The sequence below is a fragment of the Acomys minous genome (genome assembly GCF_964271855.1).
Source record: "Acomys minous genome assembly, chromosome: 4".
NCBI classification, from domain to species: Eukaryota; Metazoa; Chordata; class Mammalia; order Rodentia; family Muridae; genus Acomys; species Acomys minous.
Window position 1 is genome coordinate 60435835 of NC_140486.1, and position 144179 is coordinate 60580013.

Genomic DNA, 144179 nt, shown 5'->3' on the forward strand with positions numbered 1-144179 from the left:
CTCTTAACCACTGTCCCTGATGATTTTTTAAAATTACTTGTTTTATTTATGTGTGTGTGTGTGTGTGTGTGAGAGAGAGAGAGAGAGAGAGAGAGAGAGAGAGAGAGAGAGAGAGAGAGAGTGTATGGGCTCCTCACCACTAAGCCATCTCTCTGTGCCACTGATGATGACATTTACTCACATAGGAGCTTTGTCTCTTTACTGGTAAGCCCTCTCTCCAGTTTTCAGACAGAACTTTTAAAGACCAAACAAACATTCTATGTCCAGGCATAGTGGCACACACCCACACCTTTAATGCCACACTTGAAAGCAGAGTCAGACAGATCTCTGTGAGTTCAAAGACAGCCTAGTCTACATGGTAAGTCCAGGGCAACCACAGTGACACAATGAGACCCTGTCTTGAAAAAAACCCAAAATATATAAATAAGTAGATAACATTTTAATGCAATAAGCCCAAAGATTTACTAATTTGTCACTTATACACAGAGGAATGGAAGTCAGAAAGTGTTAAAAAGGTTCTGTTTTTCTACAGTTAAGCTTTTGAAATTTTGACATACAATAGTGTATATATATATATATATATATATATATATATATATATATATATATATATATATCGATGTTTCAGACATTTTTTGGTGCTTTGTGGCTACAGGGCAAAGCACATGCGCTGTGCTCTCACAACCAAGGAGGCAGTGAAGCTGCACAACCAAACACTGCAGATACACCTCAGATTTGTTATTTGCTTGATTTTGAATTAATATCTTTAAAAATATTCATTTTATATGTATGAGTGTTTCATCTGTATGTATGCCGATGAGCACGCGCGTGCGTGCGCGCGCCTCATGTCCACAGAGGTCAGAAGGGGGTGTTGAGTTCCCTGGGACTAGAGTTAGAGATGCCTGTGGGCCACCGTATGGGTGCTGTGAATAGAACCCAAGTCTTCTGCAAGAGCATGCAGTGCATTTAACCCCTGGGAAATTTCTCCAATCTTTTGAATTAATTTTATGTTGTTTCCAGTTCAGAAACCATTTAGTGTTGTCAAATTTCCTGACCCTACCCCCACTCCCCCAACCCCTCAACCCCCACCCCACCCCACCCCACCCCACCCCACCCCACCCCGGCTACATACATGCATGGAATCGCAGCCCATTTTAAGGAAGCTGTGGTCTAAAGGCAGCTAGGTTGCATCTATAGATATTACCTCCAGAGGGCGCTCTGCCTTCAGAAGTCTGGCTTCCTCCCCTTGCACCGGAGTCATTCATCTTTTACAAACCCAGTTTCTAGATCTGCGTCACCAGGGGAGACATCTGTCACAAACAACTTTTAAGAATTCATGGTAGCTGAGGGACCTCCTGGATGACGTTTTTTGTTTGCTTATTTGTGTCTGTCGTTCTTTTTCTTCCTACTTGGCCCCGTAGGCAGCGAGTCCAATGGAAGATGGCGGAGGTTGCGCCCTCCACTCTACACCTCCCATGGGCTCTGCCCACAGCCCCTCCCAGTCCATACTGAGGCTGGCACTCCTCTGGCTCCTACTGCACCTGTCTGCTCCTGTGAGGGTTTGTGCATTCCGTGAGCAGAAACTGATTCATCTTGGTGTCCCCTGGGCCGAAGCACAGTCCTCCTAGGTAAGGAGCCCAGAAAAGCACAGGAAGGAAGGAAGGAAGGAAGGAAGGAAGGAAGGAAGGAAGGAAGGAAGGAGGAGAGGAGGAGGAGGAGGAGGAGGAGGAGGAGAAGAAGAAGAAGAAGAAGAAGAAGAAGAAGAAGAAGAAGAAGAAGAAGAAGAAGAAGAGAAAATCCCATGCGTGCATACAATGTATCCTGGTCAAGGCCACCTGTCACCGGCTCTCAAGTTTCCTGAACCCCCATCACATCTCCTTCCCAACGTCATGCTCTCGTTTTATAACTACTTATCCACCCATGTTAGCCCATGGAGCCCAATTAGTGCAGTTGGTGAACGCATGCCATTCACTGTGGCGTTTTGAACCAAATTCCCATCCTGGCCCAGGCTGGCCAGTAACTCACTTTGTAGCCCAGGCTGGCCCGGAATTCATAGTGATTCTTCTTTCTCAGACTCCTGACTGCCTGGATTATAACCAAGATGCAGAAGAGGGGTGTGCTAGGGAGAAACTGTAACCCTACGCTCTTGCTTTGGTGACTCCCTTGCACAAAGCTGGAATGAGTAAGCGAGACGAGAGAGGCTGCACTTGCAGCACTTAAGTACACTGGAGATACTCCGCCAAGCACCTCTGAGAACCGGGAAAGCCTGGTCCCTTCCTTCCTTTCTTTTAAACTCAGGGAAACATTCACACAGGCAAGTCTCAGCATCACATATGAAAGCGGGCATACTTCTGAACATGCTAAGTTTAACATTGTCTGCTATTTGCTTTAAAAAACCGAATAGGAATAAACAGGGTGGGAAATTCAGTGCTGTCAGTGTGGAGACAAGACCCAGCTCTATGCTGTCACCCCTCAGCAGCCAGAGGCTGCTTCCTTAATCTTTTGGGGGAACCTTGACTCAGGTCAAATGTGGATTCATATTCTAGAACCTTGGAGACAGTGTTGGAGATTTTATTAAAGATAATTTTTTAAAACAAGGTTTATTTATTTGTTATTTATACAGTATTCTGCCTGCCAGAAGAGGGCACCAGATCTCATTACAGATGGTTGTGAGCCACCATGTGGTTGCTGGGACTTGAACTCAGGACCTTTGGAAGAACAGATAGTGCTCTTAACCTCTGAGCCATCTCTCCAGCTCTATTAAAGATAATTTAATATAGACTTTAAGCATGGGAGTTAAGAGAAAGAGAGACAGTCACTCAGAAAGAAAGTAAAATACACCCAAGTGTGGTCATGTCTCTCTAGGGGAGGTTCACAGTCTTAGTATTAGCTGCAATAAGACATTTTGGTGATTCTCTGGTTATATTTTAAAAGGTTGCTAAGAAACATTGTTTTCCTTTTCTCTAGTGATATTAATAGAGCGTGGCTGTGGAGCTTCCATGGGTGCAATTATCATCTGATAATATAAGCCAGGAGCCTCTAGGGTGCACAAGGAGTTAGGTACTTGCCCCGTTCCTGTAAGTAGGGTTCCTGGTGGGATTCCCGGGGACCTGCAGGGTATGGCTGAGAAAGGGGAGGACTTTAGTTAGTTAGCTCTCCTGGAATGTTGGTTTCTCAGCTGGAGAGAGGCTTCAACCAGAGTCCGAGATGAGGGGCTCTTTCTCGTCCATATTCCCATAGGCTTTCTGGCCTGTCTAGCCAGCCAGCCTCAGTAGTGACACCATGAGTTATTTGTCCTGTGGAGTCATCTAGTTTCAGGGTAGCAAGGGGGAAAATCTCTTGGCTTTGGACATGACCTCTGATGGAGAGGTGGGGAGCTGACCTCAGCTGGAGAGGTGGCTCTGCTCCGAGTCGGGAAGCTGGCTGGAGAGCCCTGTGAAAGTCCCTTGATATCAACATTGCTGCTGTGTAAAGGCATCTGGGTTTCCTTTCCATTCGCTGAAGCATCCTTTGGGCTCGTCTTTCACGAGATGCAAAGTGAAATCCTGAGCACTGTTTTGTTTTACATGCTCACAAGTCAGTTTCCCTTTAACACAAACTTCAGTGTCCCCAGAAACTTCTGTGTCCCCAGGCTCTCTGACACACTAGGTCTGGGCGAGGTCCTGAGAGAGCGCTCTCTGACAACCTGAGCTCCCAGTGAGAAGTCTGAGCAGCCTTAGAGTGCCCTTGACTGCTCTGGGCTCCGCTGTGAGGGAAAATCCTCCTGAGTTAATGGAAGGTCAAATCCCAGGCCCCGCAGGGCTGCGTCTCCCAGGCACCACCTTCCAGATCCCCACAGAGATTCTATTCTTAGTGACTGCAAGGGGCCCAGCTGGAGGAAGCAGAATAGCAGGGCTGTTGAGTCTGGGGACACACAAGCCTCAAAATACAACCACAGGAGACCAGAATGTGCCACCTCAAAATATAGTTCTGTGGTGTATTTTGAGTGGGTTATTCTGAGAACTGCAGACACCAAGTAGCTCTGAAAAGCTGTTGGTTTTTTTTTTTTTCCTCAAAAGACTTTTACTTGTATGAAGGACAGCTACTTTAGGAAAGCAGTGTGTCAAAAGAGGGCCAAGGCTTATCAACATAACAAAGCAACCTTTGCTCTCAACCCCCTACACTTTCTCCCCACTCCCATAATTCTTCCATAGGATTCCATATCCACTCCTGTTCTCGGGGGGGGGGGGGGGGGGGGTGGGGGGTGGGGGTGGGTGGGGGGTGGGGGTGGGTGGGGGGGTACCTCCATTATCTGGACCCTTTTTTTGACTCTGTTTTCTCATTGGAGACTCTCCTGGTTAAAAATATAATAACATATCAAAAATTTTTGTTAGCATGTTTTATGTCAATTTAATTTGTACCTCAAAGAGCCCAGATGGTGGAGTTGTAGCCAGTTCTTCCTCAACACTCACAATGTGTGAGTTGACTTAGGCTGTGTTCTTTCAACTCAAACAGCTACCACTTGTCCCCTTAAAAAACGGGGACTTTCCCCTTGGTGACTGAAGCCTCAGGTGGGCAGGAAAGCTGACTGAACTGATGGCTCCTGTGGGCTGTTGGATCCAGGACACTGCTGATAGGGCCAACTTCTGTAGGGTGTGTACCACTTTGAGATAGCGGGTGAACAGACCTGCAGATGGTATCTTCCATCCCCAAAGTTTTTGAGTCTCATAAAACTACCCCCTGCATCTGACACAGTCTCTGCTCCCTCAGAGAGACTGCAGCAGTTCAGTTGTTCTGATTAAGGAATAGCTTTGCTTCTGAGGAGGTCTGTCTTTCTTTTACGTTCCTGTTGCCCAGATCAACCGTGCTCAGTGGTCACCGCAGTTGTCTAATTGGACTTAAGATTGGCTCAACAAATATGGGGGTGCACGCTTCTAATCCCAGCGCTTGGGAGTCCGAACCAGGCAGTTCTCTTTGAGTTTGAGGTCAACCTTGTCCACAGAGTTGCAGGGCAGCCAGAGCTACAAAGGGAGACCCTGTCTCAAAAAATAAACAAACGACAAGACCTGCTCAACAAAAGGGAAGCCATGCCGGGTACTGGAAACCTAGCCCAAAACCCAGGACTAGTGAAGTCATGGATCTCAGAGGAAAAGCTACAATGGCCGTTTTACTAAACCACTATAACATCCCTATCTACCCTCTAACTATCAGTCCTTAGACCCACAGATAAGTGTAGTCTTCACCGCACATCCAGGAAACCTCTCCCCGTAACAGGATAGATCATTACAGAAAACCACAAATGATCAAAATGCAGACATTTGTGGCCCAGTCCTGATGGCTACATCTATGACACGGCATTCCAGGTCCTGTGACCATAGGAGAGGCAGGGTACATAATGGCAGAATCCTAATCCTCACTTTAGCCTCTTGACCCTCCTGCCCTAGCCTGAGAAGCAGACAGGATGTCCCAAAGCCATCACCTCAGGCCAGGAGAAGGGACTCCACAGACTGTCAAATGGCTGAGGTCTTGTTGAGTTTGCTTGGTCAGATGCCTCTTTAGGGAAATTCCTAGGTCCTTTTTGCCTGGTGAATTGTGCTTGGGCTCAAGGGTCCTCATCCTGTGGAGCTGAGGCAGTGGGCTTCATGAATCCTGCTTGCCTTTATTTCTGCTGAGATCCAAGTGAGCCTTACTGGCCCTTGTAAGACAGGAGAAGGGGACCTACTTTGCCCTGGGGTATAGGGTGAGCGTTATGCATTCCTAAAAGCAATCCAACATGTTTAAATACTATTAGTGTTAGCAGTAAATAGTAGTAGTAGTAGTAGTTATTGTTGTTGCTATTATTATTATTATTATTTGGTTTTTTGAGACAAGGTTTCTCTGTGTAGCCTTGGCTGTCCTGGCCTCACTCTGTAGACCAGGCTGGTCTTGAACTTACAGAGATCTGACTGCCTCTGCCTCCCTGAGTGCTGGGATTACAGGCCTGCACCATCACTGCCCAGACAGTAAGTTATTTTTAAAATATATATAAATGTTTATATATATTCAAGATTTATTTATTATTATGTATACAGTGTTCTGCCTGCATGTACACCTGCAGGCCAGAAGAGGGGATCAGATCACATTACAGATGGTTGTGAGCCACCATGTGGTTGCTGGGAATTGAACTCAGGACCTTTGGAAGAGCAGGTGGCACTCTTAACCACTGAGTCACCATCTCTCCAGGCCCCGACAGTAAGTTATTTAAGAACACCTTTTGATGTATTATTTTTTTGTAAATAAGCAAAAAAGACAATTGGACTTCCTAACTGGCAGCAGTTGGACTCTCTGCTGCTGCCCTGTTGCTTTGAGCAAAACAAGTGCAGGTAAAATAGCCATGGGATCCCTTCTGGATACTCTACAGATCCTGGGGAACCCACACAACAACCAGAGTGCTCGCTCTGGCATCCCATAATGGACTTTCCTGCAGCCATTTCCACCCAGGCCAGAAGTGAACTTCACCTGGAGACCTGGTGAAGGACTGTTGTGACTTGTGGCTACAAAGAAACAATGCCATGCTTGGTGAAAGTATAATCCTTCATCTGCATGAAGGTCTACCGAGAGCAGTATATCTAACCCGGCTATCTAAGCAGGCTGCTTGCATCTCTTAGAGACCCAGCTGCAGGGGCATGTCTATGTTGCTACTGCTGGTGTGTGTGTGTGTGTGTGTGTGTGTGTGTGTGTGTGTGTGTGGTGGTGTGGTGTCTGGGTGCGGTTGCTTGTGTGCCTGAGTGGAGGCCGGAAGGCCCCATCAGGTGTCTGCCTCTGTCACTCTGAGATGTAGTCTATCATTGAACCTAGAGTTGAACGTTTTGCCTAGATTGGCTCGCCACTGAGATCCTGAGGTTCGTAAAGGAGGCTCAGCATAGCTTCTAACAGCCACTCTCCCCCAACCTCGGAACGCTGTCCTATTTACAAACATTTAATGCAAAACCCCTAGGCAAGATGGAACAGGTACACTCCTCCCTACCTGTCCTGCTTACCCTTGCATCTTCTTCTAATAAAACAAACAGGAAGGCACCGAAAGGTGGTGTGGGGACACAGGGACAATGTGGTGGGGAATCCTCTGGGGATTCTCTGACCTGTGCTGTTTTTTGCCTTCAGCATGTGGACTGGCTGCTAAAGAAGTCTGCCAGTGAGTACAGCAAAATACTCCTAGACAAGCTCAGTGGCGGGACCGAGGACTAGGCAGCAGAGCAAGGCAGGCAATAGAAAGTGGTAAAGTAAATGAGGGAACAAAAGGCATCTGAAAGGCAGTATGAGGGCGGGGTCTATGACCCTACTCTGCCCTTGTCTTGTCACGTGGGCAGCCTGAGCTTTTCCTCGCAGCCTCAGTGTAATGAGCTGCACTCCCATCTTCTTCCAGGGAGGTGAGAGAAAAGCCACATGGCTATCTCAACGTTGACTTGAACCCAGCAGGCATCAACGGAGGCTGAGCATGGAAACTTCTATACCCATCGGTGCAGAGTGAGGGATGCACATTAAGAACAAGCTGAACTAAGAGCCAGAGTCTCCACATGATCCGGTTAGTTACTTCTCCTGTTGCTGTGATCAGATACCCTGACCAAAGCAACTTGGTGGTGGTGGTGGTGGGGTTATTTGGCTTTGGCTCACTCTTCAAGGATGCAGTCCACGGTGGAAGGGAAGGCACGGCCACAGAAGCTCGAAGAGGCTGGTCACACCGCATCCGCAGTTAGGAAGCACAGAGTAACAAAGACTGATCCGGACACAGCCCATACTCCGGGACTATCTGACATGGCTTGGAGACTATCACTCATAAAACCACTTCATTGAGCAATTATGAGCACCCTTAAAGTGAAAATAAATGGGAAAATAAGTAATGGGCTCAGCAAGTAGCAGAGCATGTGGGAGAAGCAGGTGTAAGGTGGATGGGATATTTGAACTAAAAGCTGCAAGAATGGTACGGAAAGCTCACGAGATGGGCTCAGCAACATCATGGAGAAGATGGGAAACGGCCAGTGAGGCAGGACACAGAGCAATAGGAGTTGCCCAAGGTAGGTAGGGGAAGAACAACCAAGGCAACGAGCCTGAGGTGCTCCTGACTATAACAAAAGAGCAACACTTGCGTCAGTGGAGGTGTGGGAGGGGAGGAGAATCTGTGGGCTGAAAAATGTTCAAAGGGGAAAAAATGGCTGAAATAGCTCACATTTAGCAAGGGCCAATCCTACCGCCTTCAGGAGCTGAGCAAACCTCACTCTAGATAAAGGCAAAACAAAATACCTCAACCAACCAACCAACCAACCAACCAAAAATTCATCAAGACATATCAAAATAAAACATTTGAAAAACACACAAAGGAAAAATTTCTTATCGGCAAAAGAAAAATGACATCTTGTCTATAAAGGGAAAATGATTCAAAGGATAGCAAATTTCCCATCTGAAACCAGAGGAAACAGCACAACATTTTTCAAGTGCTAGAAGAAAGAACTGTCAATTCAGAACTCTGTGCCCAATGAAGATATGCCTTAGGAATGCAGGGTAGATGAAAGTTTGCTCAGGCTAAAGAAAAACTAAGGGAGTTGGCTGCTCACATAACCACCCTGTGAGCCTGGCTATAAGACGTTACGGGCACACACACAACAGAAACAACGGACCTTGAGTCCCCCTGACCCTCACCTCCTGATTTCATATATAAAAGTTATCTCAAAGCCGGGTACAGTGGCACCCACCTGTAGTCCCAGCCATTGACAAGGATGTGTGAGGGCTGCTTGAGCCCAGGTGTTCAAAGCCAGCAGGGTGACAAAGTAAACTCCCATCACAAAAGGCAAACTAAACAATAGCTGAAGATCAGAATTTAAAAACCAAAACATACAACCCTTCCAGGAAAGCACAGGGGTAAATCATTTTGGTTTTGGCAATGCTTTCTGAACTATGACACCAAGTGCGCAACAACCAACATTTTATTAAAAGCTAACACTTTTATCTTTGTAAGGATGTCATGAAGAAAGTGAAAACAAAGGCTGGAGAGTTTAAGAGAACTGGCTGCTCTTCCAGAGAGCCCAGGCTTGATTCCCAGCACCTACATGGTGGCTCACAACTGTTTGCAACTCCAGTTCCAAGGGATCCAGTGCCCTCTTCTGGCCTCTGTGGGGCATGCAAATGGTGCACAGCCTTATTTGCAGGTAAAACACCCAGACACATAAAATTAAATACATATATATTTTTTCAATATATATATATACATATATATATTATGTACACACACACACACACACACAGAAAAGAAGCCAGCCATATAAAATAGTGCACTGCAACATCACATTGAAATGAAATATACAGAGCAGGCAACTCTCCTGAGGGAGAAATTAGATAGTGGTTTCCTATGACAGAAGAGACCAATGCAGATTAGGGTGTGAGAGCTAATGGGACGGAGTCTTGCAGTAATGAAATGTTCTAATTATGTGAATACACAAAGAATTAAATTAAAAACCTCATTAAAAAAAGCAGGGCTGGAGATCAGCTCAGGGGTTAAAAGCTCACAACCACCTGTAACTCATGGTCCAGGACTCAATACTCTCTTCTGGCCTTTGTGTACATCTACACTCACATGCACAAGTGCGTGCCTGTGCACATGCACACACACAAGAGCATACAGACAAAAGTTTTTAAAAAGCTGAGAGTCTAAAAATGTCAACACAAATGGGAGTCTAGAACTAGAAAGTGAAACACAGACATTAGAAGCCGAGGAAACCGCCCGGCTATGGTGGTGCACGCCTTTAATCTCAGCTCTCGGGAGAGAGAGGCAGGTGGATCTCTGTGAGTTCGAGGCCAGCCTGGTCTACAAATTGAGTTCCAGAACATCCAGGGCTACACAGAGAAACTCTGTCTAGAAAAACTAAACAAACAAAAAAGCAGAGGAAGCCACCAAACTGCCAGGCTTACACCTAACATTGGTAATCACATTCACACTGTAAATAACCTCAAGACAGCCATGAAAAGACAAAGACTGGCTTGGTGAATTTCAAATTATCTTAACTGATATAAGAAACCTGCTTCTTTATATGCCACATGAAGGCTGAGAGTTAAGGGATGGGAAATGATACACCACACAGACACTAACTGAACCAAAGGCATGACGGTATTATCAAATGACCGGACGTTAGGAAACAGCTGGGTGTGGTCAGGGAGCTGAGTGTGTGGGCACTTGGGAGGCTGAGCATGAGACTTCAAAGACTTCAGAGCAAAAACAATTTCCAAAGACAGGCTAAACTGTGATGGAAGAGAAGAGTCAATGTGGTAGACACAGCACATGCTCACACAGAGCTGGGTTACAAGCTAAGGCATCAACCAACACAGCTGCAGAAGCAAAGCTGACAGACCTGGACACAGAGGCAGACAACCACACATACGCCAGGAGACTCAGCAGCCTTCCCGTGACAAGTCATACAGCAACAAGATGGAAAAGTGACAAGAAGAACTCAACATCCTCCAGCAGATTCTACTGACATTTCTACAATGCTTTACACAACAGCATCGTAGTGCATATTCCGAATGCCCATGGAACATTTGCCAATATAGACCAAACAAACCTCAACAAATTTAAAGGAATTAAAATCACACAGGCATAAGTTCAAATTTGAAATCAATACAGGAAAAAAAAATGGGGAAAAAAATCTCCAAGTACTTGAAACACATTTGTAAATAATTCATGGACCAGAGGAAATATCAAGGAAATATCAAGGACAAGTGATGAACTGAAAGACAAGGAGAATAACACAACAAGACACGAGAGAAAAGCACGGCTGACCAGAGTCCCTTGTGAACACCAGGAAAACCATCAAGGGCAATCTACAATAAAAAACATTGATCTGAATGACAATAAAAACATACTGTGAAAAACACAGGACAGTGCTGAGACACTTATCTCAGCACAGTAATCTATAGAAAAATTCTATACCAGGTCTTAACGGGGTTTATTATAGGGATACAAGGCTGATTCAATCTCTCTCTCACTGTATTAGCTTCATATTGCTGCTATAACAAATTACTATAAAACAGCCGCTTTAAAAAGCCAAGAGAGGCTGCTCAACAGTTAAGAGCCCTTCCTGCTCACTCAGAGGACTTGAGTTTGGTTCCCAGCACTCATATATCAGGTGGCTCACAACAGCCTGTAACTCTAGCTACAGGGGACCCCAAGATTTTCTTCTGATCTGTCCGTGGGCACCTGAATGCACGCATGCACGCACGCACATCTAGAAAAGACAGTTGTTTATCTTCCAGTTGTGGAGATCATAAATCCACAATGAGCTTTACTGAGATAAATGAAGGGATCAATAGGGCTATGCTCCTTCCTGGAGGTTTTAGAGGATCGTTTGCTTTCTTACCTTTTCCCAGTTCTTATGGCAGCTTGTGCTCTTTGGCTGGTTGTCCCCTTTCATCTTCAAAAGCCATAATAGCTACTTGAGTCATGTCTCTGGTGATGATATTGTCTCCTTCTTCCACAGGTTAGGACACACTATTACACTGGAGCTAAATCAGCTTACTAGCACCCTTACTCCAATCTGTAAATCCAATCCACTCACCGGTGTGGAAACACTCTTCCTGTACACCCGCTGTCACTGCTCGTCCTGACAGGGGTCTTCCACATAAAATGGCCAAAGTTGCAGCATTAAGTTCACCTACTTCCTGCCCACGAGCATGCTTCCTAGTCAGAGTTCTCACCACTGCTGCTTAACTTACCCAGTTTGGCTCCAGCCTGATTCTCAGGCCTCACATCTTCCCTGACTCCTTACCATGCCTGCCCACACAACCTTGCTGGGCTCACAGCATGCTCATGAGAGCTACCGCCTTTCCTCCAACCGCCTGCCAGGGCTCGCCCTTTGGGCTTTGGTCAAATCTCCCTCTTCAGGTAAACTGTCCCCTGCCCTAGCATGGCCAGTGTCTCCATGGCTCAGTTTTTTCTTGAATGCAGTGCCTGCAGAGGCCAGAAGAGGGCACTGGATCCCCTGGAACTGCAGTTATAGACAGTTGTGAGCCCTCATGTAGGTGCTGGGAACTGAACCCACGTCTTCTGGAAGAACAGCAAGTGTTCGTAACTACTGAACCTTATCTCCAGCCTCCCACCCCTTTTTTTTTAACCTAGTCTCTCCCCACCTCAACCCCCAGCAGCTCTATGGGGACAAGCTGTTCAGTGTTCTGAATGGTAGGAGACAGTGTGCATTCGATTTAATAAATGACAGCCACCCACAAACAGCAGGAACAAGTTGCTGGCTTGATATGCTTGCCTCTCCTTTCTGTTTCATGGCCTGCAGGCTGCACTTCCTGAACAGTCATGCCATAATGAAGATCACAGGCATCCTTGCTTTGTTCTTGATTCAAATAGCGAGGTCTCTAGAGGCTGTGATTAAATATAATGCTGGCTATGGTCTCAAGGAAAGTAACATGGAGTAGTTCTCAAAAGGCATGTTAAATACATGCTTTTCTCATGACTCCTTGGAGCTGTTTTGTCAATCCTCGCTGTACCCGTGGCTACCTGACTTCAAGTCCTGTGCTGTCTCCACAAGCCAGACTGACAACTTCTCTCGCACGTCTTGTTCACCTGTCAGTTTCAGTTATGAAGACACTGTCCCTTTCTGTCCCTGCAACCCCCCAGAGGAAACAGTACACAGTGGAGCCTCAAAGCTGAGAACAGAAAGGGAAGTTCTCTCTCTACTTTGCCCTCAACCCCCACTTCCCATGTGGAGGTCACAGGGAGACCTTAGTTGTCAGCCTTCAGGTGCCATCTACTTTGTTTTTTTTGTTTTTTGTTTGTTTTGTTTTTTTTTTTTGGTTTTTCGAGACAGGGTCTCTCTGTGTAGCCTTGGCTGTTCTGGACTCACTTTGTAGACCAGGCTGGCCTCAAACTCACAGAGATTCTCCCGCCTCTGCCTCCTGAGTGCTGGGATTAAAGGCATGCGCCACCACGCCTGGCTCCACCTTGACTTTTGAGTCTCTTGTTTGCCTGGAGCTCACCAGCTCCTGGCCAGTGAGTTCTTCACCTTCTCAGTGCTAGAGTTACAAACGCATGTCACCACATCTGGCATATTTTCTTTTTAAAAACATGGTTTCTGGGGACTCAAACTCAGGCCCTTGTGCTTGCATGGCAAACACTTTTTATCAAAGGAGTTATTTTCTCAGCTCAGAAGAGACAAGTTCTTGATGTCAGTGAGGCAAGGTCAGGCTGAAGGTCGCCTCCCTGAGAGCTGATCCCAGAGTCCGAACAGCGTGGGGGTGGGGAAGAGCTCTATCCTCTGCAGCCAGCCTTTCCCTTTATCCCTCTTGACAAACAGAATAGTTTCTTGCTGGAGGAAGGCCATTGCTCAACTTAGTTGTGGGCTCCCTGAGGTTCCAACACAGCCTTGTTAATACAGGCTTCATTTTTTTTTTAAGTTAAGCTAATTTTAGGGTATTTTTTCCCCTGCCAAATCACTTTAAACATACACAAAACTATGTATGTTATGACTGCTGACAGAAATAAATGGAAGCAACTAGCTGACAGTTCAACACTTCTAAATGTGAGTGCTGGTGTTGGAGAGATGGCTTGGTGGTTAAGAGCTAAGTGTAAGACTGGGTTGGGTTTCTTCCAGAGACCTAAGGTTGGTCCCCAGCACCCTTGTCAGGCAGCTCACAGCCATCCATAGCCCCAGCTCCAGGGATCCGATGCCTTTGCCCTCTGCATCCACATACACATACCCACAGCAGACACATAATTTAAAAATAAATCACCTTTAAAATTTTGTTTTATTTATTGTACGAGTGCTTTATCTGCAGAAGAGGGCATCAGATCACATTACAGATGGTTGTGAGCCACCATGTGGTTGCTGAGAATTGAACTCAGGACCTCTGAGCCATCTCTCAAGCCCTTAAAATGTGAATGTTGACCTTTTTAGATAGGGTCTTACTCTGTAGCCCTAGAAATCTGTGTGGACCAACTGGCTTTGAACCCACAAGGATCTCAGCCTGTGCCTCCAGAATGCTGAGGTTAAAAGACTATGCCAACACGCCCCCATTTTACAACTGAAGAAATTTCCTGTGTCTAGCTTGCTGTTCACATTGTTGCTGTCCTATCTTACAAATCACAACCAACTCCAAAGTCACACAATATATTTCCTATACATTAGGGAAGGCCTTTTTGCAATTTTAGATCATACATTTATTACTCTAACATTCACTTATGATGTAGGATAAAGGTCCTTCCCTCCTACTAAATGATAAATCTCAAAATGAGGCAATGTTCTCATACTTTATGTTCATGGGTATCTTGCTTCCATGTATGTCTTTGTAACACATGCATGTCTGGTGCCTGCAGTGGCCAGAAGCGAGCATCAGATCCACTGGAGCTGGAGTTACACAGTTGTGAGGTATCATGTGAATGCTGTGAATTGAACCTGGGTCTTCTTAAAGAGCAGCCACTGCTCCCAGCCATTGAGGCAACTCTCTAGCCACCCCCAGTTTAGTTAAAACTGTTTTAGCTACCCCTCTTTTCCTTTTCACATAGACTCTAGGATAATCTTATAAGGAATACTCTTAAAAGATTTTTAAAAAAAGTGTTGATGCCTCCTATATGCAGGTGACCACAGAGACCAGAAGGCAGCATTGGATCCCTTGGGACTGAAGTTATGGTAGTTGTGAGCTCCCCAACACGTGTGCTGCAACGTGATGTTGGGTCCTCTGGATGTACAGCAAGTGCTCTGCTAAGCCAGCCCCTCTATCTATAGAAACTCTTTGCGGTCACAGAAATAACTGTACTATTACTATTCCATCTTCCAGTTTATGTGTACTTCTGCATTTATTAACATATTTTCCATTAGCTGTGTGGTACTATAGTGAAAGTCCTGTGTCTGAGGTTGGGTTAGCATGCAGTACAAGTGGACATTGGACCTAGAGCTATAGACAGATAAGTGATGCCACATTGTCTTTCCCAAGAGCAGCAAGTGCTCTTAACCACTAACCCATCTCTCCTGCTCCTACTTTTTAAATCTATGATACAGTATTTTTTTTTTTAAACATTGGCTACTAAGGATGTAAAGTATCTTTAAAAATATTTTATTTAAAAACTTATTTTTTATGTATGGGTGATTTGCCCATATATATGTATGCAGGTGCACCATGCATGTACCTGTTGTTTGAGGACCCAGAACAGAGGGTTAGATCTCCTAAAACTCAAGTAATGGTGGTTATGAACTACTATGTGGGTGCCAGAAATCAAACTTGGGTTTTCTGGAAGAGTATCCAGTGTCCTTACCCTCTCAGCCACGTCACCAGTCTGGATTATCTTCTTGACATTTCATCCCTTTTTTGGGAAGAGCTTATGTAAAATTTTTTACCCATCCAAAATAAATGGTCAATCTACTTGCATTCTAGATTTTCTAGTATTTCTGTAGAAACTCCTCCTTATCAGATATACGGCCAACTGGTGTTCTGTCCCATCCAGTGAAATGGTGCCCTTTGTGGCCCCTTCCCCCTGTGGTGCTGCTAGGTGTTCTTGAAGCACAACTTTTAAGTTTTTATAGAGTTCAATTTATCTTTCCATAAAAACAAAACAAAATCCAAAGGGCACTACCAGCTCTTGTTGGTGCTTTTAGCTTTTTCCCCATTTCTCTGTGTAGCCTTGGCTGTCCTGGACTCACTTTGTAGACCAGGCTGGCTTTGAACTCACAGCGATCTGCCTGCCTCTGCCTCCAGAGTGCTGAGATTAAAAGCATGTGCCACCATGCCCAGCTTTAGTGCTTTTAGTTTTCTATCAAGAAAACTGTCTGTCTCCTTTTAGAAAATGTATAGGGATAAGGATATAGCTCTGTTGGTAGAGTTCTTGCCTTCCATGAATCAAGCTCTAGTATTTATCTATATATTCTATGTATATACATACTTTTTCTGCATGTACATCTATACACCAGAAGGCAAGTGTCAGACAGTTGTGAGCTGCCATGTGTGTGCTGGGAACTGAATTCAGGACCTTTGGAAGAACAGTGAATGCTCTTAACTACTCAGCCATCTCCCTAGCACCTCCATGCAACAAGTTAAAAATTCAATTCCCAGGCCAGCATGATAGAGCACGCCTTTAATCTCAGCACTCTGGAGGCAGAGGTGGGTGGATCGCTGTGAGTTTGAGGCCAGCCTGGTCTACAAAGTGAGTCCAGGGTCCAGGACAGCCATGGCTACATAGAGAAACCCTGTCTCTTAAAAAAAAGAAAAAAATAATCAATATCGAGTACTGCGTAAAACCAGGCATGATGGTACATGCCTGTCAGTTCCCGCATTTAGAAGAGGCAGCAGGAGGATCAGATGCTCATGGTCGGTATCCTCTACTATGGCCAGCCTCAGCTTCCTCAGGCCCTGTCTCAAAAGACTTCCATAGATTTATTTAGTTCTTACATTATGTTTTGTTTTTTAACGGTATAATACAGGGAAATTACTTCTTGCTTAGTTATCTATAAACCAGAAATCTTAAAAATATGACTCCATTCAATTTTCTTGGCAGTCTTGAAAATCAATTGATTGTACTATAGGAGGCTTTCTGGACCATCTATTCTTTTCTGTTCATCTTTATCCTTTAACTTACTCTGGTCCTATGATTTTTCCATAACAATCTTAGGATTTGCTTTCAATTTCTGCACAAAACAAAAAGCCACTTAGGATATTTTATAGGGATTACACAGAATCTGTAGAACAATTTGGAAAGTGTTGGCCAATGGAATTTCTGTGGTTAGGTTTCTGGTCTGGTCTTGGGGCCTGCTAACAGTATTCAGAAGCAAAGGCAGTGCTGAGAATCCTGGATGGTGGAAAGTTAGATTTAAGTGTGTGTCAAGCAAGACACAACGAAGAATGAAACAAAGATTCATCGCAGCGAAGAAACTAATTACACATCCCAGGAAGTCCAGCGGCAACAAGAGTATCAGTAGAAGAGCTTTGGGAATGCAGCGTCTGTGAAATGGGTCCCTTCGTTCCCTCTGGGCTAGCAGTTTACAAACCAAACACACACACACACACACACACACACACACACACACACACACACACACACACACAAAAACAAACCTTCACTCCAGCCAGAAGTTAGTGGTAGCACATGCCTTTTTTATCAAAGCCCTTAAGAACTTGTGTATGAGTTCCAGGATAGCCAGGGATATATAGTGAGAGCCTGTCTCAAAACAAACAAACAAACAAACCCAAACAGAACACTACCACCTCAGTTCCAGCAGGAAGGTCTTTCTTCCTAAATTAACTGCTTGAAGTTTTTGCTAAAAACCTACACACACACACACACACACACACACACACACACACACACACACACACACACACACACACGCTATTTCTATCATTTACCTGTTTCTCCTACTCTATTACCACACTTGTACTTCCAGGAAGTTCCAGAGCAAACCTTGATGAGAAATGAAAGGCCTCCCAATTTTATTTTTCTTCAACATTATCTTGGCTGTTCTACATTTACTGCATTTACACACACACTCACTCTCTCTCTCTCTCTCTCTCTCTCTCTCTCTCTCTCTCTCTCTCTCTCTCTTAAAAAGCCTTAGGAAACTTTTGGTCTGTGAATCTAGAGACCAATTTGTTGGCAACTGACATCTTCGCATTATGAAACCTTTGCATAGTAAGGTCTATTCACCGTACTGCTCTCTAGTTTTCCTCAACATGTTTCTATAGTTGTAGAGGGGTATTACCTTCTTCCTAGGCATTGACCTCCTTAATGGTACTACTGTAAGTACATACCTGAAATTCAGAACTACTTTAATGTATACACATACTGTTGAGTCTTGCATATCAGCCTCATACTCTGAAAGAACAATTCTAATTTACGAAGCCACATGCTCTTTAATACTCAAGAAATCAGAGAACAGAAGATGAGCTAAGCACTTCCAAACATTTTCAGCTTCCAAAAAGAACAAAGCACCTTTCTTCTGTACACCTGCTCTAGGAGCACTCTAGAACCACTGCCTTCTAAATACCATTTCTAAAGAATACGTTAGCTCGCCGGGCGTGGTGGCGCACACCTGTAATCCCAGCACTCGGGAGGCAGAGGCAGGTGGATCGCTGTGAGTTCGAGGCCAGCCTGGTCTATAAAGCGAGTCCAGGACAGCCAAGGTTACACAGAGAAACCTTGTCTCAAAAAACAAAACAAGAATACGTTAGCTGTGGAGTTCAACTAACTTTGGTGTGCTTCTCGGAAGATGAGGGGAGCACCAAGTCCTTACAAAGGACTGTTTTCCAGCTAAAACTACAAGGAAGTGAGTCCATGGCAGGATGGTGAACAAAACGGCATTTATCAAGATACCAATTAGGACTGAGAAACATTGTGAGTGAAAAGATCTGTGAGATTCAAATTTAACTTGGCAAGTTTGGAGGTCCGTGCTTCTAACCCCAGTACTTGGATGGAGGCTGAGGCAGGAGGGCTGCTGTGAGTCAGAGGCTAGCCTGGCCTGTAGAGTCTTATAAACATAAAAAGAAAACACATCTTTAGTTGTTATACTTCTGAATACTTCACTGGTCAAAAGAAGCCCAATCTCATCCTTTAATTATTTTTCTTCTCTATTTGATTCCAATAGAGATGAACATCTGCCCAATCCACATTCAGGCACTGTGAAGGGATCCATTTACCTTCAAGTAAAACCAAGGTAAGGCACAACTACTCAGGAGTACTTTATGTTTTCAAAGTATTTAGGAATATTTTAATTAGAAAAATAAAGGCAATGAGATTATCTAACAGGCTCTAAAAGTACCCATGAATTAAGTCATTCACATCTCCCCACTTCAAAAGTGAGACACAATCTGAAAATCACAAGGCTGTTAAATCTTTACAATAAGGAATAAGACCATCTATGTTAGGGTACAAACATCTGAAATTCTGAGCGTGAAAATAATTTATTAGACATCTGACTGTCCAAACCTTGTGTCCACTGGAGATAGAATGAACATAGCTCACAGAGGAAAGTATTCCAGCCAACACCTGCTTCATTTCGGATTTCACAGGGAGTGTCTGCAGCCATATGTTTGCTGCTGAATGGAAGAATGAGGAAAATGGCATGTACACAACAGTGGGCAAATGTCACTGGTACTGAGACTTCCTGCAGTGGATCTTTGATACCCAAAGGAAAGAATACCATTAAATATAACCTGACAGATAAGGAGCAGAGGGTATGCATTTCGGCCTATGGGTTGCTATGGGCAAATGCCACAATGAAATTTCTGTGAAATCAAAAGTAAACTTTAATCAACAGCAACTTTTAATACTTGATTCTGTTACTAAAAACCAGAGTAAAGAAAATCAATTAACAAAATGGAACGTAGGAAGTGCAGGACTGTAATATGGAATCATAGCTGCACTTCTTTGGCTCTTATTAAAAAATGCCAATTAAACACTTTCGGTCAATTTTTATTTTTTAAAAAAGCAGCAAATCAACATCACAACTCAAGACTAACCTAAATGTGCACCTGGCAGTGAGGCACACCTGTGTGTGGAGTGGGAAAGATAAAAACAAAACAAAACCCAGCCCGTCGTGACATGTATCTGGAGATATCCAAATAAATAGCCACTCTTCATAAGCCTTTTGTTAAGTGACTCACAGGGATCTGAGAAGTTATTGCTGTGAAAACAAATCTGTAGTACAGTAGCATGAGTCTTGGTATTAAGCATAATCAGTTCAATTGAGTTAAGTTGAAAACATGGTGAGAAACTGTGTGGAGGTGGGAGGGCAGGGTGAGACAGTCTGTAAGCCGGCTGACTCAAGGAGAACTGAGACAACTCTACCTTTTCAGTTGAGACCAGGCATACTAAATCTCCATTTTTTTTTTTAAAGAAGACAATTAAAACTTGCAATTCCAACAACGCATTAACCAAATAAAAATATTGTAAAAAGGAATTTGATCTATGTTGGGAGCTCCACCCCACCTTCCATCTCATTTTCAGCACCCCAAGGAAAATAGAAGCATCCATGACTATCACAGATGAAAATAAAACAAATGTCACTGGAATCAATTTTTCCCCACTGAGGTATAAAATCTATATAGAAATCTGATACTATACTATTACAAATTGTACTTCTCATAATTCTGTTTTAACTTCCTTTAAACCCTGTTTGACATAATTTTTATTGTTGTAAAAATGTTTTCATGATTCTGAACCTGGTTTCAGTTCTTTTCCACTTACTTTTCTATCAATATTTAATATTCCGGCTACTGATTGTAATTAGAGATCTCTTCTTCACGAGGCACAGTCAGCGGAACGGCTGATGTGCGCACAGCGGTGGAAGGTCATCCATCCAGAGCACTCCTGTGCCTGCTTGGGATCTGACGGCTACTGGCCACTGTTCTTGATGAAGGCTCTTTCAGCCTTGTAAACATCAGTGTGCACAGTCTCGCTACTTTGCAGTCTCATGTCCTAGGACAGGAAGGCTGGTTCACAGCAAGTGAAAAGCTAGAGTCTGAGTTTTAATGGCTGATAAACCTTACATCCCACAGAAGAGGAAAACACTTCCTTTTTTGCTACTTAAGAATGTGGCAGAAATGTATGCTGAGGTAGCCCAGTCAAATCTTTCTTTTTTGTTGTTGTAATTTGGTCTCAGAATATTTCTGGAAGGGTGACATTTCGAAGAAGCCACTGCTGGGACCGGCTTCCAGTGCAGTCTCTAATGCTGGGCACCTGGCTGTCCTCTTCCGTGGCTTTATCCAGGCACTGGTTACTGTTCACATGCTGCAGGGTTAACTTCTGAAAGTGGCAAGGGGACACATATACCTTAACTACAAAGTGGAGAAACAGCAACCCCCAACAACACCTCCCTCTCCACACCTTTTTTGGAGATAGCAATGCACTACTTGGCCCTGGCTCCTGGCTGGCCTAGAACTTGCTACACAGACTAAGGCAGCCTGGAACTCCTAGAGATCCACCTGCCTCTATCTCCCAAGTGCTGGGACTAAAGCTGTGTGCCACTGCCACTGCCAGTGACCCCACCCCCCAAAATACACACACACTTTAGTTTCCTTAAAGTAAAAAGAAAATTCCAGGCCAGGTTAGTGACTAACTACTAATCTAGGTTCCTCCAACACACTTGTAAACAACTGCTGCTGCCATCATTTTCCAGTGGTAAGGATGTTTAACACTATGATTCCAAACTTCTAACTTTTAGAAACTTGAGTCCTTCTACAGACTCAAAATTTAAGAATGCTGGAGTGGCCGAGACCCAGTATAGTCAATCAAAAACTTAGGTATCAAATCTAGAAGTCAGTTTTGTGGTAGAGGAAGGAGCTGTGGCACACAAAAGCATAGGAACCTAGATTGGGTTCCTAACCTTGGCAACTTGGCCCTTCTCACTTTTAAGATAAATATCACAATACAGCCCATATTCTGAGAGAGCTCTGTGAGGCAGTAATAACAGAGGTAAATTATGTGGTGCCTTGCTTGCGTAATCAGGGAGGGATACCACTATCTACCTTGATGTTCACACTTTAGATTTGGTACCTTGTGCTCATTTTTAGGGCAATTTCTAAAGAGTGAATTCAAGTGATAATGATCCGTGATGACTCTGATAATGTGTTCTAAACCAAAGATCACAGCGTACTGGAGCAGGGTCCACGCTGAGTGGTGCCCTAACAAGTCAAGTAACTGCAATGCTATCAACACACGTTTATCTAATTCATTACTCATGTCTCGATTTTAATTGTGATTCTTAAATCTGTAAGATCTCACTTAAAAATTTGTATTTTACTTTCCTTTATATGTGTGGGTATTATACTTCTATGTGCGTCTGTATCCTACGTGTGTGCCTCGTTACTTTGGAGGTGAGAAAAGGTACCAGATCCCCTAGAGCTGAACCACCATGTGGGTGATAGGACTTGAACTTGGGTGAGAGCAGCCAGGACTCTTAACCACTGGGTCAACTCTCTAGCCTTGAATTATCTCATTTTCATGATGTCTCTTTGAACAGTGCCTCACCGCCCCCAGGAGACAAGGTTTCTCTGTGTAGTTCTGGCAGTCCTGGAACTCACAGAGATCTGTATATTGTAGATGTTACTCTCACATTGCCCTGAGGCTCAGTATCATCTACTTTAATTCTCACAGGTGCATGGGAACTGAGCCTCGACGAGAGCAGCTGTGGCTGTGACTGGGCTAGCTTTTCTCAGGCCACTCGGTGTGGCTTTGTGTCTGAGGATGGGCTTTGCAGTGTGACACAGCCAAGCAGCCAGAGAGCCAGGCTCTAATGCATGCCACTTCAGTCTTCCCTTTCAGCTGAGACAAAACCAGTGCACAATTAAGGACCTATCCAGCATTCCACAATGCCCTATAAAGGTTAGGTATCCTTTCTCAGGCTCCTAGTCAGTATTACTAAAAACAGAAATCAATCACGACAAAACCTGATATTGGTTTTTTACACTGCACCTCAATTTGTAAAAACACACATTTCATTTACTTAGTTTGGTTTTTTGTTTTTCTTTTGTTTTTGTTTTCTGAGGCAAAGCCTTGTTATGAAACCCGGGCCTCTGAGTGCTGGGATTCTAGGCATAAGCCATGAGGTCCAAGTTTTCTAGTTTTTCAATGCTCCATGCTGAGTACTAAAGAGCTCAGCATCCAGACTAAATGGCTATCAACAGGAGGTAGGCCCCAGGAGGCCTAACACTGGTCAGGAACTTTGCTCTAGATATTCCGTGGCAGCTGAGAGAAGGTGCAGAGCTCCAAGGCTCCAACACTGTACACTAAGTAACACTGGCAAGTCTCCAGAGAACACAGGATTCAGGCACTGGGCAGGCAAGTAACACACTTCTAACAGCAAGCCTTGAAGGGGAGGATAAATGCTTGCATTACTATTGCAAAGGTTACCTACACTGTAGAAAAACAGTCATCTACTCCTGCCTCCAGTCTCTAAATGTAAATGGGTCTCAATTCCAGAAGAGACAGCACAAACAATAAAGGCAGAAGAGCTTACTGTCATACTATAAATCTCTACAGCACACAACAGAGACAAAATTTAACATGCATAGAAATGTAAATTTAATTAAAAATAGTAGGGCACTAAACGACCTGGGATCAAGAAGCCCAGGTCTGCTGGGTGTGGTGGCGCACATCTTTAATCCCAGCACTTGGGAGGCAGAAGCAAGTGGATCACTGTGAGTTCAAGGCCAGCCTGGACTACAAAGCAAGTCCAGGACAGCCAAGGCTACACAGAGAAACCCTGTCTCAAAAAACTAAGAAAAAAAAAAAGAAAGAAAGAAAGAAAGAAAGAAAGAAAAAGAAAAAAAAAAAAAAAAAGGAAAAACCTAGGTCTGAGGTCAAATTTATAGTATCTACTCATTGTGTGGCCAGGGGCAATTAACTTCTACACATGAAACAGAATCCTGGATTTCATTTTTAGGGTACTTTTGCAATCTAAATTTTCATGACTTGAGGCTTCTATTGTGGATTACTGACACAAATGTTGCATTCTCTTTCCTATTGTTATGTTTTGATGGATGAAAGCAGGACAATTCTGATGCTCCCCCTCCAGAGTTTGCTCAGGCTACTGGGCTAGCAAGCTCGCTACCCTACGCTTTCCCTTTCCCAGTTATTGATTTGGAAATGCTCGATAGTAAACATCGCAAACAGTCAGCTTTAGCTGGAGTCTGCTTCTGTGAGAAACCAGCCTAAGACATTGTTAGTTTTATCCCAGGGAAAGCAACTTTGCAAGGTGATCTGGAAGTTTTAAATTTTCACATGTTCAACTAGGTTTTTTGTTTGTTTTGTTTTGCTTTGCTTTTTAAAATACGTGAAACCATCTCTAGCCTTCTACATTTCTAACTGAACATCCACTTTTCCCATACCCTCTGTGGCAGGCAGTAGATTGATTAGCCAACACCATTCCCACTCTTTGTGTCTTGGCCACCTCACACTCTGAAGACAAAAATCCCAAGCACTTGCTTTCCCTGTCTTTCTTACAGCTGTGGGTCCACTACAGGAAAAATCTACAACTTCCAAGAAATTAGAACAGCTTAGTAAGAGCATTATTTTCTTGAAAAAGAGTAACATACGTGGCAGTAAACAGTCCATCCTCCTTTCTTTCAGAGCTGAGATTACAGTTATCAGAGTGAACCCAATCCACACCTGAAACCCCTTACCTGGAGACTTACCTAAGAAAAACATCATCTACTAAATGAAGCTACTATCAGTAGGTTTAATACTACCTAACTAATACCCTGTTACATGCCAACACATTGAAAATAAGGACCTTCTTCATTTAAAACTCTGTTGGTTGTCACAATGGCTGTGCCACTGGCAACTGTAAAGAAATAGATATTGTACACACTTCAAGGCAGGGGACAGTTACACCGTAATAGGAACAGCACACATTTAGAAACAAGAAGAGAAGATGTGGACCACATCTGAAGCTGTATTAACGATGCTAGTTACTATTAACACATTAGCTACAAAATGTCAATGTGCCCAGTGACATGCTGTAGCTTTCCTTCCCATAGGCAACTGGGTAACTCACCACTGGGTCATACTCCCAGAGCTGGTTGCCTTTTAGGTGATGGCATTTGAGCATGGTAACAGGGCCATTAAGTTTGGAAACGTCTAAACAAAGATCATCTGTTCTAATTTCCTTGTTGGCAGTGTAGGAGAAAACCTGAAAAGCAAACATGAACCAATGTAAGCCTTAAAATTAAGAAGAAAGTAAGTCAGAATTTTATATGGCAACATTTCTACAGTGTAGCCATGAGACAATGAAAACATCAGGAATTAGCTTCAACAGACACAGGGGAGCACATAAGCACATAAGCATATAGATACACACCAAAGCTCAAATTTACATTTCCACTGGGCTACACTGAAATAACCTGGAACTATTTCAAGACACGACTTTTGTATATTGTCAAAGTAATGGAAAGATTCAAAAGCTACACCAATTTTACACAGAGGAAAGTAAAAACCACTTTAGCTCTCTGTAGGCTGAGCATATTATTAAGGGTAGTGATTTGTTTTTCTAAAAATAACTAAACAAACTTTGTGCTCAGCAATGTTAATTCAGTTGTCATAGGGGCCTTTACAATCTTTTATTAAGAGAAAAGAAATCATTAAAAGCTGGCTATGTGGTGTGTGCCTGTAATTGCAGCACTCTGGAAGGCAGAGGCAGGTGAATCTCTGTGAGTTCAAGGCCAGCCTGGTTTCAAGAGTGAGTTCCAAGACAGACAGAACTACACGGAGAAACCCTGTCTCGGGGTGTGGTTATCATTAGAAGGAGCAGGTAGATCTCTTGAGTTCAAGGCCATCCTACTCTATGTTGCAAATTGTAAGGTAGCCAAGGCTACACAGCCTCAATCAATAATCAGATTGAAAGCACCTTTCACCTAATACTCTTCATTATTTTTTCTTTAAAGATATAAAAATGTCCCCTGAATAATGTTATGGGATTAAGAGAGCAAAACAAACCAAATTAAAAGCTATCTGTTTTTTTTTTTAAAGATTTATTTATTATGTATACAATGTTTTGCCTGTATATATACACCTGCAGGCCAGAAAGCAGCACCAGATTTCATTATAAACAGTTGTGAGCCACCATGCAGTTGCTGGGAATTGAACTCAGGACCTTTGGAAGAGCAGGCAATGCTCTTAACTGTTGAGCCACCTCTCCAGCCCGAGCTATCTGTTTTAAAAGTTTACCTTTTTAAGACACTTACCTGATTACCTCCCATACCATGACAATTGAAAATTCCAACCTTTTCATTCTCTTTTCTAGCCATGTTATCTAGACATTGATTTGTTTCCACGTTTCGTATCTGTGGGACAATGAGGACATCAGGAGTTAGAATGCTGGAGCTTAACTAGAGGAGAGGTACATACAGATACACTGAAAGTCACTCCTTTATTATTTCTTTAGTGGCATTTATATCCCGGGTGTAAGTAACAGCTGTCTACTACGTGGACTTCAGGCCCACTTGATAGGCGAGAACGCACGCCTGGTACAGTAAAGACCTAGGCACCACACAAACTCTAGATGAGACGAGAACCCATGACCAGCACGGTCCTAACCCAGGGTTATTTCTAACTACACTCTAAATACTTATCTGGGTAGCTCTCAGCTCCCATTAAAGAAATTTCTTTTTGAGCAGATGGCACCATCACAGAAAGGCACAACTGGCCTAACCACCAAAAACAGACTGCGATGTTCAGTCCCGACTGATATAACATAAGTCCTACAACAAAGATTCAGGGAGCACCATGAAAGGAGCAGAAAGACTTTAATGGCCAGAGGACCAGGGCTCCTGCTCCAAGACAGTATCTTCTAGATACACGAGAGGCAAGTTGCACCAATGAAATTTTAACAATATGGTCACCTAAACATGACCTGCACAAAGACAACCAGCTGACGTGCCAATACAGATGGGGGAAATGTGACAAGGTCTCACTTGTAGATGAAGAGCGATGGAGAGGGAGAATCAGCTTTCTCCAGGGACAAGCCCCTGATAGGTTATCCAATCTCAGCCAGTCAGTCCTAAACACATGCTATATGAGCAACACTCAATGGACTCAGGTAGGGTATGTGTGTGTATATCTGTACTTATGTATATGTATGTACAATAATTAAAGGGGGAGAGGTTTATAATTTGAGAGTTGAGGGACACAGGAGGAGCTGGGGGGAAGAAAAGTGTGGAAATGATGCAAACACAGTACTTACATATGAAAGGTTTTTAAATTTTATATGAAAACTTTTCTAACTTGTTCTTATTTCTTTTATTCTTTCACTGTTCCTTTAGGGTTTATATTTAGTTAAAAAAAAAACCCTCTAATTGGAATAATAAAGCAATTTAATAACTGCTCAAAGACACATCTGACAATAATACCTCTCGTGATGTCTCAAGAGACTGTGGATAGATATCTTCTGGCCAAAAGTACTTTGGAAAGCTGGCTTGTGTGGAAGCAGCCAATGAGTAGCACAAATTTCCTTTTCCCATTAGACAGGTAACCATTCCACAAAAGCCTTCTGACTGAGTTATCAAAAGAGGAACATCAGAATACTGGTAGGGCACTGAGACTGCTGCTTAACACAAAGTGGATGCTACGTCAATGCTAGAATCATTAGAACAGCCCGAATCAGCGACTGCTCTGCCACACTAGCTAAACCAGGAAATGTCTGGGTTGTATTTCTCTGTGGTTGCTTACAATACTCAAAGGAATAACAACTACTAGCTATTATAATGAAACATTTATTTGGCTCCAAATCCTACAGTACAAGCTTTGGAAGGCAGACTTGGTTGAAGACAGACATCCTAACCATATTCCCCCAGAAATGAGATTTTTCATCTGGACGTGACCTGGTACAAAACGACCAAAGCCTGTGTTTCTAAGGCAATGTCAATACCAGATGGTAAAGTCTGTGCCACTTAGCATGCTAACAGGCTAGAAAAGGTAAGAGACCACCTTGCCGTGACAACCATCTATCACGGGTTGGACAGGTATCACCTTTTAATTTGCTCAAATTCCATCCCAGCAAACTGTGTTTATGCATTGTCCAAAATTGGGTCAGCTCAAAGAAAAAGAAACCTTTTATTACCCAGTCTAAAGGAGTGGCTGCTCTAAATCTTTGAGAAACATATTATTCAGCCTAGATTTTCTCACTGAAGGTACAGGAAAGGGGCTGTGGCTGTGGTTTTACTCAGCATCAGCTCCCTGGGCTCACCTACAGCCTAGGTTTCTGTCTACCCTCTTTCCTCAAGCCTCGACTACCAACAGCCTTTGCCTTCACTCTTAATCAAGAATCTGCATTTACCCGAAGTCATTACAAGAGGATTTCTCAAGCATCCCCACAAACCTCCACTCTCATCTGACCTGCACTTGACCCCATCTCTCCTTTCTATTCTGTCCAAGGCATGACCTGCCTATGTTCCACCCTTTACATTAAAACAAACCCTCTCATCTGTGCTAGATCCCATCTCCTACCCATTTAAATGCATGATGCCTACAACTAGATCTTTCTCTCAAGTAAAATAACATGTACCACTGTAGCCAGTTTCAAGTAGCTGGCTCAGGAGGGTTAAGTACATTCACACTGTTGTGAAACAGATCTCTATAACTTTCCAGCTTACAAACATGAGCCACTTTACAAACCATCTTTTCGCTGGGAGGTGGTGGTGGCACACACCTTTAAGCCCAACACTTGGGAGGCAGAGTCAGACAGATCTCTGAGTTCCAGGCCAGGCTAGTCTACAAAGCAAGTCCAGGACAGCCAAGGGTACACTGAGAAACTCTGTCTTGAAAAGCAAAACAAAATAAAACAACAACAATAATAAAAAACAAAACAAAAAACCCCTTTCTACCTCTATCAGTCCCTGGTAGCACTAGTTTCTGTTTTCATGCACATAACTATTAGAGGTACTTCACAGAAGTAGGATTATATATTATTTTTGTTACCAGCTTTCTTCACTTAAGTGAAGTATCTTCAAAGTTTATTATGAAGTAATATATGTCATAATGCCCATTCTTTTAAAGGCTGAATAATTTGCCACTGTTTGCACATGCAACTTTCTGCTTACCACTCCTCTGTCTGGGGCATCTGAGTTGTCTCTGCTGTGCCTAAAACTCTGCACCCCTGGAGGTCATGTGACCACACCACAGGTCAGGGCTAATTAAGAACACTAGCACCGAGGCAGATGCCAGTCATGTAGTGTTCACTCTCTGAGGAACTGCGTGTTATTTTGCAGAGTCCCTGTACCATGGTATAGTCCCACCAATGGTGCACAAGTCCTCCTTGTCTCATATCTTGCCTGTACTTGCTGTTGTTTTTTGAAAGAAGTTTTCCTAAGGGGTAGGAAGCTGGCTTGGTCAAATTTCTTCTTTTAGGTCATTCTCATCAGCAGGCTTCCTTCTTTTTAAAATAGCAAATCCACTTAAATATTTATTAAATACTGGAATCTCAGTCTAAATGTAATCATAGTCTTAGGCAACAAAGATTATGTTCATCATTCTTCAGGCTTCCTAGGGAAGGATCTCAGTAAGGCTCTGACAGTGCCTATTGCATTACAAGGGACCCCTTCAGGAGACAGACTAGTAGTACCTACAGGTAGAGGTGCATCTCACAAATACAGTTGTTGTAGCACATTCTAAACAGCACCTAGACAGCGTACAGTGGGACTCCATGTTCCCACCTAACACACCCTGCTTAGGTTTATAGACTGGCAGACAATTCATTCTGACTGGACTTAGGAAGCCAGTTAACGATGGCCATAAACAAGTACAAGACTTGAGCCTCTCAGAGCTCTATTTCAATTTTTAAAGCTTTTCTTGCATGTCTGTGCACTATGTGTGTGCCTGCTGCCCATGGAAGTCAGAAGAGGCATCAGATCCCTCGGGGCTAGAGTTACAGATGTTATAAGCCACCATGTGGCCACTGCAAATCAAACCCAGGTCCTCTGCATAGCGAGTGCTTGTAACCATTGAGGCAATCTCCGCCCAAAGCTTTACTTCTTTTAGCATCGCTCCCATTTTTTATAAACGATAAAGGTCATCCACACCATTCTTACACAAATTTCCTTGTAACATGGGTATGTAGCATGGTTTCAAGGAGACCCAGACATTCTTAATAAAACTTTGAAGAATCCTGGTACAACTAAGGCCTCAGCCTGTACCAGACTCTGAAAAGTGACTGGGAAAACTCAGCACACACTTAACTTCATAAAAATAAAGAAATCATTTCCCTTTTCCCATATTCTCCTCTAGCTATCATCCACTTCTCTACATTTTGAAATGGAGTCTTTCTTTTCTTTTTGCTATTTGCCACTACGTAAACCTGGCTAATTGACCCTGGAACTTCATTCTCCTGTCTCTATCCCTCATCTCACCACAGGAGCACTGGGATTACAGAAACACACACCTATGCTCAGCCTTACATGGGTTCTTGGGATCTCAACTCAGGTCCTCATGTGTGTGAGGCAAATGCTATGGCTACTGAGCCATCTCCCCAGCTTCCTCTCTTTATGCTTTTGTCCTTATCTTTTATTCCCTGCCTACTTGTTCTTTTCTAGACAGGTGACCTTCCTACTACTCTGAAATATGCCAAGTACACCGCAGGAGCCTTTGCACTTACTCTTCACTTGTTCTGAAACTTTAAGCTCAGCAATGTATATGGCGTAGTTATTCTCTAGGTTTCTGCCCACAAATTACCTTGCGGTGCCTTCCTCAACTACCCTAGGTAAAACAGCGTGATTTTCATGCCCATCAGTCGTCCTTTATCTCATCTGCTCTTGTCACTACGTGACATACTTATATTTTTCATTATTTCCCAAAGTAGACTATAGCATCAATAAGAGTGGAATTTTCACTATTTTATGCCATGTAGGCACCAATGATTATAAATCAATGAAGAAATCTCAACCTCCCATAGAGGTTGGACTATATACACCCTGAGTGTCAGGAAGACTGAAGGCAAAGATATGCATGTGGCCCTCTTGACATATACCCCCATGTGCAATTATGGCTTACAAAAGGACATCTAGATAACAAAACAGCTGAATTTCCCTCTTTACTTGGCTTTGTAATTTCTTCTATGTTAAATTTGTAATTAAAAGCACATAAAGATCTGCAGCAAACTGTAGCTGCCCTAGATGTTCCACTGCTACAGTGGAAGAATAGTGGGAGAAAGGCAAGAACAGGCAGCACAGACATATTTCTGGGTCTATCAACCCAATGAAAACTGAACATTTTCAGAGGAGGAGGAGAAAGATAAAGCATAGTATTTACACTAACAAGTAAAAAAGAGGAAGTAAAACAAGTTAAAATTTACCAACTTGAAGAAAATGCTTCAATAAAGGCTTAAGGAGTCAAAGACTAGCAGGAACAATAGGTGAGGATAAGGAATAGAGCAAAGGCTGTGTCTAACTGCATACGGCAGGGGCCAGAGAACGCACACTTTCAGTTTGTGAGTAATCTGGCTTCTAGGACAACTGCTCAGCCCTAGTGCCATAGTATAAAAGTGATCCAAGGCAGTCAGGGAACACAGGCATAGAAACAGGGTAGATTTACCCTGTAGGTACAAGTGTCTTATCCCTGCAGAGGCAGTCAATGTGCCTAACAGAACCTTTCCTGAAAATTTTCTGTAAACTCAATGATTACAAAGTCCCCAAAAGGACATCACATATAAGGCATTTTAACTTCCTAGAGTGTCTCAGAAGAAAATTGAGCCAAATGCCAATCAAAGGGTTTTAGAGGGAGGAAGAGAGGAATGGCTGACTGTAGTGTGACAAGGCCCAGCCCGTGTCCCCTGCAAAAGACATACAAAGGTAGGCAATGATGAAGGGCCAATAACCAGAAAACATTTGATGATAAGCACTATAAGCATAGTGCTATCAAAGCAGACTCTTGAAGATAGTAACTTTCAAACTCATCATTGACAATAAAAAAGTCTTTTACCACACAGTCCAGTAAAACAAATTCTTTTAATACACTTTCATACATTTGTTCCTAAATTATTATTTTAAGCAGCTAAACTGATACTAAATCTATATTGGCTGTTGAAAATTACTGCCTTGAGCTAACAAATAGGATCTTGAGCAGTTAGACTACTAAGGAAAAGAGACCTCAAATCTTTATGGTTTACTAGGCTACAGTATTCTGTTCTAGCGAAGGGCTTCAATGCTTTAGCTTCAAACACTTGGGGTGGGGGGACTTAATTACAGTGGTAATGGATTTGCTAAGTGATGCACACAAGAATTTCTACAGTCTAGTAAGAAAGACCCATCAGATTTGGGGGGGGGGGTGTTCCTCTATTATGTAGCTCAAACTCACAGAGATCTACCTGCCTCTGCCTCCCAGTGCTCAGATTAAGGTATGTGTCACCAAGCCCAGCTCCAATCCAAATTCTTAAACACAGAATAGATGTTTGGCTAAGAGCCAGAACTGATAGCTAACTACTATCAGGACATAAGAAACTGTTTACTGCCAAAGTCATTGTAACAGACAGCAACACCTTTTTCACAGGCATGCACTGAGATAAAAAGTATAACTAATTTGCAAATCTGTCTTATTTATAAGCATTAATAAGTCAATTACTTTAAGAAAAAAATACTGTTGAATTCTAAGAGAATAAATTTAGGGAATCATCAGACACAAACAAGATTTTCAGCACTTTCCCTACTTTTTTGTTTAACTCCTGAAGGAAAATAAACATGTACCCCAAACTTATGTACAGAACAGTGTTTCAACCCTCTTTGTCAATTTATCTTCACTGAAATTTCTTAGGCTTTGATCTGGACTAATTCACGAGTATTAGATTTAGAAGTACAGGTTCCAAGTAAACAGCTTGGCTTCTTAAAATAAGTCCACTAAAGACACTACTACATTGTAACAAAAGTCTTCTTGGTAAAAGTCTCTTTTTAAAGATTTATTTATTATATATTCAGTATCTTGCCTGCATGTGCACCTGCCTGCCACAAGAAAGCACCAGAACTCATTACAGATGGTCGTGAGCCACCATGTGGTTGCTGGGAATTGAATTCAGGACCTTTAGAAGAACAGACGGTGCTCTTAACCTCTGAGCATCTCTCCAGCCTGGTAAAATTATTTTTTAAAAGATCTATCTATTTTAATGTATGTGTGTGTTTTACCCGCATGTATGTATGTATGTGTATATGTATTTGTACCACATGTATGCCTCATACCCTGAGGGGCCAGCAGAGGGCACTGTATCCTCTGTAACTGGAGTTACATATAGATGCCAAGTAAGTGCTGTGAACCAAACCCCAGTCTTCTGCAAGAGCAACAAGTGCTCTCAACTGTTGAGCAATTTCTCTAGCCCCAAGCATTTGTATTTTAATAAAACATAATGTGATTTAAAAAATGTATTAAGATTTTGCTGGGGAAGTGGCTCAACCTGCTTAGCACTGTGGAAATTCTTGGCTTCATTTTCTAGTACGGGTGGGGGTGAAGGTGGGGGTGGAATGATGACAAAGACTTACCAAGATGTCATATTATGAGGCAGACTATTAGTTAATAAGAACTTACCCATACTTGAGGTTAGATACTTTTTAATAATGAAGATACTTTAAGAACCTTAGAGGAGCGGAGCACGGTGGCCCACGCATTTAATCTCAGTACTCCAGAGGCCTCAGAGGCAGGCAGATCTCTGTGAATTTGAAGCCAACCTGGTCTACAAAGAGTCCAGGACAGCCAGCGCTCTGTGTAACAGAGAAACTCTATCTCAAAAAACAACCAAACAACCTAAACAACAACAACAACAAAAACCTTAGAGGTGTGCTGAATGGTGGTGGCGCCTGTACTTGCCTTTGATCTCAGCACTTGGGAGGCGGAGGCAGGTGGATCTCGGTGAGTTTGAGGCCAGCCTGGTCTACAGAGTAAGTTCCAGGACAGTCAGGGCTACACAGAGAAATGCTGTCTCAAAAAACAAAACCAAACAAAACACAATCTTAGAAGTTAGAAGCTTTACTTCTTAAAGATATAACTATATAGAATATATATATGTATATATCACATATTTGTTTTACCTCTCCCAATGAGAAATAGTGACGTGGAATTTGAGAATCTGGGTAAATATTTTCTAGGTACCAAGAGAAAGGTTTGCACTGTAGTTTATGTCTCAGACCAAGTCTTGATGATATATCTCCATAATCCACCTTTGTAACACCTGTTGAAAGAAATAAGTGATCGATTAGAGTTCTAGGTGGCAATACACATCTGTTTACATGCTCATTCTCACAAAGCAACCAAGTGGGAAATGGGGGATTCTTAGGTGATGTATGACATTACAAGTGATATACTATGGAGCCACCTCCCAGACTAGAAAACAACAATAAGGCATGTGTTTTGACTTTTTTCAAAGAAAACTTAAATTCATGTGAGAATGTAATACATACTAATATTAGACAACAATAAACTATATAAGGATCAAAAATTTTAATGTACATTAAGGTAAAAAAAAATTTAAATTAAAATCTAGTTGGTGCAAATATTAAAACAGCACAACTATTTCCAGTTAGCTTTCTCTCATATAATTCACTAAAATGTGTTTACACCCACTTGAGTCTTGAAGTATTGTACTGAACAACCAAGGTAGAATACTTTCAGACAGACTTATTGCTGAGGAGAAAACAGACACACATAAGCCTGATTAGCAGATTAAAATTCTTGGAGAAGCTTCTTGAGGAATGCTATAGGCTCTGCACTAGCTTTGTAACATGAGATGATTTCATTATGTCCCATATAGCAGCATCAAGGGCCTGCTTATGGAGAATGCTCATAACTTGTTCTGAAGTGGTACTGTGTTATGGGGCAGGGGATGTGGCTCAGCTGCAAGTGCTTATCTAGTATGCATGGAGCTCTGGCTTTAGTCCTCAGTATCACATAGAACAGATATCGTCATGCAGGCCCCTAATCACAGCACTTGGGAGATGGAGGCAGAGGGATCAGAAAAGCAAAGTCATCCTCAGCTACATAGTGAGTTCAAGGCTAGCCTGGGGTACATCAGAGCCTGTCTATACACACAGACACACACATAGACACACACACACAAAGTATTTTTATGTTGGGGGGGGGGGGAAGCCAATGCCCAAAGAAAATGCTTTGTGAGAAAGGAAAAGGGCTGAAAACTAAGATGAAATCTCACAGGAATAAATGTCAAATGCTACAGTGAGGTTAAAAAGAAGAGAGAGAGAGAGAGAGAGAGAGAGAGAGAGAGAGAGAGAGAGAGAGAGAGTGAGTCAGACAGAGACACAAATGTACAACTCTAGGTCAGCAAAATTAACCAACATACTTAGTATCACTGCTAATATCTCAGGCATACTATAACAAACATTTTCTGAACTATGATTTTTATTAATCTTTACAATGATCTTATCAAATCTTTGCTTCCAATCCTTCTAACTTCTCCTTAGAATCAGGAACAAGAGAGATACAATCTTGGGTCAGTGAGATTGCTCAGTGGATAAAGATTCTTGCTTCAAAACCTAAAGACCCACGTTCAATCGCTGGCACTCATATGTGGAAAGAGAATCAACTTCCACAGGTAGAATTTGAACTATACATTTGGGCTACGGCACAAGTGCCAATCCCCTCAGATTTGAAATAAATTATATATATAAATAAAATATGCACATACATACATACAAAAAGAAAGGCACACTCTTGCATATATCACACAAAATACACTAACCTGGAGAAATTATATAGAAGAAATTCTTGAATTCATCCATCCATACTTCTGCAAGCCGCCTGTTGTTCTTATTGATAATCTGTCCTGTCCCTCCTGGAAACGTGTAAGGTGTAGCTTTCCGAAACACATGACCAACATGGGAGCATGTCACAATTTCCAAAGTTCCTCCACACTGCCAAATCTGAAAAGGCCAGGACACAGTTTAGTAACAACCTACCAAAGGTTCCTGTAGTATTCGTGTGGTAATTTTCTTTTCAAGTGAACAGGGCTTTGGCTTTTATTTATCACCTTGAATAGAAAACCTGTAGTTATTGGTAAATTTTTCCCAAAACTGTCTCCAAAGTACCAAATGAAAGAGCAAAATAGACTGCGTTGAACACGTACTTTAAAATTCAGAGCACAAGCCTGGCTGTGGTGGTCTATGCCTTAAACGCCAGCATTTGAGAGGCAGAGGAAATGATCTTGGTGAGTTAAGGCCAACCTGGTCAACACAGTGAGATCCAAGCAAGCCAGTGTTACACAGTGAGACTGTCTCAAAAAAGAAAACAAAGTTCAGCGCTCAGAGATCCTGCTTTGGTGTACAACCAAAACTACCGTAGGATCAAGTGTTTTTTAAAATTTTGGTCAAAATCAGATTAAAATAGAGATTAAACGGGTTACAAATATATATACAGAAGAATGAGATGTATAGTAGCAACTCTCTAAATACAGATGATGCTGCACAGCATCATAAATTCAAACTGCTGAAGTACAATCAGCCCTTGTCAACTAGGGACACTATTTCAGGAAATGTCCATATTACTATGTTTGTTTTGTATATGTAACGTGTTTGATGCGGTTTATGATTAACACTCCACTACACACACACTCATGGTCATGGAGTATCCAGCCACATTCTTTTCTATTTCTGCCACTCCAAATTTGTGCCACTGGACTCATCACATAGAACAGACACCCACAATGGTTTCTTCCACAAGACAAAGACAGCATGTCCTGGTCTATGTGTTTAATCAATAAAACACATGGGAAAAAAGGAAAATGAAGTATCGGATTATATCCCCCCTTTTTTTCTTTCTTGAGACAAGGTTTCTCTGTGTAGCCTTGGCTGTCCTAGACTCGCTTTGTAGACCAGGCTGGCTTCGAACTCACAGCAATCCATCTGCCTCTGCCTCCTGAGTGCTGGGATTAAAGGCGTGCACCACCACGCCCAGCCTCGGTTTATATTCTTAATTCAGTGCAACTGGTTCAAAATATATTTTGTACCACAAAAGAAAATCTCCTAATTGCAATTAAAACTCACATTTCTAAGACTTGTGCCTTTGTTAAATACTCAGCGCAGTGTCAGAGCTGGATGGGCTTTCCCAGGGCAAGCCTCTTCTTTTACAAGTAGGCAGAGACTCGGTGGGAACAAGAGCCTCCTGCGTCCACCTAGAGCACACTCAGCTCGTCTGCACTTATACACCATGTGTTAGAAGCTATGTACAGCACACATTATCATCTAACATGCTGATGTGTGAATATGAAATGAAAAGTCAACTAGGTTGAATTAACTGAAGAGTAATTTCAGAACTGCTTTGCTCTTTTCTTCCTTTTTGTGGTCTATGTGCATGCATGTGTGTGTGGTGGCCAGAGGTTAAAGTTGGGTGTCTTTACAAATCACTCTGCACCTTATTTTATTTTATTTTATTTATTTATTTATTTCGAGACAGGATCAGTCACTGAAATCGGAGTTCACTGATTTAGCTATGGATTCTGCTGTCCCTGTGTCCCCAGCACTGGGATTACAACACGTATTTGTCATGCCCAGGCTTTAAAAAAAAAAATTAAGCAGTTACTTTATTTGGCATGTGTATGTCACAGACCAACGTGAAGCAGTCAGTTCTTTCCTTCTGCTATTTCGGTCCTGGGGACTGACTCAGACTGCAGCAAGTGTCCTTACCTGCTGGGCCATCTCAGCAGATCTATACCCAGCTTTTCCTAGATGGGAGCTAGGAATCAAACGCAGATCTCCATGCATATACGCATTCACTTTACTGACGGGCTATCTCCCTAACTGTTGTCGCCTTTTATTGAAAAATATAAAACTGATAAGGTAACCAGATTTAATAAGAGAACAATTTTCAATTAAGCAATAAGTATATAACACAACATGATATTATGTTTTTACAAGAAGTATATAACGCAATGTGAAATTGTATTTTTACAGTTCCATACCAGAGCAGCCTGTTTAAATTACAAATATTTCTGTTTGTTACTACTGAATTACTTTCTTAAAATAACAGATATTGAGAACTGAAGGATTATGCACAGGTTTAACAGCTAGACTGTTAAAAGGTAACTGGATTATTTGTTGAAATAGTTTTTAACACTCTTCCACAGTGTCATCAAACTTTCTATAGGCTGAACATTCTGGAGTCAGATTAAACTCACTAAATTTTATTTCTTATATAGACAAGAATAATGAACACATATTTGTAGTTAAGTAAAAGATTTTATTTTTTTGTCAAAGGGAACTTACCCTAAAGGAAATTTCTAGGTTTTCTCCTCCCCAAATATCCATTCCAGCATCATATGTTCCAATTTCCTGAAAGTAATCTCTGTCTATTGAAAAAAGGCCTCCGGCCATTGTAGGTGTTCTGAAATTCAATCATAATACTACGCCATTAATTTTAATAATTTAAAATTTATAATCAGTGTTTGTTTTTAAAAGTTCTATAGGTCTACAGCTGTTTATAACTACAGACTAGTGCTTATTCTTGCCCTTTTTAGAAATGTCTATACACCTAAGGTTTTGGTTTTTGATGGCGTGTGTGTGTGTGTGTGTGTGTGTGTGTGTGTGTGTGTGTGTGAGACATGATCTGCACCCTTGCTCGTGCTGTGTTAAGTTCTAAGTATGCTTCCTGTACTTAGCACCTTTCTTGATCCTTGGTAGCAATCAACTATCTTAGACTCCTTAAACTGAATGTACTTCTCATAATCTGCATGACTTGGCTCCACAGTTCTAGTATAAAGGTAGTTAACTATTTTATTCAATTAGACTCAGGTTAGGGTTAAAATGCCAGTTCTGCAGGGTAGCAAGAACTGAAAAAATGACAGGTTAAATAGGATGAAAACAAAGAGACCTTTCCTAGATTTACAGAATCTTAAAGAAAAGGAAGGATGCAATACAGAATAGCATTAGCGTACTCCTAAAGGGACCACCATTCTGACCACCTGCAGTCTGTTTTCCGTCAAAGACAAGTCCAGGCATGCACAGGGTGGAGTGGAGGAGAAGCACGCAGAACTAAGCAGAGCGGTGATAATGGCGGGAGGGCTTAAATGAGTGGGCATCGGTGATGATTTCTGTTCACCACTAATTTCCATGAAGGCTGGATATGAAGAGAAAAAACTGACTCCACCAGGAGAACATAAAAGGTCTTGGACCCAAAGATAAGGCTCCTAAGTCCAGAAGTCACTGACGCTATTCCAGGCCTCTCTAGGGTAGCAGCATTATCTTTCCAATGAAAGCTGTAATTTCCAGAGTTTTCAAATGTCTAAGAGTCTGAACTGAACCAAGAGCGTCCTTGTACTGGTAGGAACTCAGGCTGGCTCAGGAAAAGAATATGAGTGAAAAAAACCCTTTGCCTTCTTCAAAACTGTATTTGAATTCATGGGAAAGCAGACCAGAAAAGCTGAGAATAGGAGCAAAGTGGAGAAAAGTGAAGCTGCAGGTGGATGTGATTAGGATAAATACTAGGGTGTCTGGGTGCCTCAAAGTCCTGTCCTTACCAGCATGCTTCTTATACCTTCCTGAATAAAGGCCATGTGATCAAGTATAGGAAAAAGACTATTATGGGTGTTTCTTTATACCCTGCTAATTCTAGCTATTTTTTAAAAAAACTATATGAAACAAGCTTTTCTAACCTTACTAATCAGTACTACCATCTAGATGGTATGTATGCTAGTAAACACATTACAGTGCAAGACACAACTCTGAGCTAGTACTTTAACATAAGGATACAAGTGAGAAGTAGCTTGATAAGCACAGGTTGAACTTAGAGATCTGTAATGTTTTCATACAGGAAAGAAAATATATTTATGTTACCAGCATTTTTCTTGTGTACTGGGAGTTTACAGAATGAAAAAAAATCTAAGTGGAGGGGGAAATCCTTTTTAAAAATTTGTGAAATACAGGTCTTGACAAAATACAAGGTATATTCTTGCTTTGTGTTTCTCAAAGTATACCTTTAACCCTCCTATAGTGTTACAACTCTCTGCAATATACTATACAGAAAATGTCTGACAATTTACCTGACAGGAAGAGTCCGGTCACCTTTCCTTCTGTCCATTTCTCTTTGGGGAACAGGGTACCAACGAAAATTGAGCTTCCAATTGAATCCACCATAGGTCATGTCAGAGCCTGCCATGTACTCAAAAGTATCATCGCTGATCACATCAATGATAGGACACACCACTGTTCTCCTGATGTGAAAAAAGCAAATTTAAAATCTTCAAATGTTCCTACTTACTATAGCAACTATACAATGAAACAATGGTAAAGGATTTTTTTGCTATAATCTATACCAAAGCAGCATCATAATCATTTGTTGGCTGAAAACCTTCTGTCTTTTAGCCTTTCTTCTTTTACACATACCGTTTACTATTTGCCACATGGAAAATATAAAGTATTTCAAAAATTCGTATTTATTGACTACATACAATCGTTTTTACACATTTTCTTTATAAACAAGTCTATCATTTCTACTCTTCAGCTTTTTTGCCAATGAGACACTAAGTATGTTCGTGTACATAATAGTCTTCTGTTTCCAGGAAAAATGTCCAGCACTGATGCCACTTATTCAAGGCAACCTGTGTCTCTTTTCTAGCCACAGCGTATAGTTATATACATATCCCTCCCTATAGGTTTACCATAATGGTATTAACTTTGAAGTTGACTTCTTACATTTTTATTAATTCAACTACATTAAATAAATAACAGCTAAGAAATTTTTGTATTTACATATTTTTTGTTTGCTTGTTTGGTTTTTGTTTTTGGAGACAAGGTCTCTTTACATAATCCTGGCTATCTAGGAACTCACTATGTAGATTAGGCTGGCCTAAAAATTCACAGAGATCCTCTTGCCTCTGCTTCCTGAGTTCTGGGATGAAAAGTGTGTACCACTATAACCAGCTGAAATTTAAAATTTTAATTACTAGAAGGGAATTTTTCTCCTTCAAGCTTGTATTTCTCCATACAGACAGTGTGATCATATATTCATATATTTTTCAGTTGACTTTTTTAAAAACTAAAAACACAGTGACAACAGCACGTTTGAAGGAAAGTGTCCTAAACTTTACAGTTTATCAGTGTTTAAAGAACTCTTCCCATGGGCTGATGAGAAAGCTCAGCAGGTAAAGGAACTTGATCCCTTGAGTTCACTTCCTAGGCTCTACATTATAGAAGGAGAAAACCAACTTCTGAAAGTTCTCCCTTGACTTCTATGTGAGCACTATGGCTTTTTTCCTTATATTCTTTTCTAGGGCCAGCAAGATAGCCCAGTAGCTAAAAGTGCCTGCTTCCAAACATTATCAACCTGAGTTTGATTATTAGGACTCACAGAGTGGAAGAAAAAAATCCAACTCCTGCAAGTTGTTCTCTGACCTTACACACATACACTTTAAAATTAAATCATAGGCCTTCATTTTTTTAAAATTAAAATTATTCTAGCCTCATTAAAAAGTCCATTTTCCTACTTTTGTATATTCTGCTGAAACATCCTGGCAGCAGCTGTCCCTCTCTTCCACATAAACTTTGACGTGTGAGACCCAGTTCTCATTCTCCCTGGCTATAGACCGCAGCACCCCAGCTTTCCACAGGTATTTGCTGTTAAGATTAATAGCATGCCTCACCATGAGTAAGGCCTATGCTTTGCTCCTGTTACTCTCAACTTGTACACTTATCAAGGGACAAATAGTACCCCAGGATTCATCACAGACACCACAAATACCAGCTAGCTTCACTGGACAGCTTTTTTTTCCTCACGTTTGTGATTTACATTTTTTTCTACTGTATCAACTGAACAGTGCATTTTTTAAAAAAATCTGTTTTTGTATTTATCCAGCACTTTAACTTTATCAGTTGAAAACTATTCAGGATATATAATCTGCCACACAGCCCAAAGTGTAAGTTATTTTGGTTGCCATTTTAGTCAAATCTCTCCTACACATCACACACTGCCTTCTCTGTATGGGTCTAGGATCATGTTTCTAAAGTTTATGCATTACCTTTATGCAGTATTTCCTAAACCAGTCACTCTTTACTTATAGAAAAATATTTAAGAAGATATTTTATCCTTTTGATTCTTCAGGGCAATGGTCTCTATCCTCTGGTCCAATGCTGGTTTGTTTTGTCTATGAGAACAGGCAGCTGTAGTGCTACCATTTGCTAACAAACAGGGTAAGTGAAGTGGCCTTACCCTCTTCATTCTCCACTGGGCTAATAAAAGTCTACTTTATAAAATCTAAACCTTAATGTTGGTATAGACAGCTTCAAAGTCAAACTGCCATGGCAAACAGAAATTCAAGTAATACAGGTCAAGCAAACTGACGTTGCTTCTATCATGACACTTAAGAACCAAAACATTCTGACAATTATTTGAAAAGTACATAACATGAAAGGCAACGATCATAGATGCACTGCAGCAATGTTCATTCTACATTAGTAGTATTATAGGATTACTTCAAACACAACTTTATATTTCAGGACACAATGTGCCTCTCTTCAGCCTTGTGCTACAAAATGAGAGCTATCGTCCCGGTGAAGAAGTCAACAAAGATGAGACAATGTGCATGCGCAGGGGTCACCTCTGACAGCAGCAGCAGCAAACTTTCCCTGAGTTCACTGTCTACCTGTTTTAGTCCTATTTCGTCAGCAGATCACAGAGTAATTATTCTACAACATGCTGCCTAATTCATCCCCATTAGGGTAGTTTGTAAATTTGTTAACTGTCAGACTTTTAAAATGTGGTCTTGTTTGTATCTGTATTCTTGAAGGCATTCTAAAGGCAATTTGAAAAGATGGTACTTTTGTATTTATTTAAAAACAGAATCTTGTAATATACTGCAGAGTTTATGGTCAAGTACTAAGATAGGCGAGGTAGCGCATGCCTGTAAACCCAGCACTTGTGGAGACAGAAGCAGGCGGATCGCTGTGAGTTTGCGGCCAGCCTGGTCTACAAAGTGAGTCCAGGACAGCCAAGACTACACAGAGAAACCCTGTCTCAGGGGAGGAAAAAAGATTAGGTACTGAGAACAAATCTGTAAGTCCAGAAAATTACCTGTCATGCTTGATGCGGGCTAAGAGAGGCTCCAGCCACCCTGCTGTACACTCACAGTGAGCATCTAAGAAGGTGATCACTTGGCCTTTGGACACAGCAGCTCCTTTTAATCTAGCTCTGATCAACCCAGAACGTTGTTCCATTCGAACTACATGAACTGGCACTTTGAGTTTTTTCACATAACTCTCTAGAGGTCTTTTCAAAAAGTCTAAAAATAACAAAGCAAAAGAATGAAATGAAAAAAGGCATGAACTTTAATTACCCAAATGTAAAGCGAGTCTGATCTGCAGCATTCCTTTAACATATGCATATTGACAGAGCGCTCCTAATGAGGCTCCTTTCTCATCAGTGCCCCTGTCTAAAGGAAGCTAACCTCACCAAGGTATGAACTAGCTGCCTCTATCTTGCACATGAATATTGACAGTATCCATGCCTCAATTATCGCCCGATGCAGGCATGTCACCATGCATTATCTATCAGGCTTGACAATTCTCTTCCTAATCATGCTGAAGAATCTGCAATAGAAGGAACATAGCTCAGCCAGGTAGGGCAGCACATATTTGCAATCCCAACACCTGGAAGGAAGAAGTAGGAGGATTTTAAGAGTTTCAGGCCACTGTATGCTACACAAGAAGTTCTGAGATCCTGTCTCAAAAAAACAAAACACCAATACCCCCGCCCCCAACAGACAGACAGACAGACAGACACACACACACACACACACACACACACACACACACACACAGACACACCAAAGGAAAAAAAATATTAAATCTAGATCACAACAGAGAATAGAAATAATATGTCACAGCTATTATAGTTTTAAAAATTATGAGATTTCTTCCAAGGCAGAAATAAAGTATCTTACTGATCACTACAGTCTCTGACCATAGATTTAGCAGGAGGCAGAAAGTAAAAAAAAATCTCATAAGGGAAAATGCTAGATAGGAACTGAAAGGCAAAGAAAGATCCTTTTCAGATAAGTGTAAATTACGAACTATTGATGGTGATGGGACCATATGTCTTTCTAACTAATGCATATTAATAGATATGCATAATCTTTCTAGGTGTAACAGGGCCCCAGATCTTAGCACACTGAGTCCGTGATGAAAGTACCATTCAGGGTGTAAAACTCAGCATGCAGAAGGCACCATCTACCAAAACTAAAACAAAGACCTAGTCCACTCAGTCCACACAGTTCTAGGAAAGTCTCAAAATATACTAGCCTTGCATTTTGGCTTCTACAGTTCCAATTCTGGCTAACTGTTCTTGTTAACTGAAATATGTGAACCCACAATGTGGATTTTGTGCTTAAAAGCTCACCCTGAAAAAATCTCAGTGCTACACTGGCATCTCCAACAAGCTCACCGGCTAATAAAGACTATTGGCTTAAACTCATTCCAAGTAGTCTTCTCTGGTGGATACCACACAACACAGGGAAGGAAATATTGATCTATAGAATTCCAATGACTGGGCTGGAGAGATGGCTCAGAGGTTAAGAGCACTGGCTGCTCTTCCAGAGGTCCTGAGTTCAATTCCCAGCAACCACATGGTGGCTCACAACCATCTATAATCAGATCTAGGGCATGTACACACAACACTATACATAATAAATAAATCTTTCCTCTAAGACTTCAGCAATTCAGAGAAATCATGGTACATGATTAAGGGGCTACTTAAATACTGAAGGCAGGGATTCAAAGTGCTTCCTACAAGATGGGGTGGGAAGGACAAATGAAAGCAAAATTATTCTGTTTGTTAAGATCAGAATGAGACACTAGTAAAGTCATCAGAAATCCAAAACCCTCCAAAAAGACAGAGTAGTATCAGATTACTAAGCTCTTTTTCTGCTAATTTATTTCCTAATATTTGTGCTAAAAATGCATTTAAAAATAGCACTATGCCTTCATGAACTAAGTCACAAGGCAAGAAGAATATAATCAGATTCTGAGTAAGGAGGTATGAACAATGCCAACCTGAGAAAAACATTTTTTTGTAGTAGCACTGAGTGTGTTTGCAATTATTCCACATACAGTTAAACCTGTAAAGCTGTGTTGCTACACATACTTTAGAAATGATTTTTCTAAGCTCAGAATATTACATGCATTTGATCAAGGTGGCGTTTGTTATGGCCCAGGCTTGTCTAAATTCAAACCTCTCATTTCATAGTGGACAGAGCCTGTATGAGGACTGGCCAGGCAGAGTGGAGAAACCTGGTACTTGGTGCATGGAGCAGAGGAATACAGATCTCAAGTTTGAGGCCAGATTGGCCTAGGCTTTGTAGCAAGACACTGTCTCAAAAAACAAAAACCAACCAACCAACCAACCAAACAAACAAACAAAAACCCAATCCCAACAAGCTATTAGAATATAATAGAAGGCCGCTAGAGGAACACTTATTCTGGCACATTTGGATGTCTTGAACTAAGCAGAATCACCTGTGGTGGAGCATGAGCCATGTTCTAATATTTTAAATCAATCAAAGTTGATTGTTCATAAACAGGTTTTTCTAAAATTAGTTTAAAATAAGCCTTAAAAAAACCAAGCAATCTAATCCCAAAGTCCTATATATCTGAAAGTTATTAATACTGTCTTATCTATGAACAATAAGAAAGTTTTTAATGCATGATTCTGTAGCACTGTAACAAATTTCCTTGGCATTATTGAAATCTTTGTGACGTTTATACAATGCATGCTAAGAATTGTGCATCTTCAGTTCAGACCTCATTTTATAAGAAAAAAGTCCTTTAAAGGTAAGTGATGATTAGAAACCCCTCCTTAGATAGTCTGCTGACTGCTGTCCTATAAATGGATCCCTAAACATCACTTCGACACACAGCATGAAATTGTCAAAATTTTTGTCACTTGCTAGTACTGCTGAAATTTGTCTTGTACATTTGTTCACACATTTTGCAGTGCTTTAACTGTAAGTGCTGACTTCAAAGGTTTTGGAGGAAAGGCAGATTTACTTCACATTTTTGTGTTCCCACTGGCAATAGTCTAAGATTAAACTGGAAATATACGCCATTTCCATTCCTTACAAAAGGCACAAGTCAGTTCTAATGAAGTTGGTGAGGTGGCTCAGATGGGTAAAGCTGCTTGTTTCCAAGCCTGACCATCTGAGTTTGATTCCTGGGACCTATGTGGTGGATGGAAGGAAAGAACAGACTCCAAAAAGTTGTGCTATGACATCTACCTTAGCATGTAGGCACTGTGCCCATTTTTCACCCACAGCCCATCTATTTACCACTCACGAGGGTCATGTGTTACGCTGAGATTTCTCTGTTCACATGAGAAAGATTTGGAGAGAACTATAGGAAATAGATTCTTACTGCTCCTCATTCCTCTCCCTCTCCCTTTCTCCCTCTCTCTCTCCCTCTTCCTCTCCTTTCCGCGCGCGCGTGCGTGCGTGCGTGTGTGTGTGTGTGTGTGTGTATGTGTGTACTTGTGCATGTGAGTACAGGTGTTCAGAAGAATACATCAGATCCCCTGGAGCTAGAGTTACAGGTAGTTCTGAGCCTCTCAATGTGGATTTTAGAAGCTGGACTTGGATTCTTTGGAAGAACAGCAAGTTCTCTTAACCCCTGAGCCATCTCTCTAGCCCCCATAGCTTTCTTAATGAGTGCTAAGCTTCTTAGCCCATCATTTTCACATCTTTGCATGGAATCAGCTTTTTTGCCTGTTCTCTCATTACATCTGCTGAAATGATTACAGTAAATATTATACCCTTTCCTAACTGTGCCCATACTATGTATATTTAAAAGTAGTTATATTTAGACATATCATACATATGGGGGTGGAGAGATGGCTCAGGGGTTAAGACACAGACACAGGGTTTCTGATTTTCGCAAGTGCTGTCTTTTCTATAGCTTCTTTGATGTGGTATCTCCAAGAAGGATTCAGAATATATAATGGTGGTTACTTTTAATTAGTGTACCTTTTCCTAAAAGAGTGTTTCATGAAACAGATTAGAATATTCTAAATCTATGAAAAGTTCTGGTATTCTCAGAAGGGTACCAAACAAGAGATGTGACAGAGATTTGTGAGGACAGAGTCAGATTACACACAGCATTTTAATTGTGCTTAATCGTTTTATGCACCTAACTACAAATCATTCCTAAAATTTAGAAAGAAAGGAAACAGAAAAGCCTCAGAAAGCTACAGGTTTCTCCTGTTCTACATCAACATCACATTTTAAAGCATGATTTCTCTTTCTGGTAAGATGAAGATGCAGCACAATGAAATACTACCTACCATACCTAACTGGATGAGTTTAAATGCCAAGAACTGTTAGATGAACTGGAAGTTTACATACAATCACTAGGCTAACTGTTATTGCTCAAAGGTCTGCTATCACTGGCATTAAAATGCAGCATTTACCTCTTTCACTGGCATCATCTACAAGAACGATCTCTTCTATCATGTGTCTTGGGGAGCGATGAATGACACTATGGACTGTTCGCAGAAGTGTGCTCCACGCCTCATTGTGGAAAACAATCACCACACTCGTTGTAGGAAGGTTATCTGGATACACCTTTGTTTTACACCTAGAGACAAAGCAAATGCCTTTATAGAAGTGACCTTGAGACACTACAGTAAACTGGGCATGGTGGCTCACGCCTTTAATCCCAGCACTCGGGAAGCAGAGGCAGGCGGATCTCCGTGAGTTCGAGGACAGCCTGGTCTACAAAGCAAGTCCAGTACAGCCAAGGCTACACAGAAAGATCTTGTCTTGGGGGGACGGGGGGAACCAAACACTACAGTAAATTAATCTGTACTAGAAAGTTGATAGAACAATAAAATTTCTGTTAATGGTGATATTCTTAATGGTTTTCCATTTAAGTTTTGATTAATATTGCATATGTAATAAGTAGTGCTGATATAAAGTAATAGATTTAAATAAAAATTATTTTAAAGATACTGCCTATATTCTTTTTTTTTTTGTTTGTTTTTTCAAGACAGGGTTTCTGTGTGTAGCCTTGACTGTCCTGGACTCACTTTGTAGATCAGGCTGGCCTCGAACTCACGGAGATCAGCCTGCCTCTGCCTCCCCAGTGCTGGGATTAAAGGCATGAGCCACCACGGCCGGCTGCCCACATTCTTAAAATAAACTCTCCTGATGAAAGTTTTGGATTTGATTTTTTTTTTTCCTAATCAGGGTCTCATTATGTATGCTTGGCTGGCCTGGGACTTGAAAAGCAGAACAAGCTCCCCTGGAACTCAGAGATCCTCCTGCACTCCACCTGGCTGGGTTAGTTCATTTTAATGAAGAATGAACTAAAGCTATATTATCAATTTCAAACTGCACTTCAAGAACCAACTGGTTTTTAAAAAATCAGAATCAAATAACCCTAACAAAATCATAACTTCCACAAAGTTAAAAAAAAATTACACTTACTGAATGCCTATCATGTATCATGCCCTCATTCTGTAAAGCAAAACTTGGAGCCACCTGTCACAGGTGACTGCATTCTCTTGAGGCTGTTATGAAAGGTAGAGGCAACCTTACATTCCTCTGCTCTCCTGTCTAAGTCTCACTTGTACTCCAGCCATGGTGGCATCTGTGACAGAAGCCATCTCCATGCTGTAGACTTTGTACTTTCAAAACAGTAACGTAGATAAATCTCTTAACAAGCCTTGGTGGTGGTATTATGATCATCATAATTATTGAGAAAGGACTAATACGGTGTGTGTGTGTGGTCTGCCATGCACATGTGCAATGTATATTAGAGAGAATTCACAAAACAAAGAACTAAAGGTGAGCACAAAGGCCACTGTAACGGAGCAGCATTCTACTTCCCCGTAAGTATCATCTTCCATTATGACAACCTCCAGTGTTAAGTATAAGATATTTTTAAATAAAATGTTTCATAATGGCTTAGCAAAAGGGTATGTAAGGGCTTAGAGAGAAAAGGAAAATCTTTCATTTTTACTGAAAGATATGGACAAAATGCTGACAGACCTTCACTGTGTAGCTGAATAACATCTATGAAGGCCACACATAGACGAGAAAGCACTGAGAGGCTTCCTTTGTTCTCTTTCTGCTAGACTTTGTAGTGGAAGTTTCTTTTAAAATTCAGTTATGTTATGTAGACAGGTTTTTGTTTTAATCCCAAATTTGGGACATGGGGCTGATTTTCGTTTGTCCACAGCTGATAACTGTCTTGTGTGGCTTGGAGAAGGGAGTGGTCTTTGCCAGCTGCAGTTAGTAGAATTCTGAGGACTAGAAAGGGTGTAATACCAGTGCCCAGAGAGAGAAGATTCTCAGAGAGAAAGGACGCTTCTAGGAAACAGTTGGAGGAGCAAGAAGGCCCCTGGTTTGTTTGCTGGACTGCCGTCTAACCTGACAAGTGAGATTGGTATTGCCCCAAAGAACCCAACTACCCTAATTTTGCCAGAAGCAGCCTAAGAAACCTACACCCCCTCTCCCCGTCTAACCTTCTTTCTCTCCTAACTAGTGTTTGAAGGTATTAAGAGGGATAAGGGGTGGGTTGAAGGTAGATAGGAAGAGGCACCAAGAGAAACCAAAATTAAAGTAGATTTTAAAAGGACGCGCTATGGGGCTTGAGCATTATGGAAGAGTTCTACAGTTTGGAAAACAGTGCTTCTCAAACTTTTGACTTATAGTCCCTTTACTCATTTGGAAACTGAGGATTACAAAGTACTTTTGTTTGTGTGAGTTCTCCCAATATATTCATCATATTATAAAGTAGACTTTTAAAAATACAAGAATCCATAAAAACATTTGATATTAGGTATCAAAAATGATTCATCGCTGTCAAATAATGTGCATATTATCTACTCATGGCTTCCTATCCCTACACAAGACTTGTCACTGACTGCTCTGTAATAACAGGACCGGCCCCAGTTAAGCGGCTTTCCTTGTAGCTGGTGTAATGTCAGCAGAGAATGTTAGGGGAACACTATAGAGAAAGAATTTTGCCTTCTGGTTTGTGTGAGTGTTCACATGCTTTCTTCTCCCTTCAGCAGGGAGGATGGAGTGGAATATGTTGAGCACTCAACACATCCAGTGAGCTACAATAAAGCCTCCTTACAGAGGTCCCATTGAATTTTAGTCGCACCCCAAAAGGTAGATTTTTCAGGAAGTCTCCTAGGTATCCAGCAACTGGTTTGACAGGTTTGGCAATGTGTACTCTGGAAAGGTAGGTTTTTGTTGTTGTTTTTGTTTTCAAGACAGGGTTTTCTCTGTGTAATAACTGCCTATCCTGGACTCGTTTTGTACACCAGGCTAGCCTGGAACTCACAGAGACCCAACTGCCTCTACCTCCAGAGTGCTGAGACTAAAAGCACGCGCACCACCATGCCCAGCAAACAGTAGCTCTTATTCACCCATTCTGGCCTTGATTTCTTGTGCAAACGCACACCTGCTGCACTTCCTGCTTGTCAGGCGTGACTGCCAGTTCCCATTCTGAACATCACCTAACCTGACTAGGGAAAACCAACAAGCTTTTCTGCTATCAGCGAACTGCACTAAAGAGGTGCAAATTACACCCATAGAGGGCTCCCTTCCACAATTTTCTTCTTGATACTTTCCTTCAAATCCTAAGGTATCTATTTAATTCTTAGCCCCTTGTAATGATTTGAATGAGAATGGCTCTCCACAGACTCCCATATTTAAATCCCTGGTCCTCAGCTGGTGAACTGTAGGAAGGATTAGGAGGTGTGGCCTTGCTGGAGGTGTGTCACTGGGGGGTGGGCCCACACCAGGTCCAGTCTAACTCTGCCTCCTGAGTGGGGATCAGGACATAAGCTCTGAGCTATGCTCCAGTGCCATGCCTGCCTGCCATCACGATCCCTTCCACCATGGCCACGGACTAACCCTTTAAACTGTAAGCAAGCTCCCAATAAATGTTGTCTTTTATAAGTTGCCCTGTCACGGTGTCTCTTCACAGCAATCCAACAATAACCAAAACATCCTTTATGGCCAGACCCATTACAGTCAATAGCTTTTACATTAAACTTTCCCTACTCAAACTATTATAGGGTCTTTCCTTTGCCTAACTATAAAGTCACCAAGCCGTTCAAGTTTTTTGTGTACTGGCTGAAAAATTAAGAGCAAAACAAGAAAACATTTTAGTATTATAAAAATGGGTTCTCACCTTGCAGATTCCTTGAAAAGGTCTCAGAGATAACAAAGTCACAGGACAATCCAAGAAGTACTGCTGAACAGCAAGCATATCCTTTTGTCTGAATTCTTTTCACTCAATATTATAGTAAGTGTACAACACCCACACTATGAACTATAACAGCATATTTATTTTAAATTTTACTTTATTTTATGTGTATGGGTGTTTTGCCTGTGTGCACCTGGTGCCCACAGAGCCAAAAAAAGGGCATTAGATCCCCTGGAACTGGCACTGCCCATAGTTTGTGAGTAGCCATATAGGTGCTGGGAACTGAAGCCAGGTCCTCTGGAAGAGCAGCCAGTGCTCTCAATGGCTTTCAAATTTATTTTTATTGTTGTGTACTATCTGTGCTATGAACATATATAGTAATTTATTTTTCCATTCAATATTGATACACACTTCTGAATCTGCACTATTATGTGTAGTGGCAGGAAACAGAGAAAGAAAAGCAGTGGGAAGTCTACCCATGCTCTGGAGATCAGACGGCCTCTGGTCAGAAAAAGGATTTCTCTTGTCTGTTAACTCCTGCCATTTCTGTGTTGCTTATGCAAAGCTGCCTGAAAGCTGCAATAGTAAAGGAGGGGAAAGATGAAAAGAGAGAAAAATAGCTCCTCTTCAATCCTGTGTTGTTCCTTAGACAAGCAAGAGATGGGGTTTCTCCAGGGTTCTTTTCTTTTCATGGTTAGAGTTCAAGGTCATTCTAACACTCAAGGCACTGGTCTGCAAAGGTTCTGCCAACTAACTTTTAAATAGGATCCTGAAATTAGGACTTACAGATGAGAAAACTAAGATTAAAGAAATGAAGACACTTGGTCAAATTAACAGCTAGTAAGTGGTATAACCACATATCAAATCCAACATTTATGACATTTGGCACCTAGTTATCCATATATGCCAAATACTGCAGTATTATATGAAAGAACTCAGAAAAGAGGGTTTAAATCAAAGTAAAAATATCTATCACATAAACTCTAATCCTCTTCTCCATGTCTCACTGTTAATGACCTACTAAATTTGGTCAACTACCAGCTATTACCAACAATGATGTAACATTCATAAGAAGCCTGGAGAGCTAGCAAGCAGTGATAAGCACAGTTACAGATCTCTCCTATATGCACTCAGGTTAGGACTGACTGAGAATAGCCGTAAGAGTAGCAGCACAGTTAGAGAGAGCAGGAATCCAACTTCATTTGGGCCGCTCACTAAGTACACAAGACAGGTCTGATTTTGACAACTATTTATGTATGTCGTTTACACAGACTGCCACACAATTAGCACTCAGTAAGTGGTACCATTATTACTTCTTAAACATGTATGAGTGAACTACACAGGATAGACTGGGCTCTAACTTGGGGTTTGTTGTAGGGCTCCTTTTCTAAGGTCACACATTATAAAAACTATACATTGACTCCAGTTCTACTTAACCATTCTTTTTTGTGTTTTTTCGAGACAAAGTTTCTCTGTATAATCTTCTCTGTCCTGGGCTTGCTTTGTAAATCAGGCTGGCTTCGAACTTAGAGATCCACCTGCCTCTGCCTCCCTGAGTGCTGGGATTACATGCACGTGACACTGTCCCTGGCTCTACTTAAACATTCTGGGCATTTTTGTTTTGTTTTGTTTATGTGCTCTTTTTTTAATTTATGATGCCAGAAAAAGGCAGATCACATTATAGATGGTTGTGAGCCATAGATGGTTGCTGGGAAATGAATTCAAGACCACTGAGCCATCTCTCCAGCCCCCTACGTAATCATTCTTAACACTGAACAATGCCATTCTTTCCTCTATTGTCTGTCAGGAAATATGATCTTGGCAGCTCACAAAGCAGTAAAACTTGCAGGATGATCCAGAGCAGTTAAGCTTATACTATAGAAACAAAGGGTCTTTTGGATTTAATACTGTGGTGAGCAAGTCTCAGGCTAGGGACATTATCTTTCCATTTACGGAGCTGCTCTGAATTGCAGATGCTGGCCAACCTCCAGTGTGAAGATGAGCTAATACTAATCTGTATTTCTGACTTGGCATCTCACTCTGAATCCTCTTTGGAAGTGAGGTTCTCTCAAGAATCCCCAGTGAACATAGAGCTCACTCTTGGGTCAGAAGGGCCCCCTCGACCCTAAGTACTAGATAACATCCTCATGGTCACCCTTGTTAACATCCCATTTTACAGATAAGGATTCTGGGATACAGAGAGTCTGGTAATCCTAAATTAGTAAATGCCAATGCCAGACTGGAGACTATGTCACTATCAAGGTATCATATACAAGTTGGTCCAGAAGATCAAACTGGAGTTAATGGTGAAGCAACTGTATGTGAGAAATGCCCAGCACTTAAGTATAAAATATGAATGTTCAGATCAAAACTATACTATGGATATGAGCACGATGTGAGTAATTAAAACCAAGTCACACCTTGACCATTACAGCATGCCCAGACGCTATGCTAAACAAATAAAAACAAAATGCACAGCTCCAAAGCAATATTCAGAAGCTGAAATTTCTATCAGCTCAAACTGTGCCCATCGGCAAAACAAGAAAGGTGAGAACAAAATGAAAACACTATTGAACAGAAAGCTAGACTAAGTTAAACTTAATGAAGACTTCGCTCTAACCAACTGTGTCCTAGTTGTGCATCTGTGCTTGGGTTATTCAGTGCGGCTCACAAAAGCAAACCAGGCAGGATGGGCTGGCTCACTTTAAATAAACTACAACTGGCATGTGGGCTCTCCTCACACTTTAGCAGCATTACTGCATTCCTAGACAACTCTGTCAAATTCTCTCACTTCTCAGATTCCTAAAACCACTGTTGCCCTCCTCACTTAAAACTTTGTTTCCAATTTCACAAAATAAAAGCCTCCAGAAGTAAATTTCCATAATGCCGCCAACATATATATACCATTCTGTAAGTTATCTGCACTATTAAAATCACATTTTTTCTTTTATCAAGGGCATGAATGATCTGTTCTTGTCTATACACTCTCACTCAATGCCCAAGGCCTTTGCTTGTTCTTTTTTTAAATTTCCCTCTCAAATGGGTCATTTCCATCAACACACAAATACTATGTTATACTCTCTTCTCCACGTGCCTTGCCTCATCATAGCTGCCTCATCTCAGATGCACTGCTATAAAGGGCTTCACATCCCATGCATTTCCAAACTGGTATTATGAAGTATAGCAAAAACAGAGCACAGGAAATGAATTTGTTGGGATCATTTCCCAGAACTGCAAAAACAAAACAAACACACCCAACAAATGTGACTGAATGAGCTAGCACTGAGCAAAGGTCCATGTAGTTATCACAAAGTGAGAAGAAAACAGTGTCACATCCTCACAAACTACCGTGTTGCTGTTGCCATCTCATTTTTCCCTAAAGGAAAAATTATTATTTTGCTATTTATTATGTTGGTCAGATTCATCCTTGGAATGACATGTAGCTTTTGTTCACTTCTGCAACTACAAAGTATCCTATCTATTTATTGTTTCTTGTTGAGAGAGAGTTTCATTGTATAGCCTGGTTATCCTGAAACTCACTCTGCAGAACAAGCTGGCCTCGGAACTCAGAGATCTGCCTGCCTCTGCTCCTACTCCCAGTACTGGGTTTTATTAAAAGATTAAAGGCCACAGCAGCCTGGCTCAATCTCTCACTTTTCTACTGGGCTATTTTTCTTACTAATGTGCAGGAACTGTATTTCTGGATTTGAGCACTTTACTAGTTCTGAATGCCACAAATAATCTTCTTAGCAATAACTTGATTTAATATACTTCTTTTCCACTCTCTTATTTAATAAACAGAAAGTCTTTAAGGGAGTTGCTTGTACAAAACAGTGGCAGAGCACTTGGCCTATCATGAACAAGTCCTTGGGTTTGATCCCTACCTAATGTATCAATCCCCCCTCCTCTTTTTGGTATGTGCATCTTATGATCTGTTTACAAAATCTTTTCCAAGTTTAAAGAGATATCTTATGTAATCATTTGTGGTCTGCCTTTGTATTTATACTTATAATACACAGAATACAGACTGGTCTCTATGCTGGAAACAAAAGTACAATTTCTCTTCTGTTCTTAACTACATGAGAGTCACACAATGGAATTTGTTGCTTAAAAGATTATCCTTTCAGGACTACACATCAACTAAGTGTTCATACATGGATGAGATGTGAGATTAAACTCCCTATTTTGTTCCACCAATCTATCTTGTTTTTATGAAACTTTCATATCTTGATTACTATATCTTTTAAAGGAATCTTGCTGGGTGGTAGTGGCCCACACCTTTAATCCGAGCACTTGGGAGGCAGAGGCAGGCGAATCTCTGTGAGTTCAAGGTCAGCCTGGTCTACAAAGCGATATCCAAGACAGCCAGGGCTACAAGAGAAACCCTGTAAGAAAGAGAGAGAGAGAGAGAGAGAGAGAGAGAGAGAGAGAGAGAGAGAAAGAAAAGAAAGAAAGAAAGGAAGAAAGAAAGAAAAGAAAGAAAAAGAAATCCAGTTACCCAATCAACAATCAATTTATCAAATTATAAACACAGACACACACTTATGACTAGAACTACACCAAATTAACAAATAAATGAGAGAATCAACATCTTTATAAAACTGATCATAAACATAGGATATTTTCTTCATTTACTTAGGTATTTCATTTTAAAAAACATTTTTAAAAGACTTTATTTATTATTTATACAGTATTCTGCCTGCATGTGTGCCTTCATGCCAGAAAGATGCACCAGGCCTCACTATAGATCGTTGTAGGTCACCATGTGGTTGCTGGGAATTGAACTCAGGACCTCTGGAAGAGTAGACAGTGCTCTTAACCTCTGAGCCATCTCTCCGCCCTGGCATTTCATTTCTTAATAGTACTTTAGAATTTCCTTGTATGAAAAGAATAGATTCCCCCACATTTGATATATCCTAATAATATCTAAAGAGATATTTAAAATATATCACCTAGCTTTTGCCCTCCAAACTAACATATACTAATATCTCTTCCTTAATAATATAGACCCCAAAACAATTAACCATCCTAAACACTTACAGATTATAATCCTCTACTGGCAAAGTGTTGTGCAGAGCAGAAGTCTAGACTCTCCTGTCTTCCACAGTAGAAAAAGTGTATCATTTCTGTTTACAAGGGTCAAAGTAATGGTTGTCTCTGGAGTTGGGGAAGTAATAGGAAAGGAAAATAATGGGAACTTTCTGGGGTTATTATCTTGGTTTGGATAATGCTATGCAGCTGTGTAAATACACATAAGAATTCAGTTAAGGTATATGTAAGACTACACTGGGGCTGCAGAGATGGCTCAGAGGTTAAGAGCACTGACTCTACTCTTCCACAGGTCCTGAGTTCAATTCCTAGCAACCACATGGTGGCTCACAACCATCTATAATGAGATCTGGTGCCCTCTTCTGGCCTGATGGTGTACAGCAGGCAGAGCACTGTACACATAATAATAAATAAATCTTTAAAAAAAAAACCTACACACTTCACTACCTCAAGTTACATACACCTAAAATCTATCTGTAAAAGGTCAAAGACATGAATATTTTTGTGTTTAGAATCCTCTACTAATCCATTAAGAGAAATCATTTTCTTAGTTCCCAAGTCAGAACAGTAACATCCATTCAAATGCAACCAGGACACACTCTGTATGTACTTACCCCTCTAACCTCACATCTGGTAAAGATCTGTTGAGTGCAATCATCTCACTTGCCATTAAATTGAACTGATTGATTTTAAACATCTCTTTCATCTTTTCTTGATCCTCTTTAGGAATGACGACTGGTTTCCCCATTTCTCCAGGACCTTCATGAGGCTTCTGCACTGGCTCTAGAGCTAAGAAGAAGGAAGAAGCTTAACTGACACTAATTTCATGACAACTCACACATGCTTTTGAATAACAACATTCAAGTTAAAACTGTGCCCTCAACAAGCATAGCCTCTTCTGGGCCCTCCCAGCCTGTGCAGTTGCCCCATGTTGACGACGTTACACCGACCTCTAAGCCTTACTCTATTTGTTCAGAATGTTAAACAGCTTTGCAGATACCTCAGAAACCTAGACTAAAAACAGCATTCACAGCTACCCGTTTCCTTTCATGAAATTTAACCCAACTTTCCAAGCCTCCTGGCTACTCCTCAGCACTTCCTTCTTTGGTCCAATGGCTGCCACTTCCATCTATTTGTGCCTCGGCCTCCCTGCTCTCATGCAGGCTACCTCCTCTGATATCCCCTTCCTGACTCTATCTTTACCATAGGAAACTGCTCTCCATCTTTTAAAGGCAACTGAAATGGCTTCCATTTCCTTTCTTTAAAAAGTTATTCATTATGCTTTTAACTGAAATCCCCAAAAGCCAAATCTATGTTGAAGATTCTACATTGCTGGCTGACTGATCAGAACTCTGTGACTATGGAATGTTGCAGGTTGAGAGCTATCTTTAGTCACTTTTTGACTACCTGATACCTTTGAAATATATCAGACCACTAACCACTACCAATCCAAAAGCTAAGAATATCATTAGATACCTACCCAAGCAGAGTACTCCCTATTTTGCTGTACAGTGCCTAACTGTTGATGCCACCAATGGATCTGGCAAGTGTGCTGATATGTAACCCTCATTTGTTCTAGGACTTAGAGAAGCTCATGTCACCACTTTCACAGTGAAAGACCAACTGAGGCAGCGCAAATCCTAATCCGTGTTCCCGGGCACTGCCACATAAGTTGTCCTTCCAGAACTTCTATGTCTCTCATCAGCCACCATCTCTCATGATTTCTAAACTTAATGAAAGGTCAGCACACTAGATCATGGCTCTGGCATGTAAGCTGTACTGAAGATTAATCATGTTTTACAGGCATTTTATGCTGAACTAATGTGTAGGTTCAGATAAAAATGCTGGAGTTTATTAGACATTCTAGTAAGCATGTGAGGTGGAGCTCCATGAACAACTATGCCTAAGTAATGCTATGTAGTATGAACATATTGTGAACAAGAGCACTGTTCCAGATCATGAGCATTTTGTAGACTCTGCTCCCCTTCTACACTTTTAAGATTAAAAAAAAAAAATGTCGAAAGATATTTTGGGCTATAGAATACTTCAAATGTAGAAGATATTGTATTAAATTGCTCCTCTGCACAGGTTGAATTAGAGAATGCAGTGAGAGCAAGAATGACATAAAAATTAGCTTTGTGTATGATTATTTATTTATTTATTTATTTTTATGGGTGTGAGTGTTTTGCCTGCATGTATATATGAGCACCATGGGCATACCTGGTGTTCAGGGAGTCAGAAAAGGACATCTGATCCCTTGGGATTTGAAGTTACAGAGGGCTATGAGCCATTATGTGTGTTCTGAGACTTGAACCCAGTATTCTGCAAAAACAAGTACTCTTAACTGCTGGGCCATCTCTCCAGCACATTTACTTATTTTTAAACCTGAAGCTTTATTCTCTAGTAGTTGGTGTGTTGTTTTGTTTTTTTAATGTTCTGTAAATGTCTCTACACAAAAATGGTAATCTTCTTAGATCGACATCATCTGCCCAAGTGCTAGTCAGTAGGGACTGTCTGAAGTGTGGTATAAGGCAACTATTAATATACTACAAAGTAGACACTATCAGCAGGTCTGCAGATCACTGAGAAGAGAGTCTTCCTTAGAGTCATCAGCTTATAAAATCAAGAACTGAAACCACAGGTTTGCAATTGTTATGGGACTGCTGGAGCAGCTCAGTATATAAAAGTGCTTACCACCAAGCTCAATAATCTTAATTTAATGCCTAGAACCCACATGCTGAAAAGGAGCAACCCAGTCCTGCAGGTCCTCCTCTCACCTCCATGGGCACACGCCACACACAGCACTCACTATATAGATAGGTGCAAAATAAAGACTAAACTTAAAATTGTTACAGGTTCCTGAAGTTTTATTCATGTTTAATCTTGAGGATTCTGCAAACAATGGGTACAACTTGTGCTTGGTCGGGGTTTTGTTTGTTTGTTTGTTTGTTTTTGCTTTGTTTTGTTTGACCTTGGACATGTTCTATGACCAACAGATCTGTAGGGCAGAGGCTTGCTCCATCTATTCCTCGAAAATAAGCTTTGTTCACTTTCTCACATATCTTTAACACACTAATTTAGCGAATGAAAAACAGTGATAGCTAAAAGAAGGAAAAAATATAGCAACAGACTCCCTTAAAACTGGAAATGTGGCTGGGCGCAGTGGCGCATGCCTTTAGTCGCAGCACTTGGGAAACAGAGGCAGGCGAGTCTCTGTGAATTTGAGGGCAGCCTGGTCTACAAAAACTAGTCCGGATAGCCAGGGCTGCACATAGAAAAGGAAGGAAGGAAGGAAGGGAAGGAGGGAGGGAGGGAGGGAGGGAGGGAGGGAGGGAAGAAGAAAGGAAAGAAAGAAAAAACAGACAGGAAGGAAGGGAGAGTGGGAGGGATGGAGGAGGAAGATACAGAAAAAGAAGGAAGAGAAAGAAAAGAAAGAAAACTGGAAATGAGGAGACTAGAGAGATGGCTCAGAGGTTAAGAGGTCCTGAGCTCAATTCCCAGCAACTATCTATAATGAGATCTGGTACCCTCTTCTGGCATGCAGGTGTGCATGCAGGCAGAACACAGTATACCTAACAATAAATAAATAAATCTTAAAAAAAAAAAAACACCCAAAAAACTGGAAATGAAGTTGGTAAAGTGCTTCCCAGAAAGCTGAGTAGAGCAGCATGTAGCTGCAATCACAGGGCTGGGGGGAGGGGGGGGGCAGTCAGAAGGACCCGTGGGGATTTCTGGCCCGATAATCTTGCCCAATAGATTAGTAACAAGTTAAGAGACCTTGTCTCAAAAAACAAAACATTATCTAGGCCAGTTGTGGCACTCACCTTTAATCCCAGCATCTGGGAGGTAGAGGCATGTGGCTCTCTGAGTTCGAGGCCATCCTGCTCAAGAGTAAGTTCCAGGACAGCTAGGGCTACACAAAAAAATCTTGTCTCAAAAAAACAGGTTGGGGGAGGGGGGAGCGCATGACTAAGACACAAAGCAATAAAGGAAGCTACCAGACACCAACTTTGACATATGTGTGCCACACCATAAATACAAGCATACACATATGTATACTCCCCACAAACTGAAGTATCATGTGAAAGAAAGAAAACATCACAATTGCCCTTTGTTAAGCTTTAAAATGTCACTGAAATGACAGTACAGGGCCAGGCGGATGGTTAAAGTGCTTGCTACACAAGCTGGATACTAGCCTGGAGCATGGAGTACAGCAGCAGCAATTAAAAACAAAACAAAACAAAAATCAAACAAAATAGCCTCAAACAAGGAAAGGGGGGGAAAAAACCTCCCAAGAGTTGTTCTCTGACCTTGTCACATATACCACGGCATGTAGGTGCACACACATAAAGGAACAGGAAAGGCCGGAGGGAAGAGAGGTAGCAGGGCTTTGTTGAGATCCATGAAGTGAATGAAGGAGCTCCTTCCACCCCCATCCTGTTTATAAAACAGTGATTTTTACAAACTCACTTTTATTTTTTTAATCTGCTCTATTAAATGACTACTGTTCAAAACAAAAACAATGGAATATGAGTTATATTTGGCCCTAGGTAGAGAGATGTAACACTCTGGACTGTCTGAAAGACGGGTCTGTCAGTCATCTAAGAGGAGAACTATGTGGTCCAGAGACTTTAGGAACATTACAAAGTCCATTTAAAAACAAAACAAAACTGCAGGTGACCACAATGGGATGACCAGTCACTGGCCACTCTAACCCCTACCCCACACATGAGAGTTTCCTACACTGCACAATGGTCTTTCTTATTGGCCACTCTCAATGTCCTGTTTTGCAACGGTCCTTTAGCCACTGGCCATTCTCATCTCTTGAGGATGGCCCCGGTTACTTTGTAACAGACGATTTACACTACTCTGTGTGTTCTGTCTGAATTCTTTCAACAGAGATTTTTTTAAAAAGGTTTATTTATTTATTTATTTATTTATTTATTTATTATGTATACAGTGTTCTGCCTGCATATGCGCCTGCAGGCTAGAAGAGGACACCAGATCTCATTATAGATGATTGTGAGACACCATGTGGTTGCTGGGAATTGAACTCAGGACCTCTGGAAGAACAGCCAGTGTTTCTAGGCTCTGAGTCATCTCTCCAGCCCTCAGCAGAGATCTTAAAAGCAGAGGAGCAGAAGGAACACCATAGCTGCAAAATATGAAGTTGTTCAGTGTGTTTTCATCAACTCTCAAGAATATAAAAACATATCCCCAGATTCACTAAGAAAAAAGTTATATAATAATTTCCTTATTGTTACTGTGATTTCAAGATGAAGGTTTGAGTATTTGGAACTATAGGACTCAAGTAATGTAGTTTAAAAAAAAACAAATCCTGCCTACTGTCTGCCAAGTAAGTGAACCTTTAAGGGGTGGGACTAGCACATGAGTATGTATCCATGAAGAGGATATTAAGATCCTGTGGCCCTCGCCCCTTCACTGTTTCTTGGCTGTAACAGGCGGGCAGCTTCCTCTACTACACATTCTGCCTTTGCCTTGCTTATACATTCTAGTCTTGTCATGGCTAACAGCAAAAGTGAGTTCACCTTTCATGCTTGTCACAGTGGCAGAAAGCCAGCAGTGTTTCTCCAAAGTAATGCTCAGCCACTGCTGGTATCCTTCTCACTCACCACCAGACACCCCCAGGGCATCACAGAACCACGTCTTCATCTGTCTTCCCATGAAGATATAACTCAAACCCAGCCCTCCTAAAAAGCCCACCAACCTCATAACCTATTCTGAGAGGATCTGCATTCATCTTGCTCTCCACAGGCAAAGCATTATCACCTCATTTCATGCTGTTATATCAAACCCATTTCTCTATCACTTTGTACTTTTGTACAACAGTTAACTCCTTTTCTTTGAAGTCTATGCTCCTGGTGGTTCTCAAAACCATTATTAACCTTAGGATGTTCAAGAATGAGCCCGTTCTTGTGATTTCCATACTGTGCTGTCTTACCTGCTGATGAATTCCTCTTCCCTCTTTTCACCAAAATACTGCTCTCTCAATGTACAAAATACAGATATTTCTTTAGCCTCCTTTACCCACTTGTGCTGAGGTGTCCTCAAGAAACTGCAGATCTGTTTTTCAATGGTGTACTTAATAACTGCCTTCCATGCTTATATTCTTTGAAATGGCACTTACAAGGGCCATCAGACACCTTATTATGAAATGTATCATAAACAATTCATCTTGCCAGACATGGTGGTACACACCAGCAATCCCAGCATTTAAAAGGCTAAAGAAGAAGAAAATAGAAAGAAAGAAGGAAAGAGTGTGGTGTGTGGATGTGTGAGAGGGACAGGGGAGGAAAACAAACACATCTCTCTAATATTGCACAAAACTTATTCCTGGGCTTCGAATACCCAGAGTCTCATCCAAGCTGTTCTTCCTGGGGAGTCTGCCTCACCAATCTGCTTAACCAAGGAAACATAAGAGTCAACTTAAACTTTTCTTTCTTCCAAACTTTGACGAAGCCTCCAACTAGTCCTTGCTACCCGTGTCTCTCGTCTCCATTTTTTTCTAGCCACATAGTCACCAATTCATTCAAAAGTTCCAGTCTTGTGAGATGATGTAAAGCCCTGTGTGAAACCCGTTGAGGTTTGGCCACTGCCTGTAGATATGTCAAAAGCCACAGCATGCCACAAGATCCTCTTTCATCTTAACAATGTCAACATTGCAGGCACCATGCTCAGCTTTGACAAGTTTCCTGAAGAGAAATTTCTTTTTTATTTTATTTGGTTTTTTGAGGCAGGATTGTTCTGTGTAGCCTTGGCTGCCCTAGACTCGCTTTGTAGACCAGGCTGGCCTCAAACTCACAGCGATCTGCCTGCCTCTGCCTCCCAAGTGCTGGGATTAAAAGCATGCACCACCACGCCCAGCTTGAGAAAATTCTTTTTAGATGTATTTGTTTTACTTTGCATATGAGTACTTTGCCTATACATTATTTGTCAAATTCCCTGGAACTGGAATTATATATGGTTGTGAACCACTGTGTGGGTGCAGGGAACTGAGCCCAGGTCCTCTGCATGAGCAGTTAGTGTGTTCTTACCGGCTAAGCCATCTCTCCAGCACCTATTAGAGCTTTAAAGACTTTCACCAAGTGAGTTTTCATGTGCTACAGAATCTCTATTCTTTCTTGCTTTTAAGCCTCTGCATTCCAGACAGAAACTATAGGCTCCCATTCTAAATGACAATTCACTCAAGCAGGGTGAAAGAAAGGTAAGGCATTCTGTTTGGGAAAAGAAGAGCAAGTTTCATACCAGTGAGAAGTAACAGTTGTCCTTTGGTCTAGAGGGAGCAGGGTGTAAGCTCTATCAATAGTCAGGAAGGCAGTGTTTTGTCACTCAGCAATGTTATACAGCATCAGAGCCATAGAAATAGTACCGCATGAACTTAAAAGTAGGTTGATGGAGTTAACCTAGGTGTCACTAACATTCTGTTCTAGCAACTAAGCAAAACTGGTTTTATAAACCTACCTATAAAAATTATGGCTAAGCAGGCAGTTACTAACACTAACTTTTTGATCACAAATTTTGGAAGACCAAGTATCTTCCTCCTTATAAAAACTGAAGAGTCAAAAAAATTTTGCACTGAAAGAATACACCACATGTCATTTCTACAGAGAGTAAAAATGCCAAGCCAGGCATGGTGGCACACACCTTTAATCCCAGCCCTTGGAAGGGAGAAGCAGGTGGATTTCTGAGTTTGAGCTAGCCTGGACTACAAAGAAGTTCCAGGACAGGCAGGGCTACAAAGAGAAACCCTGTCTTTAAAAAAAAAAAAAGCCAACCACAACAAGAAACAAAACCCCTAAATTTTTCATGTTCTCTGCCAAAATATCAACATTATCTATGCAAGTATTTTATGTTTTCCTTGATTCCCATAAGACTAATGATCTCACTGCAAGCTATTCTATAGCTTTCCTTGAAAGACAGTTAGAGCTATCTAAAGTATGAGCAGAAAGGACTCCCTGGGCTCATGTACATACTTTGTTGTTAGGTTTTCAAGACAGCGTTTCTCTGTGTAGCCTTGGCTGCCCTAGACTCGCTCTGTAGACCAGGCTGGCCTCGAACTCAAGAGATCTGCCTGCCTCTGCCTCCCTGAGTGCTGGGATTACAGGCGTGTGCAAGCACACCCAGCTAGTCTCTGTTCTTTTAAAGACTTTTTCCCCTAGAGCACTGGTTTTCAACCTGTATCAAACAACCCATTCACAGGGGCCATGAAAGACCATCAAGACCATCGGAAAACACAGACATTTACGTCACAATTCATAACAGTAGCAAAATTACAGTTATGAAGTAGCGATGAGATAACTTTATAGTTGGGGTTCCCACACAGCATGAGGAACTTTACTAAAGGCATTAGAAAGGTTGAGAACCACAGCTCTAGAGGTTGTGACAGACGAACAGGAAAGTTGATACCTGCTAACAAAGTTTAAATGTTCCACCCTGCATTGCAGCATTAGACCAATTTTCAGGACAGTTTTGATAATTCCAAGTATGAGATTTCCTATTTGTTAGTAACATAATTTGTAGAAAAGTAATTACATTTAATATTAAATTTAAAAACTACGCTGTGCAAGTCAATGACACTAACATTCAACTGTCAGAAGAACCAACCACAACACTGTTAAACATATAATCACCACACAGAACTTAGAAATTACAATTCACCCCTACTCGGATCTAGCCAATGAACAGGACATTCTCCACAGTTAGATGGAGAGCAGGGACTGACTCTCACATGAACTCTGGTGCCCCATATTTGACCACCTCCCCTTGGTGGGGAGGCCTAATGGCACTCAAAGAAAGAATAAGCAGGCTACCAAGATGAGACTTGATAGCCTATGACCAGATAGTGGGGGAGGAGGTCCCCCTCGGTCATAGACCTAGGGGAGGGGAATACGGTGAAAGAGGGAGGGAGGAATGGGAGGATACAAGTGATGGGATAACCATTGAGTTGTAATCTAAATAAATTAATAAAATTAAAATTTTAAAAATGAAAAAAATAAAAAATTACAATTCATCTTAAAATTTAAATCTATATATAAATCTAAATATTATCTAAAATATACTTTAAAAGTTTTACTTATATAGATCTAAAATATATTTTATACTTTAAAAGTTTTACTTATATAGATCTAAAATATACTTATAAATATAAATATTAAAGAAATATAGGAATTTATTACTCATATTAGTAAAAATGATTAATATACTTAAGAAATCAGTTATATAAAATGCCACTCACCATCTCCAGCAGGAAGTCCTCTCTCCTTTTTCTCATCACATTTGTTGCACTCACTGAAGTAAAGCAGCAGAAACATATCCAAAAGTACCCAAACCAAGGAGGTGGCTAGAACCACCTTGCAATATGCAAATTTTCTCATGGCACTTTAAGTCAAATGTAAAATTTTAAAATATATATATAAATATACAAATATCATGAAAATCATTCCAATCTGGTTTCATCAGAAACCACAGTCATACCCTATAAAGAGAGGAAAAAAAGACTGTCTTAAATTCAGTACCTAGGAAATGCATGATATGATTAATTCAACATCATAAATATTAAGATATGAATTAATTTCATTAACAAAAAAATTCCATTATTATATAAATAACTCTTACAAAGCAATATCCAATAAAAAGTGGGTGAAGGATGTAAACAAGTCTTTACAGAAGAGAAATCTAAATAGCCAATTAAAAATGTACTTATTTTCTGACTGTTCTACTGAATTCTAAGGCAAAAGCCACAGTTTAAAAGTCACTGTTGGGATCACTGAAATATTTCTCTGAATTACTGCCCCAAATTTGGAGGTCAGGAGAACAAAGATGACTTGAAATCCTGGTAGAGACTTTTAACAGGCTCAAGTGTCATCTACTTGGGGCATGCAATGTTGAGTATACTGACTAGCAATCAACTTGCTTGGCTTCTAAGAGTACCTTAAAATTTTATATTTCTATTTATAAAATAATATACACTAACTATAAGGAATTCTTCAAATACAGAAAAGTAAATTCTCAAGCTGCCATAAACTAATGTCACAGTTGTAATCTACTATTAAGTGGCTAAGTATCCTTTTAGTCATCCAGAACAGATGTACCATAATTCAACACAGGTTTCTATTATTTTGAGTACCATGTGACAACCATATCTCAACACAGATATGAACAAATTTACTTAGGGCAATGATTACCAGACTGTTTTTGACAAAGGGCCAGATGGTAAACTTCTTTTGAACTCTGGTGTTGTAGGAATAAAGTAGCCACAAATGAATGCAGCAACATTCCAATCATTTACTTAGGACAATGAAATTCAATTTCATATTATAAATCATTTTATTCAACCACTTAACAATGTGAAGAAAACTCTTCTTCGACCCTAAGTCGCCATAAGAATTCCAATATGTAGTCTGCATGCCCAAACAGAAGGAACACACACTTTCCTTATGATTAGGAGTCATAGCCACACTCTTGTCAGAAATTTTATTTTTGGCAGTCTCGGCGTATAACCACTGTCTTTTGTTGTTGCATATCCGGTTTGTTTGTTAAGACGAGGCATCAGCGTTTAATCCAGGCTAGTTTGCAACTCCAGATCCTCCTGCTTTCTCTTGGCCGTGCACCCCCATACCCAGCTTGCATTTGGTGTTCTCCTACTGCTGGTGGTTATTCTTTTTTTTTTCTTTTTTTTTTAGTTTTTTGAGATTCGAGACAGGGTTTCTCTGTGTAGCCTTGGATGACCTGGACTCACTTTGTAGACCAGGTTGGCCTCAAACTCAGAGATCCGCCTGCCTCTGCCTCCCAAGTGCTGGGGTTAAAGGCGTGCACCACCACACCCAGCTCTTTTTCTTTCTGTGAAATTCTTTATATAATGTTTGTCCCTTAAAAGCTCTAGGTGTATATTTTCCAATTTCGCAGTTTACCTTTAATAAAGAATATCATTTATGGTTCAAAATTTCCCATGTCTTAAGAAATACATCTAGCTGGAAATCATCACTAGTAATGTTTTTGTGTCAAACTTAAAATATTTTGCCTTTCCTGTTTAAGTAGGGGGCCAATGTCATGGTCTCACAAAATGACACCTTCTCAGATGTTCTTAAATAATAGGTCACCCTTTCCTAAAGGCATGCAGTGCTCTGTGGGAAGCCGCGCCCACATTCGCCATTACAAGATGGCGCTGACACCCTGTGTCCCACGCTGACAAACAACTAATCTGCACATGTGCGAAGGGATTTTCCACTCGTTGTGCTCTGCCTCTCCCGTGGCAACATCTCGCCCGATGAGCAACAGCCAATCAGGGACTGACACGTCCTAAGCGGAGGACAGTTTCCTATATAAGGGAGGGGTTTCTGCTGTTTAGTCTCTCTGTCTCCGTTTTTCATGTTGTAAGCTTATGCTCTTCCTCTCAAGAGGCAGTAAAGCTTTACTGCAGAAGGATCCTGTTTGTGTGTGCAGCGTCGTTCTTGCTGACGAGACGGTAACGCTAGCCACAGTGCTCACCCTGTTGTAAACTAAGTTTGTGAGGCTTTATGTTCTACTCCACTGACCTGTCTGTCTCTTCATATCTAAAACTGCCACCTGAATTATACTGACTAGCTTATTCTTGGTACATGGTTAAAAAAAAAACACAAGTCTTCTCACATTTAACTATTAAAAAACTATTTTAAAAGGTGCATGCCTTTAATCCTGGCACTTGGGAGTCAGAGGCAGGAGGATCTCTGCGTTCAAGGCCATCCAGGTTTACAGATTGAGTTCCAGGACAGCCAGAGCTACACAGAGAAACCCTGTCTCAGAAAAACAAAACAAGTATTACATTTTTATTGTGTTTATTTATGTAGAAGGATGGGTGGAGGTCAGAGGACAACTTGCTGGAACCAGTTCTCTCTTTTTACCAGGTAGAAGGGTTCTAAGTTCAGAAAATAAGTAAGTTGTCTTTGAGGACCTGGACAAGAGATGAGGGGTGGGGGAGGGGTGGAACTCAGGTTGTAAGGCACAGGAGGAGCAAGTGCCTTAACCCACTAAGCCATCTTGATGGTTACTGGTCTCTATTTGTATTTTATTTTTTTGAAACAGGGTCTATGTAGGACCAGTTCTCCTGGAAGTTGCTATGTAGACCAGGCTGGCCTCTGCTGTGTGAGCAGAGAGATTAAGAGCAAGGATCTACACCCAGCCTTTCACTTTTTCAGGAGTGCCTTGCTACTGTTTCTCATTGGTTTTCTTTTAAAATTTTAGATTTTTAAGCTCTATTCCAAAATCTACAGTAATTCAAATTAAATTAAAACAAATCTACAAGCAAGCAATGAGCCATTATCCTTATGGTTCTTTAAAACCACAAAAATCCCATTTCTCCACTTATTTAGACCTCTGTATTAACAGAGTTCAATAAATCTCATAATTTTGTTTCAAGTCACCTTCAGAGATTTTAAATATGTTCTTCTACCTAAAGGCTGGTTTACAGAAATGCACATGATTCCTCTTCCTCCTCCTCCTCTTCTTCTTTTTCCCCTGTTCTTTTTTGGGTTTTCGATGCAGGGTTTCTCTGTGTAGTCCGGGCTGTCCTAGAGCTTCTGTAGACCAGGTGTCTCTACCTCAGAGATCCACCTGCTTCTTCCTCCCAAGTGCTGGAATTAAAAAGTGCGCACCACCATGCCCAAGTGAGAAATGTGCTTGATTCTTGTTTATTGATTTCCAATTCAGCTACCTTGCTAAGATGTCTAGTATAATATAAACAGGGGAGGTATCTATAGCATCTTGTTTTATTACTGAGCATAAATGGTAGATTTTGGTTTTGTAAGACAAAAGAATGTAGTCACGATGATTTATTATTTAATTATTTTAAATGACATTCTATTTATTGCAAAAGGTATTTAGTATGGTAGAACAACTCTATTATCCCAGAAAAATGGAAAAAAGAAATCACAAAGACCATTTTTAAAAGTTGATTTAAAAAACACACAGGAATTAAGCTTTAAGCTTTAAAATGATTTCCCAATTTCATTATTACAATGCACAGTAACTAATTTTATCATTTATTATACAATTGATCTTTTTTTGAAGTTGCATTTTAATTTCAAGTGCTACAATTAAGCAATTTTAAAACTATGAGTTATTTGCTTTCTGTAAAACTGGTTTTTCTGTAAATTCTATTCTTAAAAAAGGCTAGTATGTGGCAGTACCCCACTAGAACTCAGGGATGTGATGCCTGCATGTGAACTCGTTGCTAGAGATACTGTACTTGTCTCCATCATTCATACTTGAGGACACCATGTCTGCATGATTCTCACAGAAAGAGCACCTGGTAACCTGTGCCTCACCTCTCATAAGCCGCTCTATGCTACATACCTTTTGTTTGTTTTTTTAAGGCAAAGTCTCACTATGGTTGGCCCAGGACTCACAATCCCTCTCCCTAACTTTCTAAGCACTGTGATTACAAGAGTAAATATCATCACACCCGGCAAAAATGTTCTTTCTGTCCTCCCCACTAGTGCTGATGATCAACAAGATCTTGCACACGGTAAAATAAATAAATAAATAAAAGCACTCTACCATTAAGTCCTCCCAAGCTTTAAGACAGGCCTTCTCCTGTGTGCAAGTGAGGGTTACAATCACAAGTGTAGAGCACCACACCCAGCATGTCTCTGCTATCTGCAGCTCCATCTTTTGCTATGATCGATCTTAGCCATGGAGACATGTGAGTTTTCTTAACAAATCAGTAGCAACTGAGACTATTCAAAACATGTAACATTAAAAATTTGGTTTACCTAAAGCAGGCAGTGGTTGTGTATACCTTTAATCCCAGCACTTTGGAGGCAGAGACAGGAGGATCTCTGAATTCAATGCCAGCCTAGTCTATAGAGCAAGTTCCAAGACAGTACACGGGAACTGTGAAACTGTGTCCCCCCGCCCCCACCAAGGGAGGAAAAACCAGAACAAGTTTGCCACAGCACCTACTTCTTTGTCAGAAGATAAATAATTATAATTTTAAATGAAGAAATCAATGTATAGAGGTAAAGTAGATATAACTGCCCTGTAAAAGAAACTTTTTTTTGTTTTGTTTTTGTTTTTTGAGACAGGATTTCTCTGTGTGGCTTTGGCTCCCCTGGACTCTCTTTGGAGACCAGGCTGGCCTCGAACTCAGAGATTCCGCCTGCCTCTGACTCTCAAGTACTGGGATTAAAGGCGTGCGCCACCACACCGGGCAGTAAAAGAAACTTTTATTTGCCTGTTTCAATTGTCTCCTAGACTGCCTCTGTGTGCTAAGCTAGGCCTAGTCCTGGAAGTGTCTAGCCTCTGTACAATCTAACCTAGGCCTAGAATGCTTTCAGCCTCTGAGACTTAACTACTGAATAAGCTCACCCTTTCTTGCTTCTACTGAGCTCTGGGCTGGCTGGTCTCGAACTCAGATCTGCTTGCCTGTCTCCTGGACAAAAGGTGTGTTTATATTCCAGCTGGATCACAGGACCTAGGTATTTGGATGTGATCTCTTGCCAGAACAGCCATGTTCTGAATTAAAATTCCTCTACAGAGACCTGAAACTGCTATCCTTAGAAAGGTATGGTGTGCAGGGCTGACTCTTAGCTCAAATCAGGGAACTTGAAATGATGAACAGTTCTCCACAGTGATATAAACTTCCTCTAAATGACAAGTATGCCCTACTGTGCTTTAACTGTACAAACAATCTTTTCCTTCTGTGTTTCTGGGATTTTGGCATGTGCTAGATACAAGGTACCAATACTCAGTAAAAATCTTGGGCACTTTTACTGGGAATTTTACCAACAAAGTAGTTTCTGACATTTCCTGGTAGGCAAAAGTTCACATGATGTCACACCTGCTGAAGAAACTAAGCACACCCTGCTGTCCCTCGGGGAGAGGAGGCTTGCACGCTTACTCATTGCTCCTTCGGATTGTGACCTCTTGCTGCAATGTATCTATCTCTGCTGTCACTATTGTCCTGAAGCCCCCAGGCTAATCAGAAGATCTGGGGGTGATCTTAGGAACCTCAATACAAGTGGCACATTAAAATAGGGAAAGGCTTACTTTCAAATTTCAATTCTAACATTTATGTGACCTTAGAAAGATCAATTTACTTTATTTGCAACAAACAACCAAACCCATGTGGACTCTTGTTTCTTTAAAAGAAAAAATACACCCACCTTCCATTTCTGCTGGAATAATATACACAGTAAAGAGTGAGCAATATTTCTAAAGGTGCTTTCTTAGATATTAAAAAAAAAAATCAGGATTCTCTTACATATGCAAGGATGCAATGAAAATGACTCTCTGGAGTACTCCAACGAGAAGCTCAAAGACAAACTTTACTACAGTATCCTCAACACTGGTACGGATGTGGTTTCCCAGTCACATGCGAAGATCATGGGTAAGTGTAGTTCTAGCTAAAGAATTATTTTCTAAGCCTGGTCTTATTTAGTCTTCAGGATGACTTGCTAATAAGAAATAAATATAAATGTATTTACTAATAAAGTAGTACTGGGACTATACTTTATTGCTGCTCCTCAAATTTTATTTAAGTAAGACCATATTACAAAAGCCTTGTAGTGCTGAGCATGGTGACACACACCTTTAATCCCAGCTTTGGGGTGCACAGGGAGCAGAGGCAGGTGGATCTCTGTGAGTTTGAGGCTAGACAAGACTACATAGAGAAATTCTGTCTAAAAACTACAACAAGGTGGGCGTGGTGGCACATGCCTTTGATCCCAGCATTAGGGAAGCAGGTGGTTTGCTGTAAGTTCAAGGTTAGCCTGGTCTCCAAAGCTAGTCCAAGACAGCCAATGCTACACAGAGAAACAAAATACCTTAAAAAACAAACTCTTCTGAGACATGAACATAAGGCATAAAATCCAATAGGTATAAGTTTTTAAATCCATGGAAAGTATAGCCTTGGAATCACTGATTCCCAATTATTATCAGCTTACCTCAAAGCGGCTTTTCAAATGAATTCGTGTCACAAATTCACATGTCTCACATCATCTGTTGGAAAACCAATTTCCTAAAGTCAGTCTATTTCAGAGTAACCCTTCCCTCCTTCCTTACCGCCACCATTCTATATGCCGCACTGGAGGCCGCCACCTGAGTGCAAGGGCCATCAATTACTCAGCTACTTCCTCACAGCTAAGGATAGCACCTGGGGTACGCACACTACAGTTAACTTCCATTTTAAAAGCAAGTGAGTTAATTAATAAGATGTTACTCCAGTTTTTTTCAACTCCTACAACTCCAGCTCCACAGAATCTGGACTCCCTTTTCTGGCCTCCAGAGGTATGTACACACACCCACACCCACACCCACGAACTTTTTAAAAGGAAAATGAATAAATGACCTGTACAACAGATAAAATGAATAAAGCAGCACTGTATGCCAATGAGACTATAGTGTCAAGGAATGAGAAGCACCTTGTACAGGTACAGCTTGTTCCATTTAGTTAGCTGTAACACGTTACAACAGGACACATTGCTTAGGGGCCAAAAAGTATATTATAAATATAGAACGACATACCAAATGCATATTAGTGGCTATCTCCGAGGAGGGAAAGAAGGGCTTCAAAAATACTGGAACTTTTTTTATATGAAGGATCTAAATCTTGGTAAACTAGCAGCTGTCCACTCCATGAACACTTTCCTATTCTTTCATCAGACTCAAAGTGCTACCTAGCTCCAAGTGGCAATTTTATCCCCTGACCTTCCTTGCGGGTTAAGGGGGCTGGTAAGACAAAATCACAAGTCATTAGCTGGGGTTATCAAAGTGCTTCAAAGAGACTGAGTGCACTGGAGGACACAGGTCCCGTGACCCTGACGCTGTTGTGATCCTGCTGCTGAGACATGAGCACAATGGATAGAACAGAGCAACGAAGACTTTCTCAGCAATCACGTGATAATCTTGAGAAGACACAAGCCTGAGAAAGAAAGGAGCTGGTTCTTGGCAACACACTGCTAGATCTGCAGAGGAGAAAGAAAAACTTCTACCCTGTGTAAAAGCACCTTTACTAAAGGAAGAAGGAAAGCAGCACTCTAAATGCAGCCAAAGCTAGTGCCAACTGCTACAAGATAAAGTGAAATGTTAAGATTTGGGGGGAATGGGTGAATTCATCTTTTGCTAACTGGACTTCTATATAGGTTTTGGGTATTTATTAAAAACAACAAGCACATTTATGTCTCAGTTTGAACAGAGATTCTCAGACTTCACCACAAATCAAGCTAAGCTTAGAGGTAACAGACATACATAGAGCTCCAAGACAGCCAGAGTTACATAGAGAGACCCTGTCTCAAAAACAAAAAACTAACAAAACCTACCTGCTCTTTTAACAACTATGCTTTTTGTCCCTAGATGAGAAAGAATGTAGTCTACTGAAGTTTCCTCACTCTTTCATAGTATCAGAAAGTGCTACGTAAGATGCCAAAGCAGGTAGCAATCAACTGTCTACCCTATGACACCTAGGAATCACAACAATGACCAGCCCTGCAAGGCAACCCTAAAGGTGTACTAGCAGTTCTCACAGCTAGGCTGTAACCAACAGCTGTCCAACTGAACTTAAGGCCTGCTTAATAGGAGAGAAACCATGCCTAGAAACATGTCTGAAGCTAGTGAGGTCACAGGTCTTAGGAGAGAACGTTATACTGCCACTTTACTAGAGCAGCACAATTCCTAAGGACATTCTAAATACTCATTTTATACCCACAGGTAAGCATAGCTCTCACCCCTCATCAAAGAAGCTCCTTTTTGCAGTAGAAAACTACAAGCTGCCAAAATACAGAAACAACTGACCATGGGGTACCCACCCCCAATTGATATATTTACAACACAATCCCTGTACTTATGGCTTGAGAAACATGGCAGAAGAGAAGAGCAGAGATATTCTAAGAGTCAAAGGGCTAGTAAAGTGGCACATGCCGTTAGTCTCAGTACTTGGGAGGCAGAGGCAGGTGGATCTCTGTGAGTTTGAGGCCAGCCTGGTCTACAAAGCAAGTCCAGGACAGCCAGGGCTACACAGAGAAACTCTGTCTCAAAAAACCAACCAAAACAAACAAACAAACAAACAAACAAACAGGGCAGTAAGTCCTCTGTGAGACTGTGTCTCCTAGAATGAAAGGGAAGCTACACTAACAGTATTGCAACAATATGGCTGTCTAAAGAGGTTCTGAACAATGACAGCACCAATAGAAATGCTAACATGGAAAGGAAAATTCTCAAGGGGACCCCACTCCTAAGACCAAAGGAACTACAGGAATGCTGAGAAAGAGTGAGTTGGTCATTCCCAGGGATGAGGCTCCCAGGGATTGGTCATATAATATCAAGTGGTCAGCCGTGAAATCATGTACATACAGGCAACACTAAACAGACTCTGCACATTGTATTTGTATATTTACATACATATATATATTTAAATATATAAATATGTATAAATACACATTTATATACCCATGTACACACATACCCACACACACACACACACACACACACACACACACACACACACACACACACACCAAAAAGAGAAAAAGAAAAGAAAAAGAAAAAGAAAAAGAAAAAGAAAAAAGAGAGAATTTAAATTTGGGAGGAAATAATAAGAGAACATAGGAGGAGTTGGAGGGAAGGGAAGAGGGTTGATTTTGTTGTTACTGACAATCTGACACAAGCCAGAGTCACCTGAGCAGCTTCAATGGAGAAAATGCCTCCAGGATCGAGACTGCCTGTTGGCAAGTCTGTAAGACATTTTTTTGATTAATAATTGAAGTGGGTAGGCCTAACCCATGGGAGTGGGAGAGTGTGGGATGGCAGAGGGGATGTCAATGCTGGTGTCACTCTTGGGCAGGTGATCCTTGATTTGCATAAGAAATCAGGTTGAACCCAGGTCACCCCACCCTCGCATTGGGGGAGAAGGGCATCAAGCTCGAGGCACAGGGCACCACTACAATGAACAAATATGTGATGGAAAGATGAGAAAGACAGAAAAAGATTACATGCACCATGGAGAGAGGCAAAACTGGAGATACAAGAGGATGCATTGGCTTTGAAGTCTGGGCTGCTGTGAGTGGCCTGTACCAGCACCTAGGCCTTGGTGATGTCCCGGTCCACGCTGTCGGCAAGGGCCATGGCTGGGTCCTACTGCAGCCAGGGTCTGTGTTGATGCCTGTGGACCAGCACCAAAGGCCATGCGAATGTCCATGGCACGGTGATGTCTGAGGGCCCTGTCTGGGCCTGTGAGCCTAGGATAGCCAGGACTGTATTTGTGGTCTGTGCTGTCACCAAAAGCATATGGAAGCCCATGGTTTATGTTCTTGCTGACTGCAAAGAGCAAAGAGCTACCTTTGCACTGATATCAATGACTGCAGACATATAGTTGAGAAAGAGGGACATGAAAGGCTTCTGTGACAACCCCTACCCCTATCCCACCCCCCAAAAAGTACCAGCCTACAGGAAGTCATCAAAGAGAACTTTTTAAACAAAGTATGAGAAGGATGCTAAAATTAGCTCTCCACAATAGATGGCAGGGGTGCAGGACGGGAAAGACTCAGTTCTATTTAAGGGGAGGGTCACTGAGAGTTTGACCATGCTCCACTGAGTAACACAGGTTAAACTTGCTTTTTGCCCCTTTTAGTAGGGGAGGTAACAAGGGCTGGGGGTGGGTGATATGAAAGGACTGTGAAATGAGTATGATCGGGGTGTATGATGTGAAATTCCCAAAGAATTAATAAAAATATTATGTTAGGAAGGAAGGAAGGAAGGAAGGAAGGAAGGAAGGAAGGAAGGAAGGAAGGGCAAGCCAGGAGGAACAAGGCAATAAATAAGTAGTGTTTCTCCACAGCTTTGCCTCTTATCCAGACTTCCCTCAGTGACGGCAGAATATGACCTGAGAAATAAACCTTTTCCCCAAGTTGCTTTTGGTCACAGCACTTTATCACAGCAATAGGAAACCCAACTATGACAGTCAGAAATGATGTAAATTTTAATTAAAATAAAAAATTATTAAGAAATAGGGGAGGGAGATCCAAGATGGCAGTACTGATCACGTCTGATTAGCAGGAAAACCAGGACTGCACAGCGACCTAAGACCAAACTGAGAGCTACGAAACACCAGTGCAGCTGATTCACAGCACCAACTGCTTCAGCTGCTGTTCCTCATCAGAACAAGACAGCTCCCAGGACAGCTTCAAAGAAAGCTTACAATCCCAACTGGTCCAGCATTTCAGACTGTCCCACACAGAACTCTAATTAAGCCTGGGATTCTCAACATTTAGAAACTGGACCACAAATGTTATTCTTAGCTTGTTTAACCATTTCCCCAGTTTTATTTGGGCCCCTACAAAGGTATTATTTGTCCCAAATCAGCTGGAAGAAACCTTAAGAGAATGATGTCCCATTTCCTTTAAGGAAGGTCAGGTAGGTTTTTGTTGCTTTCTTGGGCTATAGAGGATTATTTTGAATGGGAGTTGGTTACAAGTTATTATTGGTCTTATTTAGGGAGAAAACAAGATTAGGCTCAGCAATGTCTCTCTTTTCCTTTATCTTGCATTCTTAGGTTTGGAGATAGGAGTTGAAAAAAAGAAAGGGGAATATAGAAATATATAGGGAAGATAGAACAAAAAGTAGATTAATGAATAACTTAATGCCTCAATTGTCACTCACAACATTATTTTTAAATCACTGGCATAGAGTTTTGTATACAGATGCAAAACAAGTTTAATTTTAGATCAGTGGTATAGAATTCAACTGTAAGATTATTCTTCACACACACTTTATACACACACACACACACACACACACACACACTAATATGAGGTATTATACCCATATAACTCAATTATAACACAAGGTTTACTCCTAATACTTTGAAAGTGCTATTGCAGGCTGTTTAGGATAAATACGTTATAAAAGTTAAATGTTGGTTGATCAAATCATCATGCCAATTATAGTCTACATTTATCACAAGAATATACATCTTAGGTGCAGCAGATAGATATGATTCTATAGGAAGACAAGGTAGGGTAATTAGATAAGGTCTTCAAAAACCTCAGAGATGTTACAGAATACGGCATTTAAACATGTTTTTTATTATTTTAAAGACTCACTGACAATGAGACAGGTTAACTTTTGGCAACACTCAGCCTACTTCAAAGAGGATGATGAGCATCAAAGAACCTCCTTATGGAGATGGCTTCAAATGTGGCAAACCAGCCACTGGGGAAAATGTCCTTGTTTCTACCACAGAAAGAATTCTGCCTAAAAAAGGGCAAGCTTGGATGCAGGCAGAGTGGATGGCCAAACTCTGTCAAGACAGGATAACCAAGTCCTCAATAGTTCCTGCCTCACAAATATGCCTATCAGATATATTGGGCCAGAAGGCTGAAGAAGATGCTCTAACATAGAGAGTTTTGGGTGACTATTCAGGTAACAAAATGTCTCTATCATCTTCTCATTTGGAAAGCTACTAACGGGCACTCCTGGCATACTCGGGTAACCAAGTTTATTCCTTCTCAAGTCTCTGATGGAGATAAAGACCAGGTAGCTCAGTTTTACAATGAAGCTTAGTTGTTTATGGGTTAAGATGTTTTTAGATCTAAATAGATGTTTTAACTTGATAACGACAATATGTGATGGAGATTGATTTACATTCAGAATTTTAGACGCACCAAGATAGAAAAGATGTTTTTTTCAAGGCTGTCAAATGTAAACAGCCAAACCCACTAAGAATGTAACTTTACATAATTCCTGATTGTATCATGGCTCTTCTTGCCAGAGGTAGTTTATTGTATATAAGTGTGATAATACAAATGTATATGTAAAAAAAAAAATGTTTAGTTAATAAAGAAGGAAAGAAAGAGAGTTAAAATTCTGATATTTTATTCTTTTATACAAGAAGAATTTACACACACATGGATATGGTATGAGGTAAGAAATTAATTTCCACACTGGACATGGTAGTATGTGCCTGTATAGTCTAAGGTCAATCTGGACTATAAAGGAAGACCCTACCTCAACAAAAAAGAAGAAAGAAAACCACTTTTTCATGTAACTAAGTAACAGTATCAATACTATCTAAAAAGTATTCCATTTCTGTATATAACCTAAAACACTAAATCTTCCATATGCCATGTTCTAAGTATGGTCAATTCTGTTTTATACTTTAACTTCCTTCTGCTTTCTATCTAACTATGCCAAACACTATAGTACCCTATTATTAAGGTCTTATATTATTTTTTGCTTTGGTTTTCCTGGCAATACTAGGGACCAGAACCAAACCCAGGGTTTTTGTCAAAACAGTGTTGTCAGTGAGCTATATATACAGACATTACACTGTCTTAAAAGCTCAAAAAAATAAGCATTTGTTTCTGAAATATCTTGGCCTGCCTTTCTTTCTTTCTTTCTTTCTTTCTTTCTTTCTTTTTCTTTGGTTTTTCAAAACAGGGTTTCTTTGTGTAGCCCTGCTTGTCATGGACTCACTTGTAAACTAGGCCAGCCTTGAACTCGCAGAGATCTGCATGCCGCTGCAACCCGAGTGCTGGGATTAAAAGCGTGCGCCACCACCACCATCCGGCTTCTTTATAATTTTTCTATTTAAGGATATTGCCCTTCCTGCTATCATTTGTTGTTGGTTGGTTTTTGTTTTGTTTTGTTTTATTGTTTGTTTGGGGTTTTTTGGTTTTTGTTTTTGTTTTTTCTAGACAGGGCTTCTCTGTGTAGCCTTGGCTGTCCTGGATTCACTTTGTAGACTAGGCTGGCCTCAAACTCACAGCGATCCACCTGCCTCTGCTTCCCTAGTGCTAGGATTAAAGGCGTGTGCCCGGCCTATCATTTGAATCTTAAATATTCCCATAACAGTCTACACTTTAAATCTTGACTACACGCCAGTTTGCTATTAGGAAGTAGTAGAACCTTTCTGAGATGAGAGACTAACTGGAGCCAGTAAGTCATAGAGGGAGGGGTACCTTTGCACTATATTCCTGGCTTCTTGGCTTGGGTCTTATTTGTTTGTTTTTGTACTATTCACATAGTGTGAACTCTGACTCCAAATCCAGCTGGAGTGCACTGATACCAATAATTTCTCAAGGACACTATTTCACCCTCCCAGTGAACACAAGGTAAGACAAACAACCTGCTGTGGTAACTGTTCCCCACTAGCTCCTGTGTTTGAACACTTGGTCTCCAGCCTAGAGGAGGATAGGACCTGGGGCCTGTGTCCCAGCTAGCAGAGTGGGAGGCTAGGGCAGGCCTATCTGCTCCTAGTGCCTGTCCATGTGCTTTGCTTTCTGGTCAACTATCACTAAGGGGCTAAGCCACATGATCCCTCTGCCATGCTGTCCCACTATAAGAGACTGAACTGACTCAAATGACCCTCCCTCAAGTTCCTTCTGTCAATTGTGCTGTTACAGGAACAAGAAAACTAACACGGCCCTCTCCCTCACTTCACTTTCAATCCCTGTACCCTAGAACAGGTTTGCTATTGCATCATAGTTTACTCACTGATCCTTTCTAGGGAAATTCAGCTTCACACACAGGTAAGTCCCTGGATAGTCTCACCTTACTCAATTTCTAGACTGTCCAGCCCTCAGTGGATACCATGTAAAAGGCAAAGCTCCAAGTTTCTCTGGCCCTAAAGAACATCAGCAGAGCAGCAGGTGTGACCACCAGGCTCACTTCTCTGGAATCATGGTTTCCTTCCCGGGATGCTCTCAAGTCTCTAGCTTACATGTCAGCTCAACAATGAACATTTAAACAAGATTTCAAGAACTCAGCCTAATTTTTTGTTTGTTTTTGTTTTTGCTTTTTGAGACAGAGTTTCTCTGTGTAGCTTTGGCTGTCCTAGACTCATTTTGTAGACCAGGATGGCCTCAAACTCACATTGATCCACTTGCCTCTGCCTCCCTGAGTGCTGGGATTACAAGGTGTGCGCCACCACACCTGGCCCCAATGTATTTTTAATTTGTATTTATTTTTATGTGTATGGTATTTTGCATACAAGTATATCAGCATATCGTATGTGCACCTGGTGTCCAAGGAGGCTACTGGGACTAGAGTTTCAGAATGTTATAAACTGCCCCGTTGGTGCTTAGAATTGAACGCAGGTCCTCTGGAAGAGTAGCCAGTGCTTTTAACCCCTAAGCCATTCCTCTAGCCCAATACTTTTAATATTTTATAATGCATGACAAATTTTTTAAAAGTCTAATATTTGCCACACTGCCAAAATCAGAAGCTTCTATAAGCTCTGAACAGTTAGCTCACTAAGTATTTACCCCCCAAAGAAATTTATCAATACTACTTAAAGCCAAAGAAAACTGGTTCACTTAACAAGTATGGTCTAAACAAACTTGTAGGCATTAAGCACACATCAGTAAACTAAACAAAAATGAATACATTCAAAGTGCTAACGCTGGATAAAATTAGAGTACCAATCGATAAACACAGTAAAATTGGAGTATACTATAAAAAGCTTAAGGACAGCAGGAAGAAAGTATCAAGGAGCCAAACAAGAAAAAGATGTCACATATTTGTGTTGAAACGGTAGTGTCAATGGGAAATGTCTGACTATCATGTGCGAGCCTCTGGGTTCAATCTCTAGGAGCACAACACACATAACTGATACTCTAGGCTATGATCCTACACAAAGCAGCCTCTACTGAAGCATTTCCCCTTAACCTACTACTCACTTTTAAATTAAACATAAGATTAAAAGAATTACTATTTCCTCTTGGTATGAGATCTACTCCTTTTAAGGAAGGGTGGCTCATAGAGATGCTAATACTTTATGACTCCACCCACTTCAAAAAATCCAGGGCACATCTTAATACAAACACTTGGAAATGCTCCTCAAAAAGTTAAAACAGTCTCAGCTGGGCATGGTGGTGCACATCTTTAATCCCAGCACTCAGGAGGCAAAGGCAGGCAGAACGCTATGAGTTCGAGGCCAGCTTGGTCTACAAAGTGAGTCTAGGACAGCCAAGGCTACACAGAGAACCCTGTCTCAGGGGGAAAAAAAGTTAAAACAGTCTCTATTCAAAAATTTAAAGTGAATGAAATTTTAAAATAAATGATAAAATATATAATAGGATAAAAGTACTTAATATTTATTGAAATAATAGTTAAATGAACCAAAATAACTTCCAGACTTCTAAAGGTAATTAGAATTTAATTAGGTCACTATTAGTCAATTCCTTTGGTAATCTTGTCTAATTTTCTAATTACTTTTTAAGAGGATTGCTTATTAACTCTTTAAAAATCAGGCTTCTTTTCTCTTTGCATAGCAACAGAACATAAAAAAAGCTATTAAATTAAACCTTAAAGAGAGAGAGAGAGAGAGAGCGAGAGAAGGAGGGATGAAGGGAGAGAGGGAGAAAAAAGGGGGTTGGGGTGGGGGACTCCAGAGGCTGGGGTTAAGAGCACTACTGCTTTTCTTGAGAACTTGGGTTAGATTCCCAGCACCCACATGGGGGTTCACAAGCATCTATAACTCCAGTTTCAGGAAATTCAACACTACCTTCTGGCCTCATGGAGGCACGAGGCATGTACATGGTGCACAAATATGTAGACAAAACACCTATATACACACAAAAAATTTTAGAAAGAAAACAATGAGAATAATTGAAGAAGACACTACACGACAACGCCTGGCTTCTACACAATCCCTCCCCCAGCAGCCCCCCACCCCCCAAAACAAAACAAAACAAAACCCTCCAAACCCAAAACAATATTCTGCGACCTCTATTTTCAATGCTTTTCTTTTCTTTTTCAGTTTTTGCATCTTTCTCAAAATCTAGATAATAAAACTAGGCCTTACGTATTTGGTTTTGTTTTGTTTTGTTTTGTTTTTTGAGACAGGCTTCTCTGTGTAGCCTTGGCTGTCTTGGACTTGCTTTGTAGACCAGGCTGGCCTTGAACTCACAGCTATCTGCCTGCCTCTGCCTCTGATGATATTAAAGGCGTGCGCTACCATGCCCGGCCACATTAATACTTTTTTAATGACAACAAAGTAATAAAGTAATAAAGACTCTGTCAGATAAAACAGCAAAAATTTAAAAAATTAAAATTAAAAAAAAAACAGGGTCTAAAGTGTCTAGATCTTTAAAAGTTGCAAACTTTACAGGAAACTTTTGCTGTGATTTCCTATTTCAAGACAAAACATTAGAAACACCTTCATGCAGCAATAGATCAAAATGAAGGTGAACTAGGCCAGGCACACTAGCATCTTAACATAGCACATGTAGTAAACCATTAGCAGTACCAGAACTTACAGCCCTTCTAAGCTCTAGTCTTGCCTAGCCAGATGCTGTCCTCCTGTCTCCAGACTATGAACATTCCCTGTTGCCTAAGTTTGGTTTCCCACACTTGCCTCACTTTTATAAACTCTCAGATGTATACAGAGCAAGTTAGCTTCTAAATATCTGTTAGAGGGCTGGAGAGAAGACTCAGTGATTAAAAGTATATTTTGCTGTAAAGAACTGGGTTTTGGTCTCTAGCACTCAACATCAGGTGGCCTGTGACTCCAGCTCCAGAGGATCTGATACCTCTGGCCTCTGCAGGCATCTGCATATATGCCTGCATATATCTTGCCCCATAATTAAAAATAATTTTTTAATCTGGGTCTGGTGCCACACACCTTCTGAATTTGAAGTCAGTCTGGTATACATAGCAAGTTCCATACAGCCAAGGCTACATAATTAGACCTGGTCTCAAAACAAAACAAAACTAAAGGAAATTTTTAGATATTTAAGTTACAAATAATTCTATAAGCTTATTGAAAACTACAGTAAAATTTCTTTCTGATAAACAAAGCTAGAAAAATAAACCTCAGAAACAAAATTAACATGTTTGATTATAGGACTGCCAAGTCCTCCTCGGAAGCCATCTTAGCCTCCTAATCTTGGGCCCCTGGGTGCTCCAGGCTCTCCCACTGTACCTGTGTCATCCATCATTTGGTGTTTTCTTGAGGAAGACGCAGCTAGAACTAAGTCTTAGTCATCTATTCATCACTACCCAGTGAGTCTAACACTGGGCTTATATATATTCCATAAATAGTTGTCAGATTACCCAAACAATTTTAATCTGTAAAATATTTTGTACTTTTTCAAAGCCACCTAGTAAACCCAGCATGACCAGGAATGCCCCCATTGTGTGTCTCCATTGGCAGTGAAAGGGACATATATCCACATCAGAGTCTCAGTTCCCACGGTCAGTATTTAAAAGGAGAATCTTTTTGTTAGACACCAGAACTGTCTTTATTAATGCCAGCCAAAACCTGAAAGTCAAATTTAGCATTCCAGCTGGCAACTGCACATAGTAAGTACAATGGTAAAAGATAATCATATCCCTTAACTGCTGGTTCCTGTTCACAACACAGTTATTTACAACACAGCTATCTCTATGGTACAGCAGCTCAACTAGACAGAAGTTGGTCACCTCACAAAGGTCCTTAGCCCATTTCACTTGCTATCAGTAACTTGTTTATTCAGATGCATTTCTAGACAGTCTCTTCAGTTGATTATCCAATGTACAGTGCTGAAAGGCAAGGTCTAAGCTGCTGTCTACACACTGCCTACAAATTAGCACAACTAATAAAACAAAATTGAGCACGGCAAAGTAACTGTTAAGAAGGTCACCATTCACATTTAAAAGTGATTAAACTATGAGTCATACTTAAGCATCTAGCTGCTTAAATTTATTTCTATGGGTAGCCACAACTAGTTTTACCTGTGCTTAAAATGATTTAGCAGAAGAAAAAGCTAACTACTAAAATTAGCTTAACTTAAAAATAGGAAAGCCTGCATTAACAGAGATGTATGCGGCAGTGTTCAACAGCATATATTACTGGCTGGCTCTTCCTCCATGTGTCCTACAGACAGCAGCATATATGTCACACATATATAGACACCATCCTCAGCTATCAGATCAGAGATACTATCACCAAAAGCCTTTGGCTTATCTTCATTCTCTGAGTCTCAGTAAACTAAACAGACAGCTCTAAAATAAGTAGACAGGGCCAATAAATTATGATCTCTCACAACTTACAGGGAAATAAGAAATAAACCAGCACATTTATTAGTGGGGCAAACAGTAACTATGGGAAAAACTGTTTACTTAGATATTAGACTGTGGTTGTCAGTCTTTCTCTGCTACTGAACAACATCTCTAACCCCTCTAACAAAAAAAAAAACCTTCAAATTTTTGTTTGATAACTGGGAAATATCTTAATATAAATGTCTTTGGAATTACTTATTTCACCTAGTTGCCATTATTTTCACACAACCTCACTATGGGAAACTAATAGTAATTACAGGGATTCCCTAGCAAACTGGCCAGCTACTCTGGGTTCAGCTAAGAAACACTGCCTCACTGGAGATGTCAAAGTCCACATTCTCAGGCATATATATGGACTCACATACATACAAACACTCACACTCAAGTCCAAGCACACCACACGGATACTAATAATTATACTCTCAGTATGCCTACAGACTTAAAGGTAACAAAACACAGGACTGGAGAGATGGCTCAGCGATTAATAGCACTGTCTGCTGTTCCAGAGGTCCTGATTCAATTCCCAGCAACCACAGGGTAGCTCACAACCATCTACACAGGATCTGATGCCCTCTTCTGGCATGCAGATAGAGTACTCATATACATAAAATAAGTAAGTAAATCTTTATTTTTAAAGTAACAAAACACTCAAAGCCATATTTTAATGTTTAAGTCCCACTGTACAGTAATAATAACCAACATCAAATTATATATAATATTACACATCCTATTCTATAAAAGGAAGTTCTTGAATTAAAAGAATTCTAAAATTTCTTTTGAGACAGACTTTTTGGACCCATAAAATATATAGTCACATGGGGCTGCCTTAGAAGGAATTTTGCATTTGATTTAACAATCTGCTAATATTATCTTGAAGTGTTTTTGTTTTGTTTTTTGAGACAGGATTTTTTTGTGTAGCTTTGGCTTTCCTGGACTCATTTTGTAGACCACACTGGCCCCTGAGAACTCAGAGATCCGCCTACCTCTGCCTCCCAAGTGATGGGATTAAATGTGTGGGCCACTGTGCCTGGCTGTCTTGAAACCTTCAATAGTTTAAATAAAGGACTCATTTTTTGTATCTTTCTGAACTTACAAATTATAGCTAGTTCTATTCACTGATATTTAAACACTGTGATTCCAAAAATGTATACCTGCAAGGTTCTAGGCCCAATGGCAATTTTAAAAGAAAACAAAATTAAAGTGACCTGCTTTCCATTAGTTTCAGAATAATGACTTCCAAGAATACAGTTAAATTCTTTTCCTTGCCAGATCCACAAATCACTTTTTTCCTCTCACAATAAACGAATGACTATACCAAGTCTTTTTCTTGTGGACAGCTTTCAGACTGACATGCTTTCCCTCCCGCTGACACCAAAAGGTTTGTTATTAAATAATAATTTTGCAGGGCATGGTGGTGCACACCTTTAATCCCAGCACTCGGGAGGTAGAGGCAGGGTGATCGCTGTGAGTTCCAGGCCAGACTGGTCTACAAAGTGAGTCCAGGACAGCCAAGGCTACACAGAGAAACCTTGTCTCAAACAAACAAACAAACAAACAAACAAATATTTAAAACTCAGGACACTTCAGTTCGTGAATCCCCCCCGGGGGAAAAAAACAATCAAACAAAAAACCCATGACTTCTGAGCCAGCTATAGTGACATAAGCCTGAACTTGGAGGCTGAGGCAGTAAGGTCACAAGTTCAAAGCCAGCCTGAACTACAAAGCAAGACCCTGACTCATTTTTCTTCCTTCCGCTTCTCTAGAAAAACAAACTCTACAACTCTGAGCAAGCATACTCGAGCTCATTGTGTTCAAAGACGCTACACAACTGTGAGTACAAGGTACTATGCGGCTGTCATGACACTTTTGCATTTACCCTACTCTCTTGCCCAGGGCCTTTCAGCCACACTGATCTTCCAGTTTCATACAGACCATACCATCTCCTGTTACACAGCCTCTGAACATACTATTCCTCTTATTGAGAATCCTTTTGCTAGTACTCTTTACATTAAAATGTTTTGACTTCAGAATCTCCACATAGATGCCATTTCTCTGTTACTTACTTTCTAATCTTGTATGCTTCATTGAATTATACGACCAACAAAGACAGAAAACATGTTTTGTTCACTATGTATTCATAGCACTTGGCCCACAGAAGAAAATAAAAATATGTCCAATCTTTTCACTGTTGTGGGCCCCAACTGTAAGTATTCCCTTAGATTTCTGCCTTAGCCCTCTCAGCCTCTCCCTGTTTTCATCTCTAGACTAGACTTCTCCCAACAAGGTCCAGTCATTCTTATGTCACCTGCAGTTAGCTCCACCTGCAGTTCCTCTCTGGCACTCATAATGGTTATGTCTCAAGATACTCACTGAGTGATGAGGTAGTAATTCAATAACACAGTGCTTGACTAGCACTCTGTGAGTTCAGCACTGAAGGAAAGAAGAAAACTTGAACACATTAATTGCTCTAGTTGTAACACTCATATTTTATTCCCATGTTGTTAATGACGGTATCCCTTCAGAGGTCAAGTGACAAAATGCTCTTTTACCCACCAGTAATGCCTGATTCCTTCTCTAAAAATGTTCCTGAATGTTCCTGCACTGTGATATGGAGCCTCATTTCTTACATATGGGCTTTTCAAATAAATATTTATCTCCAGATATATTCTAGATCAATTCCAACCATATCAATCAACGTCTTCGTCGATCTCTGTAGTGGCCCTTCATACTTTCCAACCATCCATAATACACTTCTACTTGGTATTTCAAAGGCCCTCTCAACCCCACAGCACATACCTGCCATCCCAGCACTTGGGAAGTGGAGACAGGAAGACCATGAGTTCAAGGTCAGACACGTACATAACAAGACGGGCGGCCTGGGCACTTGTGTCCCTGTCTCCAACCTCTCCCCAGCCCCCCCTTTAAGTCCCTCTCAATCTCGCCTAAACTACTTTAGCAAAACAATCTAGTTTGACAGTCAAATCCACAAACTCTGGAGCAAGGCTGGCATGTTAAAAGATGAAAAGGGGACTAAGAGCACTGGCTATTCTAGAGGATTAGGGTTCAATTCCCAGCACCCACATGGTGGCTCATAACCACTTATAAAACAATTCCAGGGCATCCAGCAACTTCTTCTGGCCTTAGCAGTGATATCTAAAAGTGTGTGGATACACACGCAGACAAAACACTCAAACACATTAAAGTTTTTAAAAATGACAAGGAAAAAGATGAGAACCACAGTTCTACCACTTAATCTATACATGTCCTTTAATCTTATAAAGGCCAGTGAATGTAAGTAGATCATGTAGAATAATGCTTGGCACAGCCCCAACACTATCTACAGTGTTTTACAGCCACATTTTCAATTATCAACTTGGACCATAAACCATCAAGTACAAAATATAATCTCAAAAACAATCTAGTAACTCAAGTGTGAATGTGGTTCCACCATCATTGCAAACCATTCCTTTTTATAAATGAAAGTGTGACTCAGGAGGCAGAGGCTGGCAGACCTCTGTGAGTTCGAGGCCAGCCTGGTCTACAAAGTAAGTCCAGGACAACCAAGGTTACACAGAGAAACCCTGTCTCGGGAAAAAAAAAAAGAAAGAAAGAAGAAAGTGGGGGAGGGGGGACAGAAAAGAAATGGTAACTTTTAAAAACAACAACAACAAATATCTAGCAAGAACTGGGCCACCTAACCTAACAGACAGTCTTCAAATCATTTTTCAGGTCCCCAGAAAGGTCTTGTCCACAGTCTGATAGAGTTTGGACCCAAGGACAGACACAGCTGACCTGCTTCAGGTATAGTTTCAGAAGATGACAATATCACAATGGAGTGGGTATACTAACTGATGACAGAGGAAGCATGTGGGAGGCTCCATCACAGCAGGCTCCCAGAGAGCAGAAAGAGTAAACAGAGCTGGAAGCAGGTATGATTTCCAAAGCCCCTCCCTCTACTGATATGCTTCTACCAGCTTCTACTGCCTTCAAAATAGCACAAACTGAAAGCCCAGCATTCAACACATAAGCTTGTGGAGGACACTTCAGACTCAAGCCATAACTATGCCTAGAGGTCTTTACAGACCCCAAAACAGTATGTCATCAAGAGGTCAAAAATAGCAATGATTATAAAAGAGTCTTATAAAAACATAATTATTGTGTAACTGTTTAAAAGTTACTATATTTGTGCTTGTTCGTTTGAGCGAGGGGTATGTGCCATGGTATATATGAGGTCGGATGACAAATTGTGGGAGTCAGTTCTCTCCTTCACAACGGGGGTCTTAGGGATCAAACTCAGATACAGGCAAGTGCACCATCTACTTCAGATCTGTGGTACATGATATAAAAACAATCACAGAAACTTGTTTGTGTTGTTGCTTCTCTCTTGGTTCATGGCCTGTCTGTGGACTTCTTTCTAATTCTTTCAAAGTGATCTTCCCAAGCCCTACCAGATGAACATATACAAACCTCGTCTTCTCATGTTTACCTGTAAAATCCCCAAACTGTCAGAAGCAAATATCCTAAAGAGCCAGTATTTGACATTTCCACTTCCCATGGAGTAACTTTTTTCAGTACATGTAAAATATGAATTGCAAGCAAAAGAAAGCTGCCATATACAATTCCTATGTTAAAGGTTGTTTAAGTTTGCACGTTTCTGAGTGCTTACTCTCCGCCTCCTAATGGACTAGGTACCAGGTTGTTGTCTAGGGACGACATTTTGACTACTGTTGCCTAGTGTTAGCTGCTTCTTTTGAAAACAAAATTTACTTAAAAATTGTATTTTGTGCACGTATATCTGCATACATTCCACAGTGTATGCACGGAGGTCAGAGGACTCATCATCTACCATATGGTTCCCTGGGATAAATCACACTGAACTCAAGCCATCAGGCTTGGAGGTAGATGCCTTTACCTACTGAGCTCTCTTGCTGGGCCATTTCTTTTTAAAACATTGAACCAGTGATTAGCTATCCAGTTCAATTTTTCTCCTGGTGTTTTCCTTGTGTTTATATTCCTATAAAATTTTTAGTATTTTTAAGGCAGACAGAACAACAGTAGTGAGAGTTGAGAGGACAGCTCTAATTTAAGGTGATCTTTTTTTTTTTCCTTTAACATTTAGGCTGGCTGGTCACACTGCACCCACACTCAAGATACCCAATATGAACAGGAAGTAGAAGGAGGCTATACAGTCTCAAGTCCCACTCTCAGTGACCCAATTCCTCCACTGAGACTCCACTTTCTGAAAGTTCCTTAACTCTCCCAGTGTCACTAGCTCAACTTATGAACCCATGGGATACATTTCACATTGAAACCACAACAGGAAGCAGTTCATCCATATCAGCTTGCTACAAGGCATCTCACCTGCCCAAGACGGGATAAGCTCTCTGTTGAGTCAAACGGTGAGCCTGTGCTTCTGATTCCTCATAATGCTGTAACAAGGTAGCAAACAATGTTCCCCTTCATTTCCTCTGCTGAAGCGATACCCTCCAAAACGCAGTGGAAACAGAAAGCTTAACAGAAGAGCTAGAAGAGCAGAGAACATAAAATTTCTCTCTCTCTCTCTCTCTCTCTCTCTCTCTCTCACACACACACACACACACACACACACACACACACACACACACACACGTCCAAATGATAGAGTCTGGTCTACAAAGTCCAGGACAGCCAAGGCTACACAGAGAAACTCAAACTCAAAAAATAAAACAAAAAACAAAAACAAAACAAAACAACAACAAAAAAACCCCAACAACAACAAAAATAAAGAACACCAATAGATGTTAAAATTATCAATTTTACAATAGCCTTGACAGAAACACTTCAACGATTACAAGGACTCTCTAAAAAATACTAAGCAAATATGTCACAGATGAAGACCCAAACGGAAATTTAAAAGGCTGAAAAAAATTTTTAAATCTAGGTGGGCAGATTCAAAAGCAAAATAAAAGGACAGAGGAAGTACACAGGAAGCCAGCGTAGTACAAAGTATCCAACCAGAACAAAAGGAAGACCGAAGAACAATGGGCAAATCACAGCCAGTCTTGACCTGTAACTAAAGATCTACTACTCCTCATGCCAGTCTCACAGGAAAGGGGAACAGAAAAATATTAGAGCTAAAAAAGCACGCAAAAATTAATGAAAACTTCCTAAATTTGGCAAAAGACATAACCCTCAAGATTCAGGATGTTTTGTGAACACCAAATAGGATAAACTCAAAGAAATCCGTACCAAAAGGTTCCATAAGCATCAGAAGATATGAAACCAAAAGAAAAAGTTCTGAAAATAATGTGAGAAAAGAGGCCATAACTAAATAGGAAAAGTGACTTTAATGAGAGCAAATTTCTTACCTGAAACCACAACAATCAGAGGAAAGCAAGTGTTTTTCAAGGATTGGAAGAAAAAGTTATTAGTATTAAAAAAACCTCTACCCATAGAAAGCTGAAAGGGAATTGATAGCCTTGTACAAAGAAAAAGAAAAGGAATTTCCACAGACCTACCTTAAAACAATGATAAAAATTCTTAGCCAAGCATGGTGGTGGACACCAGTAATTCAAGCGCCCTGGACATAGAGGTAAGAGTATGGTCAAGCTCAGCTCAGCCTTCATAGTGAGTTCTAGGCCAGCCTGTGCTAAAGTGAGACTCAGTCTCCTTGCTCTGATCCTATCCCACACCACTCCTTGAAAAGAAGTTTAGGGGGGGGGGGGAGGAAAAAAAGTAAAGAATTATACCCAAACAGTATAGATCAAGATGAGAAAGAAAGCTTAAATGCTGAAGTAATCCACAAGTCTCAAAAAGAAAAATCAGGAAGCAAAAGTCAAGTGGTAGGAGTATGCCCTAATATAGTAGTAATTATATTACATATAAATAGCCTAAATGTATCAGTGAAAAATAGAACCTGGCTGAATAGATTTTAAAACATGATGTAACGAGATGCTATTTACAGGACATTTACTTAAAATATTTAATCAGTATAGGCAAGTTGAAAGCAAAAATATAAAAGATATATCATATAAATAAAGCCCAGGAAATTGGGTTCAGTGGCACACACCTATAATCCCAGTACTTGGGAGGCAGAGGCCTCTATGAGTTCAAGGCCACCCATTCATAAAAACTCTCAGAAACAGGAATAGAGGGAAGTTCCTCAGCCTGACAGAGAATCTATGGAAAACATAGATCAAACACAAAGATAAAGAATGAAGACTTAGAAAGATGTATTTTCTTACCACTCCTCTTTAACACAGCAACAAAAACTTTGGTCAATGCAGGTAAGCCAAGAAAGGGACATTTAAAACCCAACACTTACCATTGCTAAAGTATATTTGTATTTACAAAATCCAACAACAACAACAACAACAACAAAAAACTAACAAAATTTAAGACATGGATATAATAACAGAGTACTTGTTTGGCAAACATCATAATGCTGATGAAACAAAGGTCTCCATAAACAGATATACAGTGACCACAGTAAAGATAGTAGTTTGTTCCAAATTGACTGGAGTCTATCAAAATGTCAGCAAGATAGATGCCTTTGTAAATATAAATTATTTTACAATTTGTATGAAAAAGCAAAGAAATTTGAGTAAGTGTTGTTTTGAAAATGAGTGTCCTGGGTTAAGATGGAAGGTCAGTGTACAGTAACCAAAGCTGTGTGGTACTGGCAGACATACAAATTAACGGGCGAATCACTTCAGACATTAAGTCTATATAAACAAACATAGCTGCTTTTGAAGCACACAAAAGCAACTCAATGGAAGAAAGGCAATCTTCTCAGAAGATGGTACTGAAACAACTGAACACCCACAGGTATTAAATAAGCCATGACCAAAGTCCATGCCTTTCCCCAAAACTAGCTCAAAATGAATTATGTATAAAGCATATCACTTCCCAGAAAAATATACACAGGAGGAATTCTTCAGGATCTAGATCTTTACAAAGAGTTATTGGGCTTGACCCCAAAAATATGGCCCACAAAATAGAGAAGCCAGACTTCAACAAATAAAAAACTTTTGCTCCACGAAACATCTGATGAACGGAATGAAAGGCAATCTGCAGATAAATCAGATCTGACTAGACTAGTATCAAGAATACATAAAGCACTCTCACAGCACAGTAGTAAAAATATACAATCCAGTTTGAAAACAAGCAAAAGTCATTTCCCTGAAGAAAATTTACAGATTACTAGATGCTGAAGGGATGTAGCTCAGAGGCAGATTTCTTGTCTATCACAAGAAAGGCCCTGGGTTTATATGAAGGATCATTTAAAAACAAACATACGAAAGGCTCAACACTATTGGCCATTAGGGAAAAGCACATAAAACAACAGTGAGCTATTACATACTATCAGAATGGGTAGTACAAAAAACAGTGATAATATATAATGTGGTGAAGATGCAGAAAAGCTGATCATTTGTGCTTCACTATAATAAATGCAAAGTGTTACAGTCACCTCAAAACACAGCTTCCATGCCACTTAACCAACCCAATAACTGCACAGCTGCCCTTTTATCCCAGAGAAACAGAAATACAGACTTATGCTCAAACACGATGGGCCTATAATCCCAGTACCTGGGAGGTAGTCAGTAGAATTAGGAGGTCAAGGCCAGCCTGGGCTAAAAAGCAAACCTCAGGCCAGCCTAATCTACATAAGATCTTGTTTCAGAAAAACAAAAGAGAACAGAACAAAACACAAGAACCTGTACATCAAAGTTTATTAGCACTTTTATTTGTAATATCAAGATCTGGAAGTAACCAGATGCCCAAAACTTTTAAGTGGTTAAACGAATACATTTGGTACACTCTTCTAGAATTCCAAATGTGAACATTTCATATCTCCTGTTAGCTCTTTATCAATCCCCAACACTGAATTAAGAATGCATCCATACTATGAAATGCTATTCAGCAATAAAAAGGTAGCAACTATTGATAGAGTTAAAAACCTAGGTAAATATCTATTATGCTGAGTAGAAAAAGTAAATTCAAAGTATGAGATTCATTTATAAATTTTTCCTGAAATGACAAAATTATAGAAACGGACAACAAATTAGTGAGTTCAGAGTTTATGGAAGGGTAAAAATAGGACAAAAGTATGATTTAAAAGCAATATAAAGGACTGGAGAGATGGCTCAGCTGTTAAGAGATTTGCTGCCCATGTAAAGAACCTGAGTTTGGTTCCCTACACCCACAAGGAGGTTCACACCACTTACTCCTCCAGTTACAGGGACCTGATGCCTTCTTCTGGGTTCTGTAAGCACTGCATGCACATGTAGAAGCACACATGCATATATACACATGCAATCATACATACAAAATAAAAATAAACTTTTTAAAAACAGCAACATAAGGAAATCTTTTGAGATGGAAACCCCTGAAATGTCACTGTACCAGAGTGCTACTGTAGGTTTAACACTGTGCTATAGTTTACAAGATGACACCAATGGAGAAAGGATACAAGGGACCTTCTAGAATTGTTCCTCAGAACTACAAGTCGACCTACAGTTTAACTTGGCTGGCTGGTAACGGAGCATGCCTTTAACGCCAGCACCTGGGAAGAAAAGGCAGGAGTGCAATGAGCTCTGGTCCAAGGTCAGCATTCTACAGAGCTAGTTCCAGGACAGCCAGGGCAACACAGAGGAAACCTGTCTTCAAAACTAAAAAACTTTAATTTAAGGGGCTAGAAAAATGGCTTTGCAATTAAGAGCACTGGCTGCTTTTGCAGACGACCTAGGTTTGATCCTGACATCCACATGGTATCTCACAACTATGTGTAAGCCCAGGCCCAGGGAATCCATGATTCCAGCCTCTGGAAACACCAGGCACCAAGCAGAGCAAAGACTTAGAGGGAGGCAAAACACCCATACACATAAAATAAACTAACATTAATTTCTAAAAAATCAGACCTTCCCTCAGCCATTTATCAATCCTTCCTCCTGACATAGAAGGCACACAGACACAACTATCAAACACTACGCCTACCCTCAAGCACCACATACTTAGGTAGAGTAAGCACAGCATCAGTCAACAGTGAAGGGCTCCATAAAGGACAGGTGGTGTGATCCCATCTCTGAACAAGCGGCAGCACTTCATAAGCAGGAATGGAAACCATATATAAAGCTACAAATAAGCATGACGCCTTTGAAGAAAGGAGCATGTCAGTGCTGTGAGCTAACAAAGATGGAATAAGCCTGTGTGGGAGCAATGGGGGAGGGTACCCAGAAGCTAAGACAACTCAACTGCCACCCAGAGAAGCCCTCCCTTTTGACCTGGTGACCAAAAGCAGTAACTCCCCTGCTGCTCCTCACCCCTTACTCCACCCAGTCTCTCCATCATCTCTGCAGCACTTGCTGCATCAAGTCTAGACTCATTTGACTGTTGCTGCCCTGTTCTCTAGTTACCTCGAGTCTGCTTTGGGGACTGTCATACACTAGTCACCCAATAAATGTTAACTGAATAAGTGAGCATGCAGTAAGCATCTCCTCTTAGTCCTACTCGATACAGCTGCTGCATTCTTTCCCTCTATTTTACCCAAGTATGAGAAGTGTGTGTAGTATGTTATTCGTCCGTTGTAGTATTATTTTCCATAGAATGAAAGCCTACTCCCAAGACTGGATGATTCTATCTGGTCTGTGGGAGTTACCCATAAACAAACCACCAACAACAAATGCCTGGTACAGTGGTTCATGCTTCTAGTCCAGTTGTTTTCAACCCGTGGGTTGCGACCTCTTTGGGCTTTTTGAATGATCCTTTCACACAGGTCATCTAAGACCATCAGAAAACACAGGCATTTACATCAAGATTCGCAACAGCAACAAAACTACAGTTATGAAGTAGCAATGAAAATAATTTTACACTTGGGGGTCACAACAACATGAGGAACTGTATTGAAGGGTTGAAGCATTAGGAAGGTAGAGAACCGCTGCTCTAGCCCCAGCATTCCTACCTGAGTCCATGAGATGAGAACTGACGCAAGCAACAAACCTGTCTTAAGAATGCAAAACAGAGCAAAAGAAAAACTCAGCATTCCTCCAGGCCAAACTTACGAAAACAAGACAGGTTTGAGAAAAACAGCATGTTGGATTAGATTCCAAATCCAAATAAGTGTGGGATTGAGCTTTTCTTAAAAATCCCTTATGGGGGGCTAGAGCAATAGCTTGGAAGTTAAGAGCACTGGCTTTTCTTTAGGGGAGGACGGAGCGGACCTGACACCGTCTGGTCTCCACAAGTCCTGCATACATTAGGTGCACTGACACATAGACACACAAAACACCCACATATACATAAACAGATAAATCTTTAAACACACACATACTCAAAACAGGTGCTAACATAAGTACAATTTGAATTAATTAATATGCCTTCATGCTACTGAAGAGGCAGGCAGACCTGCTGACTGTACCTTCTCTGCACTTGGTGGGCTACAGGAAGAGTGACCCCAAGTTGGAGGTCAATGAGCTACACTGCAAAGGGGCTGGCTACACACAGGGAGAACTTGTATCAAACCTCTCCCATCCCATAAAAAAGTCAGGCTGGTGGTCTCAGGTTATAATCCCAGCCTTTGGAAAGGTGAAACCAAAAGATTTCTGTGAGCGCAGACCTGCGTAAGCCAGAGTAAGAGACCCTGCCTCAACACAGAAAAAACAGTAAGGAAGAAATGCAGTAAGTCATGCCAGGAGTAAAATGCCACCCAGGTAGCTACAATCTCCAGAAACACTACAAATATCTTACTTTTAAATCTGCCTGGTGATGTCACCAGATGCCATCAGGGGCTTGACTGACAACCAGTCTTACCTACTGAAGACACTCATTCATTTGCTCAGTTCACATCTACCCAGCACCTACTACTTATCACGGACTGTAAAGTCTATATGGCTAGGAAAGAAAGCTATGACAGCCTCTGCTCTCCTTTAGTTTAAACTCCATCGAGGAAGTTAGACACTTAAGTGTTTGCAAAAATCATGAGCACTTCCAAAAGTTGTACAGTCTGCTGCTTAAAACAAATGGTGCTCCCAGGCCGTGGAGGCGCACACCTTTAATTCCAGCCCTGAGGAGGCAAAGGCAGGAGGATCTCTGTGAGTTGGAGGCCAGCCTAGTCCAGGACAGTCAAGGCAACAGAGAGAAACTCTGTCTCGAGAAACAAAGCAAAACAAAACAACACAACAACAACAAAGAAAACAAATGGTGCTGAAAGATAACTTGGTGAAGAGCACCAACAGTTCTTCTGGAGAACCCAAGTTTGATTCCCAGCACCAACATGGCAGCTCACAACCAACTGTAACTCAAATTGCAAGGGATCTGATGCCCTCTTCTGGCATCGACGTAGTGCATAGATATATATCCAGGCAAAAAACCCATACACATTTTAAAATAATAAAATTAAACAGGGCCCAAACAAACCAAGGAGCATTCTCTAAACCCACTTATCATTGACTTTTGAATAAACACTTCTCAGATTTCAAACCACAATTATGGATTCCTAATAAAAACAGACACTAATTCAGTCAATATGGATGGGTGACACAGTATTTCTGAGACTCCCCAGGTAATGAAGATATTTCCAGTCCATGAACCACATTTGAAAGCAATATCAAGGTGCTCAGTACCATGGAAAGATTTTCAAGCTACCTTGTAAAATGCAAGCTCTATAAAGGCAAGCACACTGTCTCTTTTATTCACCACAGTATTCCTAAGCCTTAACACCAACAGACGCGGCACTCAATAAATATTTACCAGATAAATAAATGGATGTATGGGCAAGAATAGCAAATTTAATTATCGCACATTTGGCTCTTGAATGCTTGACATGTGGCTACTGAGTCAAGGGCTGAACTTTTTAAGTTTAAATTTAAATAACCGCAAGTGGCTAGTGACTGCCACTCCGGACCATCAAGGTCTACACAGATTCAAGGCAAAGAGTCCTTATACAACCAAAGCCTAGCTCTGAATCCCAACTCTGCAGCTTAGCGTGTGGCCCAGAAACTTCCTAACTTCTTGGGGTCTCAACTTCATTTATAAAAATTAGGACAAGATCTCCTGCTTTCTACAGTTCTTGATACGATCCTAAAAGAAACGTACTACTTACTATTAAACACAAAGTGTGGTGTAGGTGACATTATCCGTCCTCCAGAAACAATTTAAGAGCGCAACCACTATTCTGCCTTTTGCCCACACGAACCAAAAATGCCAAGTGAGTTTGGCTCATGAATGACTCTGAAATAAGGCCAAGGTCATAAATTTGGGGGCGGGGGGTGGGGGGACGGGGGTCCTCTCTGCACGTAAGAGCAGTGACGATGCAAGTCATTCCCGATTCCTGGTCAGTCTCTCACGACATTGTGCTGTGGGTGAGTGGCCTCTTGTTCATTCATTCCCACCGCCAAAAAGCCCGCTACTTCCCAGGCACAGACCTCGGCCCCGAGCCTAGGCTCCTTCCCTCGTCGCTCCAGACCCGCCGGGGTCAGCCGGGTACCGCGGCTGCAAGTCCCACACGGCCGAAGCAGCCAGGAGCCATGTTTAGATCTACCTCTGTCAATAAAACAAACTTCCGTCTAGCGAAGAAAAACGGTTTCTAACTCAATGTCAAACTAGGACGCCAACTCGCAGCTCTGCGCGGCTGCCCGGCAGAGGGAGACGCCGCGCGCCCCGGCGGCCCGGGAGTCCCCACCGCCGGACCCTGCGCCCCCGCCGCGCGGCCACAAAGGGCCGAGGACGCCGGCGCGCCCGGGCCTCCGCCTCGCCCCGCTCCCCTCCCCTCCCCTCCCGCGCCACCGGCCGGCCTGCGGCGCACTCACCTCGGCCCGCGCGGCGGCGGCAGGCGCTCCTCAGGCCGGCGCGGGCGGTGGCGGCGCGCTCCCGCGGGCCGCAGCGCGGGCGCTCCTCTCGGGCCGCCGTCCGCCGCGCCGCCTCCTCGGCCTCTGCCGCCGGCGCCCCCCGCGGGCGGGCGGGCGGGCGAGCGGGCGGGCCCGGCCGGAGCTCCGCCTCCGCTGCGCCCGCCCCCAGCCTGAGCGCCCAGCGGGCCTCACGGGCTCGGCGCGCTAGTTCCCGCCGCGCCTCATGCAGCCGCGCCCGGCGCTCGTCCGGCGTCTCTCTCTCGGCGCGGCGCGCTCGCGCGCAAGGCGGCCGGGGCGCAGTTCTCCTCCTCCCGGGACTAGCTCTGCCGCGGCGGCCGGTGCGGCTGCGCGGGGGGGATGGCCCGGGCTGCGCTCACCGGATGCCCGGCCCCTCCCCCCCCCCCCCGCAGCAGCAGGCGCCCCCTCGGCTGCGGCCCGCTGCGCCCCTAGCCCCCGCCGCGGTTGGTTCCGGCGTGCGGTCGCTTCCTGTCTCACCCGCCCGGAGCCGCGGGATCGGGATGTTGCGGCGGGGGCCTCGGGCCGGAGAGGATGCCCACCTGTGTCCGGATAAAGACGGCGGCAGCAAGTAAAGCCTCGGGGAGCCGGCCGCGAGAGGCAGACTACGAAGGCGCCGTCGCAACGTTCAGGCCCGGGGCTGCCGCACAAGGCCACGCCTGATGCCGTGCCACCTGTGGCCGGATGAGTGGTTCGGTCGAGCCTGGCGCCGGCGACTGGTTGCAGAACCGAGGGTGGGCGGTGAGGGGAGGCCACCGGCCCGCACCGCCGGAAGAGGCCGTCGGACCTCGGGGGACCAGGAAAAAAAAATACCGCCTTTTCCCCCAACCCCCTAGAATAGGGGCTGCTTGCTGATGCCTTCCGCCCCTTTCCCTGGTGAAGCCGACCTCACTACTCATTTTCAGAACCCAGCGTGGCCTCCCTGCTCTGTGCCAGACAGAACCATGGGCCTCAGTCATCACCCAGGTGCAACCAAACCAACCGCCTTTGCAGTTTTCTCAATAGCGCATTGAGAGGCTTGTATCTTAACTGCTTGCCAACCACAAAGCTGGGAACTACGCGATAAGGTCTCTCGTAGACGTTAATGGCTCCGTTTTAATCTTTTAGATCTGTATTGTCAATAGATTGAGAGTAGACCTTGTGCGGGGCCTCCGGGCCTCAGAAAATGACATTTAAAAATTACCTCTACGGTTTTACTATCTTGTTTTACTTATCTACATGTTCCGAGTACTCTATTGGGAAGCAAATCCACCTCTAGAGTGCTGGGATTACAGGCAAGGCAACAGTGCCTGCATGGCTAAAAGGTGCCATTTTAAAAATACTAATGTAATGTTTTGAAACCAAGTCGATCATTAGCCTGTTAAGGGTCCACACGGAAAACTATATTTTGAATAAAATGTGGACTTTAAAAGAACAATGTATCAAAAAAAAAATCATAAAGATACATTAGGCTGGAGGAAGACTTGCAAGCCATGTGTCTTTAAATACAGAGTTTGTGTTCACATTATGTTAAAGCACTCCTCGTACTCAATAAAGAAGGCCAATAATCCATTTACAAGTAGATGAAAGAATACATATTAAAGAAAATATTTAGAGGATTACAAGTGATGTTCAGCATCATTAGTCACTTAGGGAAATGCAAATTAAAACCACAATGGGAAAACTTCACACCCACTACAATGGCTGCAATTAAAAAGTATAAACCCAGACAAGAATGGTTGGTGAGGAGGTGGACAAATTACAACCTTCTCGTATTATAGAACTGTAAAACAGTGTAGCCTCGTTGGAAAGGTTTTCTGGGTTCTCAGTTATACACAGGACCCTACAGTCTTCCTTACATCTAGAAAAATCCCACAGTTGGTGAGTGGCAGCTGCTTAAGGCTGGGGACAGGAATGTGGAGATTGACCACGATCTTTGCAGATCTTTTTGTAGTGTTGGACATTTTCTAAAACAGTAAGATGAGTGTACACATTGTAGATAAACCCAAAACAACCCAATGTACATTTGAGACATGTGAATGCTGGTATGTCAAATGTCCCAATAAAACAAGTTTTAAAGATTTCTTGTGTTCCTCTAAGAAGCCTAAAATAACAATACCTTTTGTATCTCTTTACAAATATTGTTTACAATTAAAATGCCTAGAGTCAAAAAACTGTGTGCTGTTTGCGTTTTATAATGTAATAAAATGCAGTTTTCCAGCCAGGAGTGGTAGGCACATGTCTTTAATTCCAGCACTCAGGAGGCAGAGGCAGGTGGATCTCTGTGAGTTCAAGGCCAGCCTGATCTACAAAGCAAGTCTGGGACAGCTTTGGCTACACAGAGACACCCTTAGACTTGGGGTTGTCTAATCAAGTACATTTACTCCTTTGTCACCTCAGTGCCTACCACTACAAGTTATTTAAAAATGTGTCTTGATTTTATCTGTTAAACAGGGTGGAAATGGGGGCATCTTTAAGGGCAGAAAAAAATTAGATGTTTCTCCAGGGTCAAGATTTATCAAGAAGGAGTAGGTGAGATGACACAGATCAGGTTAGCTGAAATAACAGACAAGGGAATCCTAAGGAAGGAATAATCTATGTAATTTTTGCCTATGTTCTTCTCCATTGTTGCTTCCCATTTACGCTGTGCCCCAGAACTCAAATTTCCCCCCACACTGGTATGAGCCTCCTCAGGGGGAGGACTGTCTTTGGGCTGGATAAAAATACAGGTCAGAAGCCATGTGTGTTAGCACACATGTGTAATCCCAGCACTCAGGAGGCAGAGGCAGGCAGATCTCTGTGAGTTCAAGGCCAGCCTGGTCTACAAAGTGAGTCTAGGACAGCCGAGGCTACACAAAGAACCCCTGTCTTGAAAAAGCAAAACAAAACAAAAAAAAACAGGTCAGGTTTTGTTTTGCTTTTTCCTTATTTGATGGATTTTTAAATGAATTGTTGCGATTTCCACCACTGTAAGTTGTCCTAGTCATTCGTCCCCAACTAGTCAAAAAGCAAGGAAATGGTTCCTGTGAAGTGTCTTTTTAATGGAGGGATGTGGGAATGGGATGATTAATCTTGACAGGATTCAGAATCTCCTAGGAGACAGATAGCCCTCTGGATGTGTCAGGGAGGATTTCCAGGGAGGACTGACTGAGATGAGAAGATCCCTCCGCAACCACCCTTTTCTGTGCTCAGCCCTATTCCATATGCTGAGGTCCCGGACTGAATAAACAGGAGTGATGGAGCATCAGGGTTCGTCTCTCACCCTCCTGCTACCAAGCCTTCTCCGCCATATAGGACTGTGCTGTCAAACTGTAGAGCAAAATAAACCCACCCTCCCTTAATAAGCTCACCTTCCTTTAAGTTACCGTTATCAAGCATTTTACCAGATAAACTAGAAAACTTTAAAAGGATGCTTCCTGCTGCAGAGTAATCTGCTAAGAGCAATTGGCCACAGCGATAGAAGGACAGGGAGAAAATATGGGTTATACAAAACTGTGTATCAAGCACCAATAGGTGTGACGGAATGACAAAGATGATGAATGAAAGTGACCAGCAAGTTGGTCATGCTGTGGCAGGACTTTAAACCCAGCTACTCCAGGCAGAAGCAGGAGGATGGCAAGTTCAAGGACAGCCTATGGAGTCAGCAAGACCCAATCTGAAAAACAGAAGGGCTTAAGGCGTACTAAGGGGAAGTAATCAGACTAGCCGGCAAAGCCAGGTGACCTAACTATATAAAACTGAACAAAACACTCATGCAGTATCATTTGATTATTTTTTCTTTTAATTCACTATTTTTATTTTTGCCAGTCAAAGGCCTGGCAGCTCTAAACTCCTGTTAGCTGAGACTTGGAGTTGTGCTATGTCCTAACCTAGCGCCATTGCATCTGCTATAAGTAGTATAACAGCATACTCAGCAGGCTGGTATGGGGGGGTGGGGGGTTGTGCACGTGTGCGCATGCGCAATGCAGATACATAGAAAATTTCTTTTTTGTTTTTTTGTTTGTTTGTTTGTTTGTTTTTGAGACAGGGTTTCTTTGTGCAGCCTTGGCTGTCCTGAACTCGCTTTGTAGACCAGGCTGGCCTCGAACTCACAGCGATCCTCCTGCCTCTGCCTCCCGAGGGCTAGAATTAAAGGCGTGCGCCACCACGCCCAGCTAGAAAATTTCTTTTGGGCAATACCTGCCTATTCCAGCCAAATACTATAAGAAAAACAAAAGAAAACGTGACGAACACACACACACACACACACACACATACACACACACACACACACACACACACACACACACACCCAGAAGCCTCTGCCATTTTACTGCATATGGACTCCTGTGACCACCCCCAAAATCAAGACACAGAACTATTTAATCACCAGAAAGCTCCCCCTCGCCCCTCGAGCTAGCCTTTTATTGTCACTCCTCCCCTATCTCCAAACCCTAGCAAGCACTGCTCTGTTCTCTAGCTCTATAATTTTGTCATTCCAAGAATGTACATCCAGGAAAGCAGACAGTGTGTAACCTTGGGAGGTTGTCTTCTTTATTCAGAGTGGTGCCCTTGCAAGTAGTTGGGTCATGATTCTGTGCCACCCACTCTGTCGCTACCCAGGTGTATAGGATCCTGGTGCCCCAGTTAGTCTCTACAGATACTACCCAGCAAGCAGGAGTGGGCAGGAGGGGGCCTGGCGAAGGTGTGGGAATCTGGGCTCTCAATTCAGCGTCTTGACTGGGCTAGTAGAAGTGAGGTCACGTTTTCTTTTGTTTTTCTTGTAGCGTTTGGCTGGAATAGGCAGGTATTGTCCAAAAGAAATTTTCCATGTACCTACATTGCCCTTTTCCTGGCCCTCTGCCTGGAGAAAGCAGACATTTCTTATATTTTTAAAAGGATCTGCCTGCTTCTCCTGTGCTAGTTCAGGATATATGAGGCAAGAAGAAACTTTCAGGCAACTGGTTGTTTCTCAGGTCCCAAGATCCCCAGTCAACTGCCTTCCTCTCTCTCCTTTTCTGAGTCTCCTGTTTGTTTCATATGTAATACCCAGAGCTGTGGGCTATTCTTTTATATGTAGAAAATAATTAAATTTATTTGGGTAATGTAAGCTGTGCACTACTCTTGTTTCGTGCAATATGCTTACACACACACACACACACACACACACACACACACACACACACACACTAAATGGAATAAAGCCAAACAAGTCATCAGTATGATTTTTTTTTTCAAATAGAGCAATGATTGAGACAGAAGGAGAACAGAGATAGAAGTTGCATACAAAAAGCATTCAGGATGATGAAGTAAGGCCAGCAGGCCGGTTGGTTTCTTTCTCTCTCCTTCCAAGCCTTGCCGAAGAGTCTAGTCAGCTTGGAACACCCTCCTAAAACCAAAATATGGAAAAACAGCAGTGTCTCTTCAACACATTGGAGGAGGGGGAGATGGAGGCAAAAAGAAAGGTTTACCCATTGGCTTCTCGGGAGAAGACACTTCTCTAAATTTCATCCCAAACAGCCCAGTTCTTTTGTGTGCTATTTATGAAATCGTTGAGCACAAACGGGACCAGGAACTTGTGAGGATTTTTCTGGAACGTTTGTGGTGCTGATTCTCTTTCTCCTTTAGTGAATACACTTTCATGTCTCACCCAGTGCCCCTGGCCCCCTGATACTGTTCTGTAAGCTCATCGTTACAAAGATATATTACGGGCTTTGTCCAGCTTAGCCCTTTTCCTTATTAAAAGGAGTCTTGAATGGATCTTAGAACTTCATCTGAAGAGAAGAAATGCTTTGGATATAAACACGTAAGACCACATGAAGTGAATACTTTCTAATGGTCTGTACTCAAAATAAATTTAATTTTTTTCCTCCTCTGACTTCAACAATTCCAAAGGGAAATAATGAGCGTGCCTGTGGTCAGACATTTTCAGATTAAGCTGTACTAATAAGAATGTCGACATGTGGGAAATAGAATTTTAAAATTCTAGTCTTGGATGGGATTAGCTGTGTGCCTTCTCACTTTGGAACTTGGGCTAAGGGAGTGGAGTTCCCATGACAGAGCCGTAGTTCCAGAGGAGTGAACACAGGAATTTCTTCTTTGGTTTTTCAAGACTGAGTGTCTCTGTTTTATTCCTGGCTGTCCTGGAACTCAGTCTGTAGACCAGGATGGCCTTGAACTCACAGAGATCCATCGGCCTCTTCCTCCTGAGCACTGTGATTAAAGGTGTGTGCCACTACCACCCAGCGAACACAGGATTTTTAAAATTAATTTATTCAGATTACATCTCTGTTGTTATCCCATCCCTTGTATCCTCCCATTCTTCTCTCCCTCCTGCTTTCACCCTATTCCCCTCCCCTATGCTTGTGACTGAGGCTATTAAGTCTCATCTTGGTAGCCTGTTTATTCTTCCTCTGAGTGCCACCAGGCCTCCCTACCAAGGGGAAGTGGTCAAATATAGGGCACCAGAGTTCATGTCAGAGTCAGTCCCTGCTCTCCACATAACTGTGGAGAATGTACTGTCCATTGGCTAGATCTAGGTAAGGGGTTCAATGTTTACTGCACATATTGTACTTGGTTAGTGCAATAGTTTGAACAGACCCCCTTGGGCCCCGATCCACCCATCACGATGTTTTTCTTGTAGTTTTCTAGGACCCTCTGGCTCCTTCTATTTCCCCATCTCCTATATTTCTCTTACCTAGAATACAAATAGGATGTCCTCACGTCTATCCCAGTCTCCTGGTAAGTGAAGACTTTCATGGGACATGCCTTTTGGGCTAGTGCCCAATTATAAGTGATTATATACCATGTGAGTCTTTCTGCTTCTGGGTTAACTCACTCAGTATGATCATTTCTAGTCCCATCCATTTGTCCACAAATTTTGGGATTTCCTTGTTTTTGTTAGCTTAGTAGTATTCCATGGTGTGAATTTACCACAGTTTCTTTATCTGGTCTTCAACTGAGGGACACTTAGGCTGTTTCCAGGTTCTGGTTATTATGAATAAGGCTGCTATGAACATCGTTGAGCATATGTCCTTGTTGTGTGATGGAGCATCTTCTGAGTATATTCCAAGGAGTGGAATACCTAGGTCTTGAGAAAGCCCTATTCCCAGTTTTCAGAGAGAGCACCAGATAGATTTCCAAAGTGGTTGTACAAGTTTGCACTCCCACCAGCAATGAAGGAGTGTTCCTCTTTCTCTGCATCCTCACCAGCATGTACTGTAACTTGAGTTTTTGATCTTAGCCATTCTGATGGATGTAAGATGGAATCTCAAAAGTTGTTTTGATTTGCATTTCCTGGATAACTAAGGAGGTTGAGCATTTCTTTAAGTGTTTCTCAGCCATTTGATATTCCTCTGTTGAGAATTCTCTGTTCAGTTCTGAGCCCCATTTCTCAATTGGGTTAGTTGGTTTGGTGGTGTTTAATTTCTTGAGTTCTTTATATATTGTGAATATTAGACCTTTTTCAGATGTAGGGTTTGTGAAGATCTTTTCCCGGTCTGTAGGCTGTCGCTTTGATCTGTTGATAGTGTTGTCTGCCTTACAGAAGCTTCTCAGCCTCATAAGGTCCCATTTATTAATTGTTGACCTTAAGGCCTGAGCTGTTGGTGTTCTGTTCAGGAAGTTGTCTCCTGTGCCAATGAACACAGGATATTTTTAAAAGCCACTCTTCAATTCTGTCCATTGCTCCTTCCTGTTCATATTTATTGTTCAACTTAACTCATATGGCCAAATATAAAGTCAGCAGGTAGGATGTGCCTGCCATGCTTGGTGGCACAGCAGAAACCACAGGACAGAAACCTTAAACATGATATATATTTCTGAAGGAAAGCAACGAACTGTGACCCACAGGAGCAGTGACCCACTCTACAGTACACAAATGCCTCTCAAAGATCACTTACCAAAGGTAAGGAGTTGAACTCACTTGCACCTCAGACTGTTGGAGTTGTGTGGTTGGTGTTTCTTAGGCTGGCTTACTTGGCAACCTGAAATGACTCAGCTTTTCATTACTAAAAATAAGGATAAGTTGGGCATGATGGCACACACCTTTAATCTTAGCACTTGGGAGACAGAGGCAGGTGGAGCTCCATTAATTCGAGGCCAGCATGCTCTACATAATGAGCTCCAGGCCGTCCAGGGCTACATAATGAGACATTGAAAAAAAAAAGTGATGCTATCAGGGCTGGTGGTGTGCATCAGCAGAGTCCCTAGCATGCACAGAGGGCCTGCATTTAATCCCCAATATTACACAAAAGCATGTGGAGTGACCGACACCTGTAATCCCAGGACTGAGGAGGCAGAGACAGTGTTGGGTCCAAAGGAAACTCCAGTTCCCCAAACTCCAAAGAGCAATCCAAATAGCCAGAAATGAGCTCAAACTGGACTATAGGAAGATTTCTGGCAGTTAGATAAAAGCCAGCATTCCCCAGGAACGTGTGAAGCCCAGTCTGACGACCAAAAGGATTTGTTTCCCTTTCCTCCTGCAAAGGGGGCAAATGGCTCTCCATTAACTTTTCCGAGTAGCACCAATCAGCATATCAAAATTCATGCTAACCTTCAGGCCCCTCAGCCCCTACTCATAATTTCAAAGCCCCAACACCAGTCCCTAGACTCTGTCCCTTCCCTGAAGCTACTCACCCTTTTTTTTTTAACCTGCTATCTTCTTATTATGCTCCTGCCATTCCGTCATGCTCTCTCTGTCCTCTATCCCTGCCCTTCTCCACTCTCTTGCAGATAGGCCTGGTCATGTCTAACTGCTGGCCACGTTCAGTCTACTTCTTTGCCTCTCTTCCCTAGACTCTTCCGGATGCCTCTGGCTCTCTCTCTCTCTCTCATGTTTACAATAAAACCTTCTGATACCACGGAGCAGCCAGGTAGGGAATCTATACAGACAGGAGGATCAGTTCGCATGGATATTCAGGTGGCTTCATTCTTCTCTTTCCTTCTCCTAACTCCTTCATCTTAAAAAGGCCCAATATCAGGTAAGAGCTTTCTCTAAAAGGGAAAAGAGTTGCCTGCATCCCTATCTGCTGCTGATACCACAAGTACCATCGGATCTGCTGGATCATACAGTCCAAATACTAGAGCAGCCTCCACAACGGCCTGGGCATGTTGAAAAGCCTTCTCCTGAACCAGGCACTAGTCAAAGCTAGCAGATTTCCAAGTCACTTGGTATTTGGATCTGAGTAACACACTCAAGTGAGGAACGTGCTGTCTCTGTAATCCGAACATGCCCATTAGACATGCTTCTTTCTCAGTTGTGGGAGGGGCCAGGTACAATAACTTATCCTTCATGTCAGAAGGAATATCTCTCCATGCCCCACACCACTGGATTCCTCAGAATTTCACTGAGATCATTGAATTTTGGTTGGATTTATTCCCCATACTCAGATGTGCATCCATGTTACCAGCAAATCCAAAGTGTTTATTCCCTCTTGCTCATTTTTTTCTAATCAGCATAAACGTCATCAATACAGTGAACCAATATGACACTTTGTGGAAAAGACAGATGAACAAGACCCCTTCAAACTAAGTTCTGACATGGGGCTGGAGGGTTAATATATACCTGAGGTAAAACTGGAAAGGTATGCAGTTGGGCTTACCAATTGAAAAGCAAATTGTTTCTGATGGTCCAGGAGATGTGTTAACCTGATCTGGTAAAGACACCACATCTGGTACAGCAGTTGTGATTGGACTCACTTCTTGATGTGAAGTTTTAATAACCAGCTGTCGTTCTCCATGAGCCACCTGACTTCTGCACTGGCCAGATAGGAGAGGTAAAGGTGATGTGGTGGGAGCCACCACCCCTGCATCTTTCAAGTCGTTAATGGCGGCGCTAATGTCTGCACTTCCTTCAGAGATGCGATACTCTTCTTGATTCACTACCTTCCTTGGCAGAGGCCACTATTAAAACTTCCATTTAGCCTTTCCAACCGCAATAGCCCTCACTCCATAGGTCAGAGAACCAATGTGCGGATTCTGCCAAAGTCTAAGAATATCTATCTCATTTATACATTTCCTAGTACCAGTTGGGGTTACCAATGGGGTTACCATTGCTGTGATGAAGTTGGGGTTACCATTGCTGTGATGAAGTTGGGGTTACCATTGCTGTGATGAAGTTGGGGTTACCATTGCTGTGATGAAATGCCATAATCAAAAGAAACTTGGCAAAGAAAGGGTTTATTTGGCTTACACTTCCACATCGCTGGTCATCATCAAAGGAAATCAGGACAGGAACTCAACCAGAGCAGGAAGCCGGGGGCAGGAGTCTATACAGAGGCTAGGGAGGATCCCTGTTTACTGCCTTGCTCCCACAGAAAGGCTCCCCAAATGTTAAACACCCAATGGCTTTTCTAGCCCAAAGTTCCAAATGCCTTCCACAATCCTCCATAAAACAATATGATCAGGTCTGAAAGTAATATCCCACTCCTGGTTCCAAAATATGTATTAGTCAGGGTTCTCTAGAGGAACAAAACTCATATATATAAATATATATATATTACATGGCTTACAGGCTGTGGTCCAACTAGTCCAACAGTGGTTGTCTATGAACAGAACGTCCAATAATCCAGAAATTGTTCAGTCCACGAGGCCACATGTCTCAGCTGGTCTTCAGTATATGCCAGAATCCTAAGAATTGAGTTCTAATGCCAGTGAAGAAATGATGGACTTCCCAGCAAGAGCAAGCATATAAAGAAAGAGAGGGCTTCCTTCTCTAGCGTCCTTTATTTAGGCGACCAGCAGAAAGCATGGCCCGAACTAAAGATGCATCTTTCCATTTCAAAAGATCTAAATTAAAGGTGTATTTTTCCCACCTCAGAAGAAGCCAGATTAAAAGTGTGTCTTCCCAGTTCAAATGATTTAATTAGGAAACAAAATGTACCCAGCCATTTGGGTTTTAATTAATTCCAGATACGGTCAGGTTGACTGACACCTGGACTAGACGTCGGCCCCCTAATAACAGAGCCGTCACGTCAGCAGTTTCTTTACTGTTCTCCCTCACGTACACAAAGTAAATCTTCCAAATCCAAGCTCAAACAGCTTATCATTCACTGTGTCCCATGTCATTCAGAATCATGCTACATTTAATTTGGTATGTGTAAGCAGAGTTTTAATTTTAAGGGAGTTTCTCAGTTTTTCCCTTGGCAATAAAATAATCATTTTCATCCTCTCATAAGTTAATAACAAATTTTTTCTTTTATTTAAAAAATTTTTTTTCTTGAGACAAGGTCTCCCCCTTGTATCCCAGGCTAGTCTCAAGCTTATAACTCTCCTGCTGCTTCAGCCTCCCAAGTTCCAGAATTCCAGGTGTGAGCCGCCAGGCACGCCTGCCGCCTCCCTAACTCCTGTGTCTCTGCTGAAGTAGGTCCAGCTTTCTTATCAAATCCACACATCTGGAAGCCTTCTCGGTACTTGTTTAATTTAAACAAATTGTTTCGCTTCTGCTGCCTGGCAATAGCCTGAAGGGCTCTTCCTGCTGCTGTTCTGAGAAACAATAATTTCTTGAATTCTCTGTCTTCATCTGTTTTAATTCTCATTTTCCCAGAGCGTGTGTTCATATTGTTTTAATTACCCGTCACGTGTCCAGCCCATTCTCTCTGACTTGCAGACTGATAACTTGGCTGCTCACGGCACTTGATGTCCCAAGCCACTTTCCATTAGCCTTTCCAAGGTGTTGCTCTATTGTGTTTCTACATGAACCTGGACATCCAAAGGCCTCACTCTCCCTGCAAACGAGTTGTTTCTATTCCAGAAAGCTCTTAGGTGGTTTCCCTTTAAGACAGAGTGATGACATTTTATAAAAGTGTGTGTGTGTATGTGAGTGTGTGTGTGTGTGTGTGTGTGTGTGTGTGTGTGTTCATGAACGCTCGCAGCTCTTCTTTGTAAGGTGGTTATATAACAAACAGGCTTTCTCATGTGCGTGGTCAGCAGCACTGATAATGTGCAGAGCATGCAGAAGCAGCACAATCATTTCTCAAAATTTCAATCCGTAAGGATGCACTAATCATCTACCAAAGGAATGGACAAGTAAGTTCTTCTTATATTGTAAACTCTTAGTAAGTTTGATTGACTTTGTTATTTATATTGAGTCCTTAAAGTAAGGGCCCTTAAAAGTAAGGGCCACTTACTTTTCCCTCTTCTGGTAAAAATATTTCACAGCTTTGTGAAAATGGAACATAGACAGCCGTTTCTTGTCTCTTTTGTTAACTTAGAGTTACTTTTTTCTGCCAATTCTTTTTCATTGCTCTCACTTTACAGTAATTAAAAAATAAATTTCAAAGTATATCACAACAGGCCATTGTAGGCTTCGCCTTTTCCAAGCCTCTTTTATTTGGGGTTCTTTAAAAGCTTAAACCTGGGGCTGGAGAGTTGGCTCAGTGGTTAAGAGTGCCACCTGCTCTTCCAGAGGTCCTGAGTTCAATTCCCAGCAACCACATGGTGGCTCACAACCATCTATAATGTGATCTGATGCCCTCTTCTGCAGATAAAGCACTCATATACAATAACTAAATAAATTTTTAAAAAAATGCTTAAACCTCCCTTCCAGCCAACCAACTCTAGATGATGAGAGAGAAAAGGGGTTAATGGGAACAGGCGAAGTAGATCTTTTTGAATTCAGTTCGTGGGAGCGATTCCCCTGGCACAGTCCAGTCGGCAGGACTTCAGCAGACCAGCAATTCCACCAAAGTTGCTGCTGGAACCTGGAACAGCAACTGGAACCTGGAGCCTTGAAGCCTTCGCTGGAGCAGTCCTCTCTAGGAGCGTCTCGAAGTGGAGCGATGAACAGTCAAACAATACAAAGGCCGCAAAAGCCCCACCTCCTGTTTTGGCCTCATATATATATCTCCTCTCTGAGTCTGTACTAAGATGTGTTTCAGCCGGCAAAAACCAAGCCGTCTCACCCATCCCTCCTCCTCCCGCCCCCCAACGAGGTGGTTTGACTTCTAAATGGATAAACATCACCTGCTCTCTCACAAGTCTGTCCCCCAGCCATTACTTGGGATCAAAGCAAAAACATGTTTACATCCACTACAGGCCATCTATTTAGTAAACGACTACAGAAGGTGAAATTGGTTCTTTTCCTCTCCTGCTTTTCATCTGCAATAAGCTTATTGCTGTTTCTGTCTTAGGATCATGGACATTGCATCTTGTTTTGCTTTTTCCTTGTGGCTATCCTACATGTGGCCTCAGACTATATTCCTGCTATCACCGTAAAGAAGAACATACAACAGGACCTTTTAAAAAGCAAGTGAGAATAAAAGCTTTTTGTGAAGCCGGGCAGTGGTGGCGGGCACGCCTTTAATTCCAGCATTCAGGAGGCAGAGGCAGGTGGATTGCTGTGAGTTTGAGGCCAACCTGGTCTACAAAGTGAGTCCAGGACAGCCGAGGCTACACAGAGAAACCCTGTCTCAAAAAAAAAAATAAAATAAAATAAAATAAAAAGCTTTATGTGATGGAAAAAAATCTACATCCCTATCACCCCTTCACCTCCACCCCTGTCTCCAATGAAAGAAAACAACTAGCTAAGGAATATTCTTACAGACACTGATCTGTTGAGTTTTGTTTTGACATTTTCATACATGCGTATAAATAATCCGTTCTGGTCACATTCACCCCATCCCTCTAGTTCCCCTCTGGTTGGTCCTCTTCTGCTTCTCATCTCGTTCCCCTTCTATGTACATGTGGGGTCTTGTTTGTTTGTTTGTCTGTTATTTAAGTTTATGACCCAGTGGGTTTCATTAGGAGTGCTCACTGGAGTGTGGGTGAAGGTCTGCTTACAGGACCATGTGCCTTCACCAGTGACTACACCACTGAAGAAAACATCTTTCCTCTCCCACCACCTGCCTATCAAATTCATGAGACCCTTCCCCTTCCTCACTGGGATGTTAAATAGGCCGTATCTTGTACAGGATAGATTCCTTCAAGTATGAAAAAAGAGCATCCTTTTTAAAAATTTAACTTTTTATTGATTCTTTATGAATTTCACACCATGCACACTAATCTCACGCATCTCCCCATCCCTCCATAGCCATCCTTGCAACTCCCCCCACAAGAAAATAAGATAATAGACAAATGAACATCTCACTGTGGAAGTTGCAGTGCGTCATGGTGTGTCACACAGTATATACTCTTTTGCCCAAACAGCTTTACTTGCAAATGTTCATTGCAGTGAGTTATTGGTCTGGTTCCAGGCCTCTGGTTTCTGCTACACCATCACTACTGGCTTCTCACTAGGACATCCTGTTGTTGCCCTGTGCTGTGGATATCTTACAGATTTGGTTCTAGTGGACCAGTCCCTTCATGTGCCCCAGTAGTTCATAAAAGGGGTAGATGTTGGAGTGGGACAACTCCAAGCCCTGCATCTGGGCCTGTGTGGTAGCTAAGTTAGTCAGCTCCTCTGGTGCTCACACCACCAGGGCCAACTCTACAGCACTACCAAGGTGGGGGGCAAGGACAGCTCTCCCACTTTCATGCCCTTGGGGCCAGCTCTCCTGGGCCCGCACCATCAGGACCAGCTCTACTGTGCTGCCCAGGAGAGGAGCAGAGCCTACTCTCCTAAGTGCTGCAGCCAGTGAGGGATGGGGCCAGCTCTCCTGCTTCCAAGTCCTAAGAGCATACTTCTTTTAAGCTATGAGATAGATCTCTTAGCATCATCTTCCTCCATCTTTAGCATGATTTATAAGTGCTTGGAGATGTGTATTCAATACACAGCTCTCCTAGCCTTGCTCTTCTGGCAGGTAGAGCTGCTCCATTTTCACCCAGTCCCAAAGACCTTCCAGAAAAGTCTTTGAGAATTTTTAACCCCACAGTTATGAAGCTAAGGCTTCATCTTGCAAAAGGGTGAATTGCAAATGGTCAAACAGTTGCTACCAACCCTATCCTTAGAAGGCATCGCCAGGGCCAGAGGCCTTACAGTGCATTCATTTCTTTAAATACTTGTTAGTAACTCTGGCAGCTATCTGTCGCTGACTCAGTTAGCTAAAGCATAATATTACATTTTTCCCTTAGGGAAATTTCTCAATGTATTTTCTCAGACAAATGATCTCAAGCAAATCCTAAAATTGGGAAGCTGAATTTATAGTAGATATTTATAAGTGTATAGTGTATAATACACCCCAGACACACGGTCGTACTCTTATGTATGCACACACACACTGGACTTCTCACTATAGAGAGGAGAGTTCATAACCAGAAGCCACTGCGAGTGCTACTTCTGATGGCTGATTGGTTAGAAAAACTTCCAGCCATGAGAAAATGAAATCAATGATAGAATCTGGGGCACCAGGGAGACTGTGTGGCTCTCAGGCAGTGTGCTTCCTCAGGCGATCCATTTTCCTCACTGACGTCCCAAACACGTAATCATCCACTCAGATTTTAATTTCTCAGTGGATGATGGGAAAGTGATTGACTCCAGGGGTCTCCTGCTTCCTCCCCTCAGAAACTGTTTCCTTAACCAATGGGGTCTAGAGTCTTTGCTTTCACCTAGTGTCAGTTTTGTTGACATTAACACGGCGTTACCCCGATTTCTGTGTGGCATTTCTCCTGTGCTTTCATTTTCAATTTTCTCCACTTTGTGTTTCAAGTGTGTCCCCCTACAAGTGGCATTTACATAGGTTTTCGCTCTTTAGCTCTACAACAAACTTTTCCTTAACTGAATTTATTCTACTGAGGATTGTATTTGGGGGATGGAGAGATGGCTCAGTAGATGAAGTGCTAGCCAAGCAAGTGTGAAGGCCAGAGTTGGGATCCCTAGAGCCCTCTTAGAAGCCAGACAGGTGCGGCAGCTACCTATAATCCTAGCACTCGGGATTCAGAGAGAGTGTCCCAGGGCAAGCTGGCTAGTTACACTGATGAGAACCGGTGAGCTCTAGATTCATGGAGCAGCTGTGCCTCAGTCAATAAACGTGAGCACAGTGGAGAAGGCTCCAGCATCAGCCCTGGACCTACACGTGCCCATACACTCAGGAACATCATTCACATACATGTGCATGCGTACCATACACACATGAGGAAAGAACTGGTTGACATTTCTATTATGCATTGTAGGGTCATTGTTTTTCTTTTATCTTTTCTCTACTAAAAAAAAAATCTGGATTTTTGTCATCCATTATTTTTTTCACCCACACAGTTTAGAGATTATACATTCCATCTCTGTTTATGCTGGAAAAGTTTGTTTTACTTAGTGTGTGTGTGTGTGTGTGTGTGTGTGTAATACACAGCACAATGTGGAGGTCAGAGGACAGTTCCAAGTTGTGAGTCCTCAGGATTAAATTCAGATCGTCATGCTTAACAGGAGGTGCCCTGACCCACCAAGCCACCTCTCTGGGCCTCTGCTAGAAAATTAACAACCTTTGGATGTGCTGACTATGTAAGAAACGCTTCACCATTTCTTTTCATATCTCAGACATTCTCCCTGAGATCTCACGATATTTACCTGAATCCTCCAGTGTGAGTGTGGGAAGTTGTATCAGCACTAGACTGTCTCTGTGTGTCAGGACATGCCTTTATTCAATCTGGGAGTGTTTGGTGAGAATGCAATCCAGGATGAATGGCTGCCTTGGCACACTGAAGATATATTTCCCTGTTTCCCCCCATTGTCGTCATCACTGCTGAGCAGCTGATTACCAAATGAATTTCTATTTTCGAGCCATAAATTGATTTTTATTTTATTTTTCTGACAACTTAATTTTTTCCCCATTTTTGGAAAAATTACATATTCATAGTAAGTTACAGGGATGGAGAGACAGCTTGTACAAGCAAATCCAAATGCCCAGCACTCATGTAAAACAGCCATGAATTACTCCCATGCACGTAAAGCCCACTGTCTGGGTCTGGAAGTTTGCTGGTGAGCCAGCTAGATTAAATTGTGAGCCTCAGAGTCAGTGAAGAGACTCCGTCTTATGGCTTGCTTGAGCTTGCTCGCCCTCACACACATTTATACACACACAAGTTACAACCACATGGCAAGGAGGCCTTTTGGGATTTCCTCCAGTTTTTCCAATTGGTTATGTGTTATTTCGCATATCCTAGTGAAGAGGAAAGTGGCTATTGAGTGTCATTTGTGTCTCATGTGCAGATTCCTGTAACCACCTCTGATTTCAAGACTCAACTGTGTCATCACCACAAAAATATTCACGATGCTGGTTATAATAACATCTAAATTCCCCACTATCCCTCATCCTAGCAACTACTAATTTGCCTTACAAAATGTATTCTTGTGAATATCATATAAATGGAATCGTGCCGTATGTTGTCGACTGAATTACATCCCAGAATCTATATATTGAAAGCCTAACTCCCAGTTTGACTGCAATTGGAACTAAAACTTTTATGTAGTAATTAATGTGAAATGATGAAACATCAGGAAGGCCCCCAATCCTCTCTCTCTCACACACACTCACCCCACGGAGAGACACAGTAAGATGGCAGCTCTCTGCAATACAGCCCTTGCTAGCAATCAGCTTCCAGATTGTGAGAAAATAAATGTTTGTTATTTAAACCATCCAGTGTGTGACATCATTTGCGGCTTCCTGGTTATGCTTATGCATTGTCCACGACCTTTCCCTGCACCCCCCATTTAGCCTAAAAGTCATAAAATCCACTCAGACTATGAAGGACATTTTAATAACTTGTTCCTTCTTGTTGCTTGCAAGCCATCCAACTGGGATTTTTAAGAGCTTCAGTTTGGTTTTGGTGTTCTGGAAATGGGTACAGTGTGTCTGAGAGATGTCTGTCTTCCTTCCTTCCTTCCTTCCTTCCTTCCTTCCTTTAAAAATTCTTCTTGAGCTGGGTGTGGTGGCGCACGCCTGTAATCCCAGCACTCAGGAGGCAGAGGCAGACGGATCTCTGTGAGTTCGAGGCCAGCCTGGTCTACAAAGCAAGTCCAGGACAGCCAAGGCTACACAGAGAGACCCTGTCTCAACAGACAAACAAACAAACAAACAAACAAAACTCTTCTTGAGGCTTTTCCTGTTTCCTGGCTGCTGGGGTGATGGCTCAGTGCCTGAGATGCAACCATGAGGAGCACAGGGACCTTGACCTGCATCCTTGGCATCCTGTTAAACCTCACATGTGAGCAACTATAACTCCAGTGTTTCAGGCGTCCGGCAACAGGTGCAGCTGGAAGGCTCGCTGGCCAGCTAATCTCTGAGACACAAGCTCCAGGTTCAACGAGAGACCCTGCCTCAAAATACAGCAAGGAGAGCAGTTGAAGAAGACTCCCAACGTGGCACTCTGGCCTCCACATGTGCACACATAGACGCATACACCCACAAACACATGCATGTACATATAATATAGAACATCACACACACATATGGGGATTATTAAATTATTCTGAGAAATAATTATTATTCATCACCAGATATGGCCTCTCTTTCCTTTCCATCTGAAACTCTGAATAGACAAACATATGTAAAATGTTCTCATTTGTCCTCAGTGACCCTGAACTAATATAATTTTCCTCTCTTTGTATCATGTTTGTATTCTTCTCTGGGTTGTATCTAGATATTATACATATCTGAATAGCCTCATATTTATATTCCAGTTTATTTATTATTTTAAGTGATTTAGTGCATTTTACTGAGTTTTTTTTTCATCAGTGATTCACAACCTGCGGGTCTCAGCCCAGCAGGGGTCACATATCAGATATCTTGAATATCAGATATTTACATTATGATTCATAATAGCAACAAAATTACAGTTATAAAATAACAACAAAATAATTTTATAGTTAGGAGGTCACCACAACATGGAAAACTATATTAAAGGGTTGTAGCATTAGGAAGGTTGAGAACCACTGTTTTACATCAATTATTACTTTTATAACAACTATTTATTATGATATAATTCACATACCTACAAGTTAACCCTTTTGTTTGTTTGTTTGCTTGTTTGTTTATTGGTTTTGAGACAGAGTTTCTCTGTGTAGCCTTACCTGTCCTGGACTCACTTTGTAGACCAGGCTGGCCTTGATCCACTTGCCTATGCCTCCCCATTGCTGGGATTAAAGGCATGCACCACCACGGCCGGCTTAAGTTAACCCTTTTAGAAGTCCACGGCTTCTTAGTATATTCACAGGTTGTGTGTCCATGACCACTATCAATGTCGAGAACAGTGTCACAAGCTCAGGAAGAAACTTGTGTCTGTCATCTGTCAGTCCCCATTCCTCTGACCTCCCAAGCCTTGGAAAATGATCAATCCTACCTCTGTAAGTTTGTCTTCTCTGTAGAGACACACCTCTAGAATTTAGGCTTTTGTGTTTGGCATGATGCATTCAAGCTTTATCCACACAATGGGTACTCCACTCCATACGATGGCAGGATACTGTCCCAAAGTACAGCCCAGAGCCCACACGACCTTTCTGCTCACCAGTTGATAGGCACATGGGCTGCTTTTAGCTTTCAGCTGTTAGGAATTATGCTGCTGTGAACATTCATGTACAAATTTTTGTGTGAACATATGTTTCCATTTCCCTCGGTTATTTTATATCTAGGAGTAGGATTGTTGGATAATATGGCAACTCTATGTTTAATCACTTGGGGAGCTGCCAAATAGTTTTCCAAATCGGCTGCTTGATTTAACATTCCCACTAGCAATATGTGAGGGATCCAATTTTCCTACGTCCTTGCCAGCACTTATCTATTCCATCGTTTGTACTACAGTCATATCCTAGTGGGGGTGGAGGGGATGTATATCCTTGTGGTTTTGATGATAAATTTCCTAGTAACTAATGATACTGAGTATCTTTTCCTGAGGTGATTGGCTATTTGTATACTTCTTTACAAAAAGCTCTAGTTAAATTCTTTATTTTTAAACTGTGAGGGAGGGGTATATGCACATAAATTTGGTGCCCATGGAATCTAGAACAGGGTGTTAGGTGCCCTGGAGCTAGGGGAGAGTGTAAGCAACCTCATATAGGTACTAGGGACCAACCTTGAGTTCTCTACAAGAGTGGAACCTACTCTTAGCCATTGAACTATCCCCTTTTACCCACTTTTAAATTGGGTCATGCAATGGCTAATTTCCCTTGTCAACTTGGTGGAGTAAGAGTCGCCTTGGAAACATACTTCTGGACACATGTGAGGCTGACTCCAGAAAGGATGAACTAAGGAGAGACAATCCACCCAGACGGTGTTCAAATACATCACATAGGTTGGCATCCTAGATGAGAAAAAAAAAAAAAAAGGAGAAAGGCAACAGAGCATCATGTATTGCTCACCTCTCTGTGCCCTGATTGCAAGTAGTGTAACTAGCTCTTTCATGCCTCGTGCTGTGATAGGTTGTACTTCCCTAAACTGTAAGCCAAAAACCACCTTCTTCTTTTATGTTGCTTTGCTGGACCACAGTAACAAGAACAGTAACCAGTAGTAAATGGCTGTCTATTACTGAGTTACAAGGGATTTTGTAGTGCTCTACATGCAAATCCCCTTATCAAGTTTATGGTTTTCACTACTTACCTTTTTTATTCATGTGACCAGGTACATGACAGAAACAACTTCATGGAGGGAAAACTTACTTAGGCTCATGGTTTTAGGGAGTGCCAGTCGATCACAGCAAAGGAGGCAGGGCGGCAAGAGCCACACCACTGTGGTGACGCGAATATGGCGCTGCTTGATCACATGCGTTCTCCAGAATGCAGACAGCTCAAGGTAGAACCAGAAGTGGGTATCACTGTCGAAGACTGTCCCTTAGTGAACTGTTTCTGCCAGACAAGCTCCATTTCCTCAGGGTTTCCCAGTCTTCAAAACAGCACACAGGCTGGGGACTGGGCTTTTAAATCAAGATATCCTGTTAGGTATAGCTCAGGTTTGAAATGTAACACTTTTATTTTTATTTACTCTGTGTGTGTGTGCGTGTGTGTGTGTGTGTGTATGTGTGTCTGTGTGTGTATTTGTGTCCTTTTGGGCATGTATTGTGTGTTCATGTGTGCGTATGGGCACATGTGAATTGTGTGTGTGTGTTTGTACATGTGTGTAAAAGATGTTAGTTTAGAGTATCTTCCTTGATTGTCCTAAGCTTTATTATATATTGTGGTAGGGTCACTGGTTTGGACTCAGAGCTCAACTCAGCTTGTTTAGTTTGCTCTGTGGATCCTCTGTCTCCAGCTCTTGAGATTGTAGGTGGCTCACTGTGTCTGTCCAGCATTTATGTAGGTAGTGGGGATCTAAACTTCAGACTTCGGGCTTTTACGATAAGTGCTTAATCCACTGAACCATCTCCACAGGCCCCAAAGCTTCCCGTTTTGATGAAACCCAGTTTACTGACTGTAGAAGGCATGAGGTTCTCATGCACAGAGATAAACACTAGAGAAACCAGTAATGTTATACACCCAGGCTGCTGTCTTCAATGGAAGGGGTGTGTGCCTGTTTTCCACCTGGAAGGCTGGGAGGCAATGTAGTTAATAGCCTGGTACTTTGCACTACCTACACGACCAGGCCACACCCAAAGCCCTCAGAATTTTATGTGTCCCAGACTCTTACTCTCTATACCTTTATCTTGGGCATTGTTTCTTAGTCAACAGAGCCCATGTGACCATGGGGCTATTCCAGAAATATTCCAGACTATTCTCTTTATGATTGAATCATTTTTAATTAACAAATGGAGCTAGGGATGTAACTCAGCAGTAGAATGTGTGCTTGGCATACCCAACTCACTGTATTTAATCCTTGGCCACTGCTCACTAAAGCAATAAATACAAATGGGGTTATTGTAGATTCTCAGTTTAATTTCATTCATCCCAGCTTCTACTCTTATATATACACTGTGTTGTTACCATATCCCTATAGTGATATTTGAAACATGAGTTATTCAACAATGTCTTTCTTTTTCCAGGATGCTTTGAATGTTCTGTATATCTTCATCTCTTTGTAAATTTTTGGGTTAGTGTATTATGGTCACTAAGATTTTGAGAGGGGTTGTTTTGAATATATACACCAGATCTTTGCCATTTTAATAACAGCCTCCCAATCCATGAGCATAGGCTGTCTTTCTACTTACTTAGCTTTGCTTATCTTTCAGTGCTCTCTGGCAGTTTTCGGTGTACAGGATTTGCACTTCTTTTTAAAACGTATTTTTAGGGTCCAGCATGGTGGCACACACCTGTAATCCCAGCACTCAGAGGCAGAGGCAGGCAGCTCTCTGTGAGTTCAAGGCCAGCTTGGTCTACAAGGTGAGTTCCAGGACAGCCAGGCCTATGAAGACAGACCCTGCCTCCAAAAACAAACAAACACATATTTCTAGGGTTGAGAATGTAGCTCAGTAGTGGATCATTCACCTACCATGCATGAGACCTTGGATTGAATTCCAGAACCAAACAGAAACTCTATTTCTAAGCATTTAACTTTGTTGTTGTTGTTGTTTTGGTTTTTTGAGACAGGGCCTCTCTGTGTTAGCCTTGGCCGTCCTGGACTCCATTTGTAGACCAGGCTGGCCTCAAATTCACAGCGATCCACCTGCCTCTGCCTCTCGAGTGCTGAGATTAAAGGCGTTTACCACCACGCCCGGTGCATTTAACTCTTTTTTATTTTAAATGTAATTTTGTCATTTTTTTTATCTTTAGCCCACTATTGCACACTACGCAACTTTGTTACATGTACTCGACCACTATTAGTTTATTATCTTACTGTTTTCCCCTCCCCATTCCCTTTCTCTCTCTCTGTCTCTCTCTCTCTGTCTCTCTCTGTCTCTGTCTCTGTCTCTCTCTGTCTCTGTCTCTCTCTCTCTCTCTCTCTCTCTCTCTCTCTCTCTCTCTCTCTGTGTGTGTGTGTGTGTGTGTGTGTGTGTTTCTGGGGACTGAGCCTAGACAAGTGTTCAGCCACTAAGTTATATACAACTCTCCTTTTAAGTTTTTATTTTTGATATGTGGTCTCATTAGGTTATCGAAGGCAGCCTTCAATTCTTCCTTAACGCAGACAAAGGTTGAACTTGAGACTTTCCTGCTTTAGCCTCTCGGTGATCTGGAAAGACAGACCCTGTATTGCCAACCTGGTTTGAGTCAGTATAGACCATCTTTTACTTTCTAAACACTTGTTCATTCCCTTTAGTTCGCCTAACTGCTGGTATGCAACTCTCCTTATGTCCTTACATTGGTTTTGCTTCTTAAAGGTTGGCTGTGATCTTTTCTTTCCTTGCTGCTCTTGGTGATCCAAGCCTTCCTCTTCTCATCTTCATCAGTCTAGCTATAGTTCCATCAAGTGAAAACAACAACAACAACAACAAAATTTTTCCCGATAGATCAGTAAGACTTTTAGTAGCAACACTTAGTCCAAAAGGACAATAGACTTGAAATATGTTTTTAGGTGACGGTTTTGGAAGAGGCTAGAGGATATTAACATTAAATAGATTATGGTGGCACCATGGGGGGAGGGGAGTTCCAAACTTGCACCTGTCAGAATCAGGGAGAGGCAATGCAAATATGCTGTTATTAATGCGATTCAAGCCAGAGAGAAGTCTGTCTTGAGCTCTTTTGCCTGGTTCATGAACTATTATTACATTTCAGCATATAAAACCAGATTTGGGTCACTTTTAAAATTTCGTTTTCATCCATTTAGACCCATACACCAAACTCCCCTCCACAGACAGAGTCAGTGATAAATGATAAAATTTTAAATTGTTTTAACTTCACACCTGTGCTGAGTATTCACACTGGCACTTTCCCTCTAGCCGTGTTTTACTTCCTTTTTATTTCTGTGTACAGAGCAACCAAGCTTACCGAACACCTGACAAGTGCACTGAGTAAAGTCTTTGTGAGCAGGATCTGCTATTGTCTACCCTCTCGCTCCTATTGCATCATTGTTTTCCTTAATATTTAAGAGTTCCCTGAAACTCTGTGGAACTTCTTTGAGTCCTGACACCTTCTTTCATGAAAGATTTAGCTTAGTTCTGTGGGTGCCTGAGGCTGCTTTCCACTTCAGGCTGGGCTTTTCAAAACCTCCTGGGTAGTTTGAATTCAGGCCAAAACCTATATTTGTAATCCTGCTGAAGATTACACATGCTCCGGACTCTATTCCATGGCAGATTTAAGACAGACAAGTTTCCTCGCTGTCTTTTTCTTTGGGGTGAATTCATTTACAGTTTATTATTCCATCAAGGATGTACCCCTTGGGGTCCTCAACTTTATGCAAGGCATATCCTTTTTAGACTCTGACCTTCAGGCAGGCTTTCAATTTTAGCTTCTTTTTGCCATACTCTGCAGTGGCATCCAGTGAAGGCTCAAGCTCAGCAAGGTTGACAAGATGCCTCAAAGTGAAAGCCAACCCCAAGGCTAACTTTCTTATCTGGGCGTCAACTTCCATTCCATTTTTGTTACAGGAATATTCTTCACTGCCTTGCAAGCTTTTCAGTGCATTTTCCAGTTTTGTGCTTCAAATGTTATTCAGGGGTTTGGCTGTTCTCGAAGGAGAGATATTTAAAGTGTAGTCTATGCATGTTCACTTGGAGCAGTTAGATGACATGACGCCTAGGTCATCTCTTTAATTTATTCTTTGTTGTTGTTTTGTTTGTTTTTTGAGATATGGTTTCTCTGTGTAACAGTCCTGGCTGTCCTGGACTCACTTTGTAGACCAGGCTGGCCTGGAACTCACTTGGATCTGCCTGCCTCTGCCCTCCGAGTGCTGGGATTAAAAGCATGTGAGACCACACCCAATTTAATTTTATTTGTGTGTGGGGTGGATGGGGGGCGAGGTGCAGATAAGCCTTGGAACCAGGGGATCCAGCCCAGAGCAAGCAAGAATGAGGTCTAGACATGTCCAAATCTCAGGCTAGAGAGATGGCTCAGAGGTCAAGAGCACTGTCTGTTCTTCCAAAGATCCTGAGTTCAATTCCCAGCCACCACATTGTAGCTCACAACCATCTACAATAAGATCTTGTGCTCTCTTCCGGTGGGCAGGCACACATGTGGGCAGAATATGTATAAATAATAAACAAACAAGTCTTTAAAAAAAAAGAAAAGGACATGTCCAAATTTCAAAAAGCTGATCTTGAGACCATCAGGAATAAGGACTGCTTCCTCCCTGTTCTGGGCCTGCATGCCCAATGCACTTACCCTTGCAACCCCAGCTCGGTCACCCTTGGAGCAGTCATGCAGCCTGGTGATCAGGTTTCAGGTTAAATCCTCTTCTTCTTTTTCTCCTCCTCCTCCTCCTCCTCCTCCTCCTCTTCCTCCTCCTCCTTTTATTTTTGTTGTCATTGTTTTTCTGAGATAGGGTTTCTCTGTGTAATAGCCCTGGCTGTCCTGGAAACTTGCTTTGTAGACCCAGGTAGCCTCAAACACACAGAGATCCACCTGCCTCTGCCGCCCAAGTGCTGGGATTACAAGCATGCACGATAATACTTATTTCCTTATTAGGAATGTCCAGCTAGCACCTGGTATTTCTCTCCATGGAAATGAAGCATTCCCAGCACCTCAGGCCCAGCCAGTGATGTACCCTCACCCTGAAAGCCCCTACACACTTCCCCAAAGTTTATATTGCTTTTATTTCCCCCCAATAAAGGAGAGCTTGATTGATTGTATTTAATCAATCAGACCTGCTTCATTAAAAACCATCCCAGAGAAGGCTTTTTCTCCTCACACTCACCTAAGCCCGAGGTGCTTCCTAACCCACCCACTGGGCTAAATTCCTTTCCTTCCAGTCCAGCCCAGTGCGCAATACGTCTGGATGGCCTGGAAGCAGAAGCAGACTGGACAGGTAGAAGTGGGGTGCCTGCATGCTATATTTGTGGAGGCCAAAGGAAAACTTTGGGGAGTCAATTTTCTCCTTCCACCATGTGGGTTCTGGGAATCAAATTCAAGTTGCCAATCTTGACAGCAAGCAACTTTACCCCCTAAACCATCTCACCAGCCACTATCAGCTCTTTTGTTTTGTTTTGTTCGGGAAACAGCGTCTCTTGCTCAAAAGTAGTGGTGCACATCTTTAATCCTAGCACTTGGGAGACAGAGGCAAGAGGATTTCTGTGAGTTTGAGGCCAGCCTGGTCTACAGACTGAATTCCAGGACAGCCAGGCCTACACAGAGAGAGCCTGTTTCAAAAAACCAGAAAGAAAGAAAGAAAGAAAGAAAGAAAGAAAGAAAGAAAGAAAGAAAAAAAAAGCAAGAAATTATCTCAGTGCATAGCCCTGGCCGGCCTGCAACTTACTTTGTTGACCAGGCTAGCCTTGAACTCACGAAGATTCTTCTGCCTCTGCCTCCTGCATACTAAGCTTAAAGGTATGCATCACATGCCTGACCCTCTCGTCATTTAAAACTGATTATCTGCCTAGTTCTGGAAATGCTACTATACTTTTCATTTTTCAAAAATTTCTTTTTTAAATTCATTAATACTTTTAGAAGAAATTATTTCACTATGTCTCACAGGCTGGTCTCAAATTCATGATCCCCCTCCCCCACCCCAGCCTCCCTAGGGCTGTGAAGACTGGCCTGAACCACCATGCTTGGCTAGCTGTTTTTGTGACTTAGAGAGAGAGAGAGAGAGAGAGAGAGAGAGAGAGAGAGAGAGAGAGAGAGAGAGAGAGAATAGAGCTAACAAGTTGCATTTCAACTACCAGAAAGGACACTTCCTTAGAACAAAGTGCTTGGGGTGTCACCACACCCACTAGTCACCCTTAGCACCTCCAGGTCTTTATGATATTTCAGCATGCTGGCTACCAGTAGCGGGTCAGGAAGAGAGGATAGCAGAACAGGGAAACAGGAAGAGCCAATGTACCAGGCCAAGTGACCTGAAAGGGGTGCTGAGCTAAGGAGGGGGAGCAAGTCAAGTAAGACAGAGGGGTGGAGGGTGAAAGCCAGTTAGAGGCATCGGCTTGGCCATAGAGCCAAAGTGACAACAGTGTAACATGACCAAAGCAGCAGCATCACCCCTCCGTAAGCTGTGCCAGAGCTGTGCCACGTCGGCTGTCACGCTGTGGCATGAGGCCAAGGATGTAGCTTAGCAGAGCCATACCTCAGCTGCTCTGAACGGACGCTGTCAGTCCGATGCGGTCAGCCTGGATGCTTGTAGCTTTCCCATATTGACTCATGTCCAGGCTGTCTTCCAGACAGGGTTTCTCTGTGTGGCTCCGGCTGTCCTGGAACACCCTTTGTAGACCCGGCTGTCCTTGAACTCACAGAGATGCACCTGTCTCTTCCTGCCAAGTGCTGGGACTAAAGGTGTGTGCCTCCAACCACCTGGCCTCAATTGTTTTCTTAACACTAATTCGGCTCCTGGTTCTTCTTCAGATTCGTTGATTTTATTTCCTGTGAGTTAGGTCTCAAACTCGGGACAACTGGCTAACTAAAGACCCGATTTTACATATCAAAGGTCCTTCCAGCATCGCTCAGTCCCTACCTGTTATAGGGTATAGCTGGCATATCTAGCCCCGTACCCTAAACTTCTCCAGCCCGGTGGTGTGTGTGCGTGTGTGTGTGTGTGTGTGTGTGTGTGTGTGTGTGTGTGTGTGTGTAACTTTTTAAAATAACAGCTATGTGACTTGCCTCCATCCATACTGATGACCCCTTCTTTATATAATCTAGATGTTTCGGTTACCTGGCCTTTTGGGTGCCTATGCTTTTCCTCTTCTGTATGCCCCATTTCCCTTCCCCCATCAGTCACATGGTCTGGCTCAGGGTCATGTCCACTCTGGCCTCCTCCCGATGTCCCTGTGTCTGGCTATGCGCTCCCTTTAGTCTACAGTAAACCTTCTTCTCCACCTAGCAGCAGCCATAGCCTCCTTTTATTTTCTTTCCTCATTCATCTGGTGCCAAAACCACGGGATTGGCATATAGGCGTTGTCTTCTGCGAAACTCAGCCTTTGCGAGCCAAGCTGCTGATTCGGCTCTCCCCCGGATGTACAGAGCCTATCTTTCTGCTGGCTCCTGCCATCCATCCCATTTGAGCGCAAACTTTAGAGTCTAACGTCTCAGCTACCTCTCCCCTCCGTGTGCTCTACCCACTTCTGTCCTTGTCCCTAACGTCACAGTGTCTCTCCTACTCCTAGGGACGCCCTGCCAGGACCCCTGCCTCGGCACTCGTCACAGCACCACCATCTCTCAGGTCTGGCCTGCTACAGAAGCCACACCGGGACAATCCGGCTACAGGATGTGTGGGCTCTGCCTGCAGCCCCCCAGCTTCTGCTCTCAGCGCCCTCGTGGAGCTGATAGAAATTCCCTCCAGCACCTTCATTTTTCGAACCTCCCCCACCCCCTCCTCCTTGGACGGCAAGCAGCTTGGCCTCCGTACAGATCAATGGCCAAAAATTGGCACATCTGATTTCCAAATTCTCACAAACCTTAACAACCTCCACTGCAGAAACAAATGATCCCCAAATCTCTCATGTCTAAACTTGCTCTGCTCCCCACTCTTAAAAAGACTTTACCTCCGCACTCTGCTCTAACAACGAAACAAAACAAAACAAAACCCTCTTTAAAAATTTAATTAATTTGCCTTTTGTTTTTTGGAGACAGGGTTTCTCTATGCAGCCTTGGCTGTCCTGGGCTCATGTTTTAGACCAGGTTGGCCTCGAACTCACAGTGAATCTGCCTGTCTCTGCCTCCCGAGTGCTGGGATTAAAGGCATGCGCCACTATGCCCTCTTAGGACTATGCTATTCTATAAACTCTATTTTAGGATTTGTAACTTCATTGGATATGGTTTTAAAAAAATCTACAAAATCTCTAACAAAAATTGCCTTTAAACTTATAACCAAAGGCTTATAATTAAAAATCTATACATGGGTAATCTTAATTTGCTACAGCATATTATATGTGATTTCACTCTTATTTAGGGTTTGTGTGTGTGTGTGTGTGTGTGTGTGTGTGTGTGTGTAACTTGAATTCAACTCTCATTAAAAAAAAAAATAGAACTACTAGGAAAACAGACTTTTAAAATAACACCCATGTGACTTGCCTCCATCTATACTGATGACCGCATCAGTATGGAAGCAACCACATGACTGGCAGCCATCTTTACTAATGTTAAAGAACACATGCCCTGTAACTTCACCATCATTTTAGGATGACAGCATGGTATAAAAAAAACTAAGGCCGCACTATAAGACTTGTTAGTCTCATTGAGCCCTCTGCTTATCGTTCTCTCTCTCTCTCTATATATATATATTTTTGTTTGTTTGTTTGTTTGTTTGTTTGTTTATACAGTATTCTGCTCACACGTGTGCCTGTACACCAGAAGAGGGCACCAGATCTCATTAGAGACGGTTGTGAGACACCTTGTAGTTGCTGGGACTTGAACTCAGGGCCTTCAGAAGAACAGAATGCTCTTAACCTCTGAGCCATCTCTGCAGCCCCTCATAGTCTCCTTCTTATACTAAGGCCACAACAGCAGGGCTCCAAAATATTTTGGTTCGGTATGGATGATTTTTGTATGATGATAAAATTTTAAGGTTATATGAAAATTTTAAAAGATTAAAATTATAAATTTTATTATTATTTATTTATTTATTTTTGTTTTTTTGAGACAAGGTTTCCTTGTGTAGCCTTGGCTGTCCTGGACTCGCTTTGTAGACCAGGCTGGCCTCGAACTCACAGCGATCCACCTGCCTCTGCCTCCCAAGTGCTGGGATTAAAGGCGTGTGCCGCCGCCACCACCCAGCTTTAAAATTATAAAAATCTTAGGTTATAAAGGTCTACTTTTTGTTAAAGATTAATAAAAGCTGACTTAGAGACTTATACTGAACTGCTTATGTCTTTGCTAACTGTTCAACACCAGGGTTGTAAAAAAACATAAATAAGTAACAACATATGTTTGATAAATAAGATATATTTGATAAATAAGATTTATAAATCCCTTTGCTCACTTTGTTAAGCTTTATGTTTCTTTGTCTTCGCTCGCTTTGTTAAACTTTACCTATTTGGATAAGCTAAGTCATACCAAAAAAAACAAAACACAACAAAAAAACCCCAAAACCCTGTGATATTCTATAATGGTGTGCTATAAAAGGATCAGAAAACTTCCCAGACTCCCCATGGACTGCATGTATGGTTTACATGTGTGTGTGTGTGCATCATATGCACACCTGCTGCCTGCAGAGCTATTAAGAGGGAGTCAGAGCCACTGGAAATGGAGTTACAGGGGCACTAGGTGTGACAGCAGAGAACTGAACCAGGGTCCTTCCGTAGCTAGATCAACAAGCGCTCTTAGCTGCTGCTCCGCCTTCTCCCAGATCGTAACTTCCTGGGTAGGGCTTTGTTGTAAAAACTGTAGTGTCAGACACACATTCATGATTTGAGTCAGAAGCTTCTGGTTCTGATTCTGTCTTCTTTAGTGGTTTAGTAGAAAATGTCCTCCGTGGGCTCATGTGCTTTAACACTCTGTCTCTTGGAAGCTTGTGGAACCTTCAGGAGGTGGGGTCTACCCAGAGGAAGTGGGCCACACAGAGAGAAGGCTTTGAGGTTTAGAGCCTGGCCACAGCTTCCGAACCAGTTTCTGCTTCCTGTTCTGGGGAGTGTGAGAGAAGGTGAGAGGTCACAGCTGCGGGTCCCTACCTGCACCACGGTTGGAGCTTCCTGCAACTATGCTTTCCCCATCACCAAAGACTAACCTTCAAACTGTGAGCCACATTAAGTCCTTACATTACGTCATCGCCTGTCAGGTATCCGGAGGCAGCGACGAGAAAATGAACTATCTTCCTTGGTCCCGTGTCATCTGTCAACTTCATGGTTACTGCACTATCAGTGATAAAAATGTTCATTTTTAAGGTATTTGATTGTCTATATATGTGTGTGTTGGGGCAAGCAGGCTATAGGTACGTGAGTATAGGAATGTGAGAGTGGGGTGCCTGTGTAGATCAGAGACATCAATCCTCCCAGAACTAGACTTACAGGAAGCTGTGAGCCTGTATGGGTTCTGGAAATTAAAGCCATATCAGCCATAAGCCATGACTCCAACCTCTAGTGATAAAAATATTTAGGCAGATCAAGGGATGTTTCTTCAGCTTTCTTCTCAAGCTGGTGTGGGTGTTTGTTATTCCCTATATCAGTTGGGTGTGATGGTTCAACTACTTACTAACCCTCCTAGTTGTAGAGTTGCCATGCATGTACTGTCATGCGCATGTATGTATGTCATGCACTATCCTCAGAACAGGTCTGCAGCGTTGCCATGTGTGCTCCTGTCATAGCCTTGCTGCAAGGATGCACTTCTCAAATCTACCTATGTAGCAACTGTTGCCTAAGAATAAAGCCCAGACAAGTTAGCCAAGACCGGTTCCTGGCATGTCCTTTTAGTGGGTGGTGATTGCTGCTACCTTTTAAAATCAGTCACCAACCTCTACCGTACATGTGGAGATTAGGTCAACTTACGGGTGTCGATTCTCTGCTTCTACTATGTGGGTCCCTGAGAGCAAAAGCAGGTCATTACTAAGTGTCTTTATCCTGGGAGCCATCTTGCTTGCCTGGCTATGAGCACTTTTAGTCCGTTTTAATGGGCATGGCACTTAAAAGAAAAGGTCTCTGAAATCACCCAGGAGCCTCTAAAATTGTTAATAAGACTTGTACAGATGCTTACCGTGACTAGTCACCAGGGAAATGCCAATCAAACCCACAAGGAGATTCAATTAACTCTCATTAGGATGACTCAAATTGAAAGGATTGATAATACCAAATATTGGCAAGGAAGTGGCCAAACTGGCATTCTTGCAAACTGCTGCTGTTTAAAAAACAAACAAACAAACAAACAAAAAACGCCAGAGAGCTTTTTTGCAAGACAGCTTGACGTCCATAAAAACTTAAACACAACTCTAGCAGATGATTTGGCCATGGGATTTGCCCAAGAAAAAGGAAAGCTTGTGTTGAAAAACTTTGTTACACATTCTGTTTGTAGTAACTTTATTTGTATTAGCCATAAGCCCCAAATAGCCAAATGTTGTCAACAGGAGCACAGGCAAACAAATGGTGGTGTATTCGCCTGTGAGTACGCCACTCAGCAACATCAAAGGACAAGCAGGGGAAGCACAAAACCACGCACAGATCTGAAAATCATTGCGTTAGGTGGGAAAAGTGTACGCCAAATAAACAAGGGGGAAAGGTTTTGTTTATTTCTAGATTGTCTCATGTATTCCAGGCTAGCCGAAAACTGTGTAGCCAAAGATGAGAGTGAACTTCTGATCCTCCTGCCTCCACCTTGTAAGTACTGGGATTACAAGTGTGTTCTAGCAGCCGGTTGTAGTGGTGCATGCCTGTAATCCCAGCACTTGGGGAGGCAGAGGCAGAGGCAGAGGCAGAGGCAGAGGCAGAGGCAGAGGCAGAGGCAGAGGCAGAGGCAGAGGCAGAGGCAGGCAGATCTCTGTGAGTTTGAGGCCAGCCTGGTCTACAAAGTGAGTCCAAGACAGCCAGGGCTACACAGAGAAACCCTGTCTCGAAAAACCAAGAATCGAAGCAAAACAACACAAAAAACCGAGTGTGTTCTATTGTGCTTAGTTTATACGGCTTCGGGGGTTGGCTGAAGGGCTTCCAGCACGGAAGTTCCGGAGCACAATCTACCATTAGAGTTGTAGGCCGTGTCTCTCCCACCCTCCAGAGGAAGGGGTGTGATGTGCCATCCCAGCTGTCTTACATACATCCTCAAAACCAGACCAGTCCACAGAGAGAGATCAGAAAATGTGTGTGGGCAAGACAGAAGGAACGATGGATCACAGACGGACATGAGGACACCTCCAGAGAGAGGACAGCAATGCCCATTATCTACACCTAAGCATATTTAATTTTCTACTTTAAATGCCTGAAGTCTGTACTTTAGCCGAGTCGTTTTATGAGAATGAACTGTTATTGACAACATGAAGGGGCAGAGTTAGAAGCCAGCCTTGAGCTGAGGAGAGGGATGAGAGGTGGCCGCTGTTCCCTCATCGGAAGGAGTTGAAGGAGATCTGGGGTGCAGGTGATGCTCCGTGTTGTCACCTGGGTGCTAGGTACATGGTCTGGTCCAGGTGGAGAAAACGAACTGAGCCCATCATCGTACTGCTGTGCTTTGGTATGCTTGCTGTAATTCAGTAAAGATGGTGGCACGGGAAATGTGAAGTTCCCTCACCCCATCTTCTGCATCACCCCTCCAAGGTCGTTCTGCTGTCTGAAGTCAGCAAGGTCTTCCTTGGTTCTCCCTCCTGGACAGATTCTGTAAGTTTGGGGAGACAGGGTTTCTCTGTGTAACAGCCCTGGCTGTCCTGGACTCACTTTGTAGACCAGGCTGTCCTCAAACTCACAGTGAACTGCCTGCCTCTGCCTTCCGAGTGCTGGGAATAAAGGCGTGTGCCACTACGCCCGGCTTTCTATAAGTTTTTTGCTTTTTGTTTTTGTTTTATAAACTGGCCATGAGCAGCTATAATAGCTATAATCTCTCTATCTTTATAATCTACAGACACCTACACTCTCAGCACTTAGGAGGCCAAGGCAGACAGTGTGCCACCTGTTTGATAATGAGTTCCAGGCTAACCTGAGCTACATCATCAAATTATATCTCAAAAAACAAAAACAAAATCACCACTACCTGCTGCCAAACCAAAACAACAACCCAAAGACCCAACTGGCAGAGATATTACAGGTTACATTTTCTTATAGTTGTTCCTGTATTTTCTTTCTTTCTTTCTTTCTTTCTTCCATTCTGTCTTTCTGTCTTTTTTGTTTTGTTTTTTTAGACAGGATTTCTCTATGTAGCCCTGACTGTGCTGGAATTCACTCTGTAGACCAGGTTGGCCTTGAATTTGGAGACTCACCTGCCTCTGCCTGCGGAATGCTGGGATTAAAGGTGTGGGCCACCGCTGCCTGGCTGCCCATATTTTCTTGTAAGAACAACTGATAGACGGGTGTGGTGGCGCACACATTTAATCCAAGCACTCAGGAGGCAGAGGTTGGTGGATCACTGTGAGTTCGAGGCCAGCCTGGCCTACAGAGTGAATCCAGGACAGCTAAGACTACACAGAGGAACCTATCTAAAAAACAAACAAACAAAAACCCAAAACAACAACAACAACAAAACTCCCAAACCCCAAAAGAACAACTGATAACATTTAATGGCATATTTTTTGGGGTTTTTTTTTTTTTTTTTTGGTCTTGTTTTGAGACAGGCTGTGGTGGTTTGAATTACAACTGCTCCCATAGGCTCATATATTTGAATGCTTAATTGTGGCAGGAAGACCCACCATATAGGTATGCGGCACTGTTCCCTGGGTTTGGATCCTGGATTTTGTGTAAAAAGAAAATAAACTGACAGACATTGCTGTCTGTCTGCATCTTCACTACTGCAGCCATGTGGTCAGCCATGTGACCAGCCACCTCCAAGGTCCCTCTGTGGTGGCTCTTCCCACCATTATAAGGTTTTTATTTTTTATTTGGTTTGTTTGTTTTGGGAGATAGGGCTTCTCTGTGTAGGCCTGGCTGTCCGGGACTCACTTTGTAGCCTAGGCTGGCCTCAAACTCACTTGGATCCTCCTGCCTCTTCCTCCTGAGTGCTGGGATTAAAGGCGCATGTCACCATACCAGGCCCATTATAGGTTTTTAATCTCAGCTCTCTAGCCAAAATAAGCCCTTTCTCCTTTAAGTTGCTTTTGTCAAGGTGCTTAGCTACAGCTACAGGAAAAGAAGAAGCCAAGACAAAACCTGAAAGGCAGGAGTGGTTTTTTGTGTTTGTTTTTATGTGATACTGAGATTACTGATGGCTGACAGGCCCTAGACATCAAGAGGGAGCTGGCTGCTTGCTAGAGGAGGCAATCCCAGCCCTCACCTCCTACTTCCTTGGAAGAGGGCTGGAGATGGACTTTAATCACCAATGACTAGTTATTTAATCAATCACGCTTACATAACAGAGCCTCTACAGATTCAGGAAACCTTTGGGGTTACTGAACACCTCTTGTGTAGAGAGGGTAATATACCCTTGTCTCCATGGAAATGGGAGTGCCTTTCCAGAACTTGCCCAGTCTGAGTCAGTCTGTGTCCTTTATAATAAGCCTGGAAATGTAAGTATATATTCCTGTGGGTTTTGTGAGCTGTTGTAACACATTAACATGATGAGGGGTTGTGGAAACCCTCAATTTATAGCCGGTTGGCCAGAAGTACTGGTGACAACCAGGGATTGGCGATTGGTATCTGAAGAGAGGCAGTATTTTGAGACTGAGTTCTGGCCCCATGGCTCTGACACCAGCTTCAGGCAGGCAGTGTCAGTTCTTCAGGTGAACCGCAGAGCACCAAGCTTTCTTGAAGTGTTGGAAAAGTGATTTCTGTTGTGGAGAAAAGCCCACACCATTTCACAGACACCTTGCAAAATTACTACATATATTCCTTAGGCTGTGCATTTCCTGCCTCATCACTTAAGCATATTAAAAAGTCTTGCTGGGCTTGGTGGCACATGTCTTTAATCCCAGAACTTGGGAGGTAGAGGCAAGTGGATCTCTGTGAGTTCAAGACCAGCCTGGTCTACATATCGAGTTCCAGGACAGCCAAGGTTACAGATAGAGAGATCTTGTCTTAAGAAAACAAGATAATCCAGCAAACAAAAAGGCATTCTGGTCTTTCTTAAACAGTACCACTACTCCTTTAAGTCAGAATGTGTGTGAGTCTGAGGTAGGATTCCTCATTGAGAAGGCAGCATACCAGACTGGAGAGGTGGCTCAGTGGTTAAGAGCGCTGGCTGCTCTTGCAGAGGACCCAGGTTTGGTTCCCAGCATCCACGTGGTGGCTCACAGCATCTTCAGTGTCAGTGGAGCTAACCTCCTCTGCCAGCCTCTCAGGGCACTGCATGTATTGATGCACAGACACTTATGCAGGCAAAACACTTAAAATAAAAATAAATTAATCTTTTAAAAATAAGGTATCATGGGCTTTAGGCAGTATCTTTATTTATTTTGTACATTTAAATGCAGTTATGATTGTCTGCCTTCCGTTTCTCCTCTGCCTCTTTTTTGGTGTGTGTGTGTGTGTGTGTGTGTGTGTGTGTGTGTTGCATCTGTGGTAGGAACTGGACTTAAGGCCTTATGCATGCTAGGCAAGGGCTCTGTCTGCTGTACATACTCAGCCCTCTGCTCCACATCGGTTCTTACATATTTTGGCTGGGGTTTTATTTCTGCTCACTTCCTCAAAATCACACACTGCACAGTTTTCCTTCCTTCTGGGAAGTCCGTTATGACTTCTAACAGATCGAGGAATTTTACCTCCTCTAAATTGGCATCAGAATAATACAAAATTGCTCTTTTAACCAAGAAAATGCTCATGCAGAACTACAGATTTTTCCTTTTAATAAGAGAATTGGAGCCCGGCAGTGGTGGCGCACACCTTTGATCCCAGCACTCAGGAGGCAGCAGAAGGCAGATCTCCATGTTCAAGGCCAGCCTGGTCTATAGAGCGAGTTCCAGGACTACCAAGGCTACACAGAGAGACCCTGTCTTGAGAAAGCTAGGAGAAAAGAAGGAACAGCCGGAGGGGGTAGTGACTGGCTTTTGAGGAAGCAATGTGAGGGTGCAGCCTCTGAGTCTGTTTACTGGGGTGCAGGCGGTACATCCCTCTGCTCCGAATATTTCCCATGCTCCATAGCTACGCGGTTACTTGAAGCAGGGGGATTGCCACAAGTTGCAGGCTAGCCTGGGTCACATACAATAAATTCCAGTCCAGTTTGGGTCAGAATGTGAGATCCTGTCTTAAAAAATCAAAACAAGCTAGGTGTGATGGCTTACAACCACAATCTCAGTGCTTGGGGGGGGGGCGCGGGGAGGGGTGGGGGTGGGGGGGCTGGGTATGTGTGTGGGGGGGAGGATCTGGAGTTCAAGGCCAGCCTCTGCTGCACAGCAGTTAAGAGCTTTCTGATCTATATGAGATCCTCGATCAACAGTCTATACAACAAAACAAGACTAGTGAAATAAAACCTATAATGTAAAAACAAAACAGAAAACCTCTCTGGCACTCTTGTTTTGTTGTTGTTTTGTTTTGTTTGTGACAGGGTTTCTCTGTGTAGTCTGGCCACCCTGGAACTTGCTCTGTAGACCAGGCTGGCCTTGAACTCTGAGATCCACCTGCATGTGCCTCCAGTGTGCTGGGATTGAAAGTGTGCACCACCACCACCCGGCAGGCACCCCAATTTAGTGTACACCACCACCACCCGGCAGACACCCCAATTTAGTGTGCACCACCAGCACCCGGCAGGCACCCCAATTTAGTGTGCACCACCAGCACCCGGCAGGCACCCCAATTTAGTGTGCACCACCAGCACCCGGCAGGCACCCCAATTTAGTGTGCACCACCACTCCCCAGCAGGCAGCCCAATTTATGTCATTCCCTTTCTTCAGCTTCATTTCATTATCTGAGTGGAAGAAATTTCCCGCAATCATTTACTTTACCCTGCTTGCTGAGTCTGATAAACCCTGAACTGCCCATTTCTCTTACATTCCTTTCTTATATATATTTTTTTTTGATTGAGCTTATCACAACTCTTCCTTCCTGATTATTCATAGTCTCTTGTAGAAAGCTGGAACGGCCCAGTCTGAAGGCCTCTCACTACTTAAACCCAAACAAAGTGCAAGGCACAGACTGACTTCAAATTCAGTCTTTTGGAAGCCCATTCAAGAGATGTTCTTGCATCAGGACCAGGAACTTCTGCGGAGAGAGGAACACTTTTGGGAGAGGAAAGTGCCTCTCCTCATCCTTGGGCAGAGCTGACCAGAGGACGCCAGGAAGAAAACCCCTTCCAGAATAACTGGTGACAGGGAAGGAGGAGTCCCAGATGATGGGACATGATAGACTGTTGTCACTCAGGGAACCCCTGCAGGCAAGGTCCAGGGAACAAAGCAAAATACCTGTTCCCACTTACATAGCTAGAATGAGACATTTTATTAGAGCCTGTTGTGCATTTAAGAATAGATTTAGGCCTTTAACCCCAGCACTCAGGAGGCAGAGGCAGCTGGATTGCTGTGAGTTCGAGGCCAGCCTGGTCTACAAAGTGAGTCTAAGACAGCCAAGGCTACACAGAGAAACTCTGTCTGGAAAAACCAAAACCAAAACCAAAACCAAAAAAAAAAAAGAATAAATTTAGTTGGGCAAGCAACTCACAACTGTAATCCCAGCACTTGAGAAGCTGAGGCAGATAGCCATGAGTTCAAATGCTGCCTGGGCGATGCAGTGAATTCAAGGCCAAACTGAGCTACATAATAAGACCTTGTTTCAAAAAATAAAAAATTAAAATCAAGCCAAGAGGGGGTGGCACACACCTTTAATCCCAGCACTTGGTAGGCCAATGAAGGCTCATCTCTGTGAGTTCAGGGCCAGCATGGTCTAAAGAGCAAGTTCCAGGATAACCAGGACTACACAGAGAAACCCTATTTCAGAAAAAAAAAAAATGAAAAAAATAAAAAATTGGAGCTGGGTATGGTAGTGCATGTCTTTAATCCCAGTACTTGGAGATGCAAGCCAGTTACCTCAGCACATGGAGGCCTTGGGAGAATGGGGTGGGTGTGGGGTTCAAGACCAGGAGTGTGAGAGTATACTTTCTTTCATGCTTCTACTGTTTATCTAAATTTTTGTTCAGAGAACCCGAACTACTTCTATAATTAGAAAAAATGTCTTTTAAAAAGCTAAAATGTTTTTCTAAGATTTATGAGCCAAAAATTTAAAAGGGAAAGAAAAAAAAATAGCTTAAATAGCACTCCTCCAAAATGCTTTAATATTTTTTTAATTGCTTAATTTGGGTGCTTGAAACAGGGTTTAAAAATAGGCCACATATTCAGTAATTTTGAGCGGGTTAATTTTCTCTCATTTTTTTACATCATGTGAGAAAAAATGGGGGAGGGGAGGCAGATAATGGATCTTCATTGAGTAGTTAAAGTATCGGAGATGGAAAGATTTACTCGGAGTGTTTACAGATATACTCTGCTCTCATTCGGGTTATTGGTGTGTAATGCTGTCCTGACCGAGGTTTTCCTAACTTCCAGCCACCTCAACACTGGTAGTGTCTCCCAGTGTTGGGTTCTGAGTACTCATTAGTTTACTTGTGGCTATGGCTGGGGAGAGCTTCAATCCTGGGTGCTCCGAGGGGTGCCTGGCGTCATGGAGATGCCCGTCGGCTTTCCTGCCTTCTGCAGTGCACCTCATCTTGCTTCTAACAAAACCACACACCTGCCGATCAGATACCGCCAAAGAACCAGCCGCAGCTACGGGAGGCACTGGGCCCAACTCTCTGAGCAATAGTTCTGATAACTCTCACCCACAAACTCAGGCTCACTAGGAGCACACAGCTTCGGAGTCCTGCCGCTGCCTTCTGGAGCAGACATTACAGAGATGCTCGGGCAGGGCAGCTTCCGTGTCCTGCCGCCGCCCTCTCTATTTCCCAGGCAATGCACTAAGTGCTGGGCATAGAGCAGCGTTATGGGCAGAACTTCGGGTCCCCAAATCCCTATGTTATCTTCCTAATTCCCAGTACCTCTAATTATAACTATGTTTGGGGACATTAAGTTAAAAGAAGGACATTAGGGTGGATCCTAATCCACTATGGTTAAAAATCAAGTGCTTTCCTTCACTAAACCGTCCTACCACTCCTTTTCACACAGTTTAATGCATAGTATTTTCATTTTCCTTTGATTTGAAATAATTTCAATCTTCTCTTGAGAGTTTCTTTTCGATACTATCGTTTAAAACCAGGGCTCATGCAGGCCAGATGGGTGGTCTTTGATACAATTGTTTAGAACTGTTTTATTTATTACTATTTTGAGGTCTTTCCACTTTCTATTGCTCATTTGTAGTTTAATTTCAATCAGGGCAGAGATAAATCTTTATAGGATTTAAACTAAGATTTTTTGTTTGTTTGTTTGTTTGTTTGTTTGATGGCTTTGGGATATCTTGAGATGTTTTGTGTATAATGTTCCATTGTCCAATCTAGTTGTTGCACGGCAGTGTTCTTAGGTTGGGACCGATGGAGGCAAAGAGGAAATAAAAGAAAGCAGACAGGCATCTCCAGGAAAGTTGTCCTTTCATCGGAATAACCCAAGGGCTGCAGTCTCTCCAAGGAAGTGGAGACTGCGCATGCGGCGTGGGGTGCTTGGGGACTCCTGGGGATGCTTACTTCCCCGGCAGTCTCAAAGTGTGGTAGATACCACTGGAAGAGAGAGGTTCGTTGATTCATTTAGAAGCTTCTGGAATGTAACCGCCCACAGGGCTTATCAGTGACGTCAGCTTTCCTGTCCAGGCAGCGCTCACAGAACACATGAGGCTATCAAGTCATTAGCCTTTCAGTGTTCAGTTCTAAAGGTTTGTCTAATTTTTCATCGATTTGTTTTATCAGTGCCTGGGGGGGGATAAGCGTTAAAATCTCCAAATATATTTCCGGATTTATTTGCTCTTTCAGTTGTGTCCATTTTTGTTTTATATATTTTAAAGCTGTTGCCCTGTTATATACACTTAGGAGCTGTATCTATATCTGTGCGTGTGCACACACACTATATAACAAGGCGTTGTCAAAGGAGGAGGAGGAGAAGGAGGAGTGGGGGAGGAAAAAGAGGAGGAGGCAGCGGCAGCTAGTAGGCAGGCAAAGTAGACCTCGGAGTAAGGAAAATTATTAGGTATAACACACACACGCCCTAAAAACTCACAATTCTAGAGTGCTGGGATTGCAAGTCGGCACCAACAAGGCCAGCTTTTTTGTTTAACAATAATTCATCAGATCCAGCTTTGGCTAATGATTGCCCAACACACCCTTCCTGACCTTTCGCTCTCTGTAATGATATGTGCTGTGCGATCTGAAGGCAGCACATAGTTGTTTCTTGCTTTAAAAGCCACACCCATTCTCAATATTACTGTTTTCATTGCTGCGTTAGGACCATTTCTATGTGTGGATTCTTAGCGCTTCTCTTCTTTATGATTTGCTCAGTCTGTTGAATCTGTACATCTATGTCTTTCAGTAAATTCCAGTAAATGCTTTGTCATCACACTCTTTTCCTCCTCTAGTTTTCTGATGACTCAAATTGCACAGTTCCCACCCAGTGGCTCTGATCACTTTTTTTTTTTTGAGACAGGGTTTTTCTGTGTAGCCTTGACTGTCCTGGACTCGCTTTGTAAACCAGGCTAGCCTCCAACTCACAGCGATCCACCTGCCTCTGCCTCCTGAGTGTTGGGATTAAAGGTGTGCACCACCACCGCCCAGCTCTGCTCCCTCTTTAAAATCATTTTTGCTTTATAGCTCAAATTGCATAATTGCTATTTAAATTTCCTGACTCTTTCTTTTCATTTTTATTCTGCCATTGAGATCTTCCAGTGAATTTTTATTTTGGTTATTTTCTATGTAAGTTGTAAAATTTTCATTTCACAAACACACACACACACACACACACACACACACACACACACACACACGAGCTCGAGCACACAGATAGAGCGTCTCTCCACGTAGACTTTCTCTTTCCAGTCATTCTAAGACCGTTCTTACTTGTTTATCAAGATCTTTGTTGCTTATTTATCAAAGCCTTGTTGCAGTAGCAGCTTTGAAATTTTCACAATCCAAGCTGCCTGGAGTTGTTCTACTTTGATAGTATTGTTCCTGAGAGTTAAGATGCACTCAAGTCTCTCTCTCTCTCTCCTTCTCTCTTTTCTTTTCTTTCTTTTGTTCTTTCTCTCTTTCTTCTTTCCCAGGATAGGATTTCTCTATGTAATCCAGGCTCTGCCTGCATCTGCCTCTCAGGAGCTGGTATTAAAGGTGTGCGCCATCATGCCCGGCACCTCTTCTTTTTGAAGATGTATTTGTTTTTACTTTGGGTGTATGATTTTTTTTGTTGTTGTCTGCATGGATGTATGTGCACCAGGTATACACAGTACTCCAGGAGCTAGAACAGGCTATCTTGGCTGCCCTGAGAGTGGAGTGCGCTGTGCTCTGTCTGTGCTTCTCCGCGCTCTGGTCAGAGAGAAGATCCCCTACCTTCAGAGAGAGCTTTAGAGCTGTCTGCCAGTAGCCACCTCCATTGCTGTCCCCTCCACGGGACACATGGTTAGGCCAGGCATGGTGGGGGTAACTGAAGGCTGGACTCCCCCCATGCTCTCTGACCTTTACGTTTGTCTTACCATCAGGCTAGAAGGAGAAAACATCTTGGAGCAGCTTCTGGCTATCCCCAGTAGGTTATTCTGGGCTTCAGGCTACTTCTGATTACAGATGAGGGGATGGGGGGGGGGGGACGAGGGGCCTCATGAGCCAGTCTTTCTTGATATTCTGATTTTCTTCTCTAAGCTTTCTGCTATTATTCCTCCAGTCAAGCCCCTGGGCATCATTTCCATACAATCCTTCCATGACTCATAGTTGAATTAATTCAGGATGAAAAATGGCTTTTTGCTATACAGCATTGATTTTCACTATGTGGGTTGGGACCCCTTTGGAAGGGGGTGGGTTGAATGACTCTTTCATGGGGCTTGCCTAAGACCATAGGCAAAAAGAGATAAAACAGATACTTACACAACGATCCATAACAGTAGCAAAATTTCAGTTATGAAGTAGCAACGAAAGTAGTTCCTTAGCTGGGCGAGGTGGCACATGCCTTTAACCCCATCCAGCACTCGGGAGGCAGAGGCAGGCGATCTCTGTGAGTTCGAGGACAGTCTGGTCTACAAAGTGACTCTAGGACAGCAAAGGCTACACAGAGAAACCCTGTCTCAAAATAAATAAGTAAGTAAATAAATAAAAATAAAAAAGAAAGAAAGAAGAAAACAGTTCCTCACCGCAGCATGAAGAACTGTATTAAAGGGTTGCAGCCTTAGGAAGTTTGAGAACCACTGCTCTATAGTAAATTTTTTGGGGGTGGTTGAGTCTTCTCTGAACTTTTTTTCTTTTCTTTTTCTTTTTTTCCAAAACAGGGTTTCTCTGTGTAGCCTTGGGTGACCTGAAACTCACTCTGTAGACTAGGCTGGCCTTGAACTCAGAGATCCACCTGCCTCTGCCTCCCAAGCGCTGGGACTAAAGGTGTGCACCACCACGCCCAGCTCCTGAACTTTCTTTATTTAAAACTCTCATCTATTTTGGAGAAGTCTCTTGTGACAAGAGTCTAATCCCCAGATGTGGTGATGCACACCTGTCATGCCAACACCTGGGAGCAGAGGCAGATGGGTCTGGGACTAGTTAAAAGAGAGGACGAGGTTTCCTCAACTTCCTGAATTTCTGAGACTAAACATGAATCAAAATCAAAACCGCCAGGCTATGTGTTTAGGACTTCCTGTGTACAGACTCTAAGCTGTAAGTTCAGAGAAGGGAAGATGTGAGGAAGTGATAAGGGAGATGGGGAAGACCTAAAATGGGGCTCCAGGGTGGGTTTCAGGAGGACTTGGTGAGAAAGTCCTATGAGACCAATGACCTTGGGTCTTACTTGTTTTGAAGGCATACGTCCATTCTGTATTTGAGACTTAAGACACAGAAAGTGTTGTGTGTGTGTGTGTGTGTGTGTGTGTGTGTGTGTGTGTGTGTGTGTGTATTTCCAAATGCACAAGGCACCTTCTCATCCAGGCTCTTGAATCTAGCTAAGTTGATTTCTAGGACTGTGAGTCTTTGGACCAGGTGTTTGTAGACTCCCAGTCTGGAGTTCAACCGGGTGTTATGAATACAAAAGCTTTTTCCTCCCATACATAGATAACTGCCTCTGAGAAAACTCTGCTGGGTGCTGGAGAGATGGCTCTGAGGCTAAGAGCACTTGAAGCTCTTCTATAGGACGTGAGTTGGTTCCCAGCACCCATATCAAATGGTTCGCAACTGCCTGTAACTACAGCTCCAAAGGGTCTGACGCCCTCTTCTGGTCTCCTTGGGCACTGCATGTCCATGGTATCTACATAGCACCCATAAACATCAAAATAAATCTTAAACCGGGCGATTACAGTGCTGGGATTACAGGCATGTGCACCCGGCTGTCATCTAGTGTCTTAGTTGGAGTTTTTGTTGCCATGAAGAGACACCGTGACCACGACAACTCTTATAAAAAAGAAAACTTTCAATTGGGGCTAGCTTATAGTTCAGAGGTTTTACGCCATTATTATCACGATGGAGAACATGGCCGAATGCAGGCAGAGATGGTGCTGGAGAGGTTGTTGAGAGTTCTACGTCTGGATCCTCAGGTAGCAGGAAGACAGAGTGACACTGGGCCTGGCTTGAGCATCTGGGACCTCCAAGCCCACTCCCAGTCACGCACTTCCTCATACAAGGCCACGCCCTATCAGTCTATGGGGCCATTTTCATTCAAACTGCCACACCTGGTAACTGTAGCTCCCGTCAAACAATAGTCAACGCTAACCGCCACAGCTCGGAAGGATGGCATGTGAAGGACCAGTCTTTTCTTTGCCCCTCTAATTAACCAATCTGCATTGCCCTGCCCCCCTCCAGCCTCTCCAGGACTGACTCAGATAAACAGGGAGATTGGGGAAAGGAATTCTCACTATGCCTGTCCTCCTGTCATCCAGCTGTGCTGCTCCCTGAGTGAGACCCATGAGCAGAGCTGATTCTCCCTCTCGGGGTGGGGTTGGGGGACGGAGGGGGGCATTTTAGTTTATCCCAAGGACCTCACCAATCACAGTTTTTCCCTCCTGGGTAGGTAGCCCTTCCTCCAGCTGGCTACTCAGCTCTCTTGCTTTGTGGTGTGCCCTGAGGAAAGTCCTCAGTTGGGGGCATCTTGCTGCACTCTGGGCAGAGCCTTGTTGTACATGACTTGGTGTTCCATGACTGGAGATTTCATAAGCACGCCTGGGCTGTGCAGCCCAGACGGCTTCACTGGGGCAGATTGCTCATGTGCTCTTGCCATCTGGGACCTGAGACCGTGGTCCTGCTTCGGTTACTTCTTCCTCGCTGTTCAGCACTGTCAGCACGTCTTGCTTCCTCACTAAGTAAGCCAGAGGTAGCACGTGGGAGGAATGTTTGGCTGTATTTGGAATGAACTCGATTGGCGACCTTTCAAAGATACTTTAAGGACAGGTGTGGTGGCTCATGCCTTTGTTCCCTGCGCTCTGGAAGCAGAAGCAGATGAAGGACAGCCTGGTCTAGGACAGCCAGAGCTGCATAGCTAGACTCTGTCTCAAAATGATAGATAGATAGATAGATAGATAGATAGATAGATAGATAGATAGTACATGATAGATAGATAGATAGATAGATAGATAGATAGACAGACAGACAGATAACTTTAACAGCCAGGTGCTGTGGTATGAGCCTGTCATCTTCCTCCTAGCTACAGGAGAGGCTGAGGCAGAAACAGAAGGGCCCCTGAGTCCAGGGATTTGAGGCCAGCCTACAAAATACCATGAGATCTGGTTCCCCCCCCCCAAAAAAAATTAATTAATTAATAATCAAAAACAAAACACTTAAAGATGCATGAAACCTGGGTCTGAAGTTCTGCTCAAGCTAGCAGGCGCAGGCAGGGTGAGACAAGTCACCCGGGACGGTAAGGTGGAGAAGGGACCTTGCTAAAAGCCTTCTTCTCAAGAGGCTTCTAGAACCACCCAGAGGCCTGATCTGAATTAGGTGTCAGTCACTGTAGCATTGGAACAAGCTAGAGTGAGAAGCAGGGTAAGAGATGGAGAGGGGCGGGGGAGGTGAGACCAGAGGAGCTGTGGGGCCAGGGAGAAGAGAGAGACAGTTGGCTCAAGAAGGGGACACCAAGTTGGGGTATGTGACAAATGTGAGCTAAGTGCAAAGATGCCATAACGAAAGCCTTTATTTTGCGTGCTAGCAACAACAAAAGCTCATTTAGAAGAAGAAAACAATAATAATAGAGGATACAAAAGCTCCAAGCAGGCTGGCAGAGGGTGAAGAGCATGAAGCCCTGCCCTAGCCGCTCCACCTTTAGCCGTACTGGAGAGAAAAAATAAACCCACAAGTCTGGTGGCCATAGTGCCTTCAAGAGACCGCCACACAGGTCTCTTCTACACCCTCACAGAAAATGAAAGGAGAAAGAAAAACCAAGAGAAGGCTGGGGCACTGGGAAGGAAAAGTTCTTCCAAGTTTTCTTGATAGGTTTTTTTTTTTCTTTTTGAGGCTCTATAATTAGACGTTGAGACGGCAAGGACAGGAATAGCCAGCGAGGTTGTTGTGCCCCCCACCTCTTGTGCCTGCCAACTGTGGGGCTGTGGCTCGCTAGGCGCGCTGCCAGGTGGTGAAATGTGAACACAATGAATTCGTGTAATCTCCCCCCTCCCCGCCACCGCCCCCCCAGTCACTTACAAGCTGGTGTCAGCAAAATGCTCCTGACAGCTCTGTAGTTTCTCCTTGAGAAGCCTCCTGGAGGGAGGGAGAGGGTCGGGCTCCCTCTTGTTTTGAGATAGATAAGGTGAAGACGAAGTGAAGAGCTGTGTCAGCAGTCCGCTCTCCATTGCTATAGCAAAACGCCTGAAGCTAGGCACTACATAAAAGAGGATTGTTAGCTTAGAGCTCTAGACATCTGGCTACCCTGCCTTTTCTGCCCATGGTGAGGCAGGCATGATGAACTCTGTCATGGTGTGAACACGTGCAAGGGAGAGGCCCCATGCAGAGACCAGAAGCCAGAGAGAAAGGCTGGCAAAGGCCAGTCTTGCTGTTTGTTAACAACCTTTTTATGAACACTCAGTTGGGTTTCTCATGTGGACATTCACTCCTAAGGGCAGCACACACGGTGACCTCCGTCTAGGCTCCTTTCTTAACATGATCACGCTGGGGACCAGGCTTCCATCACATGAGCACGTAGGGGACGAACCCATCCAAACCATGGTCATGTAATACTGGAATCCTCTAAGACCTCCAATAACATAACACCTCCC

The 144179-nt window shown here is 42.4% G+C and overlaps 1 protein-coding gene across 2 annotated transcripts; it reads right to left on the bottom strand.

Moving 5' to 3' along the window:
- Nucleotides 1-18875: 18875 nt before the first annotated feature.
- Nucleotides 18876-99655, bottom strand: GALNT1 (polypeptide N-acetylgalactosaminyltransferase 1). Of its 2 annotated transcripts, none has more exons than XM_084780885.1 (13): nt 98066-99655; nt 71595-71649; nt 64910-65149; nt 56268-56442; nt 46850-47016; nt 42470-42677; nt 39444-39614; nt 37672-37789; nt 35154-35334; nt 33490-33629; nt 25675-25773; nt 24489-24623; nt 18876-20737 (listed from the first exon to the last, which is right to left on the bottom strand). In XM_084780885.1, exons 3-13 carry the CDS (start codon nt 65046-65048, stop codon nt 20591-20593), a joined length of 1680 nt encoding a protein of 559 aa, XP_084637011.1. In that variant the 5' UTR covers nt 65049-65149; nt 71595-71649; nt 98066-99655; the 3' UTR covers nt 18876-20590. The 2 variants fall into 2 exon arrangements, with proteins under 2 accessions (XP_084637011.1, XP_084637010.1); XM_084780884.1 differs by lacking the exon at nt 98066-99655 and adding an exon at nt 97470-97602.
- Nucleotides 99656-144179: the final 44524 nt, after the last annotated feature.

Coding starts and splice junctions, on each gene's coding strand:
- GALNT1 (XM_084780885.1), bottom strand. CDS start 65,048: ATGAGAAAATTTGCATATTGCAAGGTGGTTCTAGCCACCTCCTTGGTT. Junction 37,790..39,443: donor GACCGGACTCTTCCTGTCAG/GTAAATTGTCAG, acceptor ATTGAATTTCAG/AACACCTACAATGGCCGGAG. Junction 24,624..25,674: donor ATGGTATGGGAGGTAATCAG/GTAAGTGTCTTA, acceptor TTTGCTTTTCAG/GTTTTCTCCTACACTGCCAA.